This window comes from Petaurus breviceps, unplaced genomic scaffold, assembly GCF_028583685.1.
Source record: "Petaurus breviceps papuanus isolate PSGF00001 unplaced genomic scaffold, PetGlider_PUasm1.0 221, whole genome shotgun sequence".
Lineage (NCBI taxonomy): Eukaryota > Metazoa > Chordata > Mammalia > Diprotodontia > Petauridae > Petaurus > Petaurus breviceps.
The window spans coordinates 11,949,841-12,089,429 of NW_027185877.1; the positions used below are offsets into that span (position 1 = coordinate 11,949,841).

The 139,589-nt window shown below is 36.4% G+C and overlaps 2 protein-coding genes and 1 pseudogene across 5 annotated transcripts in view; 2 read left to right on the top strand and 1 right to left on the bottom strand.

The window, feature by feature from the left end:
• The first annotated feature begins 13,767 nt into the window (after positions 1–13,767).
• Positions 13,768–76,237, top strand: ERGIC2 (ERGIC and golgi 2). 2 transcript variants are annotated; one of them, XM_069094887.1, is made up of 14 exons: positions 13,768–13,917; positions 27,633–27,778; positions 33,940–34,048; positions 40,290–40,336; positions 42,078–42,148; positions 53,562–53,602; positions 56,625–56,726; positions 58,730–58,825; positions 61,408–61,463; positions 62,906–63,004; positions 66,240–66,337; positions 74,243–74,405; positions 75,550–75,632; positions 76,046–76,237. In XM_069094887.1, the coding sequence occupies exons 2-14, from the start codon at positions 27,673–27,675 to the stop codon at positions 76,109–76,111; spliced, it is 1,137 nt and encodes a 378-aa protein (XP_068950988.1). In that variant the 5' UTR covers positions 13,768–13,917; positions 27,633–27,672; the 3' UTR covers positions 76,112–76,237. The 2 variants fall into 2 exon arrangements, with proteins under 2 accessions (XP_068950988.1, XP_068950989.1); XM_069094888.1 differs by lacking the exon at positions 58,730–58,825.
• Positions 68,133–73,178, top strand: LOC138166317 (cyclin-dependent kinases regulatory subunit 1 pseudogene; annotated as a pseudogene).
• Positions 76,238–99,101: 22,864 nt separating the features above from the next.
• FAR2 (fatty acyl-CoA reductase 2) overlaps positions 99,102–139,589 on the bottom strand; it is a 189,564-nt gene continuing 149,076 nt past the window's right edge. For all 3 annotated transcript variants that reach the window (XM_069094892.1, XM_069094891.1, XM_069094890.1), the window contains 8 exons: positions 136,219–136,396; positions 134,136–134,180; positions 130,486–130,604; positions 125,765–125,832; positions 114,170–114,341; positions 108,526–108,655; positions 104,553–104,680; positions 99,102–101,845 (listed from right to left, as the gene is read on the bottom strand). In XM_069094892.1, the coding sequence (XP_068950993.1) occupies positions 101,683–101,845; positions 104,553–104,680; positions 108,526–108,655; positions 114,170–114,341; positions 125,765–125,832; positions 130,486–130,604; positions 134,136–134,180; positions 136,219–136,396 (1,003 nt within the window). In that variant the 3' untranslated portion in view covers positions 99,102–101,682. The remainder of the gene's footprint in view (positions 101,846–104,552; positions 104,681–108,525; positions 108,656–114,169; positions 114,342–125,764; positions 125,833–130,485; positions 130,605–134,135; positions 134,181–136,218; positions 136,397–139,589) is intronic.

Below are 139,589 nucleotides of genomic sequence, written 5' to 3' on the forward strand. Positions count from 1 at the left end.
TTTTTTTTTTTTTATTACTTTGTTTGTTTCCTTTTAGTTTACAGGATTCAATTCCACAATTCCTTGAGTTTCACATTTTGTCCCCCTCCCTCTCCCCCCACCCACCCACGGTGGCTTATAGTCAAGTATAGGATCTGTAAATACTTTCACATTATACATTAGTCAGGTTATAAGGACGGATTGTACCAGCTGGAATGAAAAACGGTAAAGAGGACATAAAACCAAATAAGGGAAGGAAAAAGATCAGGTATTTTGCTTCCACCTGTATATAAACTTAGTTCTTTCTAGTTCTTTCTCTGAATATAGACATCTCTCTCCATCATGAGTCTTTTGGAGTTGACTTATAGCCCTGCATTGCTGAGAAGAGTCCAGTCTATCAAAGTTGGTCATCACACATGCATTGTGTCTGTAATTGTGTACAAATTTCTCCTGATTCTACTCTTCTTACTCAGCATCAGTTCTTTTAAGCCTCTCCAGGTAAATATGAAGACCATCTGCTCCTCATTTCTTATAGCACAATAGTATTCCATAACATGCATATACCACAACTTGTTCAGCCATTCCCCAATTGATGGGCATACCCTTAATTTCCAATTCTTTGCCACCACAAAAAGAGCTGCTATAAACATTTTTGTACATATGGGTCTTTCTCTCATTTCTATGATCTCTTTGGGATATAACCCTAGGAGTGGTATTGCTGGATCAAAGGGTATGAAAGTATTTATAGCCCTTTGGGCATAATTCCAGATTGCTCTCCAGAAAGGCTGGATCAGTTCACAACTCCACCAGCAATGCATTAGTGTTCCAATTTGCCCACATCCTCTCCAGCATTTGTCATTTTCCTGCTTTGTCATCTTAGCCAATCTGACTGGTGAGTTGTGGTACTTCAGAGTTATTTTGATTTGCATTTCTCTAATCAATAGTGAATTAGAGCATTTTTTCATGTACTTATAGATTGCTTTAATTTCTTTGTCTGAAAACTGCCTGTTCATATCCTTTGACCATTTATCAATTGGGGAATGACTTGTATTCTTATAAATTTGACTCAATTCTCTGTATATTTTAGAAATGAGTCCTTTGTCAGAGACATAGGTTGTAAAGATTCTTTCCAAATTTCCCACCTCCCTCTTAATCTTGGTTACATTGGCTTTGTTTGTACAGAAACTTTTCTATTTCATGTAGTCAAAATTATCCATTTTACATTTTATAATGTTCCCTAATTCTTGTTTAGTCATAAAGTCTTTCCCTCTCCACAAGTCTGATAGGTAAACTATTCCTTGTTTTAGGAGACTGCTTACAGTATCAACCTTTATACCTAGATCATGCACCTATTTAGATTTGATTTTTTTTTTTAAGCAATCGGGGTTAAGTAACCTGCTCAAGGCTACACGGCCAGTTATTTCTGGGTATGGTGCTGAGTATCTGAGCCCGGACCCAATCCAGGTCATCCCGACACTAGACTTGATTTTGGTATATGGTGTTAGATAATGGTCTATGCCCAGTTTCTGCCATACTATGTTCCAGTTTTCCCAGCAGTTTTTGTCAAATAGTGATTTCTTATCCCAAAAACCAGGGTCTGGAGGTTTATCAAACAATAGATTACTATCCTCATTGACTTCTGAATCTCATGTGGCTAATCTATTCCATTGATCCACTCCTCTATTCCTCAGTCAGTACCAATTAGTTTTAATAACTGCTGCGTTATAATACAGATTGAAATCTGGTATAGCTAATCCACCTACCCTAGCATTTCTTTTCATTAATCCCCTTGATATTCTGGACCGTTTATTCTTCCAAATGAATTTTGTTACTATTTTTTCTAGCTCTATAAAGTAGTTTTTTTGGTAAATTAATTGGTATGGCACTAAATATATAATTTAATTAAGTAAAATTATCATTTTTATTATATTAGCTTGACCCAGCCATGAGCAACTGATATTTTTCCAATTACTTAGATCTGACTTTATTTGTGTGAAAAGTGTTTTGTAGTTATGATCATACAGGTCCTGGGTTTGTTTTGGCAGGTAGATTCCCAAATATTTTACGTCTACAGTAACTTTAAATGAGATTTCTCTTTCTATCTCTTGCTGTTGAATTTCATTGGAAACATATAGGAATGCCAAGGATTTATGTGGGTTTATTTTATATCCTGCAACTTTGCCAAATTTATTTATTGTCTCAAGTAGTTTTTTACTTGATTCTCTAGGATTCTCTAAGTATATCATCATATCATCTGCAAAGAGTGATAGCTTGGTCTCTTCTTTTCCTAATTTGATTCCTTTGATTTCTTTTTCTTCTCTAATTGCTACTGCTAACATTTCTAGTACCAGATTGAATAAGAGGGGTGATAGTGGACACCCTTGTTTCACCCCTGATCTTATGGGAAATGCTTCTGGCTTCTCACCATTACATATAATACTTGCTGATGGCTTTAAATAGATGCTACCTATTATTTTAAGGAAGGCTCCATTTATTCCTATACTTTCTAATGTTTTTAATAGGAATGGATGTTGTATTTTGTCAAAAGCCTTTTCTGCATCTATTGAGATGATCATGTGGTTTCTGCTAGTTTTATTGTTGATATGATCAATTATACTGATGGTTTTCCTAATATTAAATCATCCTTGCATTCCTGGAATAAATCCTACCTGATCAAAATGTATTATTCTTGAGATAAGTTGCTGTAGTCATTTTGCTAGTATTTTATTTAGAATTTTTCCATCTATATTCATGAGGGAGATTGGTCTACAATTTTCTTTCTCTGTTTTATCTCTTCCTGATTTAGGTATCAGTACCATATTTGTGTCATGAAAAGAATTTGGTAGGACTCCTTCTTCACTAATTTTCCCAAATAGTTTGTAGAGTATTGGAATCAATTGTTCTTTAAATGTTTGATAGAATTCACTAGTGAATCCATCTGGCCCTGGAGATTTTTGCCTAGGGAGCTGACTGATGGCTTGTTCAATTTCTTTTTCTGAGATGGGATTATTTAAGTAATTTAATTCCTCTTCAGTTAATCTGGGCAACTTGTATGTTTGTAAATATTCCTCCATTTCCCTAAGATTGTTAAATTTATGTGCATACAATTGGGAAAAATAATTCCTAATTATTGTTTTGATTTCCTCTTCATTAGAGGTAGATTCACCTTTTTCATTTTTGATACCCATAATTTGGTTTTCTTCTTTATTTTTTTTTATCATATTGACTAAGGGTCTATCAATTTTGTTGGTTTTTTTTTCCATAAAACCAGCTCTTGGTTTTATTTATTAATTCAATAGTTTTCATAATTTCAATTTTGTTAATCTCTCCTTTTGTCTTCAATATTTCTAATTTAGCATTTAATTGGGGATTTTGAATTTGTTCTTTTTCTAGGTTTTTTAATTGCATGCCCAATTTGTTGAGCTCCCTTTTCTCTAATTTAATCATGTATGCACCCAGGGATATAAAACTTCCCCTAAGAATTGCCTTTAATGCATCCCACAGATTTTGGTATGTTGTCTCATTATTATCATTCTCTCAAATGAAATTACTGATTGTTTCTATAATTTCTTGTTTGACCCACTCATTCTTTAGGATGAAATTGTTTAATTTCCAATTAGTTTTTAGTCTGTCTTTCCCTGGCCCTTTATTGCATATAATTTTTATTGCATCATGATCTGAGAAGGATACATTTAATATTTCTGCCTTAATGCATAGAATTGTGAGGTTTTTATGCCCTGGAACATGGTCAATTTTTGAGTATGTGCCATGAACCGCTGAGAAGAAAGTATATTACTTTTTATCCCCATTCCGTTTTCTCCAGAGATCTATCATACCTATCCTCTCTAAAATCCTGTTCACCTCCTTCACTTCTTTCTTGTTTATTTTGAGGTTGGATTTATCAAGTTCAGAGAGGGGGAGATTAAGGTCTCCCACTAGTATAGTTTTGCTATCTATTTCTTCCTCTAATTCCTTTACCTTCTCCTCTAGGAATTTGGATGCTACACCACTTGGTGCATATATGTTAAGTAATGATATTGCTTCATTCTCAATGGTACCTTTTAACAGGATATAGTTTCCTTCCTTATCTCTTTTAATTAGGTCAATTTTTGCTTTTGCTTTATCTGAGGTAAGGATTGCTACCCCTGCTTTTTTTACTTTAGCGGAGGCATGATATATTTTATTCCAACCTTTTACCTTTACCTTGTGTGTATCCCTCTGTTTCAGATGTTTCTTGTAAACAGCATATTGTAGGATTATGATTTCTAATCCATTCTGCTGTCTCCGTTTTATGGGAGAGTTTATTCATTCACATTTAGTTATGATTGTTATCTGTTTCTTTCCCTCCATCCTATTACTGCCCCTGATAATATTCATATTTTCCCTCCCTTCTCCCTTCCCCCCCTTAATAGTTTTCCTTTTGACCCTCAGTGTTCCCTTTTCAGCCCCCCTCTCTTTTCCTCCGCTTTCCCCTTACTACTTTCCTCCCTACAAACCACTCCCAGCCCCCTTTCATAACCCTTCCCCCTCCTACTGCCTGTAGGATATTTTTATACTTAATGAAGTATGCTATTTCTTCTTCACATCAAGAGTGACAGGAACAAATCTTATGCGAAGCTTCTCTCCCTCCCCTCTTTCCCTCTAAAATGATACTTTTTGCATTTCTTCTCCATAGAGTCCTATGCTTAACTCATTTTTATTCCCTTCTTGTACCAGAACCAATGAGGGAAAAGCTCATATACTTCCCAACTCCCTCCCTTTTTTTCCTCTGCTATACAGTTTTTATGCCTCTATGTGTGGCATAATTTACCCTTTTCCACTTCAACCATTCCCTTTCTTCCATTGCAGTCCCTTTGTAGCCCTTAATAAGATTTTTTTTAAATCATCATTTTGTGTATTTTATAGTCATACCCTCTACTTGTCTATAACCAGTTTGCTCTTATCAAATAGCAGGGTGTGTGTGTGTGTGTGTGTTCTCCTTGTTTGCTTTTCTAAGTCACTGTTGCATCTCGTATTTGGAGGTTGAATTTTCCATTGAGTTCTGGCTTTTTTATCAAGAAGGTCTGGAACTCTGTTATATCATTGAATGACCATCTCTTTGCCTGGAAGAATATGCTCAGTCTCGCTGGGTATGTGATCCTTGGTTGTAACCCGAGCTCTTTTGCCTTCCAGAAAATTGTATTCCACTGCCTCCAATCTTTCAGTGTAGAGGCTGCCAAATCCTGTGCAATCCTCACTGTGGACCCTTGGTATTTGAATTGTTTCTTTCTGGCCACTTGAAGTATTTTCTCTTTTATCTGGTAGTTCTGGAGTTTGCCCACAACATTTCGAGGACTTTTCAGTTTGGGATCTCTTTCAGCAGGTGTCCGGTGGATTCTCTTGATTTCTATTTTATCCTCAGGTTATAGTATCTCAGGGCAATTTTCCTTAATGAGCTCTTGGAGAATGTTATCCAGGCTCATTTTTTTCATCATAATTTTCTGGTAGCCCTATGATTCTCAGATTATCTTTCCTGGATCTATTTTCCAGGTCAGTTATTTTTTCTTTGAGGTATTTTACCTCTTTTTCTAATTTTTCATTCTTGTTGTTTTGCTTGACTAATTCTTGGTTCCTCATAGAGTTATTTGTTTCCATTTGGTTAATTCTAGCTTTTAGCACATCATTTTCCTTAGTTAATTTTTGAAGCTCCTTTTCCATATCATACACTTTTCTTTTTAGAGAGATGTTTTCCTCATTATAATGTTTTTCTAATTCTGCTATTTTCGTTTTGAGAGAATTATTCGTTTTGTCTTCTATCTCTCTCATTTTGTCTTCAAAGTTCCTTTTGATCTCATCTAGGAGAACCTTCTGTGCGTGGGACCCATTCCCTGTTGAAGTTTCAGATTTGGGTGTGGAGTCCACATTGTCTCCCTCTGAGGTTGGTTCCCCCCTCTGAGGATAGTAGGACTCCAGAGTCTTTGTCTTTGTAGTCTGCTTTCTACCCATTTTGAGGCAGGGTCCTAGCCATGTCCTGCCTCTAGGATCCCAAGCCTTTAGTATAGAGGGTTTTGCCCTGGGGCAAGAGTTACTATGTTTTCAGGGTCAGAGGGGGGGTTTGGAGCAAGTGAGGTTCACGTTGTCATCCTGTACTTTGGAGGTCCTGAAAGGGGCTTTTAAAAAAAATTTCCGGGCTATGAAGTGGTAGCCCCAGGAGTGTTTGCTGTCCAGGACAGGGGCCCCTGTATTTGCTTCTTACCTTGCTCTTTCCAGTCCCAGCCCTTTGGTGATAGGCCTGGTAGTCGACCTTGTGTTGGTGGGAAGACTTGCCCTCAGAGTTGATCAGGCCCCTTCCCGGCCTGCCCCTGCGTCTGTCTTTTTGTCTTTCTGAAAAATACTTTTTCATACTTTTTTCCTTCTTTTTTTTACATCTCTATCTCTGCTTTACAATAGTCCTCTCCCCCAAATAGAAGCCCTCCCTTACAACAAATATAGTCAAATAAAACAGGTCCACACATTGGCCAGGTATAAAAATGTATGTCTCATTCATTACTCTAGTACAGTACCTCTTTGCCAAGAGGTGAGAGGCAAGCTTTATTATAGGACCATAGATTAAAAGCTAGAAAGGACCATATACATTTTTGAATCCAGCTTTCTATCTCCCAGTTTACAGATAAGGAAACTGAAGCACAGAGACCATAAGTGACTTGCCTAGGGTCACAGCTAGTAAATTTTGGGTCTGGAATTAGAATCTGCCTTACTGACTCCAAGTCAGTACTCTACCCTCTCTGAAACATTGCCCTTCATCAGTCTTCTGAAGTCATAATTAGGCACTTTATCAATTAAAATCCTGAAGAATCTCAGTTATTTTCCTTTACATTATTGTGGTTGTTGCATAAATTGTTCTCCTGGTTCTACTTATTTAACTCTACAACAGTTTGTAAAAGTTTCAGATTTCTCTCTTTTGTCATTTCTTAAGAGTACATAGTATTTAACTACATTCATAAACCATAATTTATTTAACCACTCTCCAGCTGATGGGATACCCACTTGGTTTTGAGTTCTTTGCTACTACATACACACAAAAATGCTGCTATAAATAATTTGTCCTTTTCACTCTATGTATACACCTCATAGTGCTATTGCTAGGTCAAAGATTAGGCAATGATTAGTATCTTTTTGGGTATAGTTTGAAATAGTTTTCTGTAATAGTTGGACTAATTCACAGATCCAACAATAGTATGTCAGTGTGCCTATCTTCTAATAACTGCCATTTTCCTCATTTGTCATTTTTATCAACCTTATGGGTGTGAGGTAGAAGTCCAAGTTGGTTTAATTTACATTCCTCTTATTATTGATTGGAGAATTTTTTTCATAAGGTTGTATTTAGCTTGAATTTCTCCATTTGAAAACTACTACTTTGTGAATTTTGCCTACTTATCTATTGAGGAATGGGTTTTATATTTTTATATCAATTCCCTATATCTCTTGGATATATGGTTATCATTTGCTACAAAGATATTTTTTTATTTAACTCTTTCCCTTCTGATTCTAACCATTTTTGTTTTACTTGTGGAAAAGTTTTTCAATTTTGTGCAATGGAAACTGTCCATTTTAACTACTAAGATTACATCTAATCCTTAGTTTACTTAAGAATTCTTCCCCATCAACAATTGTTAGAAATTCTCATCAGAATTTCCCAGAGTTTGGACAGATGATATAGCAAGGTACCCACTACTGAACAGTGTGTTGGTGGCTCCTGATGGAGGAAGAAGACATTGAAGCCTATTGCCCTGCAAGCAGAATTCAGTAAGTGCCTAATGGGATTTCTTTGTGAAGCCATTCATGCACTTATAGTAGCCAAGAGAACCTTGTTGAGGGAAGCCACTCGAACAGCAGCTGAGCCCAGACCCAAACTTGCAGCTGCTAGCTTAAATGTGACCCTACTATGATTGCCCTTCCGTTTCCTCAGAGTTCATATTGAAGAAATCTTCACTAGGTTACTCAACTTTTTCTTTCTGTTCCCCCATGCCCAGCCCTTGGAGTCCAACTGAGAGGAAGGGTGTGATAGAAAAGGCAAGGTAACAATATTGAAGCTTGTTATTTGAAAGCTTCGACATTACTACATATTTGAGTTTTTAGGGTAGCACAGTGCCAACTAGTGGCGAAATAACATACTATAGTTAAGTAATGAACACCTAGGAAATCAACCAGACTTTTCCTCTCCATTCCATAGTCCAGTCCCAAAATCATGCTGATTCTCCATTTGAAATACCCCTCTAACTTCATATCCAGACTGCTGTGACACCTTCCTTCCTAACTAATCTGAATCCAACCCGTCAACTCCAATTTTCATTGCACATTGCTTCCAAATTAATCTTCTTAAAGCACTGTTTTCTTCATTTCCAAATCAAACTCAAATTCCCCATCTTACCATGCAAAAATATAATCTGGTACAATTCACCTATCCAACCTTATCTACTGCTACTACTGCCATGTACTCGATACTCCAGCCAGGCTCTCCTACTCACCCTTTCTTTCCATACCCTATAATCCTTCCAGCCTCTGTATCTTTGCTCACACTCTTCTCCTACCTGACATGTGAGACTCTATCCTTCAAATCTTATTAATCCTTCGAAATCCTCTTTCTGCTTTATGATCTCCCCTTAAAAGGGGAAAGAGGAGCAACTGAGCTTGCTAAAGTCAAATAACTCACTCCTTTGGTAAAGCTAGTACTCAGATTTAAGCCACTACTGTGGGATTTAGGACCTCCTGTAAAAGGAGGGGAACCCTCAGGATCACTAGAAAGAATCAGAGAAACTTGGTCCAAATTCAACTTCTTCTACATACTACCAGTATGATCTTGGAAAAGTTACTCTACCTCACTTTCTCCATCTGTAAAAAAAAGAGTATTAGCCTATATGTCTCAGAAGTCCCTTCCATCTAATATGAAGTATCACATCCTCACTTAAGCTTTCACTGATGATTCTAGATAATACAGATCTCCTTTCTTTCTATTTTGTTATATAGCATCTTATACTATTCTAATTGTTTTATATATTTAAGTCTTATTTCACCAACAATTTTGTAAATTCCTTGAGGGCAGGGATATGTACCAATACCCTTTAAAACAGTGTACTCTACAATATCTAGCACAGTGCTATACAGCAATAAGTCACTTAGTATATACTTGTGGAATCCAATTGAAATGTGTTTACTCTCTCTTACTAATGGGGATTCGGAATATACAAATAGACAAAGCCTCTATATTTTCTGAAGAAAAATGAAAAATCATTACTTGATAAGACTCAGAAATTATTTGATTCACTAAGTCCTGAAAAAAAATTACCTAGGAAGGAGCTCCCTAATTTGTCAAGAATTGTTGGGAAAACTAGAAAGCAGTCTGGCAGAAATTAGGTTTAGACAGTGTCACACAACATATACCATAATAAACTCAAAGTCAACATGTGAGCTGAGTATTAAAGGTGAAACCATGTCAGGTACCATCCATAGTGATAGCTAGGGAGAGATTTTTTGTGCTTTTTTTTTTTTGAAGGGCAATTGGGGTTAAGTAACTTGCCCAAGGTTATGTTTCTTGTGTGGGTGTTGTGTCTGAGGCAGGAACTGAACTTGGGTCCTTCTGAATCCAGGGTCGTGGATTTACTCACTGTGCCAACTAGTCGCCCCTAGGGAGAGATTTTTTAAACAAGGAAGAGAGGTAATTACAAAAGAGAAAATAGATAATTTTGATCTCACAAGACAAAAATACTTCTGTACAAATAAAATTAATAACACCAGAATAAGAGAAGTGAAATGATTAAAAGATCTGGGTAAGCTTTTCAGCCCACCTCCATGTTATGTGATCTGGGCATGCTCCAAAGGCCCTGTTGCACAGATTGAATGAGTTGATGATGCAGAGAAGTGAAATGATTTGCCCACGGTCACACAGTAACTAGCAGAGCCAGTATCTGAATTTAGGTCTTCTAACTGTAAAACTTTTCCTGCTATATCAGAAATCTAATAAAATATACAAACAAAAAGTTCTCAAAAGAATTACAATCTATTAATCATATGAAAGAATGTTCTAAAACAATGAAAAGAGAAATTAAAATCATAAGAGCATAGATATAGAGCTGGAAGTTTCCTTAGAGGCCATCTAGTTCAAAGTTTCATTTTATAGATGAGGAAACTAAAGTCTAGAGAGATTATATGATTTGCTCAAAGTCAAAGGTGAAGAATTTGAACCTCTGGCCCTTGAGCTCAGATACAGTGCTCTTTCAACTCTACTCTGCCTTATAACTAACTTCATAAAGAGTCAATCTAACTCCTTTCTACTATAATGAGCCTCCCCCTTTCCCAGGGACCTATCTATCTAGTCCCTCAGCCTACTTTCCTTTACCAAAGGAATTAGGGGAAGCAGCTGGATTTTCTAGAGAGTCATGCAATTTACAACTCTGGCAAAACTCACATACTTATTACCCTAGTCTAATAGTACTACCCTGGGATTGAGGCCCTCCCATAAAAGGGGGAAATGCTCAATATCATTAGAGAGTAAATTCCTTTCCTTGGACCTTCACAGCCTATGTAATTCACAGTACCAATATAGGAAATGGTTTAGGTTTGTTCAAATGCCTCACACGATACATATCAGTCAGTCGTTCCATCAACAAGCATTTATTGCCATGTGCTATGCTAGATCCTGGGTATCTACATATAAAGAATGAAACAATCCTTGCCCTCAAAGAGTTCTGTCTGAGGAAATAACATGTAGCATTTCATAGAGGTAGAAATTCAGAAGCAATCTGTATTGGATATATACATTGCTGTATGATCCCTCGAAGTTTCTTAGATTCCATTTTGTGACCTGGGGGTTATCTTGTAATTTTGACTTGTGATGCAGCTTTAATTTGCTATGGAAATGAATTAGCTGGCTTGTTTACCCTGTCCCCTGTTCCCTATGCTTTGGCCTTCCCTGACTTTACATCCTGACTGAGTGACCATCTCCAGCCCTGTTTCATCATTGTTTGTGATGGCAAAAGTCAAAACAAAAAAAAAAAGTCAAAACATGGAGATAGTCCCACCATTAATGCCACCATTTTGGGGGGGAACATACTTGAAGAACACTATAAAACCCCCGCTGAAATTCCTAATCAGTGGAGCAGTCACAGCCTGTCCTTTGTCAGCATGGTTGTCATCTACTCTGAACTAAAATTCAGGAATCAGTTTTTCCAATTCACTGTGGTCACCTAGTTCCTAGTCTTGGATACCCCCCTCCCCATACCCCCCATTCCCCAAGAATATTTCTTGTCTCTTTGCTGCCCTATTTCTTCCTTTAGGTCCTGCTGCTTGTACTCTAAACTCTGGGCATTGTTTACATTCACTATTGACCTCTGGTAGTGCTAAGTGTCTAGGCACTGTTAATAAAGCTGTATTGATTCTTGGAGTTGTCTACTCTTGTCAGAATTAAATTGAAAAAGAAATGTAGATGGTACCCTTATCACTTAAAGAAACTGTCCAATTAGCTATTTCTTATACTTCAGGCTGCCTGTATCTGCTTTATATAATCTCAAGAGTGGGAAGAAATCTTAGAGGTCATCTGGTCCATCCCTCACCTGAAGTGTAAAATCCAATCTTCATTGTCCCCAACAAATAAACACCCAGCCTTTCTTTAACCAAACACTTGCTTATAACTTCTCAAGCCCATTCCATTTTAAAATGATTCTGTTAGGAAGTATTTCATTATATAGAGTCAAAATTTTTTAACCTTTACCTGTTGTTACTAGTTCTATTGTCTGAGACCAAGCGAAACCAATCTAATCCCTCTCAGTGCTACAATACTTCAAATATCAGAAAACAACGATGATGCCTTTTCTTTTCCACTTCCTTATTCCTGTGATTATGCTGGTTAATCACCTTTGGAAGTATATCAGCTTTTCAAATATCCTTCCTAAAATATTCCACCCAGACCTGGACACAAGATATTAAATGTGGTCTGATAGGACTACGTCACCACTCCCTCATTCTAAACACAATACAGAATTTATCAAACTCTTAAAGAAGTTAATTAACACAAATGCAGTGTATTGCAGGATCTAAATGATATACAATACCCAAGTCCAGTGTGGTAACAGCACCCTGAAAGATCACTTGTTAGGGATACTTTACAAGGGATTCTTGTTCAAGTACATTTGGACAAGGTGACTTTTGAAGTGCCTTCTCATCGAAAGCCTTTAATTTCTTTTTATGTTAAAGAGAATCTCCTAATTTACTACTGTTTAGTAGCCAGTAGACCTGGGTTTTAGTCCCAGTTATGTGACCTTGGGCAAATCACTTAATACCTTTGGGACATAATTTCCTTATATCTAAATTAGCACATATCAAAATCAGGTAGGGAAAAAAAAGAAAATAATACATTTCAGAAAAATAGAAATATTAATAAATAAAAGATATTTGATCTGTGACATTGCTTGAATCTAGCATTTATTTAGCACTTTAAGGTTTGCAAAACATTTTGCAAATATCTCATTCTATAACTCTAAGAAGAAATAGACAAATGCTACAAATCAGGATTTGATTTGTTTTGTTGATTGCCTAGATTTAAGAAAGTGATAGAGAAAATGCTAGTAATACATGTTAACTTAAAAAGCTATCAGTAATACATATTCCCCCCTTTAGAGTCAGTTATTAAACATTTATCAGCACATCAACTGAGTTAGGTGCTATTATTATCTCCATTTTACAAGATGAGGAAACTGAGGTAGAAAGGGTCCTAAAGTAATTGCCTGAGACAGGATTTGAACTAAATATCAATATAAGTCACAGTCCCTAAAGGTGCAAAAGTAAGTACCCTGGAGTCTGAGAAGGAAAAAAAAAAACTGAAATCAGAAAAGTTTGAGATTATCAGACTGTAATTTAAAATGTAGAGGAGGTCATATTTAAACAGTAAAACTTTCTTAATTCCAGTTGTATTCCTCATTCTTATCTCTTATTGTTATCTCTTATTTCCCTTTTCTCTTCTATCCCTACTACCTTTTTTTTTTTACATTTATATTTACACCTTTGGAAACTTGCAAATACTACCAACCAGGGATAGGTTTATTGTTCACTCATTGTCAGAAAATATTAATAATGCAGATGAAATTGCTCTCCAGGAAAATGTACACATGACACACTTAAATTTCATCTGTATTATTAATGTTTTCCACATTACTTTCTTGAGTCTAGACAATGAGTAAACAATAAACCAAGCCCTGGTTGGTAGTGTTTGCAAATTTCCAAAGGTGTAAATGCTCAAACGGAGTATTTAGCAATCAACTAGGTTGGGTATGAGCTACCTGGCTCCTCCACATGCCTGGGACAAACAGTTTTTTTTTTTTTTATTAGGCAATCAGGGTTAAGTAACTTGCTCAAGGTTACGCGGCCAGTTATTTCTGGGTGTGGTGCTAAGTATCGGAGCCCGGATTTGATCCCCAGGTCATCCCGACACTGGGTCCAGTGCTCTTACTCGCTGTGCTACCTGGCCACCCCGACAGTTTTATCAACATGAATAGCCTTGCTTGGAAAAATCAAGGAGCTGCCAGCTTAGTATTGTGTTAGGAGGAATAGGGAATGACAATAATGAAGCTGTTAGTATGGAAACTTGTACACTGGACCAGGGTACAAGTTTAGGTAGCCTCAGCCTTTCTGCCTTGTCTGGATTTTGGAAACACATGCTCACTTCTGGCCCAAGTCTCAAACCGTTAACCTCGGGTTAGCCACGCCCCCCTCACTCTAGTCTCCACCTCTTCTGACTCCTCAAACTGTCTGTGGGCCACGGAGAATATCGCGAGAACTTCATCCGTAGCTAAAAAGAAATTTCCGGTGGCTGCTGCTACACCTCCCGCGATATTTCCGGACGCTCGGGACCCTGAGTGGCTAAGGGCTTCCGTGTATCATGGCTGTCGGCATGTACTGTACCATAAGGTAAAACAATTGTGAGGTTATGCTCGCTGCGCGGAGGCCCACTTTGGGGGTCTTGAGCGAGGGGCTCGGGCCCGTGCAGTGAGGTTGGCTCCCGGAGCGGTGGTTTCTTTCTGGCGTGCAGGGAGCGGGGAACCCGGTTCTCGAGCACCCTTCCCCCTCTCTTTGGGGGCGTTACTGGCCCCACACCTCTGCGCTGCCCCCTGCCCGGTGTCGCTTCCCCTAAGGCTTGGGCGGGCGGGTTACGCAACCGGGGGCCCGGGAATGCAGACTGCCTCCGCTCCTCACTCCCTATGCCCTGAGAATCCTCATTGTGGCGGAGTGGCTTCTCACGCCCCCCTTTGGCATTTTCGTATGTCCTCTGAGGCTTGCGCCTAGTTCGCCTTCCCGGGTTGACAGGATTCATTCATCTCAGCTTTTCGGGGCGGGTTCCCACTTCGAGATTCCGGATTGGAGATTGGATGTTGTGGTTCTAGATTATATGTTTATGAGACCTTCCAAGGCGGGGTGGGGGGAGGGCGCGGGAGGATCTTGTTGGAGAGAACAAAGTGAGCTCTGGACTTGGAGGTCTGTCCGTCAGTTTAACACTTATTAGCCTCTACTCTGTGCCAGGCACTGTGCTAAACTTTGGGAATCCCGAGAAAGGCAAAGGACTGCCCCTGCCTTCAAGGATCTTACTATCCAGTCGGGAAATACCACCTACAAAAAGAAGCAGAGAAGCGGGGGAGGGAGGAGGAGGTAAAAAAAAAAAAAATAGAAGGTGGGGGAGGTGCTTAACTGACAAATACCCCATGAGATTTGTGTTATAGTTGTTGCTACTATCATGTCCCAGGTGATAACCTACGGTATTTCGTAGAGAATATCTGGAGCCCATTGCTAAACCTTTTCACCCACCTAACTTAAGCTTTCAGTGCCTTTTAAAGACAAATTTACTTAGTGCTTTTTGTAGGAACATTTTATATATGTGGTGAAAACACACCCACAAAATATCTTAGCATATATCTTCGCTTCTCAAAGTTTTTGGTTTTAAGCATTATTTATACTTAATAATTATTGAGACATCATCCCTCCCCTACCCCTTCTCCCTCCAAGAACTTTTGTTTATTGAGTTATAGCTATATCTTACCATAATAATAATAGTACCTAAGGTTTGCAAAGTGCTTTACAAATATTAACTCATTTTATGCACAGGACAATCCTGGGAGGTAGGTGCTATTATTCCCATTTGAGATTGAGGAAATTGAGGCTGAGGCAAGTGCAGCCCAGCATCATGCAGTCAGTATCTGTGATTGAATTTGAATCCAGATCTTCCTGACCCCAGTTTCAAAGCATCCTAGTCACTGCTCAACCTAACTACTTCTTCTTAGTTAATATAAAATTAGTTTTGACCTCAGCGACTTCGCCCCAAGGGTTCCCTGACCATACTTTTAGAGCCACTGAAATATGTAATTGTAACAATGGAATTGGAGAAATGTGCTCTATTTTTACTATAATTCTGTAATTTATTATTCTTAAAACTAATAAAATGAATTTTACTCTTTCAGTACTTTACTCTTTAAATTTAAAGTTTAATTTACTTAAACTGAATAGTTACTTTACATAGCAAAATTCATAATTGACATTCAGTCACGTTTATTGTGCATTTAGAAGTAGGTTATGTTTGTGTTATTTTGAGATAATCACAAGTACTTGGGGAGTTTCTGCACAACTTTGACTTCAGTTTTGATTGAAGTGAGGGGTTATTTGTCTTGTTTGGCCTTTGTACAAAGCAATGGAAAGACCAGTGCAGCTGTTTTACTATTGCAAGTAATTCCATCCTTAAAAGTTTTTCCTATTTTGCTTTCACATATGTCAAGACAGAGAGGTCAAAACATTTAATTGAATTTAATTTAAGAAATATTTGTCAGGAATCTAAATACAGAGCACTCTGCAGAATGAGTTGATATTTTTAAAAAGTACTTAGTAAGCATTACTGTGTGCCATGTAATCTGAAGTCTGGCGTTATAAAAACAAAAGCATTGTCAAGGCCCTGCCTTCAAGGAGCTTACAGTCTGATGTGGAAGACCACACAGAGGAGTGATGGCTGAGAAGTGGCATTTTGGTCTTGGGAAATTACTGGGATAGTAAGGGGGTAAATTGACACATCTCCCAAGAACAACTAAAAAATTAATTTGATGTTGGTTTCAGAACTGAAGGTGAGAGGAAGGTATGTATGTAAAGAAACTATCTAGAAGTAGGATCAGGAAATAGAGAATGAAGTGAACTATGACTGGAGCTATACTGAAATAGTTGACCTGGAGAATTAAATATTTCAGACCACATGAAACTGAAAGGTAGAAAGAAATCAAGATTTCACTTACTGTCTTTATTTTTTTTATTAACTATAAAAAGTATTTGATTTGGTGAAGTGCTTAACAGTGCCGACACATAGTAAGTGCTTATTAAATCCTTGTTCCCTCCCCCTCTTCTCTGTAAGGTGCTTCCTACTAATGTGTTGAAATAAGACAAAATAAAATTTTCTGTTACACTTATTAAAAAATAATAGGTGTAACAGAAAATTTTATTCAGACTTGTGAATATTAACATTAAGTGAGGCATAAGTCAAGGACTGTTTTTGCTTTTTTTTTTTTTGTATTTTTACTGTTTAGTAAGGAAGGAAACATTTCTTAAATGCTTACTACATGCTTAGCACTGTGCTAATTCAATTCAATAAATATTAAGTACCTTTTACGTGCCAGGTACTGTGCTATGTCTATACAAAAAGAGGGAAAGGAAAGGCAGCCCTTGCTCTTAAGGAGCATATAACTGGGAAGAAAGCACACAAAAGAGCTGAAAAGTTGGGCACGGGAGGAGGGAAAATGAAGGTAGCAGACTGAGAAAGTCAGGAAAAGAGCTAGGGGGGGAATGCAGGAAGAACAGCCTGGGCCCCTTCACAAAAGTGGCTCATAGAGGAAATCACCAATGGGAGAAGAGGGTGGGATGCACAAGCTTGGGGCTTTTTAGAGGGATATTCTAGAGTGAGCACATTGTAGGCCTGGTAGAGTGTTCCAGGATAAGAAGGCCTCAGGAAGACACTGAGGGAATCTTCAGGATAAGGTAGCAACAAAGGAATGATTTTGAAGTCCAGAGACACTCAAATATAGGGCTAGGAAGGGTGTGTTTAGCTCAATGTCTTGTGCATAGTAGGAACTTAATAAATGGCTTGTTGACTTGCTATATATTTATGTTTACCAAAGATATTTATAGCTATTAAGCCAAGAGTTCAAATCTAGGAGTGATTCCTAGTGAGGTGGTATTGTCTTTTTTTTTTTTTTTTGGAGGTGGGAAGGCAGGGCAGTTGGGGTTAAGTGAATTTCCCAAGGTCAGACAGCTAGTAAGTGTTAAGTATTTGAGGTCGGACTTGTGTGGGATACAGAGACCCTAACCCAAATTGACTACTCGGAGAACTCTCAAAGTGAAGGTAGAAAGATTTATTAGAATCTTGCAAGAAGCGGGTGGTCCAGTCTCTGGAACAGCACCCAGAGAGAGGAGGCTGAGGTACAGAAGCCAAAGCTGGGTTAAATAAGCAAGGGTTACATGCCCCTCCCAAACATTAACCTAATTATTACTAATGAGGCTCTAATCTTGTTAGATAACATACATAATACATGAGGTCCACTATGAAAGCACAGTAACAACCTCAGAATATTGTACCCCCTTCAGTCTAACCGAGATACATCCTTATCTAGATATGGGTGCCCCAAGGCCACTGCCTGTTCCCTGATTGGTCATATCCACCTACTGCTGTCAGCTCCTTCTGTTCTACATTGTTTCATTTTAGTATTATCTGGGAGTTCTCTGGGAACTCAACTCCCCCAAGGACCAGGAACTCAACTTCCTCCCAAGGAACTCAACCTCCTCCCAAGGCTTACTGCCTGTTACTTTTTATCGGTAGTCTTGCTCAGCAATTCTTGCAGTTCTGTAGAAACTTAATCCTTGTTACCTTTCACACTACCATTCCTTTCCCCAGACTCCCCAAACTAGAAACACCTCTAATTTGGTCTCAATAGTTAATACTCAATTGTATTAATACTCAATAGCTCTTACATTACCTTGAAATATACAGTGACTTACATATATATGGGGAAACAATACTGAACTTAGTTGCAAAATACAAAGAAGTAATAAGAATGTATATATGATATTCAGAATGGGGAAACTTCACTGTAAGTCATTCCACACAGATTTGAACTCAGGTCCTCCTGACTCCAGGGCTGGCCTTCTATTCATTGTACCACCTAGCTCCCCCTTTTTGATGGCGTAGTTTGACCTCTGTAATATCTATTCTAAGCCCTTCAATCCCTTAATTAAAAAAAAAAAATCCCTTAAACTACTAGATCTTGTGTTATCCTGATTGTGTTTCCACAATACCCATTGTTTCTTCCTGACTGATTGTAATATTTTTTCCTGGACCTGGAAACTCTGGAGTTTGGCTATAATATTCCCAGGAGTTTTCTTTTTGGGATCTTTTTCAAGAGGCGATCAGTGGATTCTTTCTATTTTATCCTCTGGTTCTAGAATATCAGGGCAGTTTTCCTTGATAACTTCTTAAAAGACAGTATCTAGACTCTGTTTTTGATCATGGCTTTCAGTTGGTCCAATAATTTTTAAATTATCTCTCTTGGATCTATTTTCCAGGTCAGTTGTTTTTCTAATGAGATATTTTACATTGTCTTCTATTTTTCCATTCTTTTGGATTTGTTTTATAATATCTTGATTTTTCATTAAGTCATTAGCTTCCATTTGCTCCAATCTAACTTTTAAGGAATTATTTTCTTCAGTGAGCTCTTGGACTTCCTTTTCCATTTGGCTGATGCTGCTTTTTAGGCATTCTTCTCCTCATTGGCTTTTTGGACCTCTTTTGCCATCTGAGTTATCCTATTTTTTAAGGTGTTATTTTCTTCAGTATGTTTTTGGGTCTCCTTTAAGTAAGCTGTTGACTTGGTTTTCATAATTTTCTTGCATCACTCTCATTTCTCTTCCCAATTTTTCCTCTAATTCTCTTACTTAATTTTCAAAATCCTTCTTGAGTTCCTCCATGGCTTGTGACCAATGTATACTTTTCTTAGAGGCTTTTGATGCAGGAGTTTTGACTTTATTGTCTTTGGGTTCTATGTTTTGTTCTTGTCACCAAAGTAAGATTCTATAGTCTGAGATTTTTTTCCCTTCTGTTTACTCATTTTTCCTAGTCAACTACTTGCCAAGGTAGGACTCTGTCCTAAGTTTCTGGGGTTTTGTGCAGCAGTTGTCAGAGCTACTTCTAGGCACCTATAAATTTTCAGTTCTTCTATATGATCAAAGGAGAGGTATTTATTCCTCTCCTGGCCCATGGTCTGGTCTGAGAGTGACCACAAGCACTCTTTTGTGCCTCAGAACTGTAAGGAAGACTCCCTCTCCATAGCTGTCGCAAGCTCTGCCATTCCAGTGCCTTACCCCAGGACCACCACCAAAGATTACGACTCAGATTCAAGCAGGCAAAGCAAGAGAATCCTGCCTCAGTGGCAGCAAAGTCCCTGCAACTGCCCTCTTATCAGCCACTTGATCCCCCCACCATCTATGGGCCTGGAGCTCCAGAAGAAGCCACTGTTTTTGCTCCCATTGCTGAAGCCACCTCCACCACCCAGGGACTGGAGCCAGACCATACTCTTCTCTCACCCAGGTCCAACAGAGTTTCCCTTACTGACCTTCTTTGTCTTTGGCATTTGTGAGTTGAGAAGTCTGGAAACCGCCAAAGCTGCCAATGATTCAGTCCCCTGAGCCCTGTCCTTGGTCTGGTCTGTGCTGGCACAGCCTGTCTGGGACTGCGCTTGGCTCCCAGGCTGGTGTGATAGACCTTTCCTGACAGCCTGCCAAGCTCTCTTCAGTTGGAGATGTCTTTCAGTCTGTCATTCTGTGGGTTCTGTAGCTCTAAAATTTGTTTAGACATTTTTTACAGGTTTTTGGAGGTGTTTGGGGGAAGAGCTCAAGCAAGTTCCAACTTTTACTGAGCCATCTTGGCTCTGTCCCCTATGCTGTTTTTATAACACCAAATCACAATGCAATTCAACACTTATTTAAAAAACAATGTGATATGTACAGAAATGCTAAGCACTAAAAAAACTTTTTTTTAAAATGACATATCACATGGTCCCTATTCCTTACTCTTGTACAGTTATAATAAAACGGAAAGAAAGACACATGACATTTTGTCAAACTTAAGATGAAGGGAGAATAATTTGCAGGTGTTCTTCATCTTCTGAAACAGATGTATCCCACTCAATAAACATCTACTAAGCAATTAGGCATAGGATGAGATGGCTAGATAGTATGGCAGCAATGAACATGAGTTTGGAAAGACTTCATGAGAATAGTGGAAGACAGAATCTCAGCACTGGATGGGAACTTCAGCCTTAAAATTCAATTTGTACTGGGGCAGCCAGGTGGCTCAGCGAGTAAGAGCACCGGCTCCAGTGTCGGGATGACCTGGATCAAATCCGGGCTCGGATACTCAGCACCACACCCAGAAATAACTGGCCGTGTAACCTTGAGCAAGTTACTTAACCCCGATTGCTATAAAAAAAAATTCAATTTGTACTTCAACTAAAATCTCCTCTACAATATACCAAACAAGCATCCACAGGATCACTGGTTAAATATCTCCAATGAAAGGCTTTAAGGAAGTCCACTGTGGCAGAAGCAGTATTATCTACCAGAACGCACCGCCACAGAAACTAGCTACTACACTTCCTTCTTGTGGATAGCAATAATTGTTAGGAATTTTCCCCTGAAATTTCCACTCATAGCTCTTACTTCTTGACCTTTGGGACCAAGCAAAATAATTCCTCTTCTATGTGACAGCCCTTCAAATGAATGAAGATATACCTTTCCTAAGCTTTCTTTTCTCCATGTTCAACACCACTAATCTCATTCATGTATCATGGTATTCATTATCAATAGCCTTCCTAAAAAATGTGTTGACCAGAACTGAATGATATATTCCAGTTGCTGACCAAGGGAGAGCACAATGGGATGTTCTGCATGTCTAGTGCAGAAAACGAAAATTCTCTTAATATAACTTAAAAGGAAGGAAACAAGCATTTATTAAGTGCTTACTATATACCAGATAGGTGATAAATGCTGGGAATAAAAATACAAGCAATAAGAAAGATTCCCTACCCCCAGAGAGTTTACATTCTAGGGGAAGATACCACACAAAAGGATCTGGAAAGGGGGAGGGCATGGGTACATTGACAGATAAAAGTGCTACCTGTGACAAAGTTTTGAAGTTGTAAAGCTAGGAACAGGGTTGGAAGGGGAATGAAGGTCAGCCTAGACCTGTCTACAAAATGGAGACCCCATGAAGAATTTGCCAGTGGGAAAAGGGAGATGTTCCAGGATGAAAAGGCCAACAAGGTGGTTAAATATTCCTGGGCAAGCATACCCCAGGCACTGAAGGAGGTTCCCAGATGACTTGGTGTGGTTTGATGTCTGAGAAGGTTTGGAAAGGCTAAAAGGGGAGTTCAGATCCCACTAGTCTTTTGGGGTACCATTGTTACTCATATTGTGTGGTTAGTCTAGCTAAGTACAGATGCCTAGGATACTCAACTAAAGATACTTGTTCATGGTGATATTCATACTTATTCTTTGAGTCCAGTCATCCAGTCAGTTCCAAATCCACTATCCACTATCATCTACCCAATGTCTCTGCATCTGGACCATAAGAACACAAGAGACTTTTTTGTCCAATGTTTTGCAAATATCTAGGCAAATTATTTCTACACCTTTCCCTGCTTTGGCATTTTAATATTCTCGAAAGTATTAAAAAAAAAAAAGTACTATATCAGCTGACACACCTTGGTCCATCAAGCTTTTCTTTAATTCCAGTTCTTCTAGTGTCTAAAGATATTTTTTCCTTGCCACTTACACTGATTGCTGATCACTGGAAAGGTTAAACTTTACCACTATGAGTAGTGGAAATTGAAGCATGGGGTCAACATCTCTTCCTGACCCAGTATAAAACAGTCATTAGGAATTTCAGGTTCTCTCTGATAACCTGGCTAGTAGACCCGGATGGGAATCTCAAGCAAAGGAAATTCCTTCCTAAATCAGTCTGAGATGTCTTTCCAAAGGAAAAGTTTCAATGGGTTTTGAACTCATTTGTTAAAAAACATAAAACTGCAGCAGCTTCTAATTAGCTTGCAAAAATAAGTGACATCAGGGAAGATGTAAACATACTATACAAATTTCAACAAAAACCTCTGCAGGATTGGGGTGGGGAGTGAAGCCAAGGTGGGGGATTGAAAGCAGGAACTTGCTTGAGCTCATCCACCAGTCACCTCCAAATACCTGTGGAAAATGACCATAAACACATTTGGGAGCTGCAGAACCTACAAAGTGACAGAGCAAAATGCATCTTCTGCTGAGGAGAGCCTGGCAGGCTGAAAGGGTCTATCATATCAGGCTGAGAGCCAAGCACAGTCCTACATGGGCTGCGCCAGCACAGACCAGACCAGAGCAGACCTCAGGGGACTGAATTGCTGGCAGCTGTGGTGGTTTCAAGACTTCTCAACCCACAAATGTCAAAGAGAAAATAAAAATAAAAGTTTAGTGGGGAAACCCTGCTGGACGTGGGTGAGAGAGAAATGTGGTCAAGCACCTGCCCATAGGGCAGTGGAGGTGGTAGCGGCTGCAGTAGCAGCAAAAGCAGCAACAGCAGCAGTGGCTGCTTCTGGAGGTCTAGGCCCACAGTTGATGGGGGGGGAACCAAGCAGGTGATCAGAGGACAACTGCAGGAATCCCTTTGCTGGAACTAAAGCAGGATTCTCTTGCTTTGTCCTGCTTGGATCTGGGTCACAGTCCTTGGTGGTCCTGGGGTGAGGCACTGGAATGACTGAGCTTGTGGCATCTATGGAGAAGGAGTCTTCCTCACAGTTCTGAGGCAGAAAAGAGTGCTTGTGGTCACTCTCAGACCATCTAGAGAGGAATAAATACTTCTCGTTTGATCATATCACCTTAGAAGAACAAGAAAATTTACACATGCCTAGAAGTAGCTCTGACAATAGCTGCACAAAACCCCAGAAACTTAGAACAGAGAACTCTCTACTCTGGAACCAGAGTCCTACCTTGGCAAGAAGTTCAAAAGTCAAGTAACAGACTGGGGAAAATGAGTAAACAGAGGAAAAAACTCATATAGAATCTTTGGTGACAAAAAAGAACAAAACACAGAAGAAAACAACAAAATCAAAGCTCCTGCATCAAAAGCCTCCAAGAAAAATATGGGGTGGCTAGGTGGCACAGTGAATAGAGCACCAGCTTTTAAATCCGACCTCAAACACTTACAACTTACTAGCCGTGTGACCTTGGGCAAGTCACTTAACCCCAATTGCCCTGCCTTCCCAAAAAAAGCGACAAAAGAAAAATATATATTGGTCAAAGGCCATGGAGGAGCTCAAGAAAGATTTTGAAAATCAAGTAAAAGAAGTAGAGGAAAAATTGGGAAGAGAAATGAGAGTGATGCAAGAAAATTATGAAAACCAAGTCAATAGCTTACTTAAAGGAGATCCAAAAACATACTGAAGAAAATAACACCTTAAAAAATAGAATAACTCAGATGGCAAAAGAGGTCCAAAAAAGCCAGTGAGGAGAAGAATGCCTTAAAAAGCAGCATCAGCCAAATGGAAAAGGAAGTCCAAGAGCTCACTGAAGAAAATAATTCCTTAAAAGTTAGATTGGAACAAATGGAAGCTAATGACTTAATAAAAAATCAAGATATTATAAAACAAATCCAAAAGAATGAAAAAATAGAAGACAATGTAAAATATCTCATTAGAAAATCAACTGACCTGGAAAATAGATCCAGGAGAGACAATTTAAAAATTATTGGCCTACCTGAAAGCCATGATCAAAAACAGATACTGTCTTTTAAGAAGTTATCAAGGAAAACTGCCCTGCTATTCTAGGACCAGAGGATAAAATAGAAACTGAAAGAATCCACTGATGGCCTCTTGAAAAAGATCCCAAAAAGAAAACTCCTAAGAATATTATAGCCAAATTCCAGAATTTCTAGGACCAGGAAAAAAATATTACAATCAGTCAGGAAGAAACAATGAGTATTGTGGAAACACGATCAGGATAACACAAGATCTAGTAGTTTCTACATTAAGGGATTGAAGGGCATAGAATATTATATTCTGGAGGTCGAAGGAGCTAGGATTAAAACCAAGAATCACCTACCCAGCAAAACTGAGTATAATACTTCAGGGGAAAATATGGGTATTTGGTGAAATAGAGGGATTTCAACCATACTTGATGAAAAGACCAGAGCTGAACAGAAACTTTGACTTTCAAATACAAGAAGTAAGAGAAGCATGGTAAATGGGAAGGAGAAATCATAAGGGACTTATTAAAATTGAACTTTTTACATTTCTTCATGGAAAGACAATATTTATAATTCATGAGACTTTTCTCAGTATTAGGATAGTTGAAGGAAATATATTTATATAGACACATACATAATATATATGTATATATAGAGGGCACTGAATTTGAAGGGATGATATCTCAAAATAAAATTAAGGGGTGAGAAAGGAATATATTGGGAGAAACGAAAGGGAAAGATAGAATAGGGTAAATTATCTCACATAAAAGAGGGAAGAGAAAGCTATTATAATGGAAGGGAAGACCAGGGAGGAGAAAAGGAATGAGTCAACCTTACTCTCAGTGGATTCGAATTCAAGGAGGGAATAGCATACACACTCAACTGGGTATCTTACCTTTTGGCAAAATTGGAGGGAAGCGAATAAGAGGGGGAGATGACAGAGGGGAGGACATATTGGAGGAGTGAATAGTCAGAAGCAAACACTTTTGAAAAGCGACAGGGTCAAAGGAGACAGTAGAATAAATGGGACAGGATAGAATGAAGGGAAATATAGTTAGTCTTTCAAAATATAATTACTATGGGAACATTTTTCGGAGCTACTTGTGTATAACCTATATTGAATCAGCTTGACTTCTCAATAGGGGTGGGTGAGGAGGGAAGAAGGTAGAGAATCTGGAGCTCAAAGTTTTAAAAATAAATGTTAAAAATTGTTTTTACATGCAACCAAAAGATAAGATATGCAGGCAGTGGGGTATTGTAATGGAAATGCAAATTTAAAGATCTTCCCTGCCCCTAGGCTAAAGTGCACCTGGAGCCTGGGGTGGGAGGCTTGTTTTTCAGTAGATACTTCTTGATTGGCCAGTGGGTCCAGAAGGTTGTTACATTCTCTGAGCCGGGAGAAGGCTATATAAGCCCTGATGTGTAGCTTTGTTTTGGGGGCTCACTTTGAGAAGTGTTCTGTGATTTGATCTGGATTCTGGGAAGCCGTTGTCCAGAGCGCCCCCCCCCCTTTGAAAAACCCAGATGTTGAAACCTAGATGTTGATTGGATATGGATGTAATGGCTGGACAGTTTGGAAAGCTGTCTACTTGATCTGTTTCTGTCTTGATAATTCTGCCTGTATACTTTGAAGTTCGGGGTGCTGACCTTTTTCCCCTGAACAAGGTAAACGATATATGTCTGAATGATTAAAGTAAGCTTGTTAACCCATTTTGAGTTGCTTTCCTTTAACAAAGCAGATCCAAGAATCTGTGCTGGCAGCAAACCCTGAGGACGCTTGGGGTGCTTGCCGCTACAGGTATAGAAATCTATCTCTTGCCCTACAAGAAAGTATGGGGGAATAGAACAGAGGGCTGACTAGGGGAAGAGGTTATAAGCTTACCATCTTGGGGTGGGTGGTATAGGGGAGAGATGGGGAGAAAAATTGGGCCTCAAAATCTTGTGGAAATGTTGAAAGCTAAAAATAAGTAAGTTCTGGAAAAATGGAAAATATGTATATACACACACACACACATACATATATATATATATATATATACACACATACACACACACACACAGTGTGTGTGTGTGTGTGTTCCTTCTTTGAACCCATTGCCAGTGAAAATGGGTTTCCAGAACTACTAGTCCTCCTCCTACACATCTAATTCCTCAGTATCAGTTCTTCCTCTAGCACCTCACTTATATAAGATAATTACCCTTTTTAGCTGTTTCTAAGTACTTTTACTTTTTTAAAATCACAGTGTACTCAGGTCTACCCCAGTCTTATGAGCTACCCAATTAGTAATAATAATCTTGGATATAAGTTTTTCATTTTACATACATAAAAGGTAAACTGTTTTTGTTGACTCTGTTGTAATTGGTCATTAGTATGTACCTTATATTTCTCTTGACTCTTGTATATTAAATGTTCAGGTTTAAAAAAAAAATAAAATCCTGAAAGTCTGGCAATTCATTAGATGTCTTTTTTTTTTCCCCATTCAGATTCATGCTTAGCTTTGCTGGGTATATTTTTGGTTGGAAGCCCAGTCCTTTTCGTTTTTGATATATAGTGTTCCAAGACCTATGGTCTTTTACTGTCACCACTTCTGGGTCTTGTGTGATTCTAATTGTGGTACTGCCATATGTAAATTGTTTTTTATTTTTGTTGCTTGTAATATTTTATTCTTGAGCTGGAAGATTTCAGTATTTGACTATGATATTCTTGTGAGTTTTCCTCATAGGATCTCTTTCAGGTGGTGATCAGTGGATTTTTTCTATTTCTAATTTCTCTTCTTCATCTAATGCTTCAGGATAATTTTCTTTATTTCTTGTATCAAGATTTGTTTTTTGATTATGGCTTTCAATTCTTATGTTTTCTCTTTTTGATCTATTCTCCAGATCAGTTGTTTTCTTATGATGTTTCACAATCTCTTCTATTTTTCCATTCTTTACATATTGTTTTATTATTTCTTGATCTCTTATAACTTTGCTGGTTTCTCCTTTCCCAATTCTGATTTTTCAAGCAGTTGTTTTCTTCCTTCAGATTCTGGATCTCCTTTCCTAATTGGTTGACTTTCTTTTTCTAATCTTGGGTTTTTTTGGAAATTTAAAAAAGTTTTTCCTCAACCTTTCTTATTTGATTTTTAAAGTCTTTAAAGTTCTTCTGTGAATAGAGCACTGGCCCTGGAGTCAGGAGGACCTGATTTCAAATCTGGCCTCAGACACTTAACACTTAGTAGCCATGAGACCTTGGGCAAGTCACTTAACCCCAATTGCCCTGCCTTCCTCCCTCTAAAAAGCAAAAAAAAAAAAAAAGTAAAATTGAGCTTAAATATTTTTAGTATTATGTAATTAGAAATTATAATTCCACAATTATGATAATTTTTTATTTTAGCATATATTAAATCTTTCCAAAGAGTTTACTTTTTGTAGAAAAGGTCTGTTGTATATTAAAAATTTGAGTTCTGTCCCTCAGGTTTTCAGTGTTAGGTATTATTGCAGTCCTTAATTAAGAAGTGACATCCCACAGTTTCTGTTTATTTCTAATGAAGTTATAGCACCAGAAGTATAGTGGAAAGAAAATGTATTTTTGGTTAAAATCTGTTACCTTAAACAACATTGGGCCCTTTGTAAAATTAGGTGGAGTAGATATTTTCTAAGGTTTCTTCAGCTAATTCTAAATATAATCTCATATGAGTAAGGCTTTATTTTTTTTGTTTTTCCTGTGCCTAGCACAGTGCTTTCACATCGTAGGTATCCTATTTTTCTTGGGATTTCAAAAATATTTAGAATCCTCACTAACTCTCTCTCTCTCTCTCTCTGTATGTTTCCGTGTGTGTAGAGTGGCTATATGAAGGAAGAAGTGGAGGATTCTGCTGAAGATGAGGCGACTGAGTCGAAAGAAAACCTTAAATTTGGTTAAAGAATTGGATGCCTTTCCAAAGGTTCCTGTAAGCTATGTAGAGACTTCAGCAATTGGAGGTACAGGTGGGTTTCATTGAAAATTTAAACTTTTGTGTGGTATAAATAATGTGCTTTATTAATAGAAACTTTGTAACTTTTCTAGCTTCTAATCAATGGTATAGAAATGCAATATTTGGAAAAGATAGACTCATTAAGATGTATTTTATTTGATGGGAGTTTCCTTGACAGTAATCTTACACTTCAGAAAGAGAACAGGCTTTTATAGTAATGATTTTAACATATAGCATACAGAAGTTACAGATTTTTTAAAAACATTCAGGTGTTTGAGATGTAGATTGAAGCTACCAGCTATCATTCAAAAATTAAATGTTAAAGCTTCAAATATGAAACAATACTAAGTCAGAACAATGCCCAGACACTATTCTATTCTCTTTTTGCATTTTGAGTATATATGACACTTAATAGTGTACTATTTAATCATTTTCAAGATCAAGCGAGTGTGGAAATTTTGCAAATTCAGTAATACTTCAGTAATTTGAAAAGCAAAGAAGTAAGGAAAAAAAAGCTTCAAGTTGACTACCTGGATTATCCAGAGTTTTTAATTAAAAGCAGTAAGCATATTATTAACTGGTGAATGGCAATTCCCTTTTAATCGCTAGAAGTTGACATTGGTCGGGCTGGATTATCAGAATAGCTTCCTCAGTGTTTCCTTATTTTCAAGTTCTACTCTTCTTAACCCTTTGTTTTCATGTTATTCACCTATTTCTTTGAGATACCTTCAGTGACTCTTTTTTATTCTTTTTTTTTGGAAGGGGCAGTCCAGGCAGTTGGGGTAAAGTGACTTGCCCAGGGTCAAGTAGCTAGTAAGTGTCAAGTGTCTAAGGCCATATTTGTACTCAGGTCCTCCTGACTTCAGGGCTTGTGCTCTATTCACTGCAACACCTAGCTACCCTCTTTGTTTTCCACAAAAACTCTTTGTTTTATACAAAATAAAGTTTATGACCCCTTAGTGTTTTCATGGTGTCCACAGTTTGTCCTCAGTCACTGACCTTATCAGATCTTTGAAATGTAAATTAGCCATTCTGGTCAACATATTTACTGTACACACTTCTGTTAAGATTTTGCCCAAATCCCCCTTGCCTGAAATTCCTTCAGTATTCTTTTCAGCTTTCTTTTATTAATCAGTTCACATTTTAATAAACCAACTCTGACCATTCCATCTCATACTGATATTTATGAACTCAGTATTTATGTACTATCTTACTTTTTTGGTATTTAATTATACACTGGCATCGACATCACTTGTGCCATCTTTTATTGGTGTTTAATTCATGTAATAGATTTTTATGTGTTTATGCTTTGTTTCTCTCTGAAGGAGAGAGTTCTAATACTACCACTCATAATTTACAAATGAGAAAACTGAGGCTCAGGGTCATTCTATTTAAGGGTCATACTTAAATAATATAAGAATTAAATAGCAGCTTTTGTAAATGACACAAGTGATATAAATGGCAGTATATGATTAAATGCCAAATAATTAGGAGAGTAGATAAATACTGAGTTTGTAGATATCAATATGGGATGGAATGGTCAGAGGAATGGGACTTGAGCTGATCACTAAAAGTTAACAGATAAGAATTGAATAGCCAAAAAGGATTACCAGGGACATTTCAGGCAGTGGAGATTGTGGGAAAAATGTATGTATCTGTTATGGTTTGGGTTTTTTTACCCCCTTCACTTTTCCTTTTTTTATCATCTTTTAAAATTTTTCATAAATACTAAAATTTAAATACATAAGGAAGAAAAGAAACATATTACAAACTTAAATATAAAATAAGAAAAAAACATATCATGTGCACAGCATAATGTAGCAATAACTTTCCATTTCAAGAAAGCCTATATATTAGATACTGTGTGTTATGTTGAAAGCTGTCCATCTTTTCTTCCTTTTCATCCTTTAGGTTTTCTTTGGTTCTCTGCTATACATTTTTTATTTTGTTTTTTACTTAATTTACTTTTACTTGGTTTTACTTACCCTTTACCTCACCCCCCCCAGCTACAATTAAACATGGATATATTTGCATATAATTATTGATATACATACATACACATATATGTACATCTACATATATACACATACATACATCTTCCTAGGAGATCCTACTCCTAATCTTTGTATATCTTTTTTTCCTATCTCTTCTGCCTCCTCTACTTTACTTCTACCTGCTATCTTGCCCTCCTGTTACTTAAACTAACCCCCACCCCAGGATCCCTCCCTTATCTGCCCATTCTCATAAATCTTTTATATGCCCCTTTGACCTGTTGCTTTTCTTCTATCCAACTCCTTGCCCTCTTGTTACTTAACTTGTCCTCCCCTACAATTCCTCCCTTATCCTACCCTTCCCATGAATCAAAGCACCTTTTTGGTATACCCAGTTTATCTATTCCCTCCCCCTCTACTCTAAAGATACTTCCTTTATCCTCTTCCTCCTCCCTGTCCCCTTAGAATTTCATTTCTTTCTAAATTTAGAAGACTTTTATACTCTTCTAGATGTATACATATTTTTCCCTCTTGTATCCATTCCCGTTGAAGTTAGGTTTCTAGAACTTCCTCTTCCTCCATCTAATTCCTCTGTACTGTTTCTTCCTCTTGCATTTCATTTATATAAGATAATTATTCTTTTAGTTGTTCTTGAGCAGTTTACTTTTTGAAGGTATATTATACTCAGGTCTACAATAATATTTCTTATAAATTGCCTAATTACTAATAACAATCTTAGATATAGGTTTTACATTTTATGTACATAAAAGGTAAGCAGTATATTCTTATTGAGTTCCTTGTAATTGGTCATTAGTATGTATTTTATATTTCTCTTGGCTCTTATATGTTAAATCTTTTAAGTTCAGGTCTTTTTTTTTTTTTAACAGCCCTGAGTTTGACAGTTTATTAATTGTCCTTTTATTTTTTTTCATTCAGAATTATGCTTAACTTTGCTGGGTATGATATTTTCGACCAGAAGCCTAGTTCTTTTGCTGTTTGATATATAGTGTTCCAAGACCTATGGTCTTTTAGTGTCACCACTTCTGGGTCTTATGTGATTCTAATTGTGGTACTGCCATATGTAAATTGTTTTTATTTTTGTTGCTTGTAATATTTTATTCTTGAGCTGGGGGTTTCAGAATTTGACTGTGATATTCTTCTGAGTTTTCCTCATAGGATCTCTTTTAGATGGTGATGAGTGAATTTTTTCTAATTTCTCTTCTTCATCTAATGCTTCAGGATAATTTTCTTTATTTCTTATATCAAGATTTGTTTTTTGATCATGGCTTTCAAGTAGTCAGATTATTCTTATGTTTTCTCTTTTCTATCTGTTCTCCAGATGAGTTGTTTTCTTATGATTTGTTTCATATTCTCTTCTATTTTTTCATTCCTTTTTTTTTTTTTTTTTTTTGCTTTTTGGAGTGCAGTTGGGGTTAAGTGACTTGCCTAAGGTCATGTGGCTATTTTTTGTGTTAAGTGTCTGAGTTTGGATCCGAACCTAGGTTCTCCTGACTCCAGGGCTGGTGCTCTATTCACTGGGCCACCTAGCTGCCCCAGTATTTTTTCACTCATTTTTTTTTTTAAAGCAATCGGGTTTAAGTAACTTGCTCAAGGTTACACGGCCAGGTGTTTCTGGGTGGGTGCTAAGTTTTGGAGCTCAGATTCGATCCCCAAGTCATCCAGACGCTGGAGCCGGTGCTCTTACTCACTATGCCACCTGACTGCCCCTACTTTTTCATTCTTTACATATTGTTTTATTATTTCTTGATCTCTTATAACTTTGCTGGCTTTTCCTTTCTGATTTTTCAAGCAGTTGTTTTCTTCCTTCAGATTCTGGATCTCTTTTCCTGATTGGTTGACTTTTCTTTTCATAATCTTGGGTTTTTTGGAAATTTTTAAAAGTTTTTCCTCAATCTCTCATTTGATTTTTAAAGTTCTGCTATGTATTCTTCTATGTATTTTTTAGGCGGGACTATTTGACATCTTTGGGGTAGAAGAGGGTTTCTTTGCTTCATATCCTTCTCTGAAGATGATCCCTATTCTTCTCTATTCCCATAGTAACTTTATGGTTGGATTCTTTCTCCTTTGCTTGTGCATTTTTTTTTGGTTATAGTTTATTTATTTTTTTTAAGCAATCGGGGTTAAGTAACTTGCTCAAGGTTACACGGCCAGTTATTTCTGGGTGTGGTGCTAAGTATCTGAGCCCGGATTTGATCCCCAGGTCATCCCAACACTGGAGCCAGTGCTCTTACTCGCTGAGCCACCTGGCCCGCCCCTAAGCAATTGGGGTTAAGTAACTTGCTCAACGTTACACGGCCAGGTGTTTCTGGGTGGGTGCTAAGTGTCTGAGCCCGGGATTCGATCTCCAGGTCTTCTCAACACTGGAGCCGGTGCTCTTACTCACTGTGCTACCTGGCCGCCCCTTATAGTTTAGTTTTTATAGTAATCTAAAGTATGGGGGATGGTGCCTCATTCCTCACATCCTCTTCAGTTCTCCCCTCTGACCTTGACCTCAAACCAAGACCTCCAGCCTGCTGTAAGTGCCAACTTGTATCTTGCCCTACTGCTTCTGTACTCACCAGGTGTGTGCTAGTTCCTTCTCACCCCTACAGAATCTCCATAGCATAACTGGGTCAGCAGAGGTTCTTTAATCTTTCCTAGCTCAGATACCCAACTTCCCTCACTGTCCTGGGGGTTAAAATTCCTGTGGCTGGGGCCCAACCCAGCTAACCCCTGTGCTTGCAGTTTGTCTTTTAAGTGGTTGTTAGCCTGGAGGTGTTTACTCTTTACTGGGAGAAAATCTCTTCCAGGAATTTTTCTTCAGATTTTCTCCATTTGCTCCAGGAGGACCCCTGTTCTGCCCCTACTCTTATTTATTTTCACCGCTTTATGTTCTCCCTGAGACTATTTTTATCTCTTTTGTAGAGGAAAATCTTGAGAGCTTGAAATTTTCTGACCTACTCTACCATTTCCCCAGAATTCTCTATTTGATAACCTTTGTTGCTCCAACTAGATAGTTTATTTCTTGAGGACAGGGACTTTGTGTTATGCTTCTTGTGTCCTCTTAGTATCTATAATAGTGGACACATTATATAATGTGATGAATAATTAAGTGAATGAATCCATAAGGAATGAATGAGATTTGAAATGTTCATGTTTTTCAAGTAGAGATGATCATATAAACTGAAGGTGAGTAACTTACTTATGGTAGTGAAATTTTTCAGATCTAGTCTTTGTGGTATCACAGTGATAGTGTGGTATCACATTAAGGACCCAGGTCTTAAAGTCAGGAGTCCTAAGTTTGAGTCTTGGCTCTGAGCTTTATGAATCTTAAATGTACCTTGTACCTCAGTTTTCTCATTTGTGAAATGGAAATGGTAGTATTTGAACTTGCTCTTTCATAGAGTTTTTTTCAGGAAAAAGACATCACAAAGGTTTATAGAAATGATGTCATAAATATCAATCACAAAAATTATGATACTATTAAAAAGTTTCATATTGCATTGCCATGAAATTAATTATGCAAATTCCAGTTGTACAGTCTTAATCTTTTATTGTTGTTATTAACATGCTAAGAATGGAGATATTTTATGTATTCAGTCAGGCTTTTTAATTTTCCTTTACATATAGAGTAACATTTTTATGTGCTTGCCAAATTTAGGGCAGAGGAAAAATTCTTATGGTTGTACTTTCGAGCTATTCTATGCCTTTCTAAGAGACCTGGGAGATATCAGACCAACTTACTTAAAAGAGCATTAGAATCTGCCTGTTCACCTATATCCTGAAGTTAAAAGAAAAAATAAGCAAACTATAGACATAATCAGATGTCTATATTGAAAATACTGTAACCCATGCAATTTTAACTTACAGAAGTTTGTATTGTCACTATTATGTGGAAAGAAGAGTGAAAATTTTGTGGTCTTGTAGATATTTTGGTGATTATATTTGGTTTAATAAGAACCCTTAAAATGAAAGTTAGAAAGTGGTCTGTGAACAAAGTCATATTTTAAAGTCATTAATATTGATCTTACAATAGTTTTTAGATGTTTTTCAAAAGCTATATATTCTGCTTTTTAAGGAAAGTATATTAAAAACCAGAAATCTTCATTTAAACTGTACTACAAATTAACTAAATTATACTACTTTGACAACTCATTTTTTTCTTTTTTTTTTAATTTCTTAGTATCTCTAATAGCATTTACTATGATGGCTTTGTTAACCATAATGGAGTTTTCAGTATATCAAGATACTTGGATGAAGTACGAATATGAAGTAGACAAGGATTTTTCTAGGTAACATTTTCTTTGTGAAATCTTTTTAGAGTGTATTAAGAGTGTTTATTTCTTCTGAGGGAAACTATGTTTGTATAGAAATCCATTAGCTTCCTATATATTTATATTTAATAATATTTATGTAATATTTATATTATATATTACATTATATATATTAATATTTAATATTCACCTGATATTTTGCTAAAGAAATGGCACCATGTCCTCTTCTCTCATTCAGTTGCATATACTATTAGATTAATATCAGAATTAAACCTTTACATAGTTGGCCTATATATAGTTAGTCTGCTAAGAAATAAATGTTCCTTGTTCTCAAATTTGATATGTATCTGTTTAAAGAGACTGTTTTCTTATTTAATCAGCTTTATTTATTATTCATATATCCAAATAATCAATTTTATGATATATCAAAATAACTAGATATTTCAAGAATCATTTATAGCTCAGTTCTGATTGCACAAGAATTCAGTATGGGAATCTTTATTTTTACAAATATGTTTGTTTCCATATAAGAATGTTTTGATATAGAAAATGGGCCTTTGTAAGTTTTTAGGGCACATTTTAGTAATCAGAGATTACTTGGCTTATTTCAAGTTTTCTAATATTGCATGTCAGTCATATTCAAATAAGTTCTGTTATCTACCTTCCTTTTCAAATACTTTTGAGACTCTCTTCAGAGGATTCTAGGCTTTCCTGGACTTAAAGAATTTAAGTATTCTGAGGAGAGTACAGCTACACCTCATTTTATTGTGCTTTGTAGCTAATGTGGTTTTTGTTTGTTTTACAAATTGAAGATTTGTTCTATTAGAACCATTTTTCCAACCACATGTGCTCATATTATGTTATAGTTTGGTAATTTTTGCAATATTTCAAACTTTTTCATTATTATTTTGTCTTATATGTCATGGTGATCTGTGATTGGTATTCTTTGACATCACTGTTATAATTGTTTTGAGGCATTTACAGACTGTGCCCATATAACACAGTGAACTTAATAAATGTTGCATTTGTTCTGTCTTCCACCTGACTATTATTTCTTTCCTTTCCTTAGCCCTCCCTATTCCCTGAGACACAACAATATTGAAGAATATTACATAAAGCAGGGTTTGAGAGGATGGACTCCAATTTTGAAAGCAGTTTTTCTGTGGTCAAAATGTTATCAAACAGCATCATATCTTACAATAAAATCTCTTTTGAAAGAATCAATCAATATGGCAGACTTCATTTTTTTTTTTTAGAAATTGCCAAAGCCAAAAATTCGGAAATTGAAGTAATGCCCATCAGTTAGGGACTGATAGAATAGGTTGTATATGAATGCCTCCTTAAGGATGAGTGAGTTAAGGATTAAGGAGGCTCTCCTCCTTAAGACCGATTGAATTAAGGATGATTGAATGATTGAGTTACTAAATGATTATACTTTGTTCAAAACTATGTGACAACTTTGGTGAAAACTATGTGGCCATTTTAGTGATAAGTTGTTGAGTTGTGACATGGTGAATGCTGTATTTTGATTTTCTGTGATTTAAGTTGTAACATTGTGAAAGCTGTCCCTTGATTTTCTTTGAATGTTTCGCTCTGATTTGTTATTGAATAAATGGAGAGTTTGCTATACTATATAATCAGAACCTTGAAAGCTGTTCACAGCAGCAGCCCTCTGGAAAGCTGCTTGTGCATGGCTTTACACTTCTACAGCATATTTGTGTCTATACTGGATAGTTCAGACTTTAATCACCTCTCTGTTTTACTATTGCAGTAACTTCCTTATTGGTCTTCTTATTTCTAGTGTCTTAACTCTCTATCCTCTTTACCTTATAGTTGCTAAAATATTCTCTTTAAGGCACAGCTCTGAATGTTCCCTGCCATGGCCTTTAGTTGTTCCTTATCACCTCAAGGATAAAATTTAAAAAAAATCTTCAGACAGGCATTTAAGATTCTTCATGTTTTGTTTCATGTGGAAATTACTGTCCCCTTCTTCCTCCACCTCTTCCCTCTCCCAACTCCTATAGCCAACAGATAGGGAACCAGCCCATACAGAGATGTGACTTGACAAATGGTTCTTTAAAAATGCTATAGCTTTTGCCTTGGTGTAGCTTCTGAAGCCCTTAAAAAGAAAGTTCTTACTACCTAAGTCCTTAACACTGTCACATAGTTTAACATCAGTAATGAATATTGTTTTATCAGTGGAAATAACATAAAATATGACATTACCTTCTGCTTTACTACTGCATCCCAAGTACAATAAGACCTTTTCATTTAACTTTCAGCTGAATCTATATGTGCTGTTTCCTCCTATTACAATGTGAAATTACTGATAGCAGTAACTTTCTTGCTTTTCTGTTTGCATCCCCAGAATTTAACATATGTAAGCGCTGAATAAATGCTTTTTTAATTCATTCATTTTTTCCAACCCACTTTCCCAGTCATCTTCCATTTGTCTCCTTTATACATTCTATTTCTGATCAAACTTGACTGCTAGCTGTTCCTTGAACTTCATGCCATCTCTAACTTTATGCATTTTCTTAAGTCTCCATGCTTAGAATATATTCACTTGTCATTTCTTCCTTTCAGGATCCTTATATTCCTTCAATTCTCAGTTCACAAAATAATGGAATATGAATTGGAAAGGACCTTATAAGTCCTCTGGTTCATTCTGTACTTGAAATAGGAATCCCTCTCCACAACAATCCTGAGAAGGGTTCATACAACCTTTACCTGAAGACCTCCAGGGCGGTGGAACCCACTACAAAATGAAGCAGCTTATTTCCCTTTTTAATTACTCTTAATTGTTTTATTTTTTTTCTTCTTTGCAGCAAGCCCATCCCATAATAGTGTTGTGTTTAAAGAGCTTTGTGTATCATGAAATGTTAGTAAGGCTAAATCTGCCTCTTATGAATTTTTTGTATCCTTTCCTGATATCTCTAGTTTTTAATGCTCTTCCACTTCTCAAATTGCTTTGTCTACTTGTTTATGTACGTGTTTTATCTATGTATGTGTTTTATAACCCTAATAGAATGTAAACTCCTTAAGGGCAGGGATTATTTCATTTTCATTGTTGTGCTTGGAAAAATGGCCTTGCATACATACATAGATGCATAATAAATGTTTTTTTGAATTTAATTGAACTGAAATAGTGAAGATGGAACTACATCACCAAAAGCTAAATTAAAACTATGCATAAGAGTTGTTAATTCTTGCTAAGCCCTATTATCCAAGAATAAATGAACTCAGGAGGAGAATAATGAACAGATATGAAATGAAATCGATTGGCTCATATTTACATAGCCTAGTGTATCTGAGATGATAGTGCTTTTGAATTCTACTAATTCACTATATGGGGACATGGCATTGGCCCTTGAGATAAAATTAGGAAGAATGGTTGATCCTAATCAAATCCATGCTGGAAGTGTCATAATTTTAAATTCATTTTAGGATCAGTTTTCAAGATTCCTCAAAAAAGGGAATATTCTAAAGAATTGAACAAATTGAGGATGTTCCTGGGTTGGGGTGGGGAGTGGTGAGAGGGAGGTGACCAGGAGGATACCATCAACCTATATGATGGCTTTTGCAGCAGTGTAAAATCTTAATGTGATTATTTTTTCCAGTGTATCCTTGATGAAAATTTGAGAAGGGATCCAGGCAGGCATTCTTTAGGAAGCCTGATGTTCTATAGCAGAATTCATCTTAAAATCATAAAACAAAGAAGTATAATAAAATATGGTTTTGAAGGCTTTTTTTTTAGCAAGGGTTTTCTGTGCATATTTTTGAGTAATATAAGATTTTGTAACATGTTTCTCAAGTTCTTAGCACTGCTGTTTGAGAGGCAATTTAGCATAGTATATAAGACCCTGGACCTAGATTCAGAAGAACTGAGGTTCAAATACTTCCTTTGATATTTAAGTAGTTATGTGACCTCAGATATAAAATGAAGGGTTTGATTTCTAAGGAGTTTCTAAGGGCCCTTCCAGTTTTAAGGTTTATGAGCTTATGAGATAGTTGGTTCATCAATATCTTAAGTATTTATGCATTGTAAAAGAGACTTAAAAGTGTTTTCTTCAGGTTTCACAGTTTTATGAATTTAGAACAGGAAGTAATCATTTTTTGTGGTTTGATTTTTTTTTTGGAGGGCAGTTGGGGTTAAGCGACTTGCCCAAGGTCACACAGCTAGTTTTTGTGTTGTGTCTCAGGTCCTCCTGACTCCAGGGCCGGTGCTCTACTCACTGTGCCACCTAGCTGCCCCCAGAAGTATTCATTTAATTTTAATTTAATCTTCAGTAATCATTTAATTCAACCCCTTCCTTTTATAGGGGAAGAAAGTTAGACACAGAAGTTAAATGACTTGCTCAGTGTCACACAGGTAGTAAGTTGAATTCAGGGCTTCTGAAAGTGTTTTTCATTAGGTTGTCCTAGTCTAGGAAGGAAAGAATGGAACAACTATTTATTAAGCACTTACTATGTTCCAGGCATTATTGTAAGGTCTTTAAGAAATACTTTCTTATTTGATCATTACAACAACCCCATAGGTGCTATGATTATATCTATTTAGGAAACTGAGGCAAATAGAGGTTAAGTGACTTGTACAGGATCACATGATGAACAAGTATTTGAGGCTAAATTTGAACTTGAGTCTTCCTGTCTTCAGTGCTCTGTTCATTGTGCTGCGTAGTTGTCCAGGCCCCCCCCCCCCAAAAAAAAAAAAAAAAAAAAGACAAAGCGTTACCATTGATGACAAGGTTCTCCAAATATTTCTAGTCACAAAAGATGTACCAAATTGTACCGATTGCATCAACCCCAGAAACAAAGCCTCCCCAATAAAATACCTAATTATTCTGAAGTGATATCAGTTTGATCATCTAAAGTGGAAGAACAATGTTTCTTGAAAAGTACATATTACCCAGATTTTGACATTTAGTGATCTTTAGGTACTTGCTGCTTCAAAAAGGTTTCTTTAGCATCAGTATTCTCTTAGTGATAATATGGCTGTGAATCATATACTACTATGATATCAAAACAGTCGAGATTGCAAATGACTTTAATGAGAAGACACATGATGATGTAACCAGATCATAATATATTAACAAACAGAACTTGTGAATGAGAGGTAATAGAAAAGGACATGAGTAAATGAAAAGGGAAGTATGTGGATCCTGTAGAAAGAAATCAATAATAAGTGTATAGCCCATATGTTTACCTATTGATATTAAGAATCAACATTTTGGTTGGCAGTTTGTGGCAAATAACAAAAGGAGATTGATGGGGGAAATATCATTTGGGTACTGATTGAGAAGGCGTAGAGTAGTTGTGACTTATACAAGTGAAGGTAATGTCCACACTGATAGTAGCACTTATCTAAGTCAAAAGAATCAAATTTGAGGCAGTGTAGTGTAGTATTGGGCAGCAGTGTCAAACTCAGATAGGAAATCCCTGTGAACTACACAGTGATTTAGGAAACCACAAATTAACATGATCTGTGTTCCATTGTATTTTTATTTATTTTGTCAAACATTTCCCAATTACATTTTAATCTGGTTCAGGCTGAATTTGCTGACACCTTGGCAAGCAGGCCAAGTATGACACACCTCTGCTATAGGGTTTGGTCTTACTTTTGATTATTCATGGTGCATCTTGAAAACTCCTTTGGTATGAGTTATTCTTTTAAAAGCATAGCACATTCAGGGAATAATTTGTTTTCTAGGGGTTTAACTGCAGTCACTATCATTTGAATTTAATTGTATAGTCTTCTAAAGGACTTTACTATTCAGTATTTGTTTGCTTTTTTAAGAGTTACCTAGCATCCTTGCTCTTATACTTGCCATTATGGTTAGTAGGGATAAAAATACCAAAACCTGTGAAGCTAAAAAGGTTCTTTGGAGTGATTTCAAGGCATAACTGACTTTAAACTGTCCTGTTCTCAATGCTAGAGATACTACTAATCCAGTCATATTTAATTCTGTTTGAAATCTAAAATTTTCCTTGCACTTCTGCATCAAACCATACTTAGGACCATGGATTATAGATTTAGTGTTGGAAAGGACTTTAGAAGCCATGTAGTTGCCTCCTCATTTTAAAGATGAGGAAACAGGCCATAAACAGGCCATTAGGTGTGTCACACACCTAATAAAAGTGATAGAGACTAGCTTGGACTGCCAGTCCTCTGACTCTGAAACCAGTGAATACTCTTTCCACTAATACCAGTCTACACATGTGGGTATTTGTCAATGAATTTTTTTTTTTTGTTTTCTAGCAAATTAAGAATCAATATAGATATTACTGTGGCAATGAAGTGTCAGTGTAAGTATCTCTTCTGTTTGATGACAAAGTAGTTTTTTATTTTAAACATTTGTGATTTTATCTTCCCTTTCTTGTTTTTCCTGTTAAATTTTTAAAATTTCATCATGATTCATTTGGTTCTACAAATTTGCTATCAGTTTCTTATAGTAGAAATATTTTATTTTATTTTTTTAAAATCAGTTGGGGTTAAGTAACTTGCTCAAGGTTACACGGCCAGTTATTTTGTGTGGGTGCCAAGTATCTGAGGCCAGAACTGATCCTGGGTCTCCTGACACCGAGGCCACCGCTCTTACTCACTGTGCCACCTGGCCGCCCCTAGTAGAAATATTTTAAACTTGGCTCTTTATTCATAGAATCTTTCTCTTATTTCCTCTTAAAAGAAAGGAGTCTATTAATTTCTCAAGTGTAGTTATATCATTGGCATATGTGGAACTATCATAATAAAAGGATTGAGGGGGTGAAATACTTAAAATTTTAATTAAATTCTACATACTTGTTTACCTCTCCACCTTACTCCTCTATGTATATATAGCCCTCTTTTATATGTAGAAATATAGATCTTTTTTTAAAGTTATAAATTAATGATTCAGTTAGCCTTCATGATTATTTTCTTAGTGATATTTGCAAAGAGTTGTAGAAATTTATATATGTTATGAAGTAGGCAATTTTTTTTCATGTTAAAGTTATTTCATAAAATGGGGAAGCCTTTGTACAGAAAATATGCTTGAGTTTCATCTTGCTTAAAAGTTAGGAAGTAAAACTCTTTTATGGCAGGAATTTTTTTTAAAGGTTATCAGAAAACTTTATGGAATCAGAGAAGTTCCCCCCCCCCCCCCCGATTTCATTTTGGAGAAGTCCTGTACCAGTTCTTATGTTTCAGTGACTGCATCCTGTGGTTGAAAAGAAGATAGGTGAGGTAGACTAGTATTTAATGAAGGCTTGTGGAACTAAGTATCCAAACTTATCTATACACTGAAAGGTGATAGTTTTTGTACCAGTGTTTGGTTCTGACTGGGCAATATTGTATTTACTTGGTTGCACATATTGCCGTATGTGGGATGTTTTCATACCACATACCAAAAGACATTTTTTTTTTCAAATTTACTATTTTGAAGTAATATTTCTTTAAAGCAGAAGGGTAATTTGAAAAGGGGTAGCTAGGTGGCACAGTGGATAAAGTGTCAGGCTTGGAGTCAGGAAGATTCATCTTTCTGAGTTCAAATCTGGTTTGAGACATTTACTAGCTCTGTGACCCTGGGTGAGTCACTTTACCCTGTTTTCCTCATCTGTAAAATGAGCTGGAGAAGGTTTCGTACTCTAGGATTTTTGCCAAGAAAACCCCAAATGGGATCATGAAGTAAGATATGACTGAAAAATGATTAAAAAATTTAAAAGACATTTGTTTTAAGTTTTTAAATATGATTCTTACATTAGGTATCATGTGAAACAGTTATTCACTAGTTGTGTTATATACTCACTAGTCATCACAACATCCTTTGGTTTAATAAATGTTTATATTGTATAGAGCTCTGTATCATTTAGTTTACTGGGGAAGAACTGCAAAAGACTTCATATCTTTGAGTCTTGTAATTTGTAGCTTTTGAGCAAAATGGTAGCAGTATAGGAAGTGATTCTATAGACTATGTGTTTTATTTTTTCTTTCTCACTTTCTAATAGTTTCTATATATTTTGTTTTGATTGAATATAAAATGCAAACATGTTAATACTTTCTTTTATACAGATGTTGGAGCTGATGTATTGGATTTAGCAGAAACAATGGTTGCAGCTGCAGATGGTCTAGTTTATGAATCAGTAAGTTTTCTTTAAGAGTTTTCTCAAAACATGTTTCAGGTTTTCTTTACTGTCTAAGCTCTTGTGGAATATATTATATTTGGTACTTGCCTGATTTTGTTAATTATTTGTTCACATATCTGTCTTATTTTCCCAGCCAGGTTCTAAACTCTTTGACGGCTTGAACACTATTACCTAAATTGCCTGTATTTCCTATGTAGTAGGTGTTCAGTACATCTTTCTTCAGTTACAAAAATCTTAATGTGGCAATATTTTTCATTGAAGACTTCTAAGTGCTTTGTGTTCTCTCTCAGTATTTAGAAGAATAGACTAGCTAGTACACTGTGTATATGCATGAAATTTTTTTACCTTTAGTGAAAGTTATATCCATTGCTTTGAAGTTTTTAATTTATATTATTAAAAATTTCCATAAATTATCTTTAAAAGCACTTAATTTTCCCTTTTGTTTTTCATATAAAATAGTTGGGGATAAAATTTGTTATTCATTTCACATTCTTAATATTTTTTAATATTTGAAGAAAATGTTAAATTGCTGGAAATATCCAGTTGTGGTCATAAAATGTTTCTAAATTAGAACCTCTTAAAATAGACAAAAAAGCACGAATATGTATATCTTCTTTTGACCACCATACTTGAAAAAAAAAGGAAAAACTGTCATGAGTTCTAAGAATAGTAATTGGTTATTAAAGGGCTAGAAAAATGGTTCCTAAGAAGGAAAGTTAAAATAACTAGGGCACTTTGGCATAGGGAAGAGACGGCTTATAAGGTAATTTGTGTTTGTAGTCTGATTTTAATTATATAATTGATTTTTATGAGTATAAGTCAAGTTTTTTTCCATACCAATATAACTAAAAATGGAATTAAGTATTGGTGATTTTGTTTGTTCACATGATTTGCTACCTTCAATATTTATTAAATGTTTTGTAGAACACCATGCTTTATGCTTTTTTTTATATCTACTACCTTTTCAAAGAGACTGTTTACTCCATAATGTCAAAAGCACTTTTTTTTTTTTTGGTCCTCAGTGTCTAATAAGTACACTAAGGTTTATAGTCTTTCTGACTTCAAATTCAGAGCTTATTCTTCTATGCCTGGTAATCTAGTTAAAGCCTTATGCTAGACCCTCATCTAATTTATTGATAAGAATAATGAGAAGACAAAGTTAAATTTCTTGATTGCCCAGTTATCACTTATAAAAAGCAATTGAATTCTTTTTCTTGGAGATTTATAAAAATTGTTCTAGAACAGAGTAGAACTACATGTCTCAAAGATGTTGATGTCCCAAAGAAGGTGGGTAAACTCATAACTTTTTTTCTTTCCTGCTACTTTTAAGGATATTGGCCACATGAATTGATAACCAATATATACTTCTACCTCACTTGTGAATTAGGGTGACTAAGTAAAACTCTCCCATTTTAACATGGGACTTTAAAAATGTTTTTTCCACTTGGAATGGACAAATTGTTGTTTGTCTTTGTGTTAAAATGTTTGCTTACCTGAATGTAGGAGTGTAGACCAAATATCTATAGGAAATCTCATCTAGCTCATTCTTTTGATCTAATCCTTAATATAGACAATATGGTCTTGGATATTATATTTACTCCTTGTTTGCTTTCTGCATTATTTTATGTGTAGCTTAGGACACAATAGAAATGTGAAATATAGTACCACTTTAAAGTTTATGAGGCAAATGGGGAGAAAACCTGCAAAAGTTAAATAGCACTGTTTCAGAGGTTATGCAATTTTGTTGGTAGAGTAAACCCTACCACCATTGTGTATTACAACTTATCAATAGTTCATCCTGGACAATTCTTTTTTCTTAAATCTTCATAGAATATCTTCTCAGTGTGTTGGAGGCTTTCCTTTAGATCTTTCAGCAATTCATGGAAATGAATATAGTATTTGGCCTGTGCATCTGTTATTTTTCACAACCTTGCATGTAACAACCTGCAGCCTATTTAGCCTGCATCCTTCTGCTCCCCATGAATCATCTGTAATTTTGATAGCATCTATTTTCTGAACATTCTTGAAAAAGTAATGCTTGTAATATAGATGGTCTTTTGTGTCAGGGAACATCTTGGAGTCGTCAAAAGCACTGCAGTTTCCCAATTGTAATCCAGTCCCCTACCCAATTGGTTCATGTTTGGGTCCTACTCACTGTCTGTTTGCAGAGCCTAAGATAGATGATGGGACAGTATGTCTTAATCTGGGCAGTATTTCTTAACCATTTGGTTTTTCCTGTCTGGATCAATAGACTAATCTCCCTGGAGAGAGGACCTCTTTATATTCCATCAATCCCATCCCATCTTGACTTATCTAGCAAATTGCCTTTACTACCCTTATTTCTCCTGACCTGCCAGCACCTTTTTTGTTTCTAAAAACATAACCTATGATTCCCACATCCTTAAAAAAACCTTTACTTGATCCTACCATCCCTACTAGTTATCATCTCATATCTTTCTTCCTTTTCATGGCCAAACCTTAGAAATCCTCTTGTACTTCTTTTCCTCTCTTTTTGAAACTTGTATTCTGGCTTCTGACCTCATCATTAAAATGAAACAACTCTCCAAACTTTTTAGTTATCTCTTAATTGCAAAACCTAATGGCCTTTTCTCAAACTTGATCCTTTTTGACCTCTCTTTAGCATTTGACACTGTTGTAGCCTTATCTTCCTGGATACTTTCTTCACTTTAGATTTTTGTGAAACTGCTCTCCTGGTTCTCAGTATCATCTCTATGCAAGTGCTTCCTGGACCTATGTATTCTGGTGTATTTTGAGTTTTCATCACACACCTAACTGCATCATATACATCTCTAATTGGATAAACCCAGCATGTTCAGAACAGAACTGTCTAACCTCTTCCCCCCACCAAAAAAAAGAGCCAAACCCAAAAAACTCCACTCCCTTCTGAACTTATACTGCTGTTCTCCCAGTCACGCAGCCTCTCAAGCACAGTGTCATTTGTAATTCCTCACTCTCTCATCCCATATATCCAGTTTGTTGCCAGATCTTATTACTTATGGAATCACACTACTAGTTTGGGCCCCTGGTGTTATTGAGTCATTTCTGTCATGTCTGACTCTTATGACCCTCCATTTGGGGTTTTCATTGTCAAAGATACTGGAATGGTTTGCCATTTCCTTCTCCATTCATTTTACAGATGAGAAACTGAGACAGACAGGATTAAGTGACCTGCTCAGGGTCACACAACTACTAAGTGTCTGAGGTCACATTTGAACTTAGGTCTTCCTGACTCCAGGGATGGTGCTCTATCCATTGTGCCACCTAGCTGCCCTTGGATTCCTTGTTCTAATCTGTTCTCTACTCAGCTTTGAAGATGTTTTTTCTAAAGAGTAGGTCTGACAATAGACTCCTTATTCTCAGTAACCTCAAGTGACGGTATTATCTCCAGGATAAAATAGAAACACTTGCATTTAGCATTTAACAATCTTCACAGATTGACACCTCACCTTTTCAGTCTTCTTAAACATTCTTCATATACTCTATGATTCAGCCTACTTCCTTGAATTTGACACTTTGCATCTCCCAGTTTTGTTCCTTTGCACTAGCTGTTCCCTCAGTCTTTAATCCTCTGCTTGTTCACCTTTGCCTTTTAGTCCCTGACATCCCTTGAGACTTGACTTAAAGCTCATTTTCTAGAGAAAACCTTTTCTGCTTCTCCCAGTTGTTAATGCCTTCCCCTTTCAGATTTTCTTCTCTCTATTCTTTATATGTGAAATATGCATCTAGTTCCTTATACTTTGTGTTCTTTATCAGAATGTCAGCTTCTTGAAGGCAAGGACTTTTTTTGCCTTTTTTTGTACTCTGGAACTTAGCATACATAATACTTGGCACCTATTAATTACTTAATAAATGCTTTTTGACTGGCCATATGAATGTCATAGAAGAAGCCCTGTTGCATTCCATGGCTCTATAGAATCAGCACAATGTCGTCTACAAAGATGAACCTATATATTATAGCTATAGGAAAATTGTTTTCCTGTTTGAATTTTGTGCCAGGTTTTCAGCCATGAAGGGAATAAACATTTATATAACACTTACCATGTGCCAGGCACTGTGCTAAGTGCCCTTAGGAATATTATAGCATTTGGTAAGAATGAGAGTGGTTAGCACCTTTGTCAAACTTTTTTATGTCTCCCTATTTTATGCTTTGATAATTGATGATTGGAAGTTTTTTAAAAATTGCTTCTCTAGTTATAGTCTTTGGATCAATCAAGGATTCTTATGTGATTCAACTGATAGAATTGCTATTAGGCATAGGAGATTCCCTGTTAGAAGAGAGTCTTTATGGCCACATTTTGCTGTACTAAAGACATATGTTTTTTCCTGGATTGGCATAGGTGTCTTTTTTCTCACTTTTGAAAATTGGTCCTTGAGTTCCTTTAAGGTTGTATTGCTTTCTGCAAGGTATACAGTTTGACTCAAGCACAAATTTGGAAAAGGGTAATATGAGATAAGACTTGAAGATTATAGCAGTGCCAGATTATAAAAGACCTTGAATGCCAGGAAGAAGAAATTGAACTTGGAAGTGAGTTAGAGAGCTATTAGATATGTTTGTTTAATGGGTAGATGTCACAACAATTGTTTATGAAAGATACTGTCAATAACATGAAGAGCCGACTAGATGGCAGAAGAAGGGAAGAGATGTGTTAGAAGGCTCTAAGACTAGTATTGAGTCACTTAGTAATGAGGACCTATGCTGTGGTGGTGGCATTGGAATTAAAGAGTAGGCCATGAATGTGAGAAAGGTAGTAGAGATCATAGGGGTGGAATTAACAGATTTTAGTAACATCAGGACCCCATTATCTCAGGTTCGATGATGGGATAAAATGAGGCACTTGCAAGTCACTGAACATTTACCAAAAGAGGTTTACTTTGCCCTCACGGGGCAAGAATAAGTAACAAAGATACAGTGTCATTTAGATTCTGTGAATGAAGTCCCCCTTATCTCCATCAGGAAATGTGTTTGATCAGTAAATGGGTCATTAGGATTTTGCAACTTGAATGATCTCAGGCACTCACAAAGTCTGAGAGGTGCAGGCTGCACATGGATAGAACTTTTTATGCCTTTTGACCAGGAAGCCACTTCGTGGGACCTGGGGCTATGGAAGTAGCTTCAGAAAACTGCTAGTCTTATCACAGTTGATATCATATCATATCATCATATCATATTACATGACATGAGACAAAGAGTTAAAGATAGCCCCAAGATATACATGGGAGGCAGCCAGAAACAGTGAAATCAGAAGGAGGAGCAAGTTTAATGAGAATGCTAATAAATCATCAAGCATTTTTTTTTTTTGTTTGCTTTTTTGGGGGGAGGAAAGCAGGGCAGTTGGGGTTAAGTAACTTACCCAAGGTCACACGGCTAGTAAGGGTTAAACGTCTGAGGTCAGGTTTGAACTCAGGTCCTCCTGATTCTAGGGCTGGTGCTCTATCCACTGTGCCACCTAGCCACACCCAATCAAGCATTAAAAAATTTTATTTTATTTTATTAAATTTGTTTATCTACTTTTAGTTTACAACATTCCCACAATCCCTTGAGATCCAAATTTTCTCCCACATCCTCTCTTCCTGCCCCCCACGGCAGCATGCCATCCTATGTAAGCTCTACAAATACCTTCACATTAAGCATTAGTCAGGTTGTAAAGAAGAATTATAACCAATGGAGTAAACAACAAGAAAGAAGGAACGAAGCAAAACTAAGCACAAAAGAGAGCAAGTAGTTTACTTCAATCTACATTCAAACTCTAGTTCTTTTCTCTGGATGTGGATATCCTTTCCATTATGAGTCTTTTAGAGTTGTCTTAGAACCTTACATTGCTGAGAGGAGCCCAGTCTATCAAAATTAGTACTCACAGATAAGATGTGTCTATAATCGTGTACAAAGTTTTCCTGGTTCTGCTCTCTTCACTCAGTAATTGTGTAAGTCTCCCCAGGATATTATGAAGTCTGTCTGCTTTTCATTTCTTACAGCACAATAGTATTCTGTTATGTTCATATACCACAACTTGTTTATCCATTCCCCAACTGATGGGCATCCCCTTGATTTCCAATTCTTTGCCACCACAAAAAAAGCTGTTATAAATGTTTTTATGCAAATGGGTCTTCCTCTCACTTGTATCTTCTCTTTAGGATACAGCCCTAGAAGTGGTATTGCTGGATCAAAGGGTATGCCCTTTGGGCATAATTCCAAATTGCTCTCCAGAATGGTTAGATCGGTTCACAACTCCACTGGCAGTGCATTAGTGTTCCAATTTTTCCACATCCTCTCCAGCATTTATCACCAATCAAGCATTTTTAAGGCACTTAATATGTGTCAGGCATGTTGATAGGTCTTGAGGATACAGAGATGAAAACAACAGTCCCTTATATCTAGAGCTTATTTTCTATATGGGAAGATAATATCTAACTGTATTTAAGTAGATATAGGATCAGTCAATCAATAAACATTTATTAAGAACTTAAATCTGTCTGGGCTAGACAATGTGCTACTAAGTACTAAAGATACCAAGAAAAAGTGAAAACAGTTCCTGCTGTCCCAGGATCTTAGATTCTAATTATTGAGATGACATGTATACAAATAGGCATATGAAATATACATTCAGAGTAGATGAAAGGCAGCCAAGAAGGCACTTGGATCTGAGGACACTGGGAAAGAGAAGTTAGCAGTTGAGGTAAATCTTGAAGAAAGTTGGGGATTCTGAGGGATAGAGGGGAGGAGGATATGCATTCCTGGCAGTGGAGATAGCCTCTGTAAAGGCAAAGAAACAGGATTGCTCTCCAGAATGGTTGGATCATTTCACAATTCGACCAACAATGTTTTAGTGTCCCAGTGTTCCCATATCCTCTCTTAACATTTATCATTTTCCTTTTCTGTCATATTAACCAATTCGATAGGTGTGAGATGGTACCTCAGAGTTGTTTTAATTTGCATTTCTCTAGTCAGTAGTGACTTTGATTTCTTCATCTGAAAACTGCCCATTCATATCCTTTGACCATTTATCAATTGGGGAATGACTTGTATGCTTATACATTTGACTCAGTTCTCTGTATATTTGAGAAATGAAGCCTTTATATAACAGACACACCTGCTCTAAAGCTTGTTTTTCAGCTTTCTTCATTCCTTCTGATTTTGGTTGCATTGTTTTTGTTTGTGCAAAAACTTAATTTAATATGAGCAAAATTATCCATTTTGTAATACTCTATCCCTTTTTTGGTCTTAAACTCTTCCCTTCTTAATAGATCTGACAAGTAAACTAACTATTCCTTGCTCACCTAATTTGCTTATGATATCACACTTTATGTCTAAATCACGTCCCCATTTTGACCTTATCTTGGTATATGTTTGTCTTTATCTAGTTTATGCCATACTGTTTTCCAGTTTTTCAAATTTTTTGTCCAATAGTGAATTATGAGTTCTGTTTTAAATATTAATTTTGAGATGTCCTTGATATTTCTAGTTTGCAGTATCCAAAAGTCATTTGGTGATATTGCTTAAATGACTGGCTCCACTGCCAGTTTATGTTACATAATCTCAACTGTGACCTCATGGTGGCATGGTTTTCCTTTTATATCTCCCTAATCAGTTCACTATCTCACTCACTAGAGAGGCTATGTAAAACTATTTCATCCTCCCTCAAATTTCTTATGGTTCTGCCCCCTCCCTGCTTTTGAGAATCTTGTGTCATACTTCACTGAAAAAATTGAAGCCATTTACTAAGAGCATCCTCTTCTCTCCTCCACTTCATCTCACATCATTCACTATCACCTCTTTCATCCCTGTTTTTCATGAAGAGATAGCCCTTCTTTCTAAGGCAAATCCTTCAGTATGCACAAGTAATCCCATTCAGTACTATCTTTTCCTGTTTTCCCCCTATGTGATCCCTATTCTCTCACTAATCTTCACTCTCTTCTTGTTTACTGTTTGCCTACTGCCTGTGAACATGTCCATGTCTCCCCATCCTCAAAAAACCCTCTTGACCATTCTGCTATATTCTTATTTCTCTCTACCCTTTGAAGGCTAAACTCTTTGTAAAGACCTTATTTCTGTGTAGTCTGGCTTCCAACTTCCTCATTCAGCTGAAACTACTCTTTCCAAAATCACCAGCGGTCTCTTAATTGTCAGATCTTTTCTCAATCCTAATCCTTGTTGAAATCTCTGCAGCATTTGTCACTCATCCACTTCTTTTTGATACTCTCTTCCCTCTTAAGTTTTCATCACACTGATTGTATTTCTTCTAGTTCACCTTTTCTGGGTGTTCAGATGAAGATTATTGTACCCAATAGTTGTATGTGTTACCAAGGTTCTGTCTAGGGCCTTTTTCTCTTCACCTTTTATAGTATCTCTCAGTAATCTCCTGAGTTCCAGCAAAATCAGTTATCCTCTCTATGCAGATGATTCTCATCTCTTCTTATTTAGCCCTAACCTCTCTCCTGATCTCCAGTCTGACATCTCCAACTACCTATTGGATAGTTTGATCTAACTGTCCATTGGACAACCTAAACTCAGTATGTATGGAATTAAATTCATCTTTTACCCACAAACCCTCCCTTCTTCCCAACTTTCCTATAATGATTTTTAAAATTTTTTTTGAAGGGGGGAGGGCAGGGCAATTGGGGTTAAGTGACTTGCCCAAGGTCACACGGCTAGTAAGTGTTAGCATCTGAGGCCGGATTTGAACTCAGGTCCTCCTGACTCCAGGGACGGTGCTCAATTCACTGTGCCACCTAGCTGCCCCTTTTCCTATAATTATTGAGAATTTTCTCTATCCTCTCAGTCACCCATGAGTCAACATAGGTGTTATCTTCAACTTCTCACTTTCTCTTATTGTTCATCCTCTCATTTCATCATTTGCCAAATCCTGTTAATTTTACCTTCATAATATTTCTCCTATACACTTCCTTCTTTCCTCTAAAACTGCCACCACCCTTGTGCTCATCACCTCAAATGAATGAAGTAGCCTGCTGGTTGGTCTTGCTACCTCAAGTCTTCCCTACTCTAAACCATCTTCCACTTATCTATCAAAGGGATCTTCCTACAGGACCATGTTACACCCCTATTAACTCTAGTGACTACCTGTTACCTCCAGGATCAAATGTAAAACACTCTGGTTTTTAAAACCCTCACAATCGATCTTCCTATCTTTACATGTCTTCCCTCCATATGCTGTGTGATTCTTTGATACAGGCCTCAAATAAGATACTACAACTCGCAACTGTATATTTTCATGGGCTGTCCCCTTGTGCCTGTAATTCTCTTCCCTCATCTCTGCCCACTGGCTTCACTTGCTTCTTTCACATTGTATTTTCTGCAAAAAAAGCCTTTCTTAGTGCCTTCCCTCTGAGATTATCTCTAATTTATCCTGTGTACATCAATTGGGTCTCCCTTTAGGAAAGGAGCAGAACTACAAGTGTGTGATGTTTCTGAAACCAAGATAGAAAAGAATATTTGATGGTAGCTGGAGGGTTTAGTGGATAGAGTAGTAGTAGAAGGTAAACTTAGAAAAATTCTTTCCTAATTAATTTTCTATCCTGTATCCCACAAATGTTATTCCAAAATTTCTCAGGCTAAGAAAACCTCAAATGGGGTCACAAAGAGTCAGACATAACTGAAAAATGACTGAAGAACAACAAAGCTTTTAGCAGCTTATATTTGAATTATTTTGGAAGTGCTGGGACTATAGATATTGGTGATGTAGATAGGAAGTTCAAAGGCTCATCAGCAAAGAAGTAATGGTTGAAACTTTGTTAGGTAATGAGTTAGCCAAGTGGGAGAGGATAGAAAAAGATGAAAAGACCCAAGATCTCTGAAAAACACACATCCTCCTTAAGAGTTTTTCGAAAAGGATAAGGAAAACAATGAAGAAGGAATGGTTAGAGAGTAAGGAGCAGAACCACAAGTGTGTGATGTTTCAGAAACCAAGGAAGAAAAGAGTATTTGATGGTAGCTGGAGGATTTAGTGGATAGAGTAGTAGTAGAAGGTAAGCTTAGAAAAGTAGGTTGTTATAACATAGAATATATAATGTAGAATTGACACATTTTGTTCTATGTAATAGGCACTTTCAGACAAAAAAATTATGTCCATAAACAATCAGATCCTTTTGGAAGTATGAGGTTTTTTTTCTTTTGTTCCTCAAGTGGTCATCATTTTTACTTTGAATTGATGGGGGAAAGTACCCTAATTGACTTATAAATCTGAGAATTATGGTGCTGTGCTTAAGTTTCTACACTGATGAGATCCTGGGCCAGACCAGACTCTTCTCTTCCCCTCCCCCCCAGTAAAACTTGAACTTCACTTTAGCAGTTTTGGCTTTTGTACTTAAGCAAAAATTTTAATGTGTTTTTGTTTTTTTGAAGTTAACAGTGTTTTATATGATTTTAATCCATGTAAAACACCCTTTTGATTAATATTGTATTTTCATTTAGTTTTGTCTACTTCACTAAAAGCAATATGACATTTACTTTATTAATATAATTTTTATTCAAAACAAAGAGAAGCAGATTTAGAGTAGTGGATTGAGGGCCTGATTTATAGCCTGGTATAACTAGGAATGACAGGTGACTGTGACTTTTGGCAAATCATTGCCAATATTAGTACCCCAGGAAAGTTATAGTTCCTTCCTTCTCTCCTACTACCCCCCCCCCCCAAAAGCTGACATTTATGATCATGAGACCATAGAGCTAAAGCTGGAAGGGACCTCAGAGGTTATCTAAAGCAGTTCCCTCATTTTGCAAATGGGGCTTTACAAATCAGGAAAGGGAGGCCCAAGCCCATGTAAATAGTAAGCTAGAGAGAGGGTCAGAGATGTCAGACGTGTTCTGGTCCTTTGACTTTAGAGCCAGTGTATTTTGCTATATTATACTGTCTTATATGACACTTTAAAGGTTTAAAAAGTACTTTATGAGCATTATCTCATTTGATCTTCACAGCAGCCTCAAAAGGAAGGTCCTTTCATTTCTATTCATTCATTTATACATTTACTCATTTGTTTATTCACTTGTTCATTTGTTTGAAAGAGCATTTGATGGGGGCGGCTAGGTGGCACAGTGAACAGAGCACCGGCCCTGGAGTTAGGAGGACCTGAATTCAAATCCATCCTCAGGCACTTAACACACACATACACACATACACACACACACACACACACACACACACACACACTAGCCATGTGACCTTGGGCAAGTCACTTGACCCCAATTGCCCTCCAAAAAGCCAAAAAAAAAGAGAACAATGGATGGGGGATGGGATTTTGTCTGAAAATGACTAATATAAAAACAAAGGTATCAATAAAATCTTTCTTAAAAGTGTTTTATCTGTCCATAATAATTATTCTTTTGTGAAAACCAAAAGATTTTGACTTTGTTGTTGATTATTTTCCTTTATTACAGGTAATATTTGATCTCTCACCCCAACAAAGAGAGTGGCAGAGGTAATAAGTAACTAAAGTATTATGCCTCTTGATTGATTTGTAAGGACATTATTATTATTATTATTATTGTTATTATCTTATTTATTATAAACTACCCACAACCAGTCCTTTGTGTAAGAGGTTATTTTTATGTTATAGAATATCACTTGTGTTTTCAAGGTTCCTCATTCCTAAGTTTTTTAAATCTCTAGAAATTTTACACTCTAACATTTTAATGCAATTAAAGCGCCTTGAGCATTGATTAGCCCTTTTAAAGCTGGGAATAGAAGACCATCAAAAGACTTAAGAGTATCTAGATTAGCTTGAAGTATTTGGAAATTGGTATTTCTAGTTCAGCTGAAATTGCCTGATATTCAGAATTAATAAGAGAAAGTGGTAATTTCTCCCCACCTCCCCTTGTTTTCAGAATGACAGATCTTTCACATCATACTTTATATATTCTGTCTGAACAGTTTACACACAACATAGTAGGCACATGGGTTTAGGGCTGGAAAGACCAAGCCCAGTTACTTTTATAGTGGAGGTAACTAAGGTCTGGAGCAATTAAGTGACTTCTCCCCTGTCCTAAACTTACAAGCAGCAGAGCTAGCATTCAGACTTAATCCTTTAATTATAAGTCTAGCACATTAGCAAGATATGGTTTATTATTCTGGGCGCAGGTGTATCGTCAGGTTGATGGTATCAATGATGTCATCAAACAAGATAGTTTTTACTTGACTTCTGCTTAATGCCAAGAGCAGGACTCTGGAAGTAGAGATCTTTCTTTAGGAAGTTCTCAGATACCCTAAAGCTAGGTTGAAGACTCTTACATCAAATCCCAAATTTGATCCAGCTTTTTGAAAATTCTGGCAATGGAGAGGGACCATATACTTGGAGCAGAAATTCCAAAATAGCTTTAGAGTGAACACCAACATCACAAGGCATATTCTTGGTTATTAATAAGAACATCTGAACATATTCATGTCTAGTTGGAAGATGCCAAAATAAAGTATGTTGATTTTTTTTGTACTACTATTTCATTTTCCCATAATATCCAAAGGCCTTAATCTCTCTCTACCTCTATCAAAGAATTCCCAGTTTTTAGAGTTTTTCTAGGACTTTTCTTATTTCTAAAGTTCTAGTGTAGGCTGAAATAATTGTAAAATATAAAAATAATTTGCCTCGTTTTAAATAGACTTGTTTTGCCTTGGGTGCAAACATCTGGTGAAGAAGCTGACTGGTTTATATTTTTATTGTTTTTAAACCTTATTCTTATCTGCTTGAACACCTGGAAAGAATCTTATTGCATGTTCTAAGCTAAAGAAATGACAGGTATGGAAGATTCAAATTTATTTTTACAGTTTTTAAAAGGATTTTATATATTGCTTTTTTTAAAGAGTAAAAATAATCAGGCTTGTTTTTAAAAAGACTTCTTGTTAGGCAAAAATTGGCTGCTAATGTATCCTCAAAGGTACAAAATTATAGGAGATAGAGGCTAGAATAGATGTAAAGATATATAGGTATTCCTAACAGTAGTGGGAAGTAAACCTGACCTCTTGAGAAGTGTAGGAGTAGTCCTTTCTTAACCTTTTTTACTGTGTCAAAGATAGTTTAAATTCACATGCCTGATTAAGAAATAGAAATATTAATATTGTTATACCTTACTAAGGTATTATGAGATAACTAGTTTGATATTATAAGTTATCTCGACATAAGGGCCATTTAATGCATAGTCTTGTTAAAAGTAGATTTTTTGATGCAGCTTCTTGGCTTTGTGCTACAAAATCTTTTGTGTATTTTTGAAATATGGCAAGTAAGGGGTGCATGGATAGAGTATAGGGCCTGGAGTCAAGAGGACTTATCTTATATTCAAATCTTGCCTCAGATACTTAGTAGCTGTGTGAGCCTGGGCAAGACACTTAACTCTGCCTCATCTGTAAATTGCGCTGGAGAAGGAAATGGCAAACTACTCCAGTGTCTTTGCCAAGAAAGCCCCAAATACGGTCATGAAGAATCAGGCATGACTGAAACAGCTGAACCAAAAAATGACCACTTTTGTTTTCTAGAATCCTGGACCTTAGACTTAACATAAATATACTGTAGCATTTTGTCCCTTTAAAATATTTTTGTTATAAAGTAGTTGTCAGCTTTTTGCTTTTTAATGGCATGGCGACCTTGGACTGGGATGGTAACTACCTCCACCAACTTCCTTGTCTGCTGTTCCCTTTCTTGGCTATCCCTGGACCCTACATTGTCAGGATTTCAAAACTTGGGAGGTATTTCCCCTTTAACATAGTGAACTTCAGGATTTCCACATTTGTATTTTCAAATTGCTACTACCACCAATCTCACACCTTACTTTCTGCTTTTTTCTAGAAAATGAGTGAAGACATGGTGTCTTTTTCAAAATAGTTATTTTCATAAATTGATGTATAGTTTTGCTGTGGATGCCAACTGTTGCTTTATGAACAAATTTAATAAAGAGTATATTTTGGTTTCTCTTATGAAGTCCTCCTTTGTTGCTACACTGTCCTATTAAAATGACCTTTGGGTTCTTAATGGTAACAACAATAATTTATAGCACCTTAAAGTCTGAACAGCATTTTACCTATTTTTAAATTTGATCCTCACAAAAACCCTTTGAAGTAGATGTTATTATTATTCCTGTTTTACAGACAAGGAAACAGAGGCTTGAGAGAGGTTAAAGAACTTGCCCTTCATCACACAGCTAGTAAAGTACCTGAGGCAGGATTCAAACTCAGGTCTTTCATGCTGCTGCTGTATCAATGGAGTACAATATTCAGTAGGTCCTGACAAGCTGAAAAGGTTTAAGAAATAGACATCTTTTATCTAAGATGAATCTGGATTAATTTGAGTCTTAGAGAGACCTATCATTTGGTTGGCCACAGATGATGAAATTTTGTAGGGGGATTGCAATTGCACATCTTGGTGAAGTCACAGATGATCTCTGAAGTATTCAAGTATATTTTGCTTATGTTTTTATACCTTGTTAACTTTCTCAATCTTCTTTTGTTACTTTTAGAATGTTACAGACAATTCAGAGTAGGCTACAAGAGGAACATTCTCTACAAGATGTGATATTCAAAAGTGCTTTTAAAAGTGCCTCAACAGCACTACCCCCAAGGTGAGATGATTATTTATTTAACTGATTTCATGAATTTATTGTTAGAGGGTTTTAGTAAAGGAGTGAATATTGTTTTCATTTTTCCTTAATGTCTAAGGCTATAGAAACTTGAATAATTTTGTATTATGATATTCTTTACTTTTGAACTGATAGGAATGTTTAGCATTGACTAAGACTTTTATAAATCTATTTTCTCATCATAATTTAAAGAATATGGTGTAGTTTTATTTACTTTTTTCATTTTTGTGATGAGGGGGCAATCTCTAATTTCTTGAATAAAATTTTGTGTTTGTAAGCTTTGAAAACATAGAAGAAACATTATTGTTACAAAATTGTCCTCAGTTATTTCAAGAATTTTTTTTGTTTGGGCTAAATAAGTAAGTCTACAAAATATTTTGTATTTCATAGGAAGTCAGTTGTAGAATTGGATGGGACTGTGGAAGTCCTAATCCTTCATCTTATACAGGAGGAACATGAGGCCCAAAAGTATAAGTGATTTACTTACCAAGGGCACTGTTGTAGCACTGAGTGGTAGGGCTGGGTAGGTTCTCTGATTCCAAAGGCTCATGTATGTACCTCAGGGGCCTTTGAGGGTTTTGCTTTAACAGCATAACATGGTCAAGTGCACAGATGGATATGTCTCCCTATCAGGTTTTTGTTTAACACACTAGAGGCCTTCCTATGGTTGATTTACTAATTTATGGATACAGGTGCAGAGGTGCAGTATATAAAGCAGTGTGGTCCAAGGATAGAGTACTGTGTTTGGAGTCAGGAATACCTAGACCTAGATCCTATCTCACCCACTCTCTGGGTGTCCCCAGACCAAATTGCTCAATGTCAACTTTTCTTAGGCAATTCCAGAGGATTTATTTGTTAAGTTATATGTGGGTGAAGATCTTTCTGGGTGGAAGGTGTTCCCCTAATGTGAATTCCTTAGTTACTGAGTTAGTTTTTACTTCACTTATTGATTTTAAATCTCCAGTAACTTTGTAGAAGTGCATAATCATACAAATTTTCAGTTGTATCTGACTCTGTGACCCCATTTGGGGTTTTCTTGTAAAGTTGCTGGAGCAGTTTGCCGTTTCCTTCTCCAGATCATTTTACAGATGAGGAAACTGAGCAGTCAGGGTTAAGTAACTTGTCCAGGGTCATACAACTAGTTTCTGAAGCCAGATTTGAACTTAGGTCTTTCTTAACTCTAGGCCTGACACTCTACCTACTACAGATACTTTGCTAAATAATTTGGTGTGGTGATAACTACATTTTGTGCAAGATCTGTGATTTCTTCTAATTCCCATTTGAAAAGTAACTTTTTAGGTAACTGATTTCTCTGTCTTGTATGTCTATACATATGTGTACACACACACACACACACACACACACACATAGATTTCCTCCTCTTTTTTTGTAAAGTGCTAGAAGTAAAGGGAAAGAATGAATTCCATCTTTTTTAATTGGCCCAATTACATGTAACTAAGTAGTAGCTTAGTTTTTTGCTTAGCTATGAAGAACTATAGAACTTTAGATGAACTTTTATTGTAGTAATGTTCTCTGTCATATATAGCAAGCATTTGTAACGTAGTGGTTAGAGTGCTGGGTAGAATCAGAAAGACTTTGGCTCAAATCCTGCTCTTGATAGTAGATAGCCTTGTGACCATGGACATCTCACAAACTCTCTAAGCCTCAGTTTCCTTATCCATAAAATGGGAATGGTAATACTTATAGCACTGTCCTCACACTTCTGTGACTCAAATGAAATAATAAATTTAATCACTTTGCAAATTTTAAAGTGTTATATAAATGTCAATTTAAATTTTCTTCTCCCACTTCTTAAGGTTCTGATTATAAATGCTAACAGTTCAGGTTTTTTACTAAACTTTTTTTTTTTAATTTAGGATCTTCCTAAAATTTTTTACTATTCTCCCAAATACCTCACCCATTTATGCAGTCATTTCCTGTGATGGATATGCTTTAAGCAGTCTTACCATATCTTGTTCTAACAGGGAAGATAATTCATTACAACCTCCAGATGCATGCAGAATTCATGGTCATCTCTATGTCAATAAAGTAGCAGGGAATTTTCACATAACTGTGGGCAAGTATGTTCTTTTCGCTTATTGAAAATACTTTACATAAAATTAGGGACTTGGATATAAGTTAAATCATGTGTTAAGTTGGCCATGTAGTTGTACACTTAATTAACAGAGGTTTTCTTAATATGTGTACTTTAATTAATATATGTATTACTAATATTATTAAGACATACTAATATGTACTTTTTCACTGTCACAAGATTTGGTCAAAATTTAGAATTTTGAGAGTTTAGAATCTTGAGTAAAAAGAATGCAAACATTTAAACGTTTTTTTCCTTTTAATAGGTTAGAGGATATTAAGTTATCTCAGGAAACCTGGTATTTCAAAATTGAATTAAGCTTGTTATTAAGAGATTCATAAATGTTCCTTCTACTAAGAAGGCAGGGGTACCATTGTATCTCTACCCTGGTCAGATAAAACCTGGGGGCCATATTTTAGTGAGTTACGTGAATATTTATAACAGGATGAAGGACCTTAAGTTCATGCCATATATGGATTGACTGATGTAAATATGGGTGTTTAGCTTAGAGAACACTCAAGGGGAATGTGATCATTATCTTCAGTTAGGAGGGCAAAGCCAGGACCAAGATGTGAAAGCTGAAAAGGACACATGTAGACTTGTTTGTGTTTAGGAAAAAAAACTTCCTAACAATTAGAATAATAAGTGGAATGAGTTACCTAAAGAAGTTTCCTCCTCACAAGAGGTCTTTAAGCAAAAGCTGGGTGTTCATTAGCTGTGGAAGTTTCAGAAAGGATTCTTGTTTAGGTTATAGGTTGGACTAAGTAGATGGCCTTTGACAGTGGGCGCGGGAGTGGGGGGTGCTAATGGTGCTGGAGAGGTATGAGCCCTTACATAATGCTATAATGGCATTTCACTCTAACTACTGAATTTAATGTTCTCTGGGACTTGAGATAAATTAGGCCAGAATTTTAAAAATTGTTTAAGTGTCTTAAAGTAAAATGACAGATCTAAAAGACATTTCCTTGACTTTTAGACTTATTTGTAGAACTAGTATTGAAATTTTCAGACCATAAATGCTTTGTGATTATTTAAAGTTATTTTAAGCTTTCTCCCCCTCTTCCCTCCCCCCCCAAGTTTCATGGAACTTTCAGATAATTTTAGTGGTATAAATTGATCTTAACTATATATTTCTAAAATGAATGATTAAGTTAAGATCTAATCATTTACTTTGGGTTTTTCCTTATTAAACATATGTACTCATAGGATCATATAATTTTAAATATATGCCATTTTATTTTCTTCATATTTAATGCTGCAACATCCCCTATGAACAATTTCCTAGGATATGAGCAACTGTTACTTGAATGAAATATTTTAAATATCACTAGAGATAAAACAGGAAACTCATATACATTGGTTCAAAGTATAGAATTAATCTGGTACTTTTTTTTTTAGCTTCCATAGTAATCAACAGTTGTTTTTCACAAAACCTATTATTGGAAGATAATAGTTAACTAATGTTTTAGGATAAGTTGAAAATTTTGTTTTAACTTTAAAAGACCTACTCCCAGCAGCTTGATGAGGAAGAGGTGGAATTCTCTGCAGCCTTTCTGATAGGAAAGTGCTTTGAGATGAGGGAAAGTGCTTCCTATCACAACCTTTTCCATGTTTGGAATTTTTATATGTATCTATATTTTAAAAAATTATAACTTACACCACTGCTTTTGGTGGAACTGCATATGCCTTTTATGAAGAAAAATGTAATTTACAGTCTTCAGTTGAGAATGTTACTGCTGATTTTCCTTCTCATAATGTAGAATGTTTTGTTTCTTGGTTTTGTTTTTGATTTATAAAAACTCACTTTTAACCCTAATGATGGTTCTTTTACAGACCAACAAAAATGGCTGTGACATTTTCACAAAGTAAAGACAAATAGATCTGGACTTCTGACAACTTGTTTTGTCATTTGGAGATATGATTTTAATTGGTTACTTCAAAGGTTAATGCAGATATGTTGTGATAAAGAGAAATAAAGCTAATTCAAGTTTTGTGTTTAAAAAAAGATGTATTCTTATTCTAATTAAAATGCCTTATGAATTTGATTTTGGATTTTTTGGTTGGTTTTTTATTTTTTTTTAAATTTCCTTCATCTCAGCTCAGAACTCTGGGTAGTAGAGCAAACAGTTAAAGTTGAAGTAATTTCTGCTTTCAGAAAAAAAAATTTGCTGAATTTTTACCATTTCATCACTTCGTGATGTTTTATGCTATGACTTCTGAGCATTTTATTGTAGTAATCATTTCACTTATAAGAAAATATCTGTATTCATTTAAAGAAATAATTCCAGGTATAGTAAAATCCTCAAGTCCTTGGTCCAAGAACAGGAAAAGCAGTTATGCTGAGAATTTGAAGAAATTCAAAATGGTGGCATGAGTAAAGTTACAACTGTAAGATAAGGGTGAAGGACATATTTGAGAGGAGTGGATTTATCTACCCAGGGAGCTGTCAAATCAAGTTTTAAAGCTTGTTGTCTTCTTATTGTACATGAAAAAAATATATAGTAATTAGTTTAAGAGAAAATCCAATTTCTGTTTTTCATTAAAATCATTGTTTTTTCATCCTCTTAGGGCAATTCCACATCCCCGAGGTCATGCACACCTGGCAGCACTTGTCAGCCATGAGTGTAAGCTATTTATGATATTTTCTTCCCTATTTGTTAGGGTTGTTAAAAGAAATTATGATTTTGCTTTTTGGTGCTAATGAAAGATAAGGCATTAAAAAGAGGTAATTTAGACAGGTCATTAGATGGGTCAAACCCTTTGACATCAAAAAAAGAGAAAAAAAAAATCAGTATTTTGTGGATTTACAATTTCTCTAATTATATACTTTGGATTTATTCTCCTAGTCTGGATTTTTCCTAAGGACTGATTAACAGTCCATTACTTCCTCTTTCTGTTTTGGTGATCCAATTCAGAATATGTTTTAATCAACAAAAACCTCTGTAAACGTACTATGTCTCAAATGTTTAAAAAAAAAAAATATATATATATATATATAATTTTTTTATATGCAATTAGGAAATAAGATGTACAGGCACTGGGGTATAGAGATTCATCTTGCTGTACCAGAGAGTGGGAGGGGCCATGGGGGAGGATTTGGGAGAGAGCAGATTGGGGGAGAGGGTGTACAGTGGGATCGCTGTTTTGGGGTGCTGGGTAGGGGAAAGATGGGGAGAAAATTCGTAACTCAATCTTGTGGGAATGAATGATGTAAACTAAAAACAAACATAATTAAGAATTTTAAAAAATGTACTATGTCATGTTATATGCACTGATCTTCCTTTTCATTCTTTACGTTTAAAGTTTATTCAGTTACTTCTAACATACACACATATATATGTACATATGTGCATCTGTAATAGGCATACTATATTTTAAATATGTATTTCAATTAAAATAATTTACGTCATGGTTATTACATAAAACTAAAACCACTAGATTGAAGACAAAGATAATATAATGCTAAAATTCCTAAAGACTTCCATTTGAAATTTAGTTTGCTCTTTTGGTTTTTGTAGGGGAAGTAGATTTCAGAAGTTTTGGTTTTTGACTGCACAAAGGATACCATCACAGTTAGAATAGTTTTTAGTTACTGTACTTAGAGATTGTTTTTTTTTTTAAAGGATAGACAGACATTTATTTAGATACAAGAGTTAAGTGCAATATCCTTTTGGAAGGTAATTTGTAGTAGAATAAAGAAACTTTGGCTTATAACAGTTTGTAGGAAGTTTTTATACATTTCTTTAGATTTCCTGAAAATGTTTAAGCATTTGTAGTAAATAAAACTATTTTTGAGTATATAGATTTTTAGAGTTTATATTTAGGGCAAAATAATTGTAAAGTTGGGGGCAGCTAGGTGATGCTGTGGATTAGAGCATTGGCCTTGGAGTCAGAAAGACCTGAGTTCAAATTTGGCCTCAGGCAATTAACTAATTGTGTGACCTGGGACAAGTTACTTAACTACATACAATATCCTCCTATCTAAAAGCCAAAAAAGAGAATTGTAAAATTGTTTCTAGAAATTTATGCTTTACAGTATCATGTTTTTGTATTTTTTTTCTTTCAGCCTACAATTTTTCCCATAGAATAGATCATTTGTCTTTCGGTGAACTTGTTCCAGGAATTATTAATCCGTTAGATGGAACTGAAAAAATTTCTACAGATCGTAAGTATTTTGCAATAGATATAGAGATTTGTATTCATTGAACTATTATCATTTAAATAGTAACACAATTCCAGGTTTCTTCCGCATTTGAGTGACAAATGTGTTAAAAGGTAGGAAATAGCAGTGAACATTTTTGAAAGATTAGAACATCAGTCTTAGAAGGAAATACCAAAGAAATTATGGCTATTCAGTTTAGAAAAGGGACAGTATAGAGTTTTCAAGTATGTGGAAATTGTATTGATTTGATGCTGCAGTTTTCTGCTCATGAAAATTCTGCTCTCAAAATAAGAACTGGGACAGAAGGTTTGGGAAGAAACACCTCATTTATGATTTTTAAGGTCCAAAAGTACACTGCTAGTTATAAAAGCATCTGTAGAATTTTTATAAACGTACATTTCTTTTTATGAACTATTTTAGTTGTAGTTACAGAGTTAGAAAAATAGATTAATTTACCTCTTCTTATTTCTTGGAGCACTCAACTTATAATGCTTTTTATTTTTGACTTAGATATATATCTTCAGTAATGTGCCTGACAGCTGAAATTATGTAATGCCCCTAAAAATTGCAGTTATACAGACAAGTATGAAGTATTCAGTGACCAAATTCAAATTGAGACTTTTCTCTTAAGGCTATACCTATTTTTAGCATTATAAAAGGATCACAGATTTTTAGACCTCACAGTGAGTCCCAGTTTCTTTTATAAATGAGAAAAATAAAGTTAAATGAATTACTACTTAGATATAGACCCAAAACTAAAATCAATCAAGGCTCCTGATCCAGGATGATGCTAGATTGCTTGCATAAGAGTCTATAGGCTTCATTTAAATAGTCTCTATTAAAACATTTTAAATGATAAAATTCATAAAATTAGATTTGCATATCATTTTTTAATCAACTTAGCTTAGCAGATAAGAAAGCTAGCTTGCCTTTTCAAAGGTCCCGTTGCTAACACATGTACTACGTGTGGGACCCTAGGCAAGTCAAATCTTTCAGTGTTCCTCAGGCATCTGTAAGATTCCAAGTTGTAAACAATTGATGTTTTTCATCGCTAGAAAGAATTTCCTTACTTGTAATTCTTCATATTAATAACATCACATATCTAGACCAAAAAAAATTGTTTTGAAGTATACTTGTTATTTCAGACTTATTTTGATTTTGCTGGTGGCTTTTATGATTAAAGTATAGAAGAGCTATGTAAAGTTAGTTAACTAATTGAAACTTGATCGAAATTAGAAATTAATAGTTAAATTTATTTAGTTAATTTTGAATTATGATATCAATTTAAAACAGATGTTAAAAAGTAGGGCAAATAACTATGTTGAGGGAACAATTTTTATGCCCTGCCTGCTTATTTATTTTTACCTACTTTTATATTTTCATGGACAGTATTAAATTTTTTTCCTTTAGATAATAGCTGTTAAAAAAAACAACTCCTTAGAAATTTTAAAGTGCAGCTTTTTTGGTTTGCTTTTTTGGTTTTTATAGTGACCCAAAGAAACCATGGGAGAGGTTTTTGTTATAATCAGTTTCTTGACATAATCCCTGATATCTCAGATATTTTTATCTAGTATTGCTCTGACTAAATTTTGGCTCATGTAAGAAATGTGAAGATATTCCTGATAATATATGAGTTTTTATGTTTTGTGTTAATCCCATTATAACTCTATTTTATCTCACCGTAAATAGTGTTTGTAAATGATGTATGGTTGTTGATGCAGCTTTAAAAATAAAACATTTTTGGTACTAAATTGGTTATTTTACTTAGAATTATTTGGCTTGCAGGGCTGCTTGGATTTTGGGTGGCCTGTGAAAAATGTAGAGGATGTAACTATGATTCAGGTCATCCTCAGACCTCCAAGGCTGCTCTCAGAGAGAGCTAATAGGGTTCACTAGCCCTTTAAGAAGAAGTGATTAATAGGCTCAATACCCTTGGGCAGGCCTACAGAACATAGGGTCCACAGAGAATTCCACCTCTTCCTCCTCAAGCTGCTGGGAGTGGGTCTTTTTTATTTTTATTTATTTATTTTGGAGGGGGAACGCAGGGCAGTTGGGGTTATGTGACTTGCCTAGGTTCACACCACTAGTGTTAAGTGTCTGAGGCTGGATTTGAACGCAGATCCTCCTGACTCCAAGGTTGGTGTTCTGATCACTGTGCCACCTAGCCACCCCTGAGTGGGTCTTTTTTAAAAGTTAAAACAAAATTTTCAGCTTGTCCTAAAACATTATAGTTAACTATTATCTTCCAATAATAGGTTTTGTGAAAAACAAGTGTTAATTACCATGGAAGTTTAAAAAAAAAAAGAGGTACTAGATTAATTCTATACTTTGAACCAATATATATGTTTTCTGTTTTATCTCTGGTGACATTTAAAAGTATTTCATTCAAATAACAGTTGTTCATATTCTAGGAAATTGTTCATGGAGGCTGTTGCAGCATTAAATATGAAGAAAATAAAATGTCATATATTTAACATTATATGATCCTATGAGAACATATGTTTAATAAGGAAAAACCCAAAGTAAATGATTAGATCTTAACTGAATCATTCATTTTAGAAATATATAGTTAAGACCAATTTATACCACTAAAATTATCTGAAAGTTCCATGAAACTTGGGGGGGGGGAAGGGAAGAAGGGGAGAAAGCTTAAAATAACTTTAAATAATCACAAAGCATTTATGGTCTGAAAATTTCAACACACTAGTTCTACAAATAAAATGTTTTAATGTCCAGGAAGTGTCTTTTAGGTCTGTTATCTTACCCTTTACATTTAAAAATTCTCGCCTAATTTATTTAAAGTCCTAGAGAACATTAAATTCAGGAGTTAGAGTGAAATGCCATTGTAGCATGAGTCAGGCTCACACTTATCCAGCATAATTACTGTCAAAGACCATCTACCTAGTCCAACCTATAACCTAAACAAGAATCCTTTCTGAAACTTCCACAACAAATGAACACCCAACTTTTGCTTAAAGACCTCTTGTGAAGGGGGAACCAACTACCTCTTTAGGTAACTCATTCCACTTGTAATTGATATAGATGGTCATTTTGGTACCTTAAAACTGTTTTGCCAGATTTCATGTACATCATTAATAAATAAATCGTGTTTATTAGTTGTTATTTGGTAGTAATGGGAAGTATTACCTTTCATGAAAAAAAGGCATATATTGAATAGAGTTTTCTAAGTACTAATTTTTTTGATTGACTCTGGAAAACTTTTCTTATTTTATTCTAGACAACCAGATGTTCCAGTATTTTATCACAGTTGTGCCAACAAAACTCAATACATACAAAATCTCAGCAGACACTCACCAGTTTTCAGTTACAGAAAGGGTAAGTTAATTCCAGATTAGCAAAATAATCTGATGATAATTATTAGTTTTATAGTCTTTTCTAAAAAATTGATCTTCAATGAGGTTGTTTTTTTTTTTTTTGCCTTTTGGAGGGCAGTTGGGGTTAAGTAACTTGCCCAAGGTTACACGGCTAGGTTTTTTGTGTGGGTGTTAAGTGTCTGAGGCCAGAACCAAACTAAGGTCCTCCTGACTATGGGGCTGGCGCTTTACTCACTGTGCCACCTAGCCACCCCCTCAATGAGGTTTTTCTTAAGCTCAGAACTTAAGAATGAAAATGTATCAAAACTAATATGTGTTCATATTGGCAAATAATTTAACACTAAATGTAAATGTTTTTCTTCTATTTGTTGCATTGTAACATTTTAGTGCATGGAAAAATGGATTGATTTTGGTTTTTACCTCCTAAAATGCTTTTTAGTTAATCCAGAAATTTTTGAACTTTTTGTATAATATTTAATCTTAATTAGTTTATTTAGGGTAGGTAGGTGGTACAGTGAATAGAGTGCTGGGCTTGGAATCAGGAAGGTTCATCTTCATGAGTTCAAATACAGCCTCAGATATTTTCTAGCTATGTGACCCTGGCCAAGTCACTTAGCCTTGTTTGCTTAAATTCCTCATTTGCAAAATGAGTTGGAGAAGGAAATGGCAAACCTCTCTCCACTATATTTGCCAAGAAAACCCCTAATGGGAAGACTAAACAACAAAAAAAAGTTATTTTAATCTCAAGTAATAAACTACTCCAAAATATCTATTTCTTTAATATGTATATTCCCTTCAACAGAGATCACAACCCCTTCCTGGTTGAAGGAAAATGCTCATTATTTGACCAGAACTCGCTAAACACTGAGGATACCAATAGCAATAAGAAGTCAACACTTGCCTTCAAAGAGCTTACATTTTGTTGGGGGAAGACAACACAGAAAAGGGAACTGAAAAGTGTCGAGTTTGGGGGAGGTGGGGTTGGAGTGGAGGTACCAGGTGAAGGTTTTAAAATCAGAGCAAGTCAGGAACTAGGGCTTTGAGGAGAATGAAGGCAGTCCAGCCTTATCTCCTCTATAAAATTGAGGCTTCAGGAAGAGCTCACTAATGGGAGAAGAGGGAGGGGAGCAGGCCTTGTGGAAGAATATTCCATGGTCAATGGGCCTTGGGAATAGTAAACTGTTTCAGGGTTATGAGACCTTAAGCACTGAGAGAAATTCCAGGACAGCAGTAGAACAGGAATGATTTTGAAATCCAGAGGAAGTTGGGAACAGGGCCAGGAGGAAAATGGCATAAAATATCCATTACCTTGTGGTCAACCATGTAATTAATGATGAACTTTTCTATGGTTGGTTAGTTTGGTTTTTAAATTCTATGCACATAGACCCATATTGAAAACCTTTCCGATTTGTGATAAGTACCTGCCAGATCTCATATCCTAGTGATATAGATAGGCTTTGTGAATCCAGTATAACCTAAATGCTATAATGATGTTACAGAATAGTATGTTTTTAGAGAAATTTTGGTTACCTTTAACTGAAATTTAATTTTAGTGCCTTAAAAATATGTAGTTCTCACAGATATTAAATATAGTAAATTTTGACTTATCTGAGAACAGATGATTTGTATTACATACCTTTATGCCTTGAAGCTGGGTAAAGACGTATGTTTAAACATTTAATTCTTACATTCATTGTGTGACCTGAAAAAGAATTGAGTACAATCACACTTCTTTTCTTCTACCCCCTTCTGGTGAGTAGAAGAGGGATTCTTAAGTATCTCTACAGTGACATAGCATGTCTAGACCTGTCAAAGCATGGCTAGAAGTCGTTATGTTTCATTTAGAGAAGAAACAGGATAAAGTAATGAATTCCTGAGTGGCCTTGCCACTTAATGATAAATGTTTTGTCAACTAGATGTGCTAATATTTGAAAAAAATATTTTCTCTTACCACCCAGCCCATGGCACAGTGATAATTGTTTTTTAAGCTTTGTCAGTAAACATCTTTTTCTCCCTGGGTGTGGTGGAACATACCTGTAGCCCCTGCTGGTGAGGGAGGCTGGCTGAGGCTGGTGGATTGCTTGAATTCCAGGAATTCTGAGCTTCAAAAGGGCCAATAACTAATTGGTATCTGTATTAAGTATGGCACCAATATGTAAGCCCCTGAAGGAGGAATGCCACCTGCAGCCTAAGAGGAGTAAACTATCTCAAGTAGGAAAAACAGCAAATTAAAGCTTCCCCTGGAACCAATTATAACTTGGCTAAAATGGGATATGGAAAAAGGAGTGTGTAGTTATTCCTTCCACATAGCAGAGTGGTGCCTCTGTGATCTAGAAAATTCTCATAAAATTTTTTGACCCCACCTTTGTGCCAGAGAAGAAATAATTGTAGTTCTATAACAGTATACTCAGAATGAAATCATTTACACTAGAAAATGAATTTTTTTGAGACAATATAGGATTGAAAAGAATGGAATGTCATTGATTGGTTAAAAAATACTAATGTTGCAGATATAAGATTAATTTTAAAATTTGCTTATATTTAATTCAGGGAGAGATGCAAAATGTCTCCTGATATTTGGGTAAATGGCTCAAAAACTCTGAATAAATCTCTCACATTTATCATTTTCAATTCTTGCCCTTTAATCTCTTGTAATGAGAATATGAGTATAGTATAGCTTGTTCCAGTGATACTATCTTACTTCAGTGATGGGTTGTAGAGTTCAAAATTCATTATACATTTCTGGCAAGAAAGTCTTATTGAAAGTGTGGTGGATTGTAAGCTTTAACACTCAGATTAATTTGATCAGTAGGCTTTGTGAGATTAAAACTCTTGGACTTTTTAATATGGAGATATTTATTTCACTTTAACAAACATTTAGCAAGACATCATGCTAGAGATATAGCTAATAAAACATTATAGTACCTAGCCTCCAAGAGCTCATACTATAGGAAGAGGAATAGGACATGTACTCAGAAAATTGTAATATAAGCATTAATATGGTTAGTGCATAGGAGAAGTCAGACTGAAGCTGTATGGTGGATTTTTGGAAGGGCAGGATCCTGTTCAGTGATAGGAAAGGCTTTATGAAAAAGGTAGCTCATAAGCTGGTTTTTGAAGAAAGAAGAATTTTGGCAGAGATGAGCTTAGAGTACCTTTTCTACAGATGGAGTAAGCAGAAAAGAGTAGGATAAAATTGGAGAACAAGTAGTCTAGCCTGGGGAGAGCCTTGGACATTATATTAAGGAGTTTGTATTTTATAACATAGTTATTGAGGAATTTTGAGAATCAGTGATGTGAGCAAACCTCTGCATTATGAAAATTATTTGGCAGAATGTGACACATTGATTGGTGAAGGCCAAGTCTAATAATTTAACATCTATTTTCTCTGCCAGAAGGTTGATTTAACAGGAAAGTGTCTACCAAGTTGCAAGGAATTCCTCTACTTTCTTAAGCTCATTATCCTTTTTTTGGTTGTATTGGTCTAGTGAGGAGTGGGGAGGATCTTACAGCTACATAGGGATGAGCTAGCCTTGAGTCAGCTTCCATGCATTTCCATTTTTTTCTTGTCCTTAGTCTCCAGGGCTTTCATCACTTTACAAACTTTCCCTGATATATAAATTCTAGCCTAAAGCTCAGAACTTCCTGTACCTTATTGGCTTCTGAGATTGTTTGCTTCTTGCAGTTGAGGAACTTATAGCACTTAATCCTTGATTAACTTTCTACCTTTTGCCTTCTACCACTCTTATTCTGTGTTAGCTTCTGGTACCTGTTCACTTTTCCCTTGTCTCCATGTATTTGAGATCACAAGAGTATCTTTTCTAGGGTTTTTGCTTTTTTAAAAAATATTTTTATTACTGTCTTTTGTTTTTACATTATATTTATTTATTAATGTATACCCAACCCCCTCACCAAGCTATCCTTCCTTGTTAGAAATATCTTTTAAAACTAAGCAGAACAAACTAATTTATAGCCTTTATTTGATAGCCTATGCAATATTCCAATCCCAATACTTCCCTGCCTTTGCACCAACGAGACAAAGATATTTGTTCTTACCTCTCCCATCGTGCAAGCTTGGTCATTATAATTGCAGTTTACAAATTATTTTATAATTGCATATATTATTATTCTGGCTGTACTCTACTCTGCATCAGTTTTTGTTCTTGTGAATTTTTCATATTTCTTGTTTCTCATAGTGCAATGATATTTTCTTACATTACTGTATCAGTTGTGAACTTCTCTCTTGAACATTTAAAAATCTTTTGATATAATCTCCCATTCTTTTCTTTTTACTCCAGTTTTATATGAGTATCCGTTCTTTCCTGTTTTCTTTGGCAGATTGCCCCCACAATCATGGTATCTTTTTCCCCACTCCTTTTCCTTCCCTTTCCTCCTCTTCTCTCTCTTTCTCTCCTCCCTCCCTTCCTTTTTCTCTGATCTTCAATTTCTTCTTTGTACTGGTTTCTTACTTATAGCCTAGAAACATTCCCTGCATCCCCCCACTCCATCTTTAATTAAAAAAAAAAACAACTCACTGGACCCCTAAAAGCCAAACCCTTAGACAAAAACTATTTTGTTGCCTCCACTCCTTTTTCTATTGTTTTGCTTCTTAATTGCAGTCTTTTTTCTGACTCCATCATTTAACAATAACTGTTAGAGGCATGCGCGTAGCTGGTGTTAGGCGGTTGGCGGCGCGGGCCTGGGGTCCCCCGGGAGAAGCGGACATGTCTCAAACAGATTTACTATTTGGATAAATACGACGATGAGGAGTTCGAGTACTGGCACATCATGTTGCCCAAGGACATAGCCAAACTAGTCCCCAAGACCCACTTGATGTCTGAGTGGAGGAACCTTGATGTCCAGCAGAGTCAGGGATGGGTCCATTACATGATCTGTGAACCAGAGCCTCACATCTTGCTGTTCCGGCAGCCACTGCCCAAGAAACCTAAGAAATGAAAGAGCATGCCACTTCTGTTCTAAGCTATACATAGCTGTCCTTACCTGCTAACATCTTTCTGCTAATAGTGTTGCCTTCTTGTTTCTCACTTGGGATATTTAAGGGATGTTAATACACTGTTTGAAAGTGCTGGTGACTCTCTTGTTTATTGAGCAAAGCTGACACCACCACAACTACCCCATTGGGTGCTCTGATGAATGTATCTTCAGCTGAGCTTTGCTTCCAAAAGTCATGGCAAGCTTTGTATCAAGCTGAACGCAAAGCACCAAGAGTGACTGAAGATTCATCACTGCTTAGTTGTGGGGCATGTATAATTGTTGCCATTTGTGTTTTTCTCCTGCCAGGTTGTGTACAAGGTGACTTAATGGGTTTATATTTTCATTTGCTGGAAACTTTACATTTTATTCAAGAAATGTCTGTTCTGTTTAAATCCCTTGAATAAAGAGGAAGTTTTTGTAAAAAAAAAAAAACAACAAAAACTAATAACTGTTAGATCTCAAGTTACCAAAAGTCTCTTTTAAAAAATTGTTATTTTAAAATTGTGAACTTAAACAAAAATGAACATTTCTTTATACAGAGCAGAATGCAGAAAAAAGATTGTATATGAAACCATGAACCTTAATTTCATACTATTTACTTTTTTTTCAAAAAAGTTTATAATAACCTCCATAAGTTACTTTCAAAATTGTATGCTTGTCCTCATTTTTGAAAATGCTTCACTAAAAACTGAAAATGTTTGCATTCCTTGACATTACCATGGTTATGCCCCTCTAAATTAAAAATCAGAAGAGGAAGAAAAACCTTTGGTGAGCATAATCAAACAAAATTAATTGATAGAGTGGTAGAGTCCATGATGAAATGTCTTTTTCTGTATCTTGAGTTCATCACCTGGGGGTGGGGATAGGGTGTAAATTTGGTCAATCATAGGACCTCTGGAGACATCATGGGTCATTGCAGTGACCAGAGTTTTTGAGTATTTCAGTTGTTTTTCCTTAGAATGTTGTTCTTATTTAAATTGTTCTGGTTCTGTTCACTCTACATCATTTTTTTGTGTCCTAGAATTCTGTGAAATTGTCTAATTTCTCATGGAACAATAGTCTGTTATATTCACTTGCCATAATTTATTTAACAACTCCTCAGTGTTTTCTTGAATACCAAATCTAGTGGTCTTTTCTCAATTCTTAACTTTCTTGACCTCTACAGTATTTGCCACTGCTGATCATTCGCTATCCCTGAATGTTCTCATATTTGGGTTTGTGCTAGTGTTCTCTTTTTATTCCCTTTGCCCTTTCTAAGCTTCTTTTGCTAGATCACCCATATTATGCCACACCTAACTGTGGTTATTCCTCAAGGCTTTGTTCTGGGCGTTTTTTCTTTGTTTATATAGTTTTGGTGACCTCCTTAATTCTAGAAGGTTTATTGTCTTTATACAGATCTCCTAGATCATCTCTGGCTTAATAGTCTCTATCTAGCTATAGACTCTCTCCTTGAGCTTCATCCTTATATCAGCCTGATTTTGGGGGTCCAACATGTCCAGAACAGCTAGGTGGCACAGTAGATAGAGTTCTGTACCTGGAGTCAAGAAGACTTGAGTTCAAATTTGACCTCAGACTTACTAACTATGTGATCCTGGGCAGATCATCATCCTCTGTTTGCCTCATTTTCCTCATCTTTAAAACGGGGATATAATAATATCACCTATCTCCCAGGATCAAATGAGATTAATTGTAAAGCAATTTAGCACAGTCCCTGGTATATAGTAAACACTATGTAAATGTTAGTAATAATAATAAATAATTATCTCATCTTTCCCCCCAAACTCACCCCATTTTTAGACTGTCTTAGTTTTGTCAAGAATATGACCATCCTTCTGGCCAACTAGTTTCTCAGTCTTGGTGTCATCCTTGATTTATTTTTCTTACCATACAGTTCCAATCATTTACCAAGTTTTATAAGTTTTCCTTTAACTCACATAGCCACCACCATAAATCAGGCTCTCATCTCTGCCCTCTATTATTTTGGAATAGTTTTCTAGTTAGTCCTCTTGCTTCATGACTCTCCTTTTTCTATTTTATCCTCCACATGCCTCTTATTGCGATATGCTTAAATTATAGAGCTCTAATTACATACTCCATAAATTCATTTGGCTCCCTGTTTTACCTCTAGGATTAAATATAAATTCCCCTGTTTGGAATTTAAAGACCCTAACCACTAGGTTCCTTCCTATATTTCCTATGTTATAAATTAATCCACTTCACACACAATGGTCTAGCCATTGCTCTTCTCCCTTCTCCATACCTTTATTGACTGTCCTTCATACATGAAATTATACTTCCTATTCTTGGAATCAATATTTAGTTTCAGAGTTTAACTGAAGAGCTATGTTCTACTTAACACCTTTCATGACTCACTCCCCCTTCAACTGAGAATGCCTTTTCCTCAAAAAGTTAATTTTTGTTTATTTTGTATATAGTTTTTATAGTTACGTGTTATCTTCTTATATTGATATGTTGACTTGAAGGTAGGGACCACGGACCATTTTTGTCATTTTTTTTCCTTTGTATCCTGTCACAATTATTTGGTACATAGCCAATTGTTTGTTAATTAATTGTTCTGCGTTTGTAAAGCGAGTTTTTCATTGGACATCCCCTCTAATGAAATCAGCTGCTCTGAACCAAAATAAAACACAATCTAGTAACTTTAAGTATTGGGGGCAGGGGAGAAAAATAGAATGGAAACATGAGAAATTTAGACCTGAGAGGTTGATGTGAAACAAATTTCTTCTCTAATTTACTACCCACTTTTAATTTGCAGGAGCTGTTTTCTGCCTGAATTCCTTAGAATTAGCTTATCAGTCAAAAAATTAAGAAGCAATAGAAATTGACTACATAATGTTGACATACATTATCTGTCTCTCTTTTACCTTTTTCTCCAACTTGGTTGCTTTAGGAACGTGCCATTAACCATGCAGCAGGAAGCCATGGGGTGTCTGGGATATTTATGAAGTATGATCTTAGTTCCCTTATGGTAACAGTGACTGAAGAACACATGCCATTCTGGCAGTTTTTAGTAAGACTGTGTGGTATTATTGGAGGAATTTTCTCAACAACAGGTAATACAATATTTTTTCTATCTTATTTCTGGAAATGCTGTTTATTATGGGAAAAAATGTTGATTCAGAGTCATAAAGGAGGCATGATGCAATGGAAAGAATAATGGATTTAGTATCAGAAGTCCTGGGTTTGAATCTCCACTTTGCCACTTAACCTCTCTGGGTCTCAGTTTATTTATTTGAGCAAAAACCCAAAAGTTTGGATTATGCATTTGTAGTCCCTCCCAGCTCTAAATCTGTGATACTATGACCTAAGTTTGAGTCCTGGTTCAAAAACTATGTGACCTTTGGTCAAGGCTTTCTGATCCTCTGTTTTCTTGTCTATAAAATGGAGATAGTAATACATATATAATCTGTCTTACAAACTTGAGAAAGTTTTGTAAATCATAAAAGCACTATATAAATTTGATCTAATAACAATCTATAATAATTTTTATCAGTTTAGAAAATGTTATTTAGAAGAGATGTAGAAATTAATCTCAGAGTTGATTGAGAAAACTATCTTGTAGTGAAAATAGATAATATATCATGAATTTAGTGTTATTTAAGTTGCTATCACAAAGATTAATAAGATTATAATCCTGATAAATTTGTGTAATTTTCCTAAGAAATGCTGTTGAACAGGGGAAAGATACAGTTTTGCATGGAATTTAATTTATGTGCTTCCTAACTGCATGATCAGAATAGCATGTAATTAAATAATTTATATTTACTGCCCATCATGTTTTTTTAAGTTGTGGTAGTGGACATACCAGTTTTTTCTTATATAAAACCATACTGCCACTTGGATAAAATGTAATTTTGCGATATCATTAATTTCCCAAAAGATATGAAAACAGCCCCCAATGTGTTTTTTTTTCTACTTTGGCAGTTTTTCATAAGTATAATTGGAAAAGTTGGATTTTGAGGGCCTAGGAACTATGTAGCTTTATTTTTTCGTTATAATTTTTAAAAATCCATTATCCTTGAAAGTAACAATTGTGAATTCTCATTAGTTGGTAAGTAAAAGGTGCCATCCATTAAATTATTTGCTCTTTTTCACACCTTTATACTTGTCCAGTTATTTATTCTTAAATGATAATTCAGGAATTAGTTTAAAAATTTGTTGTTTTCTGACAATGTATTTTTATGTGCTTACTTTTAGGCATGTTACATGGAATTGGAAAATTCATAGTTGAAATAATTTGTTGTCGTTTCAGACTTGGAGCCTACAAACTTGTTACTTCTGTAAGTGAGACTAGTAGAGCAACCATCTGAGTACCAGTATTGTGTTTCATATATTGTAAGAATTCAGATAGAAGTTGAGAAGGCAGCGTCAGAATTGGGAAGATCTAGGTTCAATTCTAGCCTCTTAAACTTGCTGATTGTGTAACCCTTTACCTAAGGCATGTTATGTTGCTTAACCTTTCTCTGTCTAGGACAGAGCAGTTGTTGATCTTCATTGATTTAGTTAATTTTGCTTATTTGAGTACTCTCAAACCAGTGAAATCACAGTTGTGGACAAAAAAAAGGGCAGACATTTTTCAGGGTCCCCAATGTATCCAAATTTGAAATGAAAATAAAAGTTTCTATTTTTACATTGGATATATTTTACAAGAATTAAAACTAATAATCTGATCTTTTTCTGTTTTGTTTTTTAGGTCCAGGATGGCCACACAAACAACCACTTACCTCTTACAAAAAATAGTATACATAGCACCTCCTGAGAAGAGGAGAAAAACTTTTTTGTCTGACAAAATCTTTTTTTAATAATAAAATATTGTGCAATATGTTCAAAGAAAAAATATGAATGGGAAGGAGAAATCACACCTTTAAAAAAAAAAAACCAACAACCTTGTGTGTGTTGTGTCTGTTACAAATTTGTTAGAAGATGTCATGAGGCCCATCTTCTGACTGAACCCAGCAGGAGAAAATCTTTGAAGAAAATACCAACTACTACTTTCACAGCAGATGGACAGTCAGCATTAAAATCAGGCCATTATTATTGGTAAGGTAGATTCTTAAAAGAAAAAAGTCAAACTGCATATGAATAAAAAAGTAGGGGACATGGTGAATCCCTTTATTTTTATAAAGACATGTTGGAATCAAAACATGTATCAGGTTACTCCAGACATTAAAAATCAGTGATCAGTCTTGCTATTAACAGGAAAAGAACAGAAATAGTTCCTATGATATAGCCGTATTAATAATTAAGCCATACTAATACAAAGATTCCATTAATTAAGGCTGATCCGAAATAAGAAATGTGACGTAATTCCTTTTTACTATAATTGGATCTTTTAATTATCCAATATGGCTCAAGCCAGGAAGAAGATAAAATTGGAAGTTACTTTGAAGACATTGATGATTAGATATGTAACTAAGCAATATCTTACTGACAATTTAAGAACTCTTTTGGATGGTAGTAGGGAAAACTAGTCCTTTTTAAAAAAAAGGGCTATTTTTCCTTATTTGATCATTTCCTTTGCAAAGAGTTTACAGCTGAAGCAGTGCATCTGTATTAGTGAGAATTAATCTTGTAAAGGAATTAAGACATGGGTTTATTATATTTATATCTGTGCTATGTTGATTTAAGTTAATTTATCCAAGCAATATAAAGTTGAAGAGCAAGTCAAAAGGAGCCAGCATTATGCTTAAAGAAAAGATGCAGGGATTGTTAGATATCAAATGAAGGAGTGTGATTTGTAACATACATGGACTTCGATTTCCTCTTCTGTAGAATGATGGGGTATGACTAAAGTCACTTTCAACCCTAAAATTCCATGGGACAAAGAGACAAATTGCTTTATTTTAAGAATGTCAGGCCTTCAGTTTGCATTTCTGCAGAGTATGCAGTATGTACCTGTAGCCTTAGGCTGATTAAAAATAACAGTAATATAAAATTGAAGGTAAAAATAGGATCTGAACTGCCATTCAAAACTATGTTTTCCTTTTCAATAAACAATGCCAAATGTTAATTTTCTTTTTGTAATAAATACTTGAGGACTTTGGAAGAAGCATTTATTCATTCCCAAAGTTCAAACCATTAAGGGGAAAAGGAATGTGGAAATCTTGCAGGTAAGTAATAGCCCAAATCAGACATATGCTACTATAATAAACTAGAACTTATATGGTAGCTTTGTAGAGAATGGTATGTTAGAAGATGATAAACTAAGAATCTTAAGTCTGATAGACTCAAGAAAGAAGATAGGGGCAAAGAGTTGCTTTTTTCAAAATAATGTTGATAGACATTTAATGTAACAAGGAAAAGCAAGTGTAGAATTGCTGAAGGAACTAAGTTCGCATCTTGCAAGCACTTTGCAGAAAGTAAAAGTAGTGCCATAAAGTATAATACATTAAAAAAGGTGAAAGTCCCTTAATTAACTCATTTTATTTCTTCTCAAAAAGAATTTGGCCCTAGGATTTTGCAATCATTAATGACCTTTAGTTGGATTCTGTGTAACAAAGTATTAGAATTTTACTTTAAATAACAATTTGTAGTGTGTGCTTTATTAAAACACTTTTAAAAATATTAGAGCTTTATCATACTACAAGGTTTGAAGGACTTCATCCAATAAAATGCAATTTTGTTGTTTTGTTCCCCTCATCCATCTCTATCCTTGAGGGAAAAATTCCCCCATACAACACCCTAGATCAACCAATTTAGTTTCAAGAGTTTACAAAGCATGACATGTAGGTTTTTTAAAAAGGCGTTTAAAAATTGCTTAAATAAATTTTTCTTCCTTCTGCCATAATACTTAAAGTTTTGCACATATTTCTTGCTTTAAAGAATGAATCTGTCTGAAGAAAATTGAATTGTTAGTTTCTTCACATCAAATCCAGTTTTCCCACTGATTTAACCCCAAGCAGATGAGTAACCCTTTTGAAAAGGAATTATAAGGGACACCTGCTTGGTAGTTGTTACAGTCAGGGAAATACATCTCTGAGAAGTTGTCCTCAACAAGTAGTTTTCTCCTTTGCACTTTGTGGTTCTACCTATAGCAACTTTCCTCTTTTACCTGGAACTTTCTCTTTTTAATCCTTTTTTTTTTGTCTAGAGTTTAAAAGTATCTAAAAAGAGAACTAAGCAGAAGTATTAACTTTTGTCTAATATTATCCACTGTTTGAAGATGTTGCTAACATGATGCATAATACAGTTTAAGAATTCCTGAATTTGAGACTTCAGTTTCTATAAAATCAATTCGTTCTTTGTTTTATCAGTTTTGCATGTTGACTCAAAACAAAAAATAACTACAAATTATTTTCTTCTGGATAAAAATGAACTACTTACATTTATGTAGTTTACAGCTATATCTGTTAATCCTCAGGTCTTCCTCTTAAAAACTTATCACAAAGCATAAACAATATAAGCACAAGATAGAGAAATTAAATTCTATGATTAAAATGCATCAATGTGAATAAACAGGTTTTAATCTGTTTAAACATTTTTAAAAATTAACCAAATTTCCTATAGTATTGCATGTTTTCTACATATCTGTGCTTTCCTCTTTTCAATCATTCACAAATGATACTTGAAGCAGTTTCTACTACTCTACAATAGACTCTTGATTTAAATAAAAAATTTTAGGTTCATGTTCAAGTTGTACACATTATAAGTAGTCTTTTTAAACTGAGCCTTAGAACCTTACAAGATTTCAAGAAACCATCTTTTTAAAGTGAAACTTAAGCATTTCATATTTTCGTTTCAGTCCTGTATAGCTAGCTTTCTTTTTCAATTTTTGGAATTATGACAGTAGTCTTTCAGCCACCTTTTTGGTGCTTCCAAAAAAAGGGACAATGTACATCATCTCCTCTGGAGTTTTTTGTATGTTTTGCAAAAGTGTGCCAAACCCTGTGTTTGGTCAGTAGTTTGGTTCACTTTAGGGTCAGTAGTTTTTTTTTTTTTAAACCCCTGGTGTTTTCCCTGAAATATTTATACATAGTGATGAGGTAATTTTGTGTTATTTTATTAATAGTGATCAAAATGTCTTGTTTTTAAGCTATTTACTTTTGGGTTTTGTGTTACTTTTTAGGGATCAGTAGGAAGAATCGAAAAAAAAATTTTTTTAAATTCTTCCTTATGGCATAGGACATTTGGAATAAATAAAATGGTGAACTATCAAAGCAACTAATTTGTCCTTTTGATCTAAACAGAAAGAAAACAGTAAGTGCTCAGATACACCCTAACTTCTTCCTTCTCATGACAGCTGCTTAAGTAAAATCAAGTAAGGATTTTAATGTAACACTTAACCTACATTTTTCCTGTATGTGAAGCTAACACCTCATATGGATAAAGACTTATTTTTTCTTTTCTTACAAGAAAGATTTGCACCAAAAAATGTGGGAAAATTAGGGGAAAATTTACTAAAGTGTTTTCCATCTGGAAACTAGTGAACAAGGTTGAATAAAATGGATATGGAAAGTTAACACTGTTCAAGAAAACCTTGTACTTGTGTCTTAGTTACACTGAATTATATGTATTACTCAATTTTAAAAGACGGAACTGGGATACATGCTCAAAACTGTGTATGTTTTAAGTTTTCAAGGAAAAGTATTTTTATACAGGTAAAGAAAAAAAAAACAATCCTAAATGAATCAAAGCTAGTCTCAGTATCTGTAGTACACTTTTGAGAAACAACTAATAAGCTTGTTAACCTTGTGTGTCTAATATTTTGTAAGGAAAAAAAAAAGCTTTAGCATCCTTTTTCCTAAGTGGCTAAGTGAACATTTATGGGCAATGAATACTACAGGATACCTTTACAAATGAAAGCAAGCAGGTGCTTATTTAAACAAGTCACAATTCCAATAAATCCTTTATTTTAGTTTTAAAAAATATTTTAAATTTAAAAAAAAAAACTTGGGACTAGCCTGATTCTGTCTTTCTCCCACCCTACCTATGTGTAATTCCAGGTTGGGAGCAGTGGATCAAATAAATTGGGGGAACACTTGCTCAAAGTGCTCCCCTGGATATCAGAAGAGTTGCATCTGGAGGCTCAACTCTGTTCCAGTTAAGCATCTGCTGCTATGCTCAGTAAGCACTTACAACGTATGGCCAAGTGCTGGTTTTCTTTATTTTTTTTAAATTTAATGATAACCAGAATCAAGAAAGCATCTTTCTAGGACCTTTTTTTGGTGGGAACCTAGGACATTTGTTCCTGTTTACCTTTTGTGGCTAACGTTAGGTATGGCAGAACAATAGGTAGGAAGTGACAAAAGTGTGAGTGAGACATTTTGGGAGCTAATTTTTGAGATAGGCATTACCATGTATGTGGATAGAGAATTACTTAAGAATCATGGAGATCATTTTTTGAGTCCCACCTCTTAAACGTATTAACTGTATACGGTGCCTCCAGGCCGTTCTCAAAGGCTAAGTTGCAGAACAGTTGATTTTTGATAGATGGTACCTTCTCCCTTAGAAGTTATAGTTTGAGCATAGATAAGTTTGGACCAAAAAAATTAGAAAATTTGAGACTAATTTTAAAGTGTTTATATTGTCAGATAACAACATGTGGGGTCTTAGGCAATATTCTGTTCACAGAGCAGATCTATTTACTGTGAAGTCTATTAGACTAATATAGGCCAAATAAAATATAATTGACAAGGTGCTAGTGAACTGATGAACTCGAATAGCTAAGAATTATCATTTTTAACAATAGTTATCTCACTTGACTGATTTATTCTTTGAGCTTATAAAGCAATAACTGCTTATCTTCTTCCATGGCATTTAGTGTGACCAAAATATAGTGAAAAGAGCTTTGACTTTGGAGTCAGGATTTGTTTTCAGATCTTATTTGCTTCCTACCTAAGTGACCATGCAACCTACTTGGTTCTTGGTCTTCTCATTTGTAAAATGAGGGTGTTAGATTGGATAGTCTCTTAGGTTCTGCCTGAGCTCTAGCTCTAAGCCTATAATGTTTTGCCCCAAACAGAATATTTAATAACCACCAAACCAGGCAGGACTTTGTTTTTTAAAGTTGTTACCACTGATAGGCACTTTGCATCCCATAACAATAATTTACATGTATAGTCCTTTAAGGTTTACAAAGGACTTTTTGTGACACTTTTAGAGGTTAGGAAACGAGTCTTAGATGGAGATGACTTACCTGTGGGCACACTTTAATATGTGTCTGAATTGGGGCTTTGAGCCAATGTCTTGGTACTTATGTAGCCTGCTTTGTTATTGTATTCCATCATAGCTTAGCAACACAAAAATGAAAGCATATAGACAACTGTATGCTGTTTTGGTTGCTCTGTTTCTTGAAATGTGAACTGGAAAATATCCCCCAAAGGTAAAGTGACAAAAAGATACAGTTTGCTCTAGAAGGAATTATTTTCATCTGGAAAGATGAAGACTGAGAAAAGGGAGAGGCTTAAAGTCTATAAAATGTAGAATTACAAAGAATAAATAGGTCCATGTACTAAATTTTTATATATTAAAAAGAGAACTCCAAGGGCCATAGATTTAGAGCTGAAAAGGCCTTCCAGTTCAGTCTCATAGAGAAAGAAACTGTGCCATAGGTTAAAGTAGGAAGCTCAAAGGCAGGATTCTGAGCTAAACTGTTTCTTTCTGTTGTACCACACTACCTCTACAATTTTCTTGAAATTCAAGAGAGAAAGGTTAATCATAAAAAAAAAAAAACTGTTCTACAGTAAAAGGACTTATATAACTACAAGACATTGATTCACTTCTAGAAGGTTATATATTAGGAGACTTACTAGAGGTTATTTAGGAAAATAAAAAAAATTGATTTCTCCTTTTGAAATTAGTGATGGCACTAAGTGAAAGTTTGTTTGCTAAGACATCAAAGGCTGAATGGAAAGGTAAGTGGGACCATCACAGTGATATAATGTGTTAATTCTTATGGGAGGGATATGTGATTCTGAAAGAGCAGTAGAGTTCAGATAGATTCAGTGATAGAACACTGAATAGATTTGAAGTCCAAGAAAACAAACCTACCTTCTGGTCTTGGTAGCTGGACAAACAAGTCACTTAACTTCTCAGCCTTCGTTATCTGTAACGGGGAATAATAATTGTATGTATTTATACAAGTTATGAGGATAAAATGAAATGATATATGTAAGTTCTGTATAAATCTATTAATATTGTTCAGTCATTTGAGTAGTGTTCAACTCCTCATGACCCCTTTGGACGTTTTCTTAGCAAAGATAATGGAGTGGTTTGTCATTCCATCTCAAGCTCATTTTACAGATGAGAAAACTGGGGCAAGTAGGGTTAAGTGATTTCCACAGGGTCACATAGCTAGTAAGTGTCTGAGGCTAGATTTTAATTCCTATCCTGATTACAGGGCTAGACATAACTAACTTCCTGAATGCCATTAATATACAAAGTGCCTAATGAGTGAGTTTATAGCTACTGAAAAATTTTAAGTAATACTTTGGAATCAGTTATATTTTACTGTTAGCTCATAGCATCTCTTTTAATATGGAGCAATTTTTTAAGTATGGTTAGAAAATGTTGCTCATAAGGTCAGAGGTCATACATGTGCTCAGCATAGTCAGTTTAATATAAAAACTTAACACACTGTAAGTACAAACTACTAAACCTGACCTGCCATCTCAGGAATTCTCATTATTTAAAGAGATGACTTAGACAAGAGGGGGCAGCTAGGTAGTGCAGTGGATAGAGTGCTGGCCCTGGAGTCAGCAGGATATGAATTCAAATTTGGCCTCAGATACTTCTATCTGTCTGATCCTGGGCAAGTCAATTCCTTTTGCCTCAGTTACTCATCTATAAAAATGAGCTTGAAAAGGAAATGGCAAATTGCTCCACTACCTTTGCCAAGAAAACCCCAAATGGGATCATGAAGAGTCAGACTTGAATGAAAAAACGACAAAGACGAGAGACCAATAGATGCAAAACTCATGAATACCACTGGAAAAACAACTCAAAGCATAATTTTCATTAGTGTTGGCTTGGTGTCCTGTACACATGCTGCATAATACTAAATAGATTTCAGAAACTGCCTATTCTATGTTGTCATTTTCCAGATAATAGCATTTGAGGAATACACACTGAAAGTCGATTGTTTTAAAATTTAAGTTTCCATTTTCCCCCATCTTCCAAAATAGAAATGTATCTTTAAGCTCTGGTCATTTGGCCAGGAAAAAGTACTTTTTAATCTCTACATACCTTTTAGAGGATAAACCCACATGCCACTTCAGGAAAAGCCTTCTCTGATACTCCTACCTCCTGCTTCCCCTACCTACCGCCCCCAATCCAGTTAATAGTTTTCCCACTCTGAAGACCTTTATTGATGAAGAACTCAAAATTAGTTATCCTGTTCTGTTTTTGCAGTGTTATTTTTACCCCTTCAAACAAACTTAAATTTTTCCCCTTAAGAACCAACATCTATTGGTTTCAGTTCTGTACTTTAGGGCCATACAGATCTGAGTTTCATGACTCCTCCCTTCTGGGCAAAGCAATAGGGAGAGATCCCACTGAGATCTCTTAAGCTCTAGAAGTTCAGTAAGATCCACAGAAATTAAAAGTACCAGGTTGGCTAGGTGGCATAGTGAATGGAACACCAGCCCTGGAGTCAGGAGGACCTGAGTTCAAATTTGGCCTCAGACACTTAACACTAGCCATGTGACCTTGGGCAGCTCACTTAACCCCAATTGCCCTGCCCTCCCCACTCCAAAAAGGAAAAAAAAAAATTCAAAACAGCATACCAGTTCCTTTTCTGCAAAACAACTCTTCAAATATCAAAGGGTCAGCATTTTGTTTTGCAACACTCATTCAGTGGTCTCCCGGTTGCTATGACCTTACATCAAGGGTAATAGATTTTTAACTATCTTATTTTCTTTTTTTTTTTTTTTTTGAGGGGAGAAGGTAGGGGAATTGGGGTTAAGTGACTTGCCCAAGGTCACATGGCTAGCTTTGTGTGTGTGACGTGTCTGAGGCTGGATTTGAATTCAGGTCCTCCTGACTCCAGGGCTGGTGCTTTATTCACTGCAACACCTAGCTGCAGTCATTGCACCCCCCCCCCATCATTTCTTATCACACAGTAATACTCCATCACAGTCATGCTACAACTCGTTCAGCTGTTTCTTCATTAATAAGCATCCATCCAGTTTCTAGTTCTTTGCCACTGCAAAAAAGGGCTGCTATAAATATCTTAGTTCATACAAGTCTTTTTCCTTTTTCTTTGATTTCTTCAGGATACAGGCCTAGTAGGGAATGCAGTTTTATAGCCCTTTATACATAGTTCCAGATTGTTCTCTTAAAATGGTTGGATCACTTCATTGATGTACTATCTGTTTTTTCCTTTGACCATTTTTCAACTAGGGAATGGTTTTTATTTTTATAAACTTGTCTCAGTTCTTTATATATTTGAGAAATGAGGTCTTTATCAGAAACTTGGTACAAAATTTTTTGATATTCATTATCTGTGGTACCTTTTAGCAAAATGTAGTTTCCCTGACTATATATTTTAATTAGATCTATTTTTATCCTTGTTTTCTCTGAGGTTATGATTACTACCCCTGCCTTTTTACTTTAGCTGAAGCATAATAAAGTCTGCCCTATATTTTAACTCCTTTTGTTTCTTGTATGCAACATATTGTTGGATTCTGGCTTCTAATCCATTCTGCTATCTGCTTTCATTTTATGGATTAGCTCACTCCATTTATATTCACAATTATGATTACTAACTATTTTCATTCATCACATTTTCTTATTTATTTTATTCTTTTAATCCTGTCCCTCCTAAAAATATCTGCTTTGCTTCTGACTACTGTCTCCTTTAATATCCCCTATTCCCTTGCCACCCAAATATGTCAGCAATGCAATATTCACATTGCCTACGGCAATTACAAATATGCTGATGTGGTTATTAATCACAAAATATATCAGGCTTTCTATATGGGGGATAAAGCTGGAACATTTATTAAAATACCAAAAGACTTGAGTCCCCAAACCAGAAAGTGAAAGCCATCAGAGTAGTTATGAAATTGGGACAGGTAGATAAAGTAGAAAGCACCCACATTCTCAAGCCTTTAAAACAGAACAGGCTACCTCAGGCAAAGGTCCTCCTCTCCCCACTCACAGCAACCACCCAGCGTCCAGGAAGCATACTCCCAGCAGCTCCGGCCCCTGGCAGTCCTTAGCAGAAATTCTGGCTGCCTCAAAAAGGGGTTCACGCTGCCGCTGCCTCTGCTGCTGCCACCGTTGCCACCACTGCTAGCCACTGCAGGAACTCTAGCTTGGCTTCTGCTTGCTCTTGCTCCACCCCTTCCTGCTACGTGAGCAAGTCCAATGAGGCATGGAAGATCTTTGAATCCCATAACCCTTACATTAGGCCCCAAGATCTTTCATGTCCCTTACTTGGCAAAAATACATTAGGAATAACTGGTGTCAACAAAATTTCACAACAATATAACAAGGATAGCACACAACAATCATAGAAAACCATATTTTAGGGTGGGGCTTGAGCACAAGCTTCCCATCATTTCCCCACCCTGAACAAATGGGACCCCAAAATCTTGTGGTAAGAGGTGAAGGTCTCTTCTTCCATGGCTACTTGCGGCTGAAATCGGATGTAGAGCTGTCCCTGTCCCAAGAGGTCCCATTTGAGAGGTCAGTTCTTAATATGCTTGATGCCAGGTCCAAGGGTGACACATCACAGTTGCAGACAGAGGGTGACATCCAGCTTAAGCAATTATCTACAGGTGGCGGGTACCAAGCCTGCGGAAACAAATCTAGCAAACAAGGTGAACAGACAGAAAAGTCAAGAAGAAGCAAAGAGACAACCAGACCATTGTAGCCTCACTCACGGTAGAATAAATGAGTTAAGGGTACAATTTTGTAATCATTTCCAGAATAAACAATAGTTAACAGTGTTATCCCTCCCATATGCTATAATCTCTGCAGCCTTTGGAACATCATCTGGCTTCCGTTTTACCCATACTTTAGCTCCTGATTTTATTCTAGCAGTAGAACCAAATCCTTCAGTTCGTCTGATAGTTATTTTGGAAGGAGGGTCAGTTTTTGCAAGTGATATTGTTTTACAAGGAATGATAATCACTTGAACTATCCTATCATTTTTATGAATCTGTATGGGCCCTTCACCTAAATTATGGAATGTTACAAAAGTTTCTCCTTGATAATTAGAATCTATTACTCCAGCTAATACATGTGTTCCTTGAGCTGCCAATCCTGATTTGGGTAAAATCTGTCCAAAGTGATTTTTAAGGATTCTTATGCATATCCTAGTGGAGATTTTTCTTATTTCTTTTCTGTCCAACCAGAAGTCCTCTAAACAATGTAAATCATACCCCACTGAACCAGGTGTTGCTGGGTACGGTGCTGGGACATCTAGCCTCAAGGTCCAATACTCAATGTTTGGGATCTTATGTGTTTGTTGTTTTCTAATTTGCAGATTTGGGGGCCATCATTCTGGCTAGAGGTGTACTTCCTCCCAATGGTCTATTATTCAAATTACATAAAGCTAATAACAAATTATCCTTCCAATGTTGATATTAATTATTGGAACTTAACTTCCTCAACTGTTCTTTCAGTAATCCATTCATTCTTTTAATTAACCCAGATGCTTCTGGATAATATGGAATATGATATATCCATTCTATATTGTTTAGTATACAATACTTCATTTCATTGCCTTGGAAATGTGACCCATTGTCACTTTGAATCTGCATTGGGGTTCCATAATATAGACTTATGAGATCTAGAGTTTTACAAGTGTTTTTCTGGGTTGCATTCTTACAAGAACAAGCCACTAGTACACCTGAATCGGTGTCAACACAAGTACATATAAATCTGAATCCTTTATCTAGTGGTAGTGGACCAATATAATCTATTTGCCAGATTTGGGCTGGGACTTTTCCTCTTGCTATCTCACCAGTTACTCCCCGAGGAACAGTTCACTCCTTTTCCAATTGACATATATGACATTCTTCTGCTATCTGTTTTAACAGTGAATGAGAGATACTAATACCTTGATCTTGTGCCCACTGGTGTGTGGCCTGGACCCCCAAATGGCCTGCTGCTTGGTGGACCCATTTTGCTAATACCGGATCATCAGTTGTTGTCAAAGTAGGGACAATATGTTCAGTAGCAATCTTTGCCAGTCGATCAGCATGAGCATTGTATTCACATTCTGGCGTGGCGAGGGCCACATGAGCATCTACATGAAAAACTGACAAGTCAGTGACCAAAGACATGTTCCAGATATCTTCCCATAATTCTTTGCCCCAGACTTGTTTGCCATGAATTTCCCAATTTTCATTTTTCCACATGGGCATCCATGTAGCTAACCCATTAGCTACCACCCATGAATCAGTGAATATATGACACTGTCCTCCTTGTTCTGTTTTGATGGCTTGATATACTGCCATAAATTCAGCATATTGGCTACTTGCACCTATCCCAGTACTTTCCAAAGTCCTTCTAGTACATGGGTTATAGGCCACTGCTTTCTGATGTTTTTTTTGGCCCAAATATTTTGCTATCCCATCAGTAAACCATGCATGTCTCTTTTGTTCCTCAGTTAATACATCATATCCCTCATTCCATTTTACAGTGGACTATACCAACTGTTGCTCTGGCTCAGGGGGTGTGTCATTCCTCTCAATTTCTATGTTTGCTACAGATTCATGCAGAGCAGAGACTCCGCTTTTGCCTGTTTTTGCTCTATTTTGAATATGCCACTTCCATTTGATTATACTAATCTCTTGGGCATGTCCAATTCTGTGAGAAGCTGGGGTACTCATTACCCAGGTCATAATTGGGATTCCAGGTCTTAATATCACTTCATGGCCCAGAGTCAGTTTTTCAATCTCCACCAAAGCCCAATATGCAGCTAACAACTGCTTTTCAAAAGGTGTATACTGGACTCCAGATGAAGGGAGTTTCCTACACCAAAATCCCAAAGGTAGATTTCGGCTTTGTTGTTTTTGCCATAAGCTCCAGTTTGCATAATCATCTTGTACAGTCACTTGCAATTCCACTGGACCATTTTGCATGGGCCACAAATCAAGGGCCAATTGTATGGCAGCCTTGGCTTCTTCAAAAGCTTTACTCTGCTCAAGTCCTCAATCAAATTCATATTTCTTCCGTGTGACTCTATATAAAGGTTTTAAAATCTGTCCCAAATGTGGAATGTGGTGCCTCCAGTATCCAAACAATCCTATGAACTTTTGGGCCTCCTTCTTATAGGTAGGGGTAGGAAAATCCTGAATCTTTTGTTGGGCTTGAGGAAGAATCTCCCGTAGCCCCTTGTTGCATTGTATACCCCAAAATTTCACATTTTGAGCTGGCCCTTGAACTTTTGCAGGGATAATTTTTCACCCTTTACTTTTCATATGCTCAATTAGAAGGGTCAAACTCCTTTCCACTTCTTTTCCATCTTTTCCCTGTATCATGATATCGTCAATGTAGTGGGTAAGCTGTACACCAGGTAGCTTTAATTCATCCAACTGTTCAGCCACAATCCTGTGACAAATAGTGCGGCTATGTATATACCCTTGTGGCAAGCAGTTGAAAGTATATTGTCTATCCTGCCAAGTGAAAGCGAATTGGTCCCATTGTTTAGGGTCTATTGGGATGGTGAAGAAGGCATTTGCCAAGTCAATAACTGCATACCAAGTCCCATCATATTTCTGGATCCTTTCTATTAAGGTGATGGTATCTGGAACAGCATCATACAAAGAAGGAGTCACCTTATTCAACTGTCTATAATCCACAGTCATTCTCCATGTCCCATCTGATTTTCTTACTGGCCAGACAGGATTATTCCATCTTGTGGTTGTAGGGACTAACACTCCTGCTTCAACATATTCCTTTATAGTAGTGGTAATTTCATCTTGCCCACCTGGCACACGATACTGTTTTAAAGTCATTACTTCAGAAGGTTCAGGTAAAGTGATTGGGTCCATTTTAATTTTTCCCACTAAAACTGTATTAATCTTCCTCACAGCAAATTGGTATCTCCCTTCAGGTAAATTCAGAGTCATGCCTCTCAATACACCTATTCCAATGATGTATTCAGGAATGGGTACAACCACCACAGTATATTCTTTCTTAGGTAACTACCCAATTTTCATTGTTATTTTAACTTGTCTGGCTGATATTTCAGCGCCTCCTAGACCTGTGATGGTAATAGGAGTTCCATGTTTAAACTTATCAGGGTTTCCATAGATAAGTGTGACCTCAGCCCCAGTATCCAGCAGTGCCCTAGTCACAGTAGTTGATCCATTCTTCCAATATATTGTTAAACCAATATGGGGTCTTCAATCTATTCTGCATATTTCTTTTATCTGGGCTGGGGCTTGGCCTATCTCCTATTCTCACTGAAGGTGGGGCAAACATGGATACAAAGATTCAGATTCAGGAGTACCTGCAGGGGTGGTTCCTGCTTCCCTATTCATTATAATGCTAAGTACCTTTTCTTGGTACAGCTTATGCAGCTTTTCAGTTGGAATACCATCTATTCTTCTAAAGTCCACCCCTGCTCTTAATAGAGCAGTAAATAGTTGCCTTCTTGTTGGTCTATTTTGTCTCTGAATCCTCTGGCTGTTTACTCTTCTCTCTCCAGGCAATTTATCTTGTTCCCATTCCCCTAAATCACTTAATTGTGAAATCTTATCCAGCACCTCTGAAAGAGGGTGCCCTATTTCTCCAATTAATAGAGTCAGAATTAGGTGCTTATAAGCAGAAGGAGCTTCACTATGATATTTCTATGAGGAACTCCTGGGGGGGGGTATCATAATATGCATTTGCATCTCCAATCATGATAGCAGTTTTCATTACCTCCTCCTTTATGTTTCTCATACAATCTCTAAGTGAGTACCAGGGTCTGTCTCCCCTAGGCCACATAGAGTCAGAAGGATATTGCTTTTTGCATCCCTCTGCAGCTAAAGCTAACAGATTAGTTTTGTTGTTACCTCCTTGCATATGGTGATCCCTAAAAGCTTGGTGTACAAACGGATTCTGACTGATACTTATGAATTTTAAGCAGTCCTCACTGTCCGGTGTTATTCCTCCAGGGCCGTCATCAGTGATTCTTACTATCCAAGACACTAAAGACTCCCCCATTCTTTGGGTGAATCTACTCAATATATCAGTGATCTCCTGTTGAGTGAAATCCTCAATTATCTCCCTGGACGCTGTTTTGCTCCAGTGGTTCTCCTGTCTTCTTCTTTGTATGGGGAGAGCTTCTACATTAGAAGACTCCTCATCTAACCTTGCTCCATTCTCCTCACACACATTCTGGAAGCTGTCAGGGCAACTCTGCCCAGCCTGTACAAAAGATGCATGCACATTCCTTCTGCTAGTTTTTTGCTTCCTTTTAGCTATATGAACAGTAGCTTGTTCCTGGACCACATGAGTCCCTCTAGTTTGCTCTTCTGAATGCTGTGACACAGAAGAATCCTCAGGCAAACCAGCTGACTCCCTAGCCATCCGAGCTCTTTCCTCCAGCAGCTTATCCCTACTTTTACACATAAGGCGATAACATGTTAGCAGGACCCAGCCTCTCCTGTACACTCCTGCCATTTCTTTGCCTAGTTCTATGGGTATTCCTTGCAAACATCTTTCCAAATCTTCAGGTTCTCCCTCTTTTAGCCTTGGTTCCCAGTTTTCACAGGGCCCTGTGCTTTTGGCCCATTGTCTGGCTAGAGAGGAATAAGGCAAATCCTCCCATCCTGGAATAACCATTTCTCCCTTTAAAGCCCCCCTGCTTCCAAATAGAGGCCTGACATTTTGTGATCCCATTCTGGTTGCCAAATATATCAGCAATGCAATATTCACAATGCCTATGGCAATTACAAATATGCTGATGTGGTTATTAATCACAAAATATATCAGGCTTTCTTTATGGTGGATAAAGCTGGAACATTTATTAAAATACCAAGACTGAGTCCCAAAACCAGAAAGTGAAAGCCATCAGAGTAGTTATGAAATTGGCACAGGTAGATAAAGTAGAAAGCACCCACATTCTCAAGCCTTAAAACAGAACAGGCTACCTCAGGCAAAGTTCCTCCTCTCCCCACTCACAGCAACTACTCAGCATCCAGGAAGCATGCTCCCAGCAGCTCCAGCCCCTGGTAATACTCAGCAGGAGTCCTTAGCAGAAATTCTGGCTGGCTCAGAAAGGGGTTCGCGCCTCCACCTCCACCTCGGCAGCTACCACTGCCTCTGCCTCTGCTGCTGCTGCCACCGTCGCCACCACTGCTAGCCACTGCAGGAACTCTAGATTGGATTCTGCTTGCTCTTGCTTCACCCCTTCCTGCTACGTCAGCAAGTCCAATGGGGCATGGAAGATCTTTAAATCCCGTAACCCTTATACCATATCTCTTATCTTCATCCCCTGTGTACCCAACTCTGTGTGTATATATATTCTTCCCTCTTTGAACAAATTCTAATGAGAGTGAGGTTCAAGTATTGCCCTCCACCTTGACATTTCTCCTCTCTCTAAAAGCTCTTCCTTTGGTACTTTTTATGAGGGAAAATTTGCCCCATTCTTCCTCTTTATTTCCCCTTCTCCCAGTGTATCCATCTTACCCCTTCATGGATTTTTTTTTTGGGGGGGGGGAGATCTTCCCAACATAATTGATTCAAATTAATACTTTATGTTTATTTAGATTCTTTTTAACTGCCCTAAAAATTGTAAAGTTCTTAACATATATATAATCTTCTTATATAGGAACATGTACATTTTAACTTTGTTGAGTTCCTTATGTTTATATTTACTTTTTTATGTTTATCTTGAACCTAGTATTTCAGTGTCAGCTTTTCTATTCAGCTTGGGTTCATCAGGAATGCTTGGAAGTTTTCTATTTCATTAAATGTCCATTTTATCCCTTGAAAAAATATACTCAGTTTTGCTGGGTAGGTGACTCTTGATTGTAATCCTAGCTCCTTTGCCTTCTGGAATATATTCCAAGTATTCCAAGCCTTTAACTCCTTTAATATGAAAGCTGCTAAATCGTGTGTGGTACTGACTGTGACCCCACTTTGCTGGAATTGTTTCTTTGTGGCTGCTTGCAGTGTTTTCTCCTTGACCTGGCATCTCTGAAATATGACTAGAGTATTCCAGGGAGTTTTCATTTTGGAATCTCTTTCAGGAAGTGATCAATAGAGTCTTTCAAATTCCTGTTTTACCTTCTAGAACTAACATATCAGGTCAGGTTTACTATATGATTTTTTAAAGTTTGATGTCTATGCTATTTTTTTATCATGGTTTTCAGGTAGTGAAATAATTCATTTTTTAAAAAAATATTTGTCCCCAATTACATGTAAAGTAAAATTTTAACATTTATCCTTAAAACATTTCAAGTTCCAAATTTTCTTCTTTCCTTCACTTCCTACCTCCCTGAATTGCTAAGCAATGGTTGGATCAGTTCACAACTCTACTATTGGTGCATTAGTGTCCCCATTTTCCCACATCCCATCTACCATTTATCCTTTCCCTTTTCTGTAATATTAGCCAATCAGATAGTTGTGAGGTTTCAACAACAACCTCGGAGTTGTTTTCATTTGCTTTTCTCTAATCAGTAGTGATTTAGAGTATTTTTTCATATGGCTATAGATAGCTTTGATTTCTTCTTCTAAAAACTGGCTGTTCAAATCCATTTATCAATTGGGCAATGAATGACTTATAGATTTCACTCAGTTCTCTATATTTTTGAGAAATGAGGCCTTTATCAGAGACACTTGCTGTAAGAAGTATTTCCCAAGTTTCTGCTTTCCTTCTAATCTTGGTTACATTCATTTTGTTTGTGCAAAGTTTTTTTTTATATAATCAAAATTATTTCTTATTTGGTTGCATATTCTTCCCTTTTCCATACATCTGACAAATAAACTATTCCTTGCTGTCCTAATTTGCTTATGGCATCGCCCTTTATGTTTAAATCATGTACCCATTTTGTGTTGGTCTATACCTAGTTTCTGCCATACTGCTTTCTAATTTTCCAGAAGTTTTTGTCAGATAGTGAGTTCTTGTCACAAAAGCTTGGGTATTTGGGTTTATCAAACACCAGATTACTATGGTCCTTTACTTCTTTGTCTTGTAAAAAAGACACTGATCACTCTATTTCTTAACCAGTCCCAGATAGTTTTGATAATTATCACCTTATTATTGTAGCAGCAAGCACCCCAGTGGCCCCAGGGTGTCTGCCAATACAGGTTCTTGGATCTGCTTTGTTAAAGGAAAGCAACTCAAAATGGGTTAACAAGCTTACTTTAATTAGCCAAACATGTATCGTTGTTTACCTAGTTCAGGGGAAAAAGGTCAGCACCCCGAACTTCAGAATACACAGACAGAATTATCAAGTCAGAGAAACAGATCAAGTAGACAGATTTCCAAACTGTCCAACCATTACATCCATACCCAATCAACATCTGGGTTTCAACATCTGGGGTTTCCAAAGCCGGGGGGCTCTGGACAATAGCTTCCCAGAATCCATATCAAATCACAGAACACTTCTCAAAGTGAGCCCCAAAACAAAGCTACACATCGGGGCTTATATAGCCTTCTCCTGGCTCAGAGAATGTAACAACAACCTTCTGGACCCACTGGCCAATCAAGAAGTATCTACTGAAAAACAAGCCTCCCACCCCAGGCTCCAGGTGCACTTTAGCCTAGGGGCAGGGAAGATCTTTAAAATTTACATTCCCATTACATTCAGCCTCAAGATCTTTCATGCCCATAGCATAGTCAATTTACTTTTGAATCAGCACTAAATATCTCTTAGGTCACATTTTCAAGACACAGAACTAAAGTTACCAAAGTGGCCACTGGGCCTTAAACAAACACAAAGTACATTGCATTATCACCTCAATTCAAAACAAGAGTTCAAATAAAGTTGGGGGGGGGGCGGTTCGTTCCCTTCACACAGCTCCAGCCTCTGCTTCCAAGCACAGAGAGGGAGCTGGGCAACACAACCAACAAGGTGGGGTCCTTGGGGGCTCATGGTACTTCATCCCACCCCCCATAGTCACAAGTCCATCCTCCCCCTGGGTCCCAAACTGTGGGATGCAGCCAGGAAACACATTCAGTGCCCCTGCTTTGCTGCTCAGTTCTTATCTTTTCCTGGGGCTGAATTCTGAACTCCTGGGTTCCTTCTCCTCCCGCAGGCGGCAGCTGCTCCTGGCTTCTGCCTAGGTCCCGATGCAGGCAGCTCACCATTCCTGCTCTCAGCTCAGCAAAGTCTGCATGCAGGCCATTCTTCTCTCCTGCTCCACGGCTCCACAGTGTCACAGCTACCACAACTGGGAAACAAACAATTATCCCATCCCCCACACTTTCCTTTTACTTTGCAAATCCTGTTCATGATGCTATTTTGTAGCAGCAAGCATCCCAAGCGTCCTCAGAGTTTTCTGCCACCACAGGTTCTTGGATCTGCTTTGATAAAGGAAAGCAACTCAAAATGGGTTAACAAGCTTACTTTTATCAGTCAAACATGTATCGTTTACCTCGTTCAGGGAAAAGAGGTCAGCACCCCGAACTTCAAAGTATACAGGCTGAATTATCAAGACAGAAACAGATCAAGTAGACAGCTTTTGCACTTTAGCCTAGGGGCAGGGAAGATCTTTAAAATTTACATTCCCATTACAATTATACAGTTTGAGATATTATACTGGTAAGCTACCTTCTTTCATATTTGTTTTCATTAGTTCCTTTGATATTCTTGACCTTTTGTTCTTCCAGATGAATTTTTGTTATGATTATTTTTTTAGCTCCATAAAATAAATTTTTGGTAGTTTGGTATGGTACTGAATAATTTAGCTATCACTTTTATTATATTGATTCATCCTATGCCTGAGCAATTAATTTTTCCAGTTGTTTAGATAAGATTTTATTAGTGTGAAAAGTATTTTGTAATTGTGTTCATATAGTTCCTGGGTTTGTCTTGGCAGGTAGACTTCCAAGTATTTTATATTGTCTCCAGTTATTTTAGAAGGAATTTCTCTTTCTTTTTCTTGCTGCTAGACTTTGTTGTAATATGTAGAAATGCTGATGATTTGTGTGGTCTTTATTTTATATCCTGCAACTTTTCTAAAGTTGTTAATTATTTCAACTAGTTTTTCAGTTGATTCTTTAGGATTATCATCCTGTTATCTGAAAAAAGTTATAGTTTTTTGTTATTGCCTATTCTAATTAATTTAATTTCTTTCTTTTATTGCTATAGCTAACATTTCTAGTACAATATTGAATAACAGTAGTGATACTGGTTATCCTTTCTTCACCCCTGATCCTATTGGGAAGGCTTTTAGCTTATACCCATTATAGTGAGTGCTTGCTGATAGTTTTAGATAGACACTAAATGTCATTTTGGGATCTTTTTTGGGGGGTGATCAGTGAATTCTTTCAGTTTCTTTTTTGCCCTCTGGTTCTAGGATATCAATAGGGCAGTTTTCTTGATAATATCTTGAGTTACGATGTCCAGGCTCTGTTTTTGTTCATGGCTTCCAGATAGTCTAATAATTTAAAATTTTCTCTCTTCAGTCTATTTTCCAGGTCAGTTTTTTCAATAAGATATTTCACATTTTCTTTTATTTTTTCATTCTTTTGATTTTGTTTGATTGATTCATGATGTCTTGTGGAGTCATTATTTTCCTCTTGCCCAATTCTAATTTTTAAGAAATTATTTTCTTCAGTTAGCTTTTGTACCTCCTTTTCCATTTGGCCAATTCTACTTTTCAAGCATTGTTTTCTTCAGTGGATTTTTGTACCTTCTTTTCTGTTTTGCCAGTTCTATTCTTTCAGGATTTGTTTTCATCATTGAATTTTTTTATTCCTTTTCTCATTTTCTGTGCTTCATAAATCCAATTGTTAACTCTTTTTTCATGATTGTCTTGCATAACTCCTATTTCATTTTCCTATTTTTCTCCTACATCTCTTAATTGGTTTTAAAATCCTTTTGGAACTCTTCTAGAAGTTCTCTTCGGGCCTGAGGCACATTAATATTTTTCTTTTGAGACTTTGCCTGTAGTCTTTTGACATTGTTGTTCCCTTCTGAGTTTGTATTTTGCTTCTTCTCTGTCACCCTGTGCCATTGGGCTGCTGTGCTAGGGCTAGGCCTTGTTTTCTGACCTGTGGTAGGGATTGGGGCCTCCCACTAGCTTTTCTGGACACCACCTACATTGGACTGTGCTCTCTTTTTACCTTGTTGAGACAGACCTTTTCTGCAGTCCTTTAAGTAGTTGTGGGATGGAAAATTATTTTTCCTTGTCTTTTTGTGGGATTAGCTCCTTGAGAATTTGTGATTAAGCATTAAAGTTGTTTGGCAGGGAATTTGAGTGAGACAGGTTACTGCATTATCTCTGCCATGTTGGCCAGCTCTTCTAATTCTTAAATCATATCTCATCAATCTGTTTTCTAGGCCAATTGTTTTTCTGATTAGATATTTCACATTTTCTTCTCTTTTTTTTTGACTTTGTTTTATTGTTTCTTGAAGTCTCATGAAGTCATTGGCCTCTTCTTGCCCAATTCTAATTTTTAAGGAATTCTTTTCTTTAGTGAGCTTTTGTGCCTTTTTTCCATTTGGCCAATTCCACGTAAAAAAATTTTTTTTTCTAAAGTGAATTTTTGTGCCTCTTTTATCATAAGGCCAAATCAGTTTTTTACCATGTTAATTATCTTCAGTTTTTTTTAGTGCATCTTTTACTAAGCTATTAATTCTCTTCATAGTTCTCTGTCATAATTTCACTCTCCCTTTTTCCCCATCTTTTCGCTACCACTTGTATCTCTTTAACTTCTGGATAGCCTTGTGTCCAATTAGCATTTTTCTTTGAGGCTTTGCTTATAGCTGTTTTCACATTGTTGTCTTTTTTCTTGATTTATGTCCTTTTTTACTCTCCCATTGTAGTAGTTTTTTTTATGGTCAAATTCTTTTTATTGTTTAGTTTTTTCCTTATTTTCCCATCCTATTTTCCTGACTTCGAAGTTTATGTTAAATTTGGTCTTTGGTTACTTGGATATGGGGAGGCACTGTGCCCAATTTTAGGATTTTTTGTTTCCCTGTTTTCAGAGCTACTTCCAGGGGTTGCAAGTTTTTGGTGATTCTAAGGTGGTGTGCTCCCAAGAGAGTTATTGTTCTTCTGGTTTGTGCTCCTGCCTTTACCCAGTAAGGGCCTCTGGCCCCTTGTGACCAAAAATCACATGTTCTCCTCTACATGCTGGAATTGCAATCCAGAATTGCTTGCAGGCAAGAGAATTGTCAATCAGTGCCAGCTGTACCTAGAGCTAACAAAGGGTCCATTGTGATTTCTAACTAGTTGCCTGATTCCCTTACCATCTATGAGCTGACAGCTCCCAAAACTGCTTCTCTGCTATCTAATGCACTTTAATAATGCATCTTAATAGTTACCTCTTTGTGACATAGCATACTTAGATCATTGGGAGCAGGATTCATGTCTTATCCGAACATTATTTCTACCTCTGTTGTTAAGTTCTCCCTTCAATGAGTTGAACACCTCAAAAGGTACTCATAATCTAGTAAGGAAAAGTGTTGCTTGTAAAAAGTTTTAACACAACAACACTAGAATAGATTTAAGCTAAGTTTATTGATACTCACATAACCAAGCTAATGTTTTAGGATAACAGTAATTCAGTCAAGGATGGGATACTTGCAGATCCATGAGGCAGCATACAGGATGGAAATGCAGATATGTTGTGTGGTATGACCTCTATTCAACGGCCCAAAGCTGTTGAAAACTCATAAGTTATATAGATTTTCTTTTTTTTTTGCGAGTCAGTCAGGTGACTTGCCCAGGGTCACACAGTTAGTGTCAAGTGTCTTAAGTCCATATGTGAACTCAGCTTCTCCTGACTCCAGGGCCAATGCTCTATCCACTTCACTACCTCCCTGCCCTATTTATATAGATTTTCAAAGGCCTAATATAGAAGCTAATCTCTGAAGCAATAGTCAGGGAACATGGATCAGTAGCAAAAGAAATTTTCTAAAGTTTGCCTAATTAGAAACCAGGGAGGCCACTTCTAATGGGCATTAGGAAGTTTAGATTATAACTACCATATCAGTAAGCTGTGGAAGAGTTCTAGCTAAGAGTTCATGCTAAGTAGAACCAGGTATAATTAAACCATAAGCTAACCATCCTTGTGTGACAGAGATCAGGTCAGGGAGAGTGGTGGCATTAGGCAGATCTAGCTTTTCAGAAAGAAATTTAGGAATAACCTATGCAAATTAGAATACAATTAAGTGCATAGAAGAGGTCAAATAATGATAGGAGCAATTGGAGGGAAGGATCATTTTTAGATGGAAGAAAAGAGGAACAGAGGAAGGAAAGTTTAATGGAAGTGGACTTTGAAGGATAACACTCAGCAGACTAGAGTGTAGTGTGAGATAAGGGTGGAAAGGCAGGTTGAAGCCAGATATTTGATGGCCTTGAATACCAGACTAAGGTACTCAGACCAGGCTGAGGAGTTTGTATTGAATGGGAAACTAAATTTTGTGACACAAAGAGACATTTGAATTAAGACAGTTATTTGGAAACAATATATAAAGGATGGATTGTAGAGGAAAGAATTAAGAAATGGGAGACAGGAGTAGGAGCTTGTTACAATAATCTAGCTGAGAGATGAGAGCCTGAACAAAGATAAAGTGAAGTTTTGTTTAGATGTTTGTGCCCTGAAGGAATTTGTAATATAGCAGATTAGAGATGGAAACCCATATAATGGAAACTAATGATAAATAAAATATCCAAAACTATCATATATAGAGATATTCTTTAGGAAGCCAGAAAAAATGTTTATTTTTTAAGAGTAGCTTTTGAAAAGTATTTTTTCTCTAAATATTAAGCAAAAATAAAGACGCATCATTGGAAGAAGGGAGGAAATACTCATTTTTATTTAATTTTTTTCTTAATCAAAAATAAAAATATGATTATTTGATTCTGAGGTTATTGAAATTGCTGAACATAGTAATCAAAAGGCATATCCAGTAATTTATTAAAACTTTTTCCCCCATCCCAGTGAAACATTTTGATTTGTTTAAAAAAAATTTTTTTATTGTGTATTTTTGTAGCTAGCACCTGAGAAACTCAAAGATTGCTTCCCAGATGTTTTGGCCCAAAATTGGATTAAATACCTTGGAATTAGGACTGGAGGAAATGTTGACCTTTTCTTAAGAGAACGGGACCCTTGTGGAGCCCAGGGATTGGACCTTTGATTTCCTTGGTATAGAAAACTCTTGAAGGAGATGGAACCTCAGCAACTTTCAGTCTTAGAGAGATGCCTTTGACATAGAGGTTAAGCAACTTGCCCAGGGTCATGTGTCCAATATATATTAGAGATGAGACTTGAATATAAAAGTCTTAACTCTGAATTAGGCTATTTGTTAGGCTCCATGGTACTTCTTAGGGCTTGCAAAGAAGATCTCTAATCTTGTTGCATATTTTCCCAGTATTTCAATATAAATGAGAGGTTGTTTTTATTACCATATTTTGCCCAAATTATTCTTTCTTCTATTAGCTATTATTTGGATAATTGCTGTTTTCTAGTTGTTGAACATTGTTGCCAACAAAGTCCTCGGCACTGCCAGATATATTTAACATCCAAAAATTGCTGTCATTTTTTTCAGTGGAAATCACATTGAAAAAGAGGAATTATCATTCTCTTTGCTGCTATACCCTAAGGACAAAAACTTTTCCATCTGACTTGCATTTTAAATCCCAAATGTGTTGTCTCCTCTAATAGAATGTGAGCTTCTTGAGACTAGGGATGGCCTTTTCTGTTTGTATCGCCAGTGCTTAACACAGGGCTTTACATATAGTAAGTGCTTAATAAACTATTCTATTCATTTATTTTACCCCAAAGAGGAATGGTGTGGAGTCAGAGGACTTTGATTTGAATCTCAAATTTGCCACTTACCAGGCAGGTTACTAACTATATGGACCTCAATTTCCTCATCTTTAAAATGAGAGGATTGGGTTAGATAACCTCTAAGGTTCCTTCGTGCTCAGTCTATGATCATATGATTAGTCAGTGCTTTTGGAGTGACTGGTTTAATATAGTCTAGCAAGTAATGATTACTAGGAAAGATGGAAGAGCTATGATACATGCTATGATAATATAACAGTATTTTAAATTTTAAATTGTTTTGATATTTATTATTAACCTGATCAAATTAGTTTGTTCCCATTCCACCTAAAAATACAATAAACTTAAAAAAATCCTAATCAGTATACCCAAAAGGTAGTTTAGTGTCCCTTATTACTATAGACTCTAACCTCTTTCTCTGTACATAGTACACTTAACACTGGGTTATCTAGACCTCTCTGGTTACTCATAAATAAGAGCAATATTTTAAATTTAGCAGGTGTGGAATAAGTGCCTGCTCCCTCCACCCTTTTTCCTCACTTAAGAACTATGACTAAATATTTAGTTTCAAATCCTTAACAATTTTCAGTTGGGAAATATTTTTTAGACATATCTTTGAAAACCACTCCCACCATTTGCCCTAATTAAAGTAACAGCTGAACAGGACTTAAATATAAATAGAATTTACAGAGAAAGTAGTTATAGATAGCACAATGGTGATAATAGGAGAGGCTAAGGAAATGAGTTAAAAAATAATAAGCTGCCAGGGGAGTAGTGATTAAAAGGAATTTGAATAGTAGTGTTTAAATCCAAATTACGTAAAGTCAGTCTTGATTAAAACCTATAAGAACATGTTCATTTGAGTATTTTTTCTTGGTAATATTGATTTCCTAGTTAAAAAACTTTTATACCAAGATGTGAAAATATTAATCACATTGAGAGGAAAGGGGAGAGAGTTAAAAAACTAATTTCTCCTACAGCACTTGTTAGTGAATTGAGAATATGCTCCCTCTGCCCATTTTTATTTTTAACTTTTAAATTTAATCCCCAGAAGGGTGCCACAGAGTAACCTTGCTCTTAAAAATTCACATTTTTCAACTCTTAAAATTTTGTGCTTTTAAAATTGTCAAAATGTAGTACAGAAAAACACATGAAAGTTAGAAGGGAGAAAGAAGTTAAGTTGTTCCACACATATAAATGTCAAATACAGCATTGGAAAATTATTCCAGGATAATTTTTTTAACAAAGTTCATGATTGTGGCTTAAGAGATTGCAGTGAGGTTTTATTTCATTAGTCATTCTCTGGAAGATAAAGCACTACATATGAATCAAGAAAATACAGTTAGGAGTTGAGATGAATATCTGACTACACGTATGCCCTGTAATAGGTAAAAGGACAAGCTCCTGCACGATTTCTAATGCTTGATAGCCACAGTTTGTTGCGTTGAAGGAGCTCAGCAGAAGATGGATAAACTTTGTTCTCAGTGCCTGAAGGTGCTGGATGCCCTGAAGTAGGAAAGGAATTTATAACAGAGGCTCACCACGAAGTACCAGATATTCCGAGCCATCTGTGATCTTGCAATGAAAAAGCGCCAGATGATAAGGAAGAGGGCTGTGTTAAAGAGGTAGTAAATGTTTCTGAGCCTGAGGAACAGAAAGACACACATGTGATTAAACAAAAATGAAACTACATCTAGCAGTTGCCGAAGTATTTATTGAATGCCCCCAGAGTACATAAGATTGCATTTCAAACAATGTGTCCCTGCCAATGGGGACACAGGATTAAGAAATTCTTAATTAAAAGTGTAATAAAAGCAAATTAATCTCTCTAAAGTGCATAGCATGCTGGAAGTAGTTTAAACATGATAGGATCAATGTGTCTGGTTTGTAATATGGAATTACTGTGCTGTCAAGTGGTTATATTCTGGAATTTGGTACCATTGACCCCCTAATAGTTATGAACAAGATTTTTCTTAGGATGGTGAGGCTTTACTAAATTTAGCTTTAGCTGATTTTCAGAGAATCAGCACTTGGTCTGAAGCTTTGCCTTTGGTTTAGGAATACCTTCTTATTTCATGTACTTAAATGGTAATAACTAGCTTTATGTAGCCCAGTACAGCAGAGCCAAGTTAAGCCTCAGTATTCTGTTCACTCTATAAGTATTGTGAACTTTTGAAAGAACCAAAAAGATGACTCATAACTAATCCTTTATCTCCTCCTAAAGAAAATAAAAGTGTATTTTCCTAGCATATTTATTTCCAAGGGAAAAGAATACTAATAGGAATATCAGTAGTGAAATTCAAGTAATTTGAGAATTCCATCATCCAGCATGGATCAAGTGGTTTCTAAATTTCCTAAACTATCCTACATTGCTAACATTACCAGAGACCACATATGATTCTCTCTAGTGCCCGAAACACTGGCATCCACTCATCCTCTTCCCTTCCTCCCCCAATAATTTGGATTTGGCCTAGCTAGTAGCACTAAACAAAGTGTAATCCCGGCCTCACTTTCAACCATTTCGTTAAGGTAGTTGGCAGGTCTCTGGTGCTCGGTTCCACTTAACTAACTGCATGCTTACTCCCCCATGAAAACATGCTAATTAAAGCCAGGTTCCATCCCCACCCCTCATACCATGCCCCCTTCCAAAAAGTATCACATGAGTTAGTACATTACAGGTGCATATAGTACATAATATTTGAAGAAGAGACACTCCATCATATTCTGGGGAAGAAGACACTCCTTTTCAACAATGTCAGTGGTTGGCTGAGCTTTCATATCAGTAGTAGGCCAGCTAGGAATGGTTTTGATTAGTTGTCATAAATAATGCTGACTATCCTGATGCCAACTGATGCTTAGTCAGTAACAGGAATGTTGGAACACATCTTCCTCTTTTTTCTCTACCCCACCAATTGAAAATAAGCACTATGTTCTGAGGTAGGAAATCTGAGGTTGATTTGTGAACACTTGAGCACCTGTGGATATTATCACATTGCTTGGCATTTGGTTAGCACTTAACCCATGATTTATGTATCAGATCCTCAGAATTCTGCTTTTCACTCTCTTTACATAAAAAACAATTGAAGAGAAATTTTGAACTGGGGCTTACTTGTCCCTAGATAGGGTAGTGCCTTGAGTGTTACAGTCCTGTAGACTTTTTATACTTAGCACAGATCTAGAGCAATACTGTTGTAGAAAAAGGCCTCTGCATTCCACCTGAGCTGAATTTGGAGTAAACTGTTAATTCCATTGGTAAAAATATGTTAGAAAGTCATTTAAATATTAGGTTCTGGAGATATAAAGGCAAAAATAAAACCACTCCCTTTCTTTAAAGAATTCATGCTCTACTGGAAATTTCTTCTAGAAACTTTCCTTTAGATTTATTGCTTCGTGTGCAGCTAGGTGGCAGAGTGAGTAGAATGTCGATCTCAGCTGCTTGACACATATGCTAACTAGCTGTATGACCTTAACCCCAATTACCTTGCCTTCTTCCTTCCCCCCAAAAGATTTATCGCTTTTCAAAAAGCAAAAACTTTGCATAACTCCCAGATATACTCTTAGAAATATGAAGTTTGCTTAATATGCTTAAAATCTCAGGAGTCAACTTTGGCTTCTTCCTATATTCCTTGCTCCCCACATCCAAATTACTTATTGCAGTCTATAGGTTTTCTCTTTGTAATAAATAATCTTATATCTTCCCTCTTCAAATTCTATTGCTACTACTTTGTTTCATGTTCTTATTACTTCTTATCTCAATACTAATAATAGCTTACTAAGTGGCTTCCTTCTCTTTATCCTGTCTCCTCTTCCATCTTTTGTATGTAACTTGGACAGACAAATATTCATAAAAATATTTTTATCATGTTAATATGTTATCCTCCTTCTCAAAAACTTTCAGTGGCCTTTTGTCTAAGCAATAAAGTCAAAACTAATTCAAGGCCCTTCACAATCTGACTGCAACCTTTTCTTTTCAACTATATTTTCCATTGTTCTCCAATTTTATTCCTTGCTCTAGCTGGGCTAATTTGGTCATTATCCCATAAACAAGTTTTGCATATTATTACCTCTATGCTTTTTCTCCTTTTGCCTCCTCAGCCACCAATAAACACAGAGACATGATTGGAATATCTAAATATCCAAATCCTGTCCTATATCAGTTCAGTTATTTTCTTTCTATTTTTAAGTCTTTAATAATTATTGACTAACCCTCTCATTTTGAATTTTTCAGATACTCTGTATCATTTAATAAATTGTTCATGTGTCTGTTTTGTCTCTTTGCCTTAATTTTGAGTTCTTTGTGGCTCACTGATAGGAGTTCAACAACTATTGTTAATTGACTGTTGACACTTACATTCTTAAATGTTGCTTTGCTGCGGGAATCCCAGCCATATCCTCTTTCAGTAGGTATTTCTTAATTCCCAAGCAGTAGTTTTCAGTGTACTCTAACCAGTTCAAGTGACGCACATCAAAGTTGAATAACTGAAAGGAACAACAGTGGTTTAATTGCTAAGGTTGAGTAGTTGGGCAGTAATGTAATAATCCAACATTGAAAACCTTTTATATATATGAGATTGCCAAATTTTGTAGAGTGGAGAGTTTTTTTCTTGCTTGAGGAAAGATTAAAGGTCATGGTGGAAGGCTGTAATTTAGAAGAAGATAAAGAAATGGATGGCTCCAAGTGAATACATGAAATATTTGTTATTTAAACACTTCCTAAGACCTGTGAGAAGAAAGGTTAAAGACTAAGAGGGTAAATTGGGAAAAGTTTTTAAGTTAAATGAAGTGGTTTTTGTTAGGAAAAAGTTCCTAACATTAGAGGTGTAAAAAAAAATTGGAACTGATTACCTTGGAAGGAAGGTAGTAGTCCCCCCCCCCCCCCCAGGCCTTTTGAGATGTTTAGGGGAAAGGCTGGAAGGCTGGATGACTGGATGACTACTTGTCAGTTATGGTAGAGTGAGATTTCCTTTTGGGTTTAAATTGGATTAGATGGTTTCCAACAATAAATTCTTCACTTTTGTAATAGCCATCTTTAAGAATTTGAAGGGCTTCCAAGACAATTCGAAAGGACTCATGATGGAAAATGCTATCCACATCCAGAGAAAGAACTGATAGTCTGCATGCAGATCTAAGCATACAATTTTCACTTTATTTTTATCATGGCTCTTTTCTTTTGTCTTGTTTCTTCTTTCACAACATGACTAATATGGAAATATGTTTTATGCAATTGCATACATTACCTATTATCAAACTGGGAGAGAGCAAGGGAGATAATTCGAAACTCAAAAATTTTTTTAAGTGGATGTTAAAATTTGTCTTTATATATAATTGGAAAAAATAAAATACTACTTAAAAAAGAATTTGAAGGGCTGTCATGTGAAGAGGTATTAGACCTATTCTCGAAGCCAAAAAATCAGGGATAACATTATGAAGGAAAAAGTTTCTAAGAGCTATTCAGAAGTAGCATTTTTAGTGTGTAATTGATGTGGCTTCATTGAGATTATTCCCCAATAATTTGAAAATTAAATAGATAGTTGAGCAATGATTGAGTAGCTTTTCCTTTTTTAAACTATCCTTGGAAACTAGGCATTAAGTTCAGTTTAAAATTTTAGTATTCTCTAAATATAAGTGTTCTGGGGCAAAGTTTGATATACCAGACTTCACTCTTCTGTTTTATATTAAGAACCCAACCATAGCCTCAATGAAAAGTTGAGGTAAGAAGTAGTCTTCCAACTGCTTATTAGTTTCACTATATGTGTGCACAGATATATACATATACATATGTGTGTTTGTGTAAATGTATTTACATATACACAAACTGGATATCTTGTATACAACCTAAACTCGTATCCCAAACTCATCATTCCACTTTAACCCTCCCCATGCAGAATTTCTCTATTACTCTTTTTTTTTTTTAGGGCAATTGGGGTTAAGTAACTGGCCCAAGGTTAAACGGCTAGTATTTTTTGTGTGGGTGTTAAGTGTTCCGAGGCCAGAACCGAACTCAGATCCTCCTGGCTTCAGGGCTGGCGCTTTACTCACTGCACCACCTAGCCGCCCCTCTCTATTACTTTTGAGGGCACTACCACCCAAGTGCCACTTAGGTGATGTCATCTTTGACTTCTGACTCTCACTGTATCCAATCAGTTGTCAAGTTCAAGTTTTGGCGATTCTATTTTTTTTATCTCTCATATATGCTCCCTTCTCTGATAGAATAACTGCCATGATGGAGGCCCTCACCACCTCCCTGTGTCTTTTTTCGCCACTTCAGTTCATCCTCCACTCAGTTGTCAATCTTTCTAAAATACTGACTAGCCATATCACTTCCCCTCTTCCCCCATTCAATAAGCTCCAATGTCTCCCTGTCACTTCTATGATCAAATATAAAATCTGTTTAGCATTAAAAGCTCTTTACAACTTGGCCCTCTCCTATCTTTCCACTCTTCTTACACCTTACTCCCTTCCATGCATTCTGTAATCAGTGACGCTAGTCTCCTTGCTATTCCTTGAACAAGATTTGTCATCTTCTGACTTAATGAGTTTTCACTGGATTTTCCCTATGTCTGTAACATACTCCCTCCTCATTTCTACATCTTGGCTTCCTTAAAATCTCAGCTAAATTCTTATCTTCTATGAGTGTGTATATTATTCCCTCCTTAAGCCAAATTCAATGAGAGTAAGGTTGACCCATTCCCTTTTGCCTTCCTGCTCTTCCCTTCCATTGTAACAGTTTTCGCTTGTCTCTCTTATATAAGATAATTTGCCCTATTCTGTCTCTCCCTGTCTCCTTTAATTATATTCCTTTCTCAACTCTTAATTTTACTTTTTAAATATCATCCCTTCCTATTCAACTGATCCTGTGCCCTCTGTCTATGTATACATATATACACACACTCACATATGTGAGTGCAATATACCCTCCTATATAAACATATATATGTATGGGTACATATATATATATTCCCTTCAACTATCCTCATACTGAGAAAAGTTTCATAAGTTGCAATGATCATTTTTCCTGTGTTATCCTGATTGTGTTTCCACAATATTCAAATTGTTTCTTCTTGGCTGTTTGTAGTATTTTCTCCTTGACCTGGGAACTCTGGAATTTGGCTATAATATTCCCAGGAGTTTTCTTTTTGGGATCTTTTCCAAGAGGTGATCAGTGAGTTCCATCTATCATCTTCCCTCTTATCTCCTTCCCCACTACTTTCCTATAAGGTAAGATACCCAATTTAGTGTTTCCATGTAGGAATTTGACATTTTTCTTATAGGCCATTGAAGGTCCTTGAACATGGAAGTATGCCCATTACATATGTAGAGTAGTAGAAGAAAATGTTTTGCATAACTACACATATACAATCTATATTGAATTGCTTATCTTCCAATTAAGGGTGGGTGATGAGGGAAGAAGGGAAAGTATCTAGGATTCGAAGTTTTAAGATCAAATGTTTAAAAAAATTATTATAATTATTATTTTCTACATGCAACTGGGAAATAAGATACACAGGCACTGGGGTATGGAAATCCATCTTGCTCTACTGGAAAGTTGGAGAGGTATGGGAGAGGGTATAGGAGAGAGCAGATTGGGGTAGGGAGTATTCAGTGGGTTCGCTGTTTTGGGGTGGTGGATAGGAAAGACAGGGAGAAAATTTGTAATTCAAAAGCTTGTGGAAATGAATGTTGTAAACTAAAAATAAATTAAAATTATAAATTAGGATAAATTTTATTTAAAGATTTTTGAACAAGTGTGAGATTAAAAATTGAGTATCCTTTAAAGTCTGAGAGTATGTGACTTAGAAAAAGAGAAAGTAAGTGTTTCCATCTGCACTCTGTGGCCATCAGCTTTTTCTCTGGAAATGTATAGCATGTTTCATCATAAGTCCTTTGAAATTGTGGTTGGTCTTCTCATTCATTCATTCTTTCTTTTTTTTTTTTAAAGCAATTGGGGTTAAGTAACTTGTTCAAGGTTACACGGCCAGTTATTTCTGGGTGTGGTGCTAAGTATCTGAGCCCAGATTTGATTCCCAGGTCATCCCGACACTGGGGCTGGTGCTCTTACTTGCTGAGCCACCTGGCCACCCCCCTCATTATTTCTTGCAATACAGTAGAGGGGGTGAGAGACAGGAGTGGGTCCAATTAGTATGGTTTTATGTCCAGCAATGTTTGTGTTCAATAGCTTGTTTCCTGTAATTTTGTTCATACTGTTAATTTATTTGCTTTGCAAAACCTTTCTACACTGACTAGCTTATTCTGGTCAAATCATCATGAATTCTAAATTATTCACATCTAAATTAAAGAGGTACTAAATTTAACATAATACTTACTTTCTGGTCTTCGTTACTCAGCTGAGACATTAACATTTCGGTATTGCATGTACTCCATTCCCAACTGTGATTGATGAAATATTCCAGCATGGAAATGGTTTTCAACATGCGATTCATGAGTTTTGCCATTCTGAAGAAGAGATCAAACAGAAATAAATTAAATGGTATCTTGTATACTTGCTTATCTGTTTTCAACTTTTCTGTGAAATATTTCTACTTGACAACCAACTCTGTGAGAAACAAGTTATTTTTAAGAAAACACTAAAATTACTGTGAACAATATATCCTCAAGAATATTTAGGGGTTTCTGTGAAAACTCATTCTTATTTCTACAGTTATTCTCCATTAGCTGAAGGAACTGGAATCAATCTTTAAATGTTAATTATATTCTCAATTTTCTTAAAGCCCCATTTCTTTTTTTTTTGTTCTTCATTCCTTTCCATTATTCAGTTCTTTGGGTAGCAACCAAAAAGCTTTTCACCTTTACTAAGTATACAAAAACACGTATAGACACATATACTTCTATACATATATGCATACATTCACAACACATTCTTGAATTTAGTAGGAAAAATGAGAATTCTCTATCCAGACCAGGGAAAATTGCATCTTTCCTTATTACATCACATAATGCTATACATCAAAAAAGGGATAGGGTTTATGGGCATAATTACCCATATTGTAGGAGTAACAACTTCATTTAGTATTAATGGAGTCTAAGTAAACCAGTTCTTATAAGATGGTCTTAAAATAGAAGATCTTTTTCCATTCCTTTACTAGGTGTCAGACCAATTTTGCTGCATTAATCCCAGGTGAAGTACCAAGCAAATGATACCTAGAAGGTATAGGCATTTGGCATAATTTGGCAGTTAGGAGAATTCAAGATAATGTTTCTTCAAGGCAATTTGAATAACCATAGTAAAAGATATTACAGATAAATCCCATTATCAATTAGTCAATTACTATTTATTAAGCACTTAATATGTACCGAGCATTGTCAAGTACTAGAAATATGAAGAAAGGCAAAAATGGTTTATCCATACAGGGAACTTACATTCTAATGGGAGAGATGACATACAAAAATTTGTGTGGACAAGATATATACAGTGTATGTGGAAAATAATCTCAGAAGGAAAGTACTGGCAATTCACACTCTTGATTTTCAATCCCTGAGTTCTCAACCCTTCCCTCTACACTAACCAGAGCCTCTTCTTTTCCCTCTCTTTGACCTCTTGATGAACTAATTCAATTCTATACTGCTCTCTTGAGTCCCTGGTCCTCTTATCATATCACTGATTTGCCCTGCCAAGCTTCAGCCTTGAATGATGACTCTTATCATCTACCACTTTCACTTCAGTACAAATGTAGCTGAACACAGGTGGACAAAATCACATAACTGTTCTGACTGGGTCCACTACAAATTTATGTTATGCAGACTCAACTAGGGAACTCTCTATCCCCTCTCTTCACAGTAGTTCTGCCAAACCTTTTCATCTTTCCTCAAACTTCTCATGGACTCCCCTCCTTTCCTCCTCTCTCCCCCAACTGAGAACCTTTCTTATTTTACAGGAAAAAATGAGATCATTTGCTGAGAGCTCCCTTTTCTCCCCTCTTCCTTATCTCTTATCACTCAGCCGTTTACTGTCATTATCTCCTCTACCAGTTTCACACAAAGAGATTGCTTTACTCTTTTTTTTGGGGGGGGTCATAAGTCATCATTTATTATTTAATTTCAAGAACTGGTTATGTAGGGGTTGGGGGTGTGGCCCTAGGGGAAAGGGAAGAAGGGAGGAGGTAGGGAGACTAGCCTCTTATCTATGTCTGCTCTAGATGGGGTTGATCCTGATTTCTGAGCCTTGGTCCAGAGCACACAATGAAGCGCAAGATAAGATGAGATTTCAAGGGGTACAGGTTTAGGAAAACATCAATGGGTGGTCAGAGTTACACATCTAACCAAGGTGGGAGTTGTAATTCTTCTTGGATCAGCAGCACTGCTTCCCTTTTCGGAACTGAAGCCTAGTGATGTTTCATCCCACTTATTTCAGCTATTATAGAACGTTCTTGAAGTTAAAGTCTTTGTGCTAAAGAATTTTTTCATTGCCTTTCTTACTTCTTGTACTTTGCTTTTAGTTTCTTTGAATATGCATCCAACTTATAAGCTGCCTGCTCAAGAGCTGTTGCTTGCTCTTTAGTTCAAGTGTTAAAGTTATTTAACTTTAATTTATAATAATAAATATAATATATTATAAATATATATTTATATAATATAATATAATAATATAATATAATAATTTATATATAAAATATATAAATATAATAATAAAGATTTAATATCTTTAGTTAAAGATCCAGATAAGACTGAATTGCTGCTTATTTCTGATTTAAGTCCTTTAGGTTTCTACTTATGTTTATTGCAATATCTTTCATTTCTATATACTTCAAGCTAGTCAGTTTGTTCATATTTTCCAGAAGTCTTCACTGGTGGCTGTTAGCTCTTCTGTCAGGTAAATGGCCATTTTGGAGAATATGTACTGGAACAGCCCTGTGATATCCACCTTGGTAGGCTCCTTCTCCACCATGGCATTATCTAGGCTGGGGAAGGGAGAAAGGAGAAAGAATGTAGGAAAAGATGGGAATGGGGGAGGAGGGGGAAGTGGGGAGGGAGAGGAGAGAAGTAGAAAAGTAAGGGGAGAAAAGGAGAAGGGTGAAGAGTTGGAGGAGATAAGGGGGGGAGGTTGCTTTATTCTTTACTAAGATCCAGAAGTGGTTCTATTTCTTCCCATCTCCTCTGATGGATTGCCCCTTTCCATCACCCTCACTGTTATTATTTCAATCTCTCTTGGTTTCCTGGCTCATTTCTTACTGCCTACAAATATGTCCATGTCTCCTCCATACTCAAAAAAACCCTCAGTTGATCCTTTCATTCCTGCTAATTATTATCCTTTATTTCTTCTGCCTTTGTGGCCAAACTCCTTGAAAAGGTCATCTACAATAAGTACTTCCACTTTCTTTCCTCTTATTCTTCTTAACCCCTTATGATTTGACTTAGGACCATATCATTCCTCTGAAATTTTTCCTCCGAAGTTCAATCAAAGAGATCTCTTGATTGTCAAATACAGTGACCTTTCCTCAGTCCTCATTCTTCTTAAACTCTGCAGTCTTTGGCACTATTGATCATTCTTTTCTCTTTGAAACTCTTCACTTAGGTTTTTTGATAACACTCTCTCTTGGTTCTCTTTCTACTTATCAGGTCATTCCTTATTTTATTTTGCTGGATATTCATCCAGGTCATACTCACTTACTGCAGATGTCCCCTATGGCTCTGCCCTGGGCCCTCTTCTCCCTTTCTGTTACTTCACTTAGTCATCTCATTAGCTCCTTTGGATTGAATTACAATCTTTCTTCTGATGGTTCTCAAATCTTATCTATCCTGCCATAACCTCTGTGCTGACCTTTAATCTTGCATTTCCAACTGCTTTTTAGATATCTTGAACTGGATATCCACTTGTCATCCTAAACTCAACATATACAAAACTCAACTCATTCTCTTTCCCCATTAAACTCTCCCTTCCCTCCAACTTCCCTATTACTGTTGAAGGCAACACCATTCTTTCAGCTTTGTAGGTGTTCACCTTGATTCCTTGCTGTTTCTACACGTGCCTCCCCCATTACCCCCCATATCCAATCTGTTTCCAAGGCCTATCAGTTTCAGCTTTGCAATATCTCTTCCCTCCTTTGATACTGCTACCAATCAGGTACAGACCTTCATCACTTGGACTATTACAATAGTCTGCTAGTGGGTCAGCCTGCCTCAAGTCTCTCCTCACTTCAATTTATCTTCCATTCAGATGTGAAAGTGATTTTCCTAAAGCACAGATCTGACCATGTCATCCCTCTACTCAGTAAACTCCAGTGGCTCCAACATCAAATACAAAAATACTCTGGCATTCAAAGCCTTTCATAACCTAGCTCCTTCCCCTTCTCCATTTTCCAGTCTTATAACACCTTTTTCTGACATGTACTTTTTCATGCAATAACATTAGACTCTTCACTATTCCACAAACATGACACTCCATCTCTTGGCTCTGGGCATTTTCTCTGGCTGTTTCCCATGCTTGGAACGCTTTTCTTCCTCATCCTGATCCTCTGACTAACCTAGCTTCCTCCAAGTTCCAATTGCAATCCTATATTATACAGGAAATCTTGGGCAGCTATGTGGCACAGTGCTGGGCCTGAAGTCAGCAAGACTCATCTTCCTGAGTTCAAATATAGCCATAAACTCTTAACCCTGTTTGCCTCTATTTCCTTATCTGTAAAATGAGCTGGAGAAGGAAATGGCAAACATTTCAGTCTTTCTGTCAAGAAAACCTCAATGAATTCTTTAAGAGTGAGACATGATTGAAATAGGAAACCTTTCCCAACTCTTCTTGATTCTAATGTCTTCCTCCTTTTAACTATTTCCTATACATCCCATATATAGCTCATTTGTACATATTAGTTTTCTTGAGATTGTGAACTGCTTGATGACAGGAATTGACTTTTGCTCAATGCTTAGCATAGTGCCTGGTGCATAGTACGCACTGGATAAGTTTATTGAATGACTGAGGATAAGGGGAACACCAGGAAAGGCTTTCTGCCTAAGGTAGACTTTGACCCAAGTCTAGAAGGAAACCAGGAGGAAGAGGTCAGGCAGAAGAATATTCCAGATGTAAGGAATAGCCAGTGAAAAGGCATAGAGATGGGATATGGAGTACTGTGTTTGAGGAAGTGAGCTAGTATAGTAGCTGAATTATTCATCCTTTGTTCTTGAAGAGAACCAATGACATCAGGAGCATGATATCCTGACTTGCACATGAATTGGATTTGAGTAAGGCAGAGCCATGCAGTGTCATCAGCCTTGTCCTCTCCTCTAGGTCACTGGACTCTAGTGGCAAGATAAAGGTCAAAATGATTGGTGATGACCCAGGATGCAGTGGATTACCTTGCCCTCTTCTGAATTAAGGTCCTTCCGAAATCTCAGTTTGTTTGAGGCTATGCCCATTTAGTGACTAAGGGTTAGGTAAGAATTGAGATAAAAGGTGGCCCAATTTACCATCCTACAGATGGGGAAGATACTCAGAGTTTCTGGCCAGAACAGAAAATAATTGCTATTTATACTCATTCTAATCCATCAATACCTAAACCATGACAGAGAAAAATTCTTCAGAAAGGGTCCACCAGAAGTGGCAGCCCTATTTAAGCCCTTCTGGTAGCATAAAGATGATAATTATACTAGTAAAACTTTGTTTCTATATAATATTTTGTACTTTTCTGACCAACTTCATATACTTCAAAGGAATCCTCTTTTGATTTTCACAGTCTGTGAGACAGATAGGATGGTTTAATCCCCTTTATAGACGAGAAGACTGAAACTGGAAGAGCTGGAATGACTTCCTTAACTTAAGCCTTATGTTTCATATCCTGTAGTCAAACCCAAGTCCACTTGTTCCAAATTCAGTATTCTTTCCTCTATATCATATTCTCTGATTCATTTATTCACATTTTAAGACTGCTTACAAAGTGTTCCAAACTTATTCAGCATGAATTAGTTTCCTCAGCATTCGACACTCAATGACATTTTTTCCAGAGTAATTTATCTTCTCACCTGGGCTTTCTTCCTGTGAGGCGAAGATAAAAGTCATACATCACTGCTGGAGCCATGTGACTAAGAGTATTCCAGAAGTGAGTTGAGAACTTGTTGGTAGTGAAGTCAGCATTTGGCCTCCTAAATGCTTTCTCAAGGGGAGCTTTTTCAAAAGTGGCTAAGACATGGATTCCTGGAAAAGAGTAGACAGAGAAAACAATTGTTAAGGTCTATTATGGTAATACAACACCAAATTTGTTGGAATACATGAAGTATCACAAAAGTGAAAGCAACTAATATTTATTTCTTTTAAATGATGAGATCCCCCTTTAAGAAAACAACAGGAATTTTTTCTTAGTTGATGACAAAAATTAATATCCAAAATGTGCTGAACCCAACACTGATCAACTTGTTACTGCCACTAAGCACAAATTGAAGTGGCAATCAACAAATTCTGAGAATTCTGGTTTAATATTCAGAATGTGGTCCTTGTTGATAAATTTTTAACTCTAAAACAAATTTGGGAAAAATGTTATTATGTTATCCAGATTAACACATTGAGCTGTAATTTCAATTTCTTATATTCTAATGATCTGATCTATCCCTAGTGTCTCAATGATAGAATATTAGATTACTATTCAGATCTGCAATAATTTATTACTAACATATTGTGTGCCAATCACCGTGTTAAGCACTTGGGATACAAGAAGTGCAAAAGACAGTCACTGCCTTTGATGAGTTCACAATCTAATGAAAGAGACTTACATATAAACAATAGGTAGAAATAAGCTATATGCAGAATAAATAATAATCAATAGAGGGAAGACACTAGAATTAAGGGAAAGACTTTCTGCTGAAGGTGGGATTTTAGCTGAGACATGGAAGCCATGAGGTAGAGATGAGGAGGGAGAGCATTGCAGGCATGGAGGACATTCAGAGAAAGTGTTCAGAGTTGGGAAATGTAGTGTCTTATTTGGAGAACAGCAGGGAGGTTAGTGTAACTGGTTCAAAGGGTTGGGCTATTCTCCAATCAATGAGCACCCTCTCAGTTTCCAATTCTTTGCTCCCATAAAGAGAGTTACTTTAAAAAGGTTTGTACAGGATCTGGGGGTGGAGTCAAGATGGCGGAGTAGAAACAGCACTTCTGCGGGGCTCTGGCTCTCACCTCCTCCAATTCATGTAAAAGGGGACACAGAACAAACTTTGGAGCTACAGAACCCACAAAATGACACAGAGAAGCTAAACTCCTGCTGAGGACATCTCAGCACACTGGCAGCAGGTAACCAGCACAGTGACCCCAGCCCCCCACACGAGTTAGAGGTTTTAGCCCCAGCGTGGGCCTGACCAGACACTGGCTGAAGGGACTCCAGATGAGCAACAGCTGTGACCATTTCCAGAATTATCAACACATAGATGCTAAGGACAAAGTGAGAGGTCAGTGCAGTGTGGAATTTGGGATCCAGTAGTTGGGAGTGCATTGGCCTTTATCCCCTGAAGAGAGAATCCACTGAGGGCTGCGGCACAGCCACCGCCATGTGGCAGCTTCAGCTCCTGGCCTGCACATTATAGGGGGACCAAGTGACCAGTCTGAGGAGTAATCGTTCTTGCTTTAACCTGCTTGGACCTGGATTGTAGTCTAGGGTGGAGGTCCTGGGGTGTGTGACCAGCTTGCCAGAGTGTGTGGAGGCTTCAGAAAGGGCATCCAACTAATACCTCTGGCAGCTAAGAAAACGCCAGCATTTGGAACGAAGCTCCCCTGTCTGGTGGCAGAGTCCTACTGTGGCAAAAAGTCCAAAAGTCAAGTGACTGAGTGGCAACATGACCAGGCAAAGGAAGCAAAGCAAACAGAGGAATCCAACATTAGACTCCTATTTTGGGGACAAAAAGGATCAAAGCATGAAACAGGAGGAAGACAGTGAAGTCACAACGCCTGCACCAAAAGCTTCAAAGGAAAATGCCATAGAGGACCTAAGAAGCAGATAAGAAAAGTGGAGGAAAAATTGGGAAGAGAAATGAGAACAATGCAAGAAAATTACAAAATGAGAGTCAACAGCCTGACTGAGGAAAATCACACTTTAAAAAATAGACTAACTCAAATGGCAAAAGAGGCTCAAAAAGGCAATGAGGAGAAGAATGCCTTAAAAAGCCAAATTTGCCAGATGGAAAAAGAATCCCAAAAGCTCACTGAAGAGAATCATTCCTTCAGAATTAGACTGGAACAAATGGAAGCTAGTGACTTTATGAGAAATCAAGATGCTGTTAAACAGATCCAAACAAATGAAAAAATAGAAAGCAATGTGAAATATCTTGTTGGAAAAACCACTGACCTGGAAAATAGATCCAGGAGAGATAATTTAAAAATTATTGGACTACCCAAAAGCCACGACCAAAGAAAGAACCTAGAAATCATCCTCCAAGAAATTCTCAAGGAAAACTGCCCTGATGTTTAGAACCAGAGAGCAAAATAGAGGTTGAAAGAATCCACCAATCACCTCCTGAAAAAGATCCCAAAAAGAAAACTCCTAGGAATATTATAGCCAAGTTCCAGAGTTCCCAGATCAAGGAGAGAATATTACAAGCAGACAGGAAGAAACAATTTGAATATTGTGGAAACACAATCAGGATAACACAGGATCTGGCAGCTTCTACACTGAGGGATCGAAGGGCTTGGAATATGACATTCTGGAGGGCAAAGGAGCTGGGATTAAAACAAAGAATCACCTACCCAGCAAAACTGCATATCATGATTCAGGGGAAAATATGGTCATTCAGTGGAATAGAGAATTTTCAAGCATTCTTGATGAAAAAACCAGAGTTGAATAGAAAATTTGACATTCAGATACAAGAAGCAAGAGAAGCATGAGAAGGTAAACAGGGAAAAGAAATCATAAGGAACTTATCAAAGTTGAACTATTTACATTCCTACATGGAAAAAATGATAATTGTAACTGATGAAACTTTTCTCAGTATGAAAATAGTTGAAGGGAATAGAAATATATATATGAGGGCATATGGGCATATGAATACATATGTGAATGTGTGTATATATGTATGTACAAGTATACATAGAGAGAGGGCACAGGACCAATTTAATAGGAAGGGATGATACTTAAAAGGTGAAATTAAGAGGTGGGAGAGGAATATAATGAGAGGAGATGGGGAGAGACAGAATGGGGCAAACTATCTCATATAGAAGAGGCAAGGGAAAATGGTTACAATGGAGTAAAATGAAGGCAAAAGGGAATGGGTCAATCTTATTCTCATTGAATTGGGCTCAGGGAGGGAATGACATACACACTAAATAGAGTATCTCACCCTACAGGAGAGTAGGGGGGAAGGGGATGAAATAGGTGATGATGGAAGGGAGGGCAGGCTTGGGGGAAGGGAAGTTGGAAGCACCCACTTTTGAAAAGGGACAGTATCAAAGTAGAGAATAGAACAAGGGTGAGGTGGGATAGGAGGGAAGGAAATATAGTCACTCTTTTACAATATATCTACTATGGTAATGTTTTGCATTAGCTACATATACACAAAACTATACTGAATTCCTTATCTTCCCAGTAAGGGTGGGTGACAAGGGAGGAAGGGAATGAATCTGGAATTCAATTTTTAAAATCAAATGTTCAAAAAACATTATATATATATATATGGTTGTCAATACTATTTTACATGTAATTGGGAAATAAGATATACAGGCACTGGGCCATAGAGATTCACCATGCTCTACTGGAAAAGTCAAAGGGGGTATGGGAGAAGATATGGGAGAGAGCACATTGGAGGAGGGTTATCCTGTGGGACTGCTATTTTTGGGGTGGTGGGTAGGGGAAAAACGGGGAGAAAATTTGTAACTCAAAATCTGGCGGAAATGAATGATGTAAAACCAGAAGTTAATAAAGCATTTGGAAAAAAAACATGTTTGTACATATGAGACCTTTTTCTCTTTTTTTTGCTCTCTTTGTAGTATAGCCCTAGTAGCGACATTGCTGGGTCAAAGGTTGTGCACAATTTGATAGCTTTTTGGCCACAACTCTAAAGTTGCTTTCAAGAATGTCTGGGCCAGTTCACAGTTCCACCATTGCATTTATCCATCTGTTTACTCACAGCTCCTCTAGAATTTATCATTTCCCCTTTTTGCCTATCTGAGGGGTGTGAGGCATAATCTCATGTTTGTTTTAATTTGCATTTATCTCATTATTAGGGATTTAGCATATTTTTCATATGAACTATTGATGCCTGGGATATTTTTTTCCTCTGAAAACTGCCTATTCATATCATTTGCTCATTTATCAATTGGGGAATGACTCTTATTGTTGTACTTTTGAATTAGTTCCATACATATCTTAGAAATGACACTTTTATTTGAGAATCTCAGGGCATAGAATCCTCCCTTGTCCCCAGTTTTCTGATTTTAGCTGAATTGGTTTTGTTTGTGCACAAATTTTTTTAATTTTATGTAATCAAAACTGCCCATTTTACTTTCTGTCAACATCTCTATCTCTTTTTTGAACTCATCTTCTAGCCATAGATCTGACAGGTAATTCCTTCCATGTTCAGATTTGTCACCCTTTATGTTTAAATCATGTGTCCATTTGCAGCTTATCTTGGTATGTGGTATAAAATGTTGGTCTATACTTAGTTTCTACCATACTGCTTTCCAGTTTATCTAGCAATTTTTGTTGTATAGCGAATTCTTGCTCTTTGGTATATAAAATAACGTGTTTCTTTGCTTCTGTATACCAAATACTTAATCCATTCCACTAATCAACCTCACTATTTTTTAATCAATGCTACATTCCTTTGATGATTACAACTTTGTAATATGTTTTGAAATCTGGTACTACTAGGCCCCCTTATTTCCTTTTTTTTTATTATTTCCTTTTCTATTCTTGACTTTTTTTCCTCCAGATACATTTTGCTATTGTTTTTTTCTAGCTCTATAAAGTGATCCTAGTTTGATTACTATGGCACTGAATATGTAAATTAATATATGTAGTATTGTCATTTTATTATATTGGTTTGGCTTATCCATAAAGAATGGATATTTCTATTATATATATATATATATATATATATATTCTCCAATTATATATATATATATAATTATTTAGATTGGTGTATACAGATAAGCAAATACAAGGTAATATGAGGAAGAGAGCACTAATAACTAGGAGCATCAGAACAGGTTTCAAGGAGAAAGTGACAATAAGGAGAGAGTACATTCCAGGCATCAGAGAAAGTCTATGCTCATGAGCAAAGATGGAAGATGGAATGCTGAGTTTGGCAAACAATAATAAACCAGTTTGTGAAGCACAATATTAAGAAAGGTAGGTTGGAGCTAATTAATGAATATGAATAAAACATTTATTATTTTTATTATCAATTAAGAGGACCTTAATTGATAGGCAAGGAGTTTCCATGCTACTCTACAGGCAAATCGGGACCACTAAATATTTCTGAACAGGTAAATGACATGGACAGACCTGTTTTTTAGTAATATTATTATGACAGTTTTACATGAGTAGAAATAAGGAAAATTATTTAGATCTATCTTTATTTATTTATTGATTGATTTTTTGGAGGGGGCAAGGCAGGGCAATTGGGGTTAAGTGACTTGCTCAAGGTCACACAGCTAGTAAGTGATAAGTGTCTGAGGTCACATTTGAACTCAGGTCCTCCTGATTTCAGGGCTGTTGTTCCATTCACTGAGCCACCTAGCCACCCTGATCAATATTTATATATAGAGTGTCTTTGTAATTGTGTTTATATGGTTCTGGTGTTTTTATTGGCAGGTTCTAAGACTATCTGTAGTTATTTAAATGAAGTCACTTTTTTTCTTTCTTTGTTGGTAATACACAGAAATGCTAATGATTTGTATGGGTTTTTCTAATATCCTAAGACATTACTGAAGTCATTGTTTCAATTAGTTTTTTTATTTGACTCTGTGGTTCTCTAAGCAAACCATCATATCTGCAAAGTGATAATTTTGTTTCCTCTTTCCTTATGCTTAGTTTCTTTTTTCTTATCTTATTGCTACATCTAGTATTTTTAGACCATACTGAATATTAATGATGACAATGGAAATTCTTAATCTACCCTGACCCTATTAGAAAAGCTCTAGTTTATCCTCATTATAGATAATGCTGGCTCTTAGTTTTAGATAGATACTGTTTATAATAAAAAAAATTCCATCTAACCCTATGCTTTCTAGTGTTTTCCTTATTTCTACTCGTATAAAACTCATAATAATATTACTAAAGAGCAGGTCTGTCCATGTCATTTACCTGTTCAGAAGTATTTAGTGGTCCCTATTTGCCTGTAGAGTAGCATGGAAACTCCTTGCCTATCAATTAAGATCCTCTTAATTGATAATAAAATAGATAAAATAATAAAAATAATAAATGTTTTACTCATATTCATTAATTAGCTCCAACCTACCTTTCTTAATATTGTGCTTCACAAACTGTTTTATTATTGTTTGCCAAACTCAGCATTCCATCTTCCATCTTTGTTCATGACCATAGACTCTCTCTGATGCCTGGAATGTACTCTCTCCTTATTGTCACCTTCTCCTTGAAACCACTGTGCTGATGCTCCTAGTTAGTAGTGCTCTCTTCCTCATATTACCTTGTATTTGCTCAACTGTATACATTTGATATTCCCCAGCAGAATGTTAACTCATTAAACTTAAATTTTAATTTTTTGTTTTCCAGTTTCTACCACCTAACATAGAAGCCTTTCACATAGAAGACATTCATTTAATATTTGTTAAATTGAATTGAATTATGGTTACAATATAAGGATTAAATTAAAAGAAAGTGCTTTGGCATATTTATATATACTGTATATATTTATACATACATATATACTACATTATGAATTTATAAATTATGAATAAATAGCTTAAATTATTAGGTATTGACACCAAAGCAAAAAATTGCTTTTCTGAAACTTTTACCCATTGTTCCTAGTTCTATTCTCTGGGCCCAAGGAGAAAAGAGAGATTACTCTCTTCTAGTGGACACTCCTTTAAGTATTTGAAAAACAGTTATCATGTTTCCCCCAAGTCTTCTTTAAGATAAACATCCCTAGTGCCTTCAGTTTTTCTTCTTATGGCATAATCACAAACATCTCATTAGCTTAGTTGCTCTTCTTTGGACACTCTAGACATTGACAACCAGAAACTAACATGCCACTTTAGATAATGAACTGAACAGAATGTAGAGTATACCAGGACTTTAACTTCCCTATTCTTGAACACTGCTTTTCTTAGTGCAACATTACTGTTGTAGATTTTTTTGGCTGCCATATATTGCTGACTCATATCAACTTTACTATCCATTAATCTCCATATCTTTTTTAGATGAACTATTATCCTATCTCCCCTATTTTGTACTTGTGAAGTTGATTTTTTTTAGCCTGCTTACCTCATTAAATTTACTCTTGAGGCAACATTGTATAGTGAGAGCTAGCTCACTTAAAGTCAGAAAACTGTTCAAAGCCTGTTTCTGACACATATTGTCTGTGTGACCATAGGTAAGTTATTTAACCTGTCCAGGCCAGAGGCAACTCTCAAAGACTGTAAGCTATGGAGAGATTACAAAATGAATAGAGGGATCTCCACACTGGGTATTCACTATACCAATGAAATTTGGGTCTAGATTTCTTCCCTACCCTCCATCATCTTATTAGATATGGACTAATATTTTCTTCTAACACGTTAAAGTATGTTATATCATTTGCAAGTTGTATCATAAGCAAGTCATCTGCCCCACTGATAAAAAATGTTCAACAGTACAGAGCCAAACACAAAACCTCTAGATATTCTACCAGAAACTTTACAAGTTGGCTAACCTAACTCAAGTTAAGCCAACAAGCATTTTATTAAGCATGAACTATGGGCCGTGTACTGTGCTACGGAGGGGGACTACAAAAAAAAAAGGGGGAAACAGTTTCTGCTTTCAAGGTGCTCATAGGGAAGACAACATTCAAACATGTATGTACATACGCAAAATGGAGATAATCTCAGAGATTAGGGCATTGGGAAAGGCTTCATGTAGAAATTGTAATTTTAGCTGAGAAAAGAAGCTAGATAAGCCAGAAGGCAGGAAGAACAGGAAAGAGTGAAAATGCATTGGAGTCAATACAAGGAACAGCAAGGAGCACTGGATCACAAATTAAGTGAAAGGAAGAGTAAGATGTAAGACAGTAAAGATAGGAAGGGGGTAATTTATGAAGGACTTTAAAAACCAAATATACTAAAGGGAGATCACTTTGATAGCTGCGTGAAGGGTGAACTGGAGTGGAGAGAGACAAGGCAGGGAGACCAACCAGAATCCTCTTGTTTAGGTGGAATAAGGAAAAACAAACTCAGGACCTAGGAATAGTTTTCCTCTGATTTATACTATTTTAAGAGAAGAAAGAAAAGGTAAAGAAAAGGAAATAAATTAGGAAAGAATGAGGAAGTAGAGTGAGGTAATTACTATTTCTCTTAACCGAGGTACTTCAAGAAAAAGCTATACATGCATGGAGGAGACAGAGAAAGTGAACTGGAATCTCATGTACCTAATTGTTATCTGAACTAGAGAAAAGAAGGCTGAACACACACTGAGTACTCAAATGAATTTGATTGAATTCTTTTTTATAATTGTTGTAAATACAAGGGTATCTTTTATCCTCTATATCTTTCAGCCAATTGTGAAATGATAAAAATGTGACCCATTTTAGAATATCTCTTGTGAAAGCTTACTTTTTCCATACCAACACCCTTTGGAGAATGTTCTCTAATTAGGATTAGATGATTATTTGAATAAAATTTTTACATAAATGGAAACATAAGCATATTGGTCAATAGTTGTTCATGTATATTTGATCTTTTTTTGTCATTAATAAGGCCTGAATTTAAAAAAAATGTTATAATATTACATATTTACATATACATATATACCCTTTATATATAATTGATCTTTGAAGCTTTGGATTAAGTCTTTGACATTTCTGTTGAATTTGAGGTTTTTTTAAAGCCTGTGACCTGTGGAGAATTACGGAGAGAGCCAGGCTCATCAAATAGTGGCTTCAGGTTCAGATGAAGTGACATAATTCATTATGTGTATATATTGTGGGTAGGAATACTGTTCATACATTACTGTCCTCGTGCACCCACAAAGTCAGTCACTGTATGTAGTTACACACACACACACAAACACACACACACACACACACACAGTTTGATCAATGACCAAACAGAAGACCTATGATGAAGCATGTTACCCATCTCTCGATAGAGAGGTAATAGACAAACATTTTTTTGACTCGGTGATGGTGTGGATTTATTTTGCTTGACTATTTGTTACAAGGGATGGTTTTTTTTTTTTCATTCAGTTTTTAGTGGGGAAAAGGTTTGGAGGGAAAACGGAGGTTTAGCCATAGTGATGTCCAAAAAAAGACTATTCTCCCATTTTAAAAGAACACACAGAAAGGAACAGAAGCAACTAAGATAATTAGGACAGTTTTGAAAGTAATTTGAGAATTTGCTAATTTTTTTTCAAAGCAAGTAATATAAAATGGAGATTCATGGTTTCACATATAATCTTTTTGTGTTCTGTTATATATATGGAAATGCTCATTTGGTGTGTATATGTTAGTTCAGAATAAAAATAGTTAAAAATAAAATGATTTAAAAACCTCATAGGAGTCTTTTGGATTTCAACATTACATATTTATCTTTAAGTATCCCCAATTTTTTTTGTATTACTAGTTATGAGTTTAATTTTATTAAACTAGAATGTTTAAATGTTAAGAAATCATAGAAAACCCAAAAACAAACTAAAAATTCCTTGGGGATTCCCCAGAAATCAATCAGAAACATGTGAAGGGAAGTGGGTCAAAGGATCAAACTTTTCACCTTCCTTATAGATTCAAAGTCTAGGAATCAACCAAACCATTGAGATAGTAGGATAGATAGATTCTCAGATGGGCCCTCATGGCCACATTACTTCTCTCTGATTAATTTTCTGTCATGTCCTATGGGAAATGTTCAAAATCTTTTTTCTTCAAGTCTCCCATACTACCCCTTTCTCTACTCTCTCAGGAAAGGACCTCACTCCATCCTTTACTTACAAAAGGGACCATTTGCCATGAGCTCTCTTATTCATCCATCCGTCCATCCATCCATCCATCCATCCATCCATCCATCCATCCATCCATCCATCCATCCATCCATCCATCCATCCATCCATCCATTTATTATTTGGTTTACTTAGTTAAGTGTATTAGCTACATCTCAAAACCCCCTGATACCATTCCTTACTCTTCATTTATTTCAGGTTCTAGTGAATAGATGAGAGGAAGTTAGGTGATATGGGGGATAGAGGACTGGACCTGGAGTTGGGAAGATCTGAGTCCAAATTTGGCCTCAGATACTTACTAGCTCTTTGATCCTGGGCAAATCACTATTTGCCTCAGTTCCTCATATGTAAAATGGGAACACACTGGAGAAGAAAATGGAAAACCACTCTTGTGTCTTTGCCAAGAAAATACAACATCATACACAACTAAATGACTTCACCACCACAACAAAAGTGAATAGGTGGCCCTTCTGCCCGCTAAGGCCAAGCCTTCTTGCTCCCATCCCTTGTGTTCCTCCAGAAGATTGTCCTTGTAATTGCCTTATTTCTCTCTCTGATATTCACTCTCTCCCCATGCTGCCTAAAAATATTACCTGATCTCCCTATCCTTAAAAAAATTTCACTTGACCCCACCACGCCTTTGAGGCATCATCTTATATCTTTCCTTTCTTTTACAGTTAAAGCCCTAGGGGAAAAAACTGTCCTTGTTTCCATTTCCTTTCCTTTCACCTCTCAGTCCTTTGCAGTCTGGTTTCTAACCTCATTACTTCACTGAAATTCCTCTCTTCAAATTTATCAGTGATATCTTGATTGCCAAATATGATAATGTTTTCTAAATTTTCATCCTTCCTGACCTCCACATCATTTGATACTATTGAACCCTCTTTCTCTTCTTGAATACTCTATCTTTTTGGGTTTTTTCTGACACTACTCTCTGTTTTCTTCTTCATGTCTGACTGCTCCTTCTCAGTTTCTTCTAATGATCTTCGATCATCATTCTTATCCTGTCTTCTGTTTGTTGTACCCTTGGCTCTCTTCTTTCTACTGTCTCTTGTTGACCTTATAAGCTCCCAAAATCTTATTAGTATGTCTATGTAGATTACTTTGTGATCTATATATTTCCAGCCACTGTCACTTCTGAGCTCTAATTCTGCAATACCAATTTTTAACTGTCATTAATTTGTTCTCTTCGAACGTTACACTTTTCACGCATTTCCTTGTAGTAATATTCATTCTTAAAGACCCAAAATTAAAAACACAACAAAAGAAGAATGAAACACATGCATATGGCACAAAATACACCACTCAACTGATTCAGAAAAGAGGGGAAACCAGCTCAATCCAGTTTTATCTGGTCAGGGTCAGGAGTTCTAAGTCAGTTTAGTATGAATAAAAGCACACATATCACTGCTTTGACAAAAATGAAAGTATATTGAAATTTTTGCTTGTCCCAAGTAATTCGCATACATAGTTGCTATTCTAGGAAACTTACCCAGGTCTGTCCACAAGCAAGGATTGAGACTTCCACTTGTGCAGTGATAGATTAAAATTGATTTTGGTCTGAAAAATAAGAAGAAAATTAGATAAGTACAGCATTATAGAGGAGAAAATAAAATCCTGTCTCAGGGGTAAGTGGTTGCTAATGACAGGCAATGATTTTCAGTGCCTTAGGGTTTCCTATACAAGCCAGGACCATTCTCATTTTCTCTTCTTATTTTAGGGTTTATTTTGCTAAATGAATTAGCAAAATGAAGCTGAGGTGGGAGAGGAAGGGATGTTTGAGGTTCAAACAGATGGGCAATATTTTTTCATGTCAGATTTATGTCAATGCAAGATATACTATGGAGATGAAAACTCTTCCATAGGCTATAGGTAACTCTTGCACATAAAAAGCAAAGCAAACAATTAGGCAGTGTTTTTTCGTGAATGTAATTAATGCATGCTGGTTTGGAAAACATCTAAACATTTGATTTTCCATATGTAAATGACATTTTACTTACTACTATAAAATTACCAAAAGAAAAAAAATTGAGTCTATGTGCCATGAACTCCATTTACCCATTTTCCTCATATTCTATCACTCAGATGTTTTATGCCATTTTCTTCTCCTTCAACCCTGTCTCACATGATAACTTACTTAATGAGGCAAAGCCTTCTATTTGTTCAAGTGATCCCATTTCATCCTGTATCCTCCAAAAGACTGCCCCCTCTGTCATCCCTTATGACTCTTTCACTTATTTTCAATCTCTCCCTCTTTACTAATTTTCTACTGACTACAAACTGGCCCATGCTTCCCCTATCCTAAAAAAGCCCTCACTTGATCCTTCCATCTTAGCTAACTATCATCCTATCTCTCACGCTCTTTGTAGCTAAACTTGAAAAGGCTGTCAATAATAATAATTATTATTATATAACAATATAATAATAATCTACTTTCCTCTCAATCTCTTCTTAATTCCTTTTAATTCAACTTCTGACATCATTCTGCTGAAATTGCTTTCTCCAAAATTACTAGTAATCTTTAAATTGCTGAACTTAATGACCTTTTTTCAAACCTCATTCTCCTTGACAAATCTTTGCAGCCTTTGACAGTTGATCACTCTCTTCTTGATACTGTCTTCTTTCTAGGGTTTTGGGACAACACTCTCACTGATTATCTTCCTGCCTATTTGATTACTCCTCTGTCTCCTTTGCTGGATTCTCTTCCAGATTACACTCTCTAACCATGGGTATCCCTCAGGGTTTTATTCCAATGCCCTCTTCTCTTCTCCTTCTACTCCATTTGTTAATCTCATCAACTCACATGGATTTAACTCCCATCTCTATGCTCATGATTCTCAAATTGACCTATCCTGCCCCAAAGTCTCTGCTTGACCTTCAGTATCACATCTCCACTTGTTATTCAAACATCTCTAACTGGAACTCACTATGTCCAAAACAGAGCCCTAAATCCTAGCCTGCTCTCTCCACCTTCCCTATTAGGCAACACCATTCTCTCAGACCCTCAGGCTCACAGCCTAGGAGTCATCCTAGATTCCTCACTATATCCATATCCCACCCCCGTATCCAAGTTATTTCTAGTCAATTTCACCTTTTTGATATGTCTTAAACATGTCCCCTTCTCTCCTCTGACTGCCACCACTCTAATTACCTTATTATCTCATGCCTGGATTATTGCAAAAGCCTGTTGGTGGTTCCTGCCTCAAGTCTCTCACCATTCCAATCTATCAGCCTCTGAAGTGATTTTCCTACAGCACAAATTCAACAGTACCACACACATACTCTGCCACTTTACTCAATAAACTCCATTGGTTTCTTATTGCCTCTAAGACCAAATACAAAATACTGTTTGCATTTAACTTGAGCAGCTAAGTGGATAGAATATTGGGTCTGGAGTCAGGAAGACTTATCTTCCTGAGTTCAAATTGACCTCACACACTTACTAGCTGTGTGACCCTAAGTAAGTCAGTTAACCCTCTTTGCCTCAGTTTCTGGAAAACTAATATCTTTGCTAAGAAAACCCCAAATGGGGTCATGAATTGGACAAAACTGAAAAAACAACTCAACAACAACAATATTTGACTTCTTAAATTCAATATGTCCTAAAATGAACTCATTATCTTTCTCTCTAAATCTTCTTCCACTCCTACCTTTCCTACTAGTGTAGAAGGCAGTTCCATTCTTCTCAGGCTTACAGTCTAGGAGTCATCCTAGATTCCTCACTATCTTTCACTACTCCCTCCACCCCCATTTCCCATATCTAATCTATTACCAAGTCCTGTAGATTTCATCTTTTACAATATCTCTGAAATATGAACATGCTTCCTCTTCTCCTTTGACACTGCCACCACTCTAGTGCAAGCCCTTATCACCTTATACTTGTATTATTTTTTTTTTCCTTTTTATACTTGCATTATTGCAATAGCCTACTAGTGGCCCTCAAGTTTTCCCACTCCAATTCATCCTCTCTTCAGCCACTAAAGTGATTTTGTTGGTCTGATCATTTCAATCCACTTCCCCTTCCCTCTACATTCCTTTTCTTCCCCAGTAAACTTCCTGGCTTCCTACAGCCTCCAGGAGCAAATATAAAATGGTCTATTTGGCATTCAAAGCCCTCCATAACCTAGCCTCCTCCTTCCTTTCCATTGTTTTTATACTTTATTCCCCAACATTTACTCTTCAATTCAGTGACACTGGCCACCTGGCTGTTTCAAGAACAAGACACTTCACTTTTTATGGCTATCCCCCATGCCTGGAACACCCTTCTCCATCTGACTATTGATCTCTCTGGTTTCCTTCAACTCCCAACTAAAATCCCACCTTCTGGGACGGCCAGGTAGCACAGCGAGTAAGAGCACTGGCCCCAGAGTCGAGATGACCTGGGATCGAATCTGCGCTCAGACACTTAGCACCCACCCAGAAACACCTGGCCATGTAACCTTGAGCAAGTTACTTAACCCCAATTGCTTAGGAGCGGCCAGGTGGTGCAGTGAGTAAGAGCACCAGCCCCAGAGTTGGGATGACCTGGGATCAAATCAGGGCTCTGATACTTAGCACCATACCCAGAAATAACTGGCTGTGTAACCTTAAGCAAGTTACTTAACCCCAATTGCTTAAAAAAAAATCCCACTTTCTATAGCTTCCCAAAACCATCTTAATTCAAGTACTTTCTCTCTGTTGATGATTTCTGAATTGATCTACATAGCTTGCTTTGTATATACGTGTTTGCATCTTGTCTCCCCTATTAGATTGTGAGCTCCTTAAGGGTAGGAACTGTTTTTTGCCTATTTTTGTGTCCCCAGTTGTAATGGGAATGTAAATTTTTAAGATCTTCCCTGCCCCTAAGGCTAAAGTGCACCTGAAGCCTGGGGTGGGAGGCTTGTTTTTCAGTAGATACTTTTTGATTGGCCAGTGGGTCCAGAAGGTTGTTACATTCTCTGAGCCAGGAGAAGGCTATATAAACCTTGATTTGAGGCTTTGTTTTGGGGCTCACTTTGAGAAGTGTTCTGTGATTTGATCAGATGAGTCTCTGGGAAGCCGTGGTTGAGACCCCCCCCCCCCCCCCCCCCAGCTTTGAAAAACCCAGATGTTGATTTGGTATGGATGTAATGGTTGGACAGTTTGGAAACTGTCTACTTGATCTGTTTCTCTGTCTTGATAATTCTGTCTGTATACTCTGAAGTTCGGGGTGCTGACCTTTTCCCCCTGTGAACTAGGTAAATGATACATATTTGACTGATTAAAGTAAGCTTTTTAACCCATTTTGAGTTGCTTTCCTTTATCAAAGCATATCTAAGAACCTGTGTTGGCAGGCACCCTGGGGATGCTGGAGTGCTTGCTGATACACCAGTATTTAACATAGTACCAGGCACAAAGTAAATACTTAAGGTTGATTGGCTCATAGAGCCAGCTAGACAAAAAATAAACAAATCCGAGTAACAAAGCTCCCCATACATGCTACTAAGAACTTTTAATATTATTCTACTGCTAAGCTAAGTTTTGAAATGCCCCCTTCTGCCCTCACATTTTAACTTCTATTTAAGAAGGGAAGATCCTTTTGGGAATCATAGTCATATTGTAAGTGCATAGAGTCATATAGTTTACTTTTTTAGCTTCTGCATCTGTGCTCAATAGCTTTGTGGCCTTATACAAATCACTTAACCTCTCTCAGAGCCTCAGTTTCCTCATCTTTAAAATGGGGAAAATAGTAATTAAATTAAGTATATAAGTTAGTAATAAATTAAATTGTAATTAAATTTTTATAATAAATATTAATGACTGATATAGTGAGGATAATCCTACTTACCTTACAGGAGAAAAAAGCACTTTGTAAAAATACAAAGCATTATATAAACATGAGTTTATATCATATATAGAAATAATAATTTTTATGGGCTTATCTATTTAACCAAAGCAATCTAATAGCACTAACAAAGCTCTCTGATTAGTCTGTACCTGACAAAAGTAAAATAGTAACCAGCAGTAACCACAGGATTTGTTGGAAAGCTTAAATATTTCATGACCATGTGAGTAAAGCCTTTATGAAGCACCCTAGTACATATAATACTGTACTCAGTCCTTTAAAAAAATACAGGCTTAATAGACACCATTTTTCAGATTTGAGGTCTTCCATTAGAAAATCTCCTTTGTTTTAAAATTCATCCAACTCATTAATATTCCTTGTCACCAGCATTACCAGAAGCGCATCCATACCTCTGAACTGCAGTGTACCACCCTACCGCCAGGGTGAGGTTAATGACTAGATCCACTGGGACCACATCTGCCACAGCTCTTGGAGTGGCCTTTATGACCCGTAGAAACCCTTTCCCAGCCTGAACAATGGACAAGAACATAATTAAAGTCAGATTTTCAGTCAGTGCTATAGCTCAAATAGCTATACATTCAATTTTTAAAGTCCCACGAATATTCTTTTGTACTGGTAGGCACTGACTAGCTTCCCTTTGCTCATCAGATCAAATCTAAATTCTTCATCCAGTATAGAATACTTGACAGATTTATGAGCTTTGAGTCAGGAAAACTCAGGTTCATATCCTGACCTTGACACTTATTAGCTGTGCTATGGGCAGTATCAATGAAGCTATTCCCTCATCTATAAAATGGGGACCATAACATCCACAGTGGCAATGTGGTGTCTAGAAGACCTGGGTTCAAATCTTATTTCTGACACACACTGACTGTCTGATCCCAGGGAAATCATTTAACTTCTCATTGCCTTAGGTTAGCTCCCTAATACTATAATTTGAAGAGTAGGTACCAATCTGCATTGAAAGAGTGTATTTTCTCACTGGAAATTCTATATGCCAGTAAAATCAGAGGTCCAGTTAAAAAAACAACAGCAACAAAACAACACACCCATAACATTGACTTCACTGTGTTTTCATGAGTCTGAAATGAAATGATGTATGTAAAGCATTTCTCAAACTTTAAGGTGCTACAGAAGTGCAAAGTGTTATTATCTTAGATTTCAAGACTTTCTCTAATCTAGCATCTATCTAACCCTGTCTTCTGCCACCGCCTAATATGAACCCTCTTCTAAAGGTGCTAAGCATTCATGTAGTTCTTACCTGGAATGCTGTTCCTGACCTCTAAATTTTATCCATCTTTCAATCTACCTCAATCTATCTTGTCCATAAAGCTAATAACTTTTAGGCTACATTGGTTCTCTCCTTCCCACAACTCTTATTATCAAATTTGTGTGGGCTAGAGATTTTTCAAACTTAGTGTATCTCAAACTGAATTCATTATTCCCCTTCCCCCCCACCCCCCCCCCCCCGCCCAATTTCTCCCTCTTCCAATCTTGGTTATTTTTGTCAAAAGTACCACAATTCTTCAGTCTCCAAAGTTTTTAAGCTTAATATTATCCTTGACTCCTCTTTCTCTCTCAACCCAATCAGTTGTTAAACCTTGCTTATTATATATATTATATAACTATATAATATAAATAAATATATATATATATATATATAATTATACCTTCATTATATCTCTGGCATCTGGCCCATTTTCTCTACATAGAGAGCTACCCCCTCATCACCTCTTGCCTGTATTACTGCAGCCTCCTGTTTGGTCTTCATGTGTTGTGTCTCACCATTCTGGTCCATTCTACACAGTGCTGCCAAACTGTTTTTCCTTAAGTGCAGCTCTGACCATGTTACTTCTGTACTCAGTTAATTCTAGTGCCTCTCTGTTGCCCCCAGGAGAAAATATAAACTCATACGTTTTTCTTTTAAAGCCCTTCACAATCTGACTTTCAGCTTCATTGTACTCCTCTCACATTCCATGAGACCAGCCAGACTGGTCTTCTCCCTGTTCCTCAGACATGATACTCTTCCTGTCTCTATGCCTTTGCACTGGTTGTCCCACGTGCTTTGGGAGACACCTCACCTCGGTCTTAGAATACCTTTCTTCCCTCAAGTTTCAACTCAAGTTTCTACCTAAAGTCTTTCCTGGTCTCCTCAGCTGCTAGTTTCCTCCCTCCCTAAATGACTTGTATTTAATTACCCTGTATTTATTTGTATTTGTTTTCTTTATATTTATTTTGGATATGCTTATATATGTTTTTGTTGTCTTCCCTATTATAGTGTAAGATCCTTGCAAGTAAAAAATATTTCACTGATTCCTAATATACTGCCTGGAATACACTGGTGTTTAATAAATGCTTGTTGATTAATTACATTTTATCTTATGTTATTCCATGACCCATTTCTCCTCAAAAAGATTTTAAGTTCTTTGAAGGTAGGAACCATGTAATGTATTGGTTTTGCATTCTCACTGTGACTAGTACAGTGTTGATCACTTTGCATGAAAAGTAATGTGGTGTAGCAGAAGAAAGCTGGACGGTTCAATCCTGGCTCAGACACTTATTCACTTGTTTGTCATTTTTCAGTTGTGTCCAACTCTTTGTGACTGCATTTGGAGTTTTCTTGGTAAAGATACTGGATTGATTTGCCATTTTCTTTTCTAGCTCATTTTATAGATGAGGGAACTAAGGTGAGCAAGGTCTCATAGCTAGTAAGTGTCTGAGGCTGGATTTGAATTCATGAAGATGAGTCTTCCTGACTCCAGGCCCAGTGCTCTATCTGCTGTACCACCTAGCTGCAGGCTTATTCACTAGCTATGTGGTTATTCACAAGCAACAATCACTACAAACTTCAGTTTTATCTTCTATAAAATGGAGTTATTAATAACTATACTATTTCATCAGATTATTGAGGAAAGCCCTTATAAAATTTAGAGTGTTAGACATGAGTTAGTTTTATTATTGTAGTAGGTGCTTGTAAACACTTGTTAAACTTGAACTGAATTTAAACTGAAATGAATTAGGGCCTGCTACCTGATGACAGACACCACACTGGCCAAGGAGACGAATGAAAGTGTTCCTAGAAATAGTGGGGATGAAAAATATTCACTCTCAGACCCCTGGTGATTTGTCTGGAAGGGAGCCTGGGAGATCCTAGAACCACATTTTCTTTATTTCTATTTATGCCACTGGGTATTTGGAACTTTTTATTCAACTCAATTTATTTAGTGAAAAGTTGTTGAATTTAAAGTGTTTAAAATCTGACTCAAGAAAAACATCTGTGACTGGAGAGAATCAATATCCAGTATTGCCTCTCCCTAAAATAAATTGTTTTCAAACACAAAATAGTAAAAATAGACTACGTTGCTTCTCTCTAAAATAGTTTTAAAACAAAGAATGGGTAAAAATAGACAAAAATGTGAAACAATAGGATTCATATTAATATTTCTGGCAGTCCTGCACCCTTCTAGGTGAAAATAGTTGCTCTTTGGAAAGTTCAAAACCAGGAATGAGCACAAAAGTATTAAGATCTGAATCTGGAAACATACTACTTCAGAGGCTACTAGGTTTGGTTGTGGTAACTTTTTTCCTTATGACAATATTAATGAAATAATGTGTACATAATATTATGTAAATAAATGTATATGCAAATACACATGTATGTGTACATGTGTATTACACACATGTATCTGTATATACACATATAATATATTTATATATGTGTTATACACATGTATTTGTATATATATTACATCTTGTGTATTGTATATACATTACACTTTTTGTGTGTGTGTATATATATACACACACACACATAATATATTTCACTAACATTGGTTGGAACAGATTTATATATACTATATGTGTGTATATACCTAAACCCTGCTTTCATAGTATATATCCATATATACTATATTTAGTATATATGTTCTCTCTACATATACATATTAAATATAGTATATACACACACATATATGTACTACTACTATTACTTCTGCTTAAATCTTAGAGAAACAAATTATTGTTTCACCATTATACATACCGCAATAATGAGTCCACTTGGTCCATTTAAGTTATCTACCCAACCCTGAAAAAGAAAGTTCTGTACTTTACACAGAGCATGATATATGAGTTTTTTTTTCTGAAAATGTAAGCAACTTCAAGGCATGCACTAGCTTTGTCAGTTCTTATCGAGCCAGGGAGTTTAAAAATTCACTAGAACTGAATTGCAAAGGAAGTAATTTCAATATAGGCACTTGGGGGCAGTAGAGAGAAAACTTGTCAAGCTGTATTTTATGGGGATTTAGTACTAAAGGCTTTTTTAGTCTAAATTATCCTTCATGATCCATTAAATTGTCCATAAAATTGAGTATAGTATTTTTAAACAACTGTAGCTAGAAAGGGAATAATAGGGTAGATTTAAAGGAGGGCACTCTGCATCATAACTGATGAATCTAGGATAATTATTATGGAAACAATTTATCATTAATTTTATTTACACCCAGCTAAGCTATTGATCAAGAAGCAGAGATAAACTAGGACTTCCAGTCAAAAGGAAGAAAACAAAAACAGGTAAATACTTGGTTGGCAGGAAAATTTATGATTGGGGGAAAACACTATCAAAAGGCATTCACACATAAGTATATATACTATATTATAAAGTGAATAATACCCCTCACATAAAGGTTTCTTCTTCATGTTTTACCATGAAGCAAGAGAGGACACAAGGAAGTCAAAGGGAAACACATCAAGGAAATTTTAGCTGACCAGGAAAGATTGGAAAGCCACTTGAGACTTTATCTCTTTTTACTTTTATCAGCCTAAGCTAAGTGAAAAACAGAACAAAACAAAACAAAACAAAACTAAAGATCTTATGAATAGGAGAATCTAGAGTCACACTTGGTCCTGTAAGATGCCTGCCCTATGGAAGTTGTGGAGGAACTGAGACCAACTCAAGGAGCAGCAGACATATTTCTCTTCACCTGCTCACTTCAGGGCCTACACTCATTGGGAGGAATGGCAAGGCACACTTCCTCTACTCTTTTTTTTCTTCCAGGCCATATGGATAAATTCACCTAAGTTAAATACCATTTAATGTGACTCCATTGTTCTTAGTCTTTAGATCAATAGAATACAAGTTACTTGCTTTTTTATGCGCATCCTACACACACACACACACACACACACACACACACACACACACACACACACTTTTAAAAGATGTATTTTCCCAACATCTCAAAGCAAAATTCAACCCTGTAGGTCATGGAAACTTTCTTTTGAAACTCAAAGGAGGTAAATAAATCACACGTCTTTCACTTAAACTATTGCTTCTATATTGAGATGTCCCACACATATTGGAATGAAGCTAAAAGTCATAAGTTGATTATTAAAATTGCCACATTCTTGAAACTGGTCCAGTTCTAGCTAGTGACCTTGGAGTTACTCAGGACTGCTTTTATCAGTCCATTCCCATGAGCAGTGGTCCTATGGAGTCCATATTGGATCTGAGACAGACAGTTTGGCTAGTGGGAAGAACAGAGAACCAGGACATGGATAGAAGCCTGGATTCTTGTTGTAGCTTTCACACTAACTAGCTGTGTGGGCCTTGGACAAATCAACTAATATTTGTCTTTGTCTTAGTTACTTGAGACAGGAAACCTTATAGTTTGTAGTAACCATAGCATGAGAACATAGGAGCATATGCCAGGTATCAGTATTCCCAATCTAATACACAAACTAGTGCTGTGTCTTCTCTTTTTCACTCATAGCACCTCTTTATTCCCTAGAATTTGAGGTTGGTGACACAGGAAATGCCCATTGCTATCTTGGACAACCTGAATCCAGTAGCTCCTTGAGACTGGGGAAGGAATAATATGGAGAGTTCATTTAAACTCACCCCAACTAAGGCCATTGTCAGTATTGGGAGTGCCCTTCCCAGGGGATCCCCAGGCAAGAATTTCTATATCCATCCATTAGGATTTTGCTTGAACTGGATCAGTGTTCAGAACATCAAAAGTCCATCTCATTAAATTTCTTAGGATTATACCCCAAACAGGAAAGAAAGCTGTCAAAGTAAAATGAGTCTGAAAGTGTTAGGAAGCCAAAGGAGTAGGTAGGCTTACTGGAAAAGGCTCCTGCCAGCTAGCTCCAACGATGGATGGTCTTATGATGGCAACATTTAAATTCCCGCGTTCTTGATGTATCACCATCTCCCCCAAGGCCTTGGTATATGTATAAGTGTTGGGCCGATTCTCAATCAACTTGGGTGTGATTTCTTCAATGATTGCATCGTCTAACCACCTGGAGAGCAGGAAAAGTTAAAAAAAAAACTCTTGGTAGCTATTAAACAGATTAAGAAGAAAATAGTAAGTATATACAGGAAATCAGCAGAGGAAGGATGGCCAGCATTTGTATAGTGCTGTAAGGTTTGTGAAGCACTTTATAGACATTATCTCATTTTGTTCTCATGACAGCCCTAGGAGGTGGGTGCTATTATTATCTCCATTTTACAGATGAAGAAACAGAGGTTAATTGATTTGCTAGGTTCACACTGTTCATCTTTCATTTTCAAAGAAGACTAATGACACAGAAGGGTGATGTCTTGACTCTTGTGTGAACTGGTTTTAAAGGAGGCAGACTTGTACAAAATTTTCAGCCTCACTTTCTCTTCCACAGTCATCAAAGTCAAGTGTCAAGAAGAAAGTCAAGACAACTGGTGATATCCTAGAATGCAGTGGATGACCTTGGCATCTTTGATGTCTGACCAAGGTTTAAGCACTCTGCAATGCCTGCTTCATTTGCCTTCATGGCTATTGGAAGAAATTGTTCTCATCTACCTATTCCACCAGGGGAAGTTTTCACATATTTGGGGTGACATTCCCCTAACTCATTTATGGGTTTGAGTGAGGCCTGTTGGTTACCCTCAACTTGATTCAGCTCACCTGCTGAGACAGTTTTACTGGGCTGTAACTACTGTGCGTGCCACAGTTTCTTGGAGCCATAAGTGAGAGTAGGGTGACAGTAGGTAGACAACAAAGATGGATGAGTAGCCCTAAAAAGGGCTCAGCAAACAGCTCATAAATGTCTGATGCTGGATTTGAATTTAGGTCTTCACTTCTGTTATAGTGTTCTATCCATTGTACCACCTCTCTGAGTTCTGGGATTCAGAGGTTTGCTATAGCAGGTTTGTGTAATGGAGAGCAAAATTATTGATTTTGCTCCTACCTAGTAAGTTCTCCCAGGTCTTGCTCTTTCTGGAAACAGACTGAGACAAATCCAGTAAATATCTCTCTTCCCTTTCTAACTCTCCATAGTTTTTATTGCCCATAATAATAATAATAGCTAGCATTTATATAACACTTTGCAAAGTACTTTACATATATTAACTCATTTGAGCCTCACAATAAGTGCAAATAGTTGCTATTAATTTCCTCCATTTAAGAGATGAAGAAATTGAGGCACATAGAAGTCAAATATCTTACCCAGGAGTCACACAATTAGTGTTTGAGGTCTATATTTGAACTCAGGTCTTTCTGACTCCCAAGTTGTCCATTATATCCAGACTTTTAGCTGCCTCATAACATTTATTTTGATTGAGAGCATTCAGTTAAGAACATTATTTGTCTTAGGATAACAGAATAACAGATTTTGAGTTGGAAGGTTTCAGAAGTCTAATTTGTCTAACCTCTTCATTTTACAGATAAGGATATTGAATTCCAGAGGGAGCAAACATAATGCAATAGAAAGGCCCCTGCATTTTTAAAAAAGACATGTCAGTTAAAAGTTTGCAATGTGTTTTGCATGTATTATCTTATTTGACCTTCATAACAAACTGGTACTACAGGTACCTATGATGAGGAAATTGAGACTAAGTAACTTGCCCATGCACACATAACTAGTAAATATCAGAAGCTGGATTTGAATTTAGTTCTTTATGATTCCAAGGTCTGCATTCCTATGCCCATTCTATCATGCTGCCCTCCCAGAGGGCCTCAGTTTAAGGTGTGTGATGTTGAGAAAGTCACCTTCTCTGGGCTACCACATTCCTAAAACACAAGTTGGACCATGACTCTCCCCTGATCCAGATGCTTCAGTGACTTTATATTGCCTTTAGGATCAAATAAAAACTCGCTTTGCCATTTAAAGCCTTTTATAATCTGGTTTCAACATATCTTTTTCAGATTAATTTCATGTTACTCCCCCCTCATGCAGTCTACATTCTAGTGATATACAACACATACAACTGTATATGCATATATACTTTTATATGTGTGTGTGTGTGTGTGTGTGTGTGTGTGTGTGTGTGTGTATGCCTTCAGTTTAACTCGACCTTAATGCTGGGATTGCTTCCTGGGTCTTCTGTAACTGTATCAGCTGAATTGATCAATAAACATTTACTAAGTGTAAGATGAGATGGAAAGGAAAGGAATGCTGAAGACTGGGATGAAAATTTTCATTTCTCAAATGTATAGACTAATAAGTCACATTTATAAGAATATGGTCAAAGGATGTGGAAAAGTAGTTTTCAGATGAAGAAATCAAAGCTATCTATATGAAAAAATGCTCTAAATCACTATTGATTAGAGAAATGAAAATTAAACAAAGAGCCACATGTATGCATATTTGTATGTATGTGTACATATGTAGTATATGTACATATTATATGTATATACATATATGTATATTTGTGTGTTTATACATTTATATCTATATACAGAGACAGAGAGAGTGCAATCTCCCATCCACTGTAGGGTATATGACCTACAATTTTATTCCTTGAACATTCAGACTACTACTGCCACCTTCATATGGCAGGATGCTCTTCAGTGCAGCAAAATAATCTATTTCATTTATGAATAGTTTAAATAGGTAGAAAAGTATTCTTTGTACTGAGTTAAAATATATTTCCTATAACTGTTTGTTTTAACACTATTTTAATAATCTGTTATTAGCATCAAATCTGGTAACAACTATCATGAAATAAATGCCTACTTGATATTATACAGATATGAGATTCTAAATCTTACCTCTATGCCTTGCACTGGTTGTCTCTTTTGCTTGGAATACCCTTACTCCTCAGCCTTTTCTCTTGTAATTATTAGTTCCCTTTAAAACTCATTTTATATCACCTCCTAAATAAGGTGACATAATGATCCCTCCAGTCATTAGGCTCTTTATAATTCAGCTTCTTTCTACTTTTCCAGTCTTCTTGAAACTTATTCCCTTCTACATACACTGCTATCCAGTGACATTGCGCTTTTTGCCATTCTTTGAACAGGACTCTCCATCTCTTGATTCTCTGCATTTTAACTCCATGCTGGAACACTCTCTCTCCCCTCATCTCTACCTCTTGGTCTCCTTAAAATCTCAGCTAAAGTCCCATCTTCTGTGTAAGAAGTCTTTTTCAGTCTTCCTTAATTTTCATGCCTTCCCTCTGAGACTATCTATCTATCTATCTATCTATCTATCTATCTATCTATCTATCTATCTATCT

What these genes read in the sequence shown, in the direction of transcription:
- ERGIC2 (XM_069094887.1), top strand. Translation starts at nt 27,673, where the DNA reads ATGAGGCGACTGAGTCGAAAGAAAACCTTAAATTTGGTTAAAGAATTG. An exon ending in GTAGACAAGGATTTTTCTAG is followed by an intron (nt 34,049 to 40,289) that starts GTAACATTTTCT and finishes TTTGTTTTCTAG; the next exon opens with CAAATTAAGAATCAATATAG. An exon ending in AGTTTTCAGTTACAGAAAGG is followed by an intron (nt 66,338 to 74,242) that starts GTAAGTTAATTC and finishes TGGTTGCTTTAG; the next exon opens with GAACGTGCCATTAACCATGC.